Below are 144,179 nucleotides of genomic sequence, written 5' to 3'. Positions count from 1 at the left end.
TTCCAGAGGGGCCAGAGAAGCAGACCAGGGAGCTGGAGGCAGAGCAGCAGCAGTGCTAAGACAGAGTGGAGCTGTAGCTGGGGCTGGAGCAATCTGGAGCCAGGTGCAGTCAGCAGGCCCAGGGCAGGGAGATGCCCCCAGCCAGACACCTTGCAGGCCAGACTTGGAGGGGGATCATAACCCCAATGGGGCAGGGGCGACACTGGGAAGAAGAGTCCTGCCACCTAGGGCCTGAGGGTGTTTGGTCACTGCCAGAGCAAATTTCTGACTCGCAGCATCCCTGCAGCACTGCTAGGGCCTGAGAAGGAGGCCTGGGACGTGTGAGGAACAGACTGAACTTCCCTTACGTTCCAGAGACGCTGGCTGTGATGTCCCTGTGCCACAGAGCGAGGTGACGTGTTTTTCTTCAACCTTTCCCATTTTTTCCTTATTTTTTTAAATTGGTTGCTGTTTAATAAATTGTATTTGCTTTGAACTGTATGTTATGATCTGTGGGTCAGGGAAGCATTCACTGCAGAGAGAGCACCCCAGAGTGAGGACACCTTAGCCCCTGCCCTAAGTGACCACAACAAGGTTGGGGGTCGAGCCCCCCAGGAGTCCTGGGCCCAGCCTTGTTGGGGTTATGAGGACTCTGCCATACAGGAGAGTAGATGGGGAGCCCTTGAGGTCAGGCAGACCTCTGGGTAAAGGAAGTGGGAGTGAGGACTCAGATCCTTTTTCTAGTCCATTTCACTGGGGCAGTGTATAAGCCAGGAAAGTTCCCCACAATAGTGGGACCATTTCCCCGTTTACAATGGCATAGTCCCACCAACTGTGATGTGGGGCCAAGCCCATAGTCGGGTCTTCCCTAACTACTTGGCATCTTATCAGATTCTAAGAGGCTTTGGCTTAGTCTAGTTTCTGTGAACTTCCTTCCCCTAACCTCTTTGCACCTACCTATGTTTCAGACAATGGACAGACACACCACCCAGCTATCCTTAGCTGTGCACTTCGTTCATGGCCTTAACAAAATACCCTATGCAATATGTACTGTACGTGGAAAGCATGCTGTTTTCGAAAAATCATAGAATCTTACACTGGTTTACAACAATGTAACTCCATTAATATCCCTGGAATTAGCCCGGATTTATATGGGGAAAATGAAAGCAGGATCAAATCCATGATTGAGTCTAATAAAAAAGAATTCACCAGGATACTGAAAATCAATTCTCCTCAATGAGGGTCCTTTCCATATGAAACTTCAACATTCTACCCTCATCTGATTTGACTGTAGAGCTGTCCATAAGAGTGAGATGTATATGGAAATCTCTCCTCATAAGAAAATATGACTGAACATAAAATAAACAAACAACCACCTCAAAAATCACTCCAGGCAGAGACTTTCCGCCTGATTCTTCCCTGCTTTGCACCTATGCAGTCATTTAAACTTGCACAACATGAATACAGAATGGCAATGGTAGAGCTTAACACTTGCATTGCACTCAGTTTGTACAGGTTTTAATGATGGTACAGGGTGCAAGGTAGTAGAGAATCTGGGACTAAGCCTGGAATATTTCATTCTGAAAGGTGGAGGCCATAGTTCTGAGCGACTGGAAAAAAAATTTAGAATGAAAAACTGTAGGCAGAGGCTGCTGTTCTCACCTTAATACATTATGAGCTGAATTTTTCTGTCAATTACACAGGTGCAAAGCTAGGACTTCTTTGGATTTACAGTAGCGTAACTGACAGCAAAAATTGGCCCTTCAAATACAGTTAAACTCTGTATTATATTAATCTTTCAACAAGCACTGTCCCTTTAGAAACAACCACCTGAAACTGAATGTTCGTTCTCTTGCTTTCTTTTATCAGAGAATTGCAGTCTGTCAGGGATCTCTGTAGTTTTCCAGTAGCACCAGCAGACATTGCAGGGACACCAATAGGTCAAGCTACATTAAAACATGAGAAAACCCTGGACAAATCACACCCTGCAGCTACCTCTAATTGTCCTCTTCAGGCAAATGTTCTTGCATAAATTCTACTTAATGTATACCTGCAGCTTCAAGCAGGTTGGAGGAGTTAAAAGGAAGCTCTGTGAGAGATGAATTATAAGGCTAAAATAAGATAAGATGGTAGAGCTGTAAAAAGAATCCCTCGTTACTGCTGTTGATGGGAATGAACACACAAACAGGAGCTGAAATCTCTGAAAAGGTCAGACATGGGAACATGTAATGTACATCATAATGCTATGTTAGCAAGTGTTAACAGCACATATCTAGCTAACTCTTAAAGCACTCAAAAATTGGAAGTAGGCCCTGGATCTCTAAGATCTCTTCATTAGACATGGGCTAAGGAGTTGGGGATTTTTAATTCTCCTCCCAGTGATATGGAGAAGGGATCTGAACCTACATCTCCCACAGAAGTGCCCTAGCTACTGAGCTATGGGGATTCTGTTGCAGGTCTCTCTCTTTGTCTCTCCTGTTGGTCCTGTTCCACTGTGTATGACATAATTAAATATTCATTGGGCCACAAAGCAGGTGAGACTGCCTCTATAGTCCAGTAGCTGAGTACTCACCTGAGCAGTGGGAGAGCCATCCTCCAATCCCTTCTCCATGTTAGGCATATCTTGGGTGAGTGGCCTAACCACTGGGAGGCTTTCTCCTGAATCCCTTCCCTGTCAGCTGTTCTGTGTGCTGTTAAGGATGCCCAGAGCACACCTATCAGCCTGGGCCACAAAGGCAAGATAGGCAGGGTAATGCCTAGTTTGAGGATTCTGTGGGGCACTTCAGTGTGACAGAGGCACTGAGCTGCTGGGCAGGCTGAAGACTGAGGCAGCTGTGCCCATGCCCAGCTACCAAAACTTAGGAGCCTTAATTTAATGGGAGTTAGATGCCTAGGTACGTTTGAAAATTCTACTAGACGCCTATATGAATCTTTAGATGCCTAAATTCCTTCACACATTTGTCACCTAGGCAGTTAGGACCCTAAGTCTCATTGAAAATCAGTGGGAGTTGGGATTCTAAATTACTTTTGACAATTTTACCCTTTATCTATACCTATCTGAATCATGAGCAAAATGGGTGTAACATGCTACTGTATCAGAACAATACCCTTTTACACCTGCTTTGCACAGCCAAAATGACTCCACAAGATGTAAGGCAATGGAGACTCAAGGCCCGTGCTGTTTAGATCCAGGGGTAGATTAAGGGTGTACTCTAGGATTTGGGTCTAAGGGTGAATTAGTATGAAGCTGGGATCTGACAGTGTCATAATTCCAAAAACTGCTCTCTCTCTCTCTCTCTTTCTCTCTCTCTCTCTCTCTCTCTCTCTCTCAAAAAAAAGAGCACAAATGGCAGAAAACTCACAAAACAAACTCCAAACCCAGCCAAGTTCATTGACCTTTTGACATGCCAGAATCTTTTTTTTTTTTTCAAATTAGCCTGGGATGTTTCAACTGAGCCTGGCCTAAGTTTTAGATAAACATGAGCCTCGTGTCAGATGTAAAGGACAGATTACTGTTCTGGGTGGAAACAACAGAAATTCAGTGGTTTCAAATGGTTTGGACCTGAAATCAGGCAAAAGGCAGCAACCTAGGCCGCATTTCATGTTCCAGTTTTGCTTTGTTTCTTTCACCCTGAAACTCAAAGGAAGTAAATGCACAAGAACCAAAACAATAAAAGCGGTTCAGACCTTGAGCCCTGACACCATTGACTTTCACCCAACTCTGCTGTACTCTCAGCTGCATCTTCTTCTAGGTTTCCAGCCTTCAATCACTGCAATTGCAATGTTCAGTCGTCTCACAGACATTATTTCAATGTCTTATTGACTGAAATTATGTCTGCTATTCACTTTTTATAATGGTTCCGATTTTGAGTCACGCAATTCAGATAATTCACAGCAGTAACAGCAATAGAAATACACTGTAATTATTTTGCAATCCCTTTTGTACCTGGTGCGGCCATTGTCTGTCTCATCCCTATATGCTCCCTTTATACTTAGCTAAGCACCTAACCGTGGAAATGTAAGAGGTTTCTGGACTAAGAGACCTGTTAGAGTCATATGCTTTGATCTAATTGTTTTTGGCATCTACAAAACCCCTCAAGAGAATTATAGCTCCATAGTTCAGATGCTTAGGGCTGGAACTTCAGTTGCACTGAGTGTATGCTTGATGCATCTCAGAAGGAGAAAAATTACATCTCTAAACTTGTTAGGGATTGAGTGGAGTGTTTTGTCTCACCCCCGGCATGCTCCTTACCTTCCCCTACAGCAAAGGGACAGTAGGTACCATAAAGAGCTATTTTCGCTTTGTGCAAGCTGAGGATATCCTCAACAGCACCTTTACATCTGTTTTCCTCTCCGCCACTCTGACACACAGGCCAGAGAATGATGTACCCCAACAATTCCCATCTGTCATATCAGCCCCTAACGGCTGTTAGAAACCAGTGTAAGTTAGAACATCTCCAAACCTACTCCAATTTTATGCCAGAGACTGGCTCCAGGATCAGAGGAGCAGAGAAGGGACATATGGCCACGTTTGCTATGCCTCTGGGCACTGGTTTGGCACATCTGATAATTAGATCCATTATTTACGCATATAGTGTAAAAAACCTCAATTACATTTTTGATCCATCATAGTGTCTTACTGGTAGCTTTTGAATGGGTTATGTTCTTATATCACTCAGTGCATTCACTACCATCTCAATAATACAAAAGGTAAATGCTATAATTGGGGCTGCTATTGTTCAACATGGATAATATTGTCTGGACATATGGCTTGACAAAAACAAAGCTGATGAGCAATCTTTGTTGGGTTGCTCATTTGCTATGGTTTTGTTTATGCCATATCTCCAATTTCAGGTTGTGATGGCAACAGCTCCTGTCATGCTTGCCGTGTCTGATCCTTTGGTATTTGTACCATGCTTATATAATGGAAGTGGGGGAAGCAAAAAGCTCAGAGTTAAATTACAGTCATGCACTGGGTCATGTTCATATTCTCCAGGGCTGTGGGTGGCAAAGTGGTATGTTCATAGCTGATTGTTGCTGTTGCTGTTGTTTTTTGCATTTAGCAAAAAGTTATCTAAAAATAAAAGGCAAGAAACTAAGAAAGTCATATAAATAACTACCACAGGTATTTCTAATAAGAGCAGTCAATCCAGTGACATCCAAGACATGAAATCAGGCCATCAACTACAAATATGACCATCATATTGGCTTCAGTGACTTCCTGCAAATGTGAATTGAACCCTAATTACATGATGCATAAGGGGGAGAAAGCAACAGAGGTCCTGTGGCACCTTTAAGACTAACAGAAGTATTGGGAGCATAAGCTTTCGTGGGTAAGAACCTCACTTCTTCAGATGCAACACTTCTTTTTGCATCTGAAGAACTGAGGTTCTTACCCACGAAAGCTTATGCTCCCAATACTTCTGTTAGTCTTAAAGGTGCCACAGGACCCTCCGTTGCTTTTTACAGATTCAGACTAACACGGCTACCCCTCTGATACATAAGTGGGAGAGTTATCTTCTATATCAGCATAGTCCTTCCCAGCCAGCAGATAGAGACAGATTAAGCCGTTTGATACCATCAATTTCCTACTGCTTGCTGGCTCACAGAACCCTTTATTGATTTAGGGTCACTTGCAGATAGAGCACCAGCTTGCTGACTTTATGAGGGGCCCGAGCAGAGGAGGGAATGGAGTAGGGCTACAAGGCCTTCTAGCTACACACCATTGTGCATGAGTGGGACATGAGGAACCGGCAGTCTTTGGGTTCTTGATCTGGCATGCAAAGGAGAGTATGTAGCAGGCCCGGAATCTAACCACATGCTGGCGTGCTGCTTCCTCTGCAGAAACCTGTAAGACGCTAACTGCCTGTGGCTCCCACATGCACAGGGCCACACTTCATGGCAACACACAAGGCCATGCTCTCACACATCCAGATGTTGCAGGCCCCTTCTGACTGAACTTTGAGAGCAACACAGCTGCTGAGGTACTTGTGGGGAAAAGAGGAGTGATGGAGAAATATGGCACACCACTCTCACACAGTGACTGATCTTAACACAAGCATTCCTTGATCGTAGGCTTAGTTTTCAACTCTCCAAAACATATCAGAAAAACAGTTCTTGCTGCAACAGGGTGTGTCTTCTAGAGAATCAGCCCACAAAACATGGCACGTATGCTGTGCCATTGCATCAACCTGGCCTACTCAGGCTGCTCCAGTGGCAGATAGCACTAGCATGTCTCCAGCTTGTCTTCCTCTGCCCTCAGAAAGAACCAGCAGGGAGCCAATCGGGAAGCAGCATGCCTGACCACCACTCTTCTCCAGATTCCTCAGAAGACACCGCTCCTCAGAACCCCCTCTTAGCCTCAGGGTACCCCAGCAAACAGCCCCTCAATTTCCCCTTCTGGTTCCTCAGTAAATTCAAAAAGAGATTTTTACAAATCCAATAAAAACAGCCCTCCTTAGTGTTTGGTTTATTAATTTAAAGTAGGGCTGTCAATTAATTGCAGTTAACTCACGTAATTAACTCAAAAAGATTAAGCACAATTAATTGCAGTTTTAATCGCATTGTTAAACAATAGAATACTAATTGAAATTCATTAAATATTTTTGGATGTTTTTCTACATTTTCAAATATATTGATTTCTATTACAACATAGAATACAAAGTGTACACTGCTCACTTTATATTATTATTTTTATTACAAATATTTGCAATGTAAATACGATAAACAAAAGAACAATTTTTCAATTCACCTCATACAAATACTGTAGTACAATCTCTTTATCATGAAAGTATAACTTACAAATGTAGATTTTTTTGTTAGATAACTGCACTCTAAAACAAAACAATGCAAAATTTTAGAGCCTACAAGTTCACTCAGTCCTACTTCTCATTCAGCCAATCACTAGGGGTACATCTACACTACAGGGGGGAGTCGATTTAAGATACGCAAATTCAGCTACGTGAATAGCGTAGCTGAATTCAACGTATCGCAGCCGACTTACCCTGCTGTGAGGACGGCGGCAAAATCGACTTCTGCGGCTTCCTGTCGACCGCGCTTACTCCCACCTCCGCTGGTGGAGTAAGAGCGTCGATTGGGGGATCGATTGTCGCGTCCCGATGGGACGCGATAAATCGATCCCCGAGAGGTCGATTTCTACCCGCCGATTCAGGCGGGTAGTGTAGACCTAGCCTAAGACAAACAAGTTTGTTTAAATTTATGGGAGATAATGCTGCCCACTTCTTATTTACAATGTCACCAGAAAGTGAGAACAGGCGTTCCCAGGGAACTTTTGTAGCCGGCATTGCAAGGTATTCATGTGCCAGATATGCTAAACATTTATATGCCCCTTCATGCTTTGGCTACCATTCCAGAGAACATGCTTCCATGCTGATGATGCTAGTTAAAAAAATAATGTGTTAATTAAATTTGTGACTGGACGCCTTGGAGTAGAATTGTATGTCTCCGGCTCTATTTTACCAGCATTCTGCCATATATTTCATGTTACAGCAGTCTCGGATGATGACTCAGCAAAGAACACTTTCACTGCAGATTTGACAAAACGCAAACACCAATGTGAGATTTCTAAAGATAGCTATAGAACTGGACCCAAGGTTTAAGAATCTGAAGTGCCTTTCAAACTCTGAGAGGTATGAGGTGTAGAGCATGCTTTCAGAAGTCTTAAAAGAGTAACACTCCAAAGTGGAAACTACAGAACCCAAACCACCAAAAAAGAAAATCAACCTTCTGTTGGTGGCATCTGACTCAGCTGATGAAAATGAACATGAACCGGTCTGCACTGCTTTGGATCATTATTGAGGAGAACCCATCATCAGCATGGACGCGTGTCCTCTGGAATGGTGGTTGAAGCATGAAGGGTCATATGAATTTTTACCACATCTGGTATGTAAATATTTTGCAACGCTGGCTACAACAGTGCAACGAGAATACTTGTTCTCACCTTCAGGTGACATTGTGAACAAGAAGCTGGCAGCATTGTCTCCTGCAAAAGTAAACAAAGTTGTTTGTCTGAGCGATTGGCTGAACAAGAAATAGTACTGAGTGGACTTGTAGGCTCTAAAGTTTTACATTGTTTTATTTTTGAATGCAGGATTTTTTGTACATAATTCTACAGTTGTAAGCTAAACGTTCATGATAAAGAGATTGCACTACAGTACTAATATTAGGTGAATTGAAAAATACTATTTCTTTTGTTTTTTACAGTGAAAATATTTGTAATAAAAAATAAATATAAAGTGAGCACTGTACACTTTGTATTCTGTGTTATAATTGAAATCAAGATATTTGATAATTTAGACAATATCCAAAAATCTTTAAACAAATGGTATTCTATTATTGTTTAACAGTGCAATTAATCACAATTATTTTTTTAATCACACGATTAATCACGATTAATTTTTTAATTGCTCGACAGCCCTAATTTAAAGTTCAAAATTAAATACAAAAATCTTTCCTCCAGCCCTAAGCCAGGCACAGCCCCAAATTCTCAGGGTCCTTGCTTTAACAGGCTTCTCTCAGCCCTTCCTAGCTGGGGCAACTCCCCTGGTCTCAGGGCATTCCCTGCAGGAGCCTTTCTCACTTTCTGCAGTCTCTTATAGGGTGCATTACCTCATACCTGCTCAGGTAGACCTACTTAATAACTAGGATAGGCAGGCCCGAGGTCCTTAGCCTTAATGAGGCAAGTCATCCTCTTATAGTCATCAAATAAGTCTTTGGTACTCAGAGATGTCAGCCCAGCTTGGTCCCTATCATGGAAACCTGAAAATATATAGTGTTATGTAAGAATAGTGGCTTCTCCCATTTAAGTCAAATCACCGTCTTCGTGTTCAGACATGCAACCTGAAATACTCCTTTTTTTCAGCAATAGGGACAGTAGCTAGACCAAACATCCCTGTTTCAGAAGTACATGCATTACTCTGGAATTGTTCAGTTCCTGTCAGATCCTCTATGGTGTACATTAAAAAGAAGAGTCTATTGATCCTAACTGAAGATTTTTGTAAGGAACTTTGAAATAAATGGGCACTATAAATGTTGAACAAAATAAAGGGTGTCCACTTTTTACCTTATTTTCTCCCTGACATTTCAATATCCAGCCTTCCTCAAAAAGTGTAACCACAGCAACAGAGATAGGAAGATATGGAGTGACTGTGTCAACTCTGACATTTATTTTGAGTCTTGAAAACAATATTATGCATTTACAGCGTAGACTTTTTCCAAATTGAATTTATCCTGGTGGACTTGCCAGCTTTCTCTCCCCCCTCTCCCCCTGCACTCCAAATCTGATAAGTCTGCTTTGAGTTCTGCTTGCATTTACTTTCCAATCATGGTTCATAATCTTTTGAAGGTCTCCCATTCAGGAGGAAGAGTTTTGTGTGGTTGTGTGATCTAGTCTAACAGTGTCTGTGAATTGCAGTACATGCCGGCAGGCTGTTTAGCTCACTACTGCTCTGGTTCAGCTGTTGATCATGGAAGGAGGCATGTGATATTACAGCATGTTACATTTAATATCAGGGCTTGATTCTCAGCATAGAGTTTATGACAAAACTCAGTAAAATAAATAAATAAATAAATAAATAAAATGTTTACTTGGAAAACTGTAAATTCCTTTAGATTTTCAGTTGCTTTCCCAGGTGGCAGCTTCCTTCTGCTATCTGACAAGCACCACCAGAAATAAGAGGCTGACCCATCCCGCCACGTTGTTCTTGGGGCAGCTCTAAGTTCTGCATATCAATTTAAAAACAAATTCCAAATGTTTAAAGGAATGTATCTAAATGAAATGAATCCCTCTACAAAAGCACAAGCATTGCAGCACCCATTCCTAGGTGCCTCCTCCCATGTCAGCCATTATTTAACGACAGTACAAGAGGAATAATAGGATTTCTGATTTCACATATAGCATAGGGGTGAACTGTGTTAGGCTTAGATTGCACTGGAAGTGTGCAGTATCTGAATGTTACCCTGTCTCCATTCCATTCACAGAACTGCCATTGAACCCAGCAGGAGTTGGGCGTTGTAGGCTACTGCCCTGTCTCCCCAGCCAGGATGGAATGACACCACACCAGAGTCAGGATCAGGCTCTTTTCCTTCAAGCTTTATTTATTATTCACACACAAAACTCACTCACAAAGGAATGCAAAACTAAGCTACTCCCCAGATCTCCTAGGGTACGTTTACACAGAAATTAAACACCCATGGCTGGGCTGGGTTAGCTGACTCAGGCTCACAGGACTCAGGCTGCAGGGCTGTAAAATTACTGTGTAGCTGTCCAAGCTAGAGCTGCAGGCCTAGTTCTGTGACCCAGCGATGGGGAAGAGTCCCACAGCCCGGGCACCAGTCTGAACCCGAATGTCTACACAGCAATTTTTAGCCTCGCAGCCCAAATCCCGTGAGCCCAAGTGAGCTGACCCAGACCGGCCGTGATCTTGCCATGAGTCTTTTACTGCAGTGTAGACGTACCCTAAAGGCTATCGGTCTGGCAGTCACCTGCCACAGTAGCAAACCTGCTTCCTGTGGTTCTCTGCCCCAACTGAGCATTTTCAGCCTTTATAAGCAGTGGCTCTCAACCTTGCCATACTACGGTACCCCTTTCAGGAGTCTGATTTGTCTTGCGTGCCCCCAAGTTTCACCTCACTTAAAAACTACTTGCTTACAAAATCAGACATAAAAATACAAATGCCACAGCACACTGTTACTGAACAATTGCTTACTTTCTCATTTTAACCATAGAATTATAAAATAAATCAATTGGAATATCAATATTGTACTTACATTTTGGTGTATAGTATATAGAGCAGCATAAACAAGTCATTGTCGGTATGAAATTTTAATTTGTACTGACTTTGCCAGTGCTTTTTATGTAGCCTGTTGTAAAACTAGGCAAATATCTAGATGAGTTGATGTACCCCCTGGAAGGCCTCTGCGTACCCCCAATGGTACACATACTCCTGGTTGAGAACCACTGCTTTATAGGAATCACCCTACCCCTTCCCAACTGGGTCTGATAGTCCTCACTATCAGGCCCAAACACCTGCTCTGCCTTGGAACAGGGATGGCTGGACTCAAACCCCTTGTCTTTAGAGGGGCAGACCACCCTGTTACATGCCTGTACAAAGACTACAAGGGTGGCGATAGGGTTGCCACCTGTCCAGGTTTTCCAAGGATTGTCCCTTTTGTGAGGTAGCTGTCACAGAAGATCTGTAAGTGTGCTCAGTACACAGTGCCAGCTGTCCAGTTGTATGGGCTCAGGATCATACCAGGTGTCTTGGTATTTTTGTATCTCAGAGGTGGCGACCCTCATTGTGGACAAGGCAATTTTCCAACATTCGCCGCTTATTTCTGTCACTCACCATTTTCTATGGTAGTTTTATAATGATTGTGTACTAAATTTAATGATATTTCCTATTACAGCATTTTGCTGTGGCAAGAGGTTAAAAACCAGCCATCCATATAATATTATGCTTTTCATTATAGAATATGCAAACTATACAATGAGAACAACACAGAATTTATGCACTCCTTAGGGTAATGATTTATCAGCACTTTTGGTGCAGGAGGTATATGCCTTAACATTAACATTCAGAAGCAATATGTTTTAGGGTAAACTGTACTTTAACTAAAGGTAATTCATTAGAAAATGAAGAATTCACTTGAGGAGTTTTTAACTGATTACTTGAACCATTATTATTTCTGTATTAAAAAACAAGGTCTGTTTACATTCAAATGAGGCACAGTGTAGGCGTTCACTGTTTTAATACATCACCTGGATGTCTCATGCCACTACAGCAAACTGAGTCCATCCAGCCTCCTGTAAATAAAGAGCAAAATGTTCCCCAGGAGTATTGTAACCTACTAATCTCTTCTGCCCATAATCTGGTTTCTCTAGTAAACTTAAATTAGTTTTCCTATAAACTGTCAGCATAATCAGGCCTAGGGGGAAAGAAATCAATTGATTTACCACACTTTTTCTATTAAAAAAAGTTATTTATAGCCTCTGTTTTAAATGGGATATTGGCAGTCACTTTCATAAGATTATTTGTAATGAGCATCATCATATTAATATTTTTCTTGTATAGAGTGCCTTTCATCCCAATTCACTTTAGAGATATATACATACAACATTCCTGAAATGCAGTGACAGCTGGGGTGAAGAGTAGCAACCAACTGCCACACAACAGTATGAGGGCTGGGGGAGACAGAGTATTTTGGATAAGGACACTATTGTATAATGGATTTTTGATGGCTATAGAGAGCTGCGTGAAGCTTCATTTTTTTAACATTATTCAAAAGACCCTATGTTGAATGGAGCTGTTCACTCCAGTTCCTCCCCACCAAATCTAATTGCCACAAATGGGACATAGTGAAGGCTCCCCCCACCCCTCCCAAAGCAGGTCCAGCAAACTTTAGGAAATTTAATGGATGAAGAAGACTGAGCACCACCTCTGGATGGAGAAGCCACCGGAGGAGAGATTGTACCCACAAAAGGCACATCTATTTAAAGTACTTTTGTGGCTCTTGTCACCATGTAATCTAGGTGCTTCATAATTACCATTGTATTTGTCATTACAACACCCTTCTGAGGTAGGGATGACCTAAGGACCCCCCTTTTCCTAGGGAACTAGTCTCATGTCTACACTGCAAAACACCACCTGTGGCAGTGAGTCTCAGAGCCCGGGTCTACAGGTTTTGGTTTGTGCAATGTTGCTAAAAAAGGCAGCGTAGACATTCCCTCTCGTGCTGGAGCTCAGGCTCTGAGATTTGCTAATGTGGTTTTATTTCCCCCCAGCATATTCGTACCTTGGATGACTTGCCCACACTTGCACATGCCAGGTGTAGAGCAGGAATTGGACTAGCTCTAGAGCAGAGCAAATACTTGATTTTTTTGGTTCGGTGGCCAAACTGAAAATGTGGAAAATTATTTGCTTAATTTGAAACTGAAACTGAATTTGTTTTCCTTGACAAAACAAACAAAAAAATGTTTTGGGTCAAATGGAACATTTGAACATAGTTTTGAAATTAAATGTCAAAAAACAATTTGTTTAGAAAATGTCAAAATGAAACGTTTCAACATTTATGAAATTTAATTTGTCAGGGGTTTTTTCAGGCAAGTTATCTCAAATTTGGGTCAGCGAATAGTTTCAGTGCCCTGAAAAATGCATTTTTTGGCAAATTTACTGTTCACCAATTTTTTTTTTTTTTTACATTGGCCAACTCTATCCAGAAGTTCAGTGCCTCAGTCTATAAACTGAAAATCAAGGCCACCCTTCCTGCACGGAGTCCATTTTAAAGCAGTGTGTTTCTGCAGCACTCCCTAGATTAGGTTGTGGCATAAATGCCACAATCTAGCTCCTAATTATTGAGCTAATCTAAGCATAACGAGGTTCGTAATTTATGTTGTCAAACATTTTGCGAGAAAATTGCCTATTGTGTTCTGTTCGTGTTTTTCATTAATATCGTGTAACTCGGCTTCCTCAAAGATTAAAATCTAAGATGAATAACTTTGTGCTCAGCTAGAGCACACCATTTGTTAATTCATCTGAGATCAGTAATGATTAAATGAATAATTTAATGTACCTCTATGCACACTTTTAAGCAGCTTTAGTTTGTTCCACCAAATACACTTATTATTTGCAATAATACACAACAGTTGGAAAATTGGGGAAAGATAAAGACTTTTCACTCCTCTTTGGGTTTCCTTTGTATTCCATTCTGTTTCCCTTAGTAAGCACCTATTAATATGTTTTCTCTTGAATAAATGATTTGATGTTGTTTGGGTTTTTTTACAGGCTCAGTATTATTAAATTTCTCACTATCTGTGTGGAATTTCCCTTTAGTTTCCATTTTATATATGTTCCCATGTTGCTAGTCAAGATGTGATTCAGATTATTTGTTTTAATAATTCTTTTTAAGGGAACCAAATCAACTTGTGGCAATCAGAGACTTTAATTTTATGCTAAAATAAAAACAAGAAGGCTGCATAGATAAGGACATACTTTGCTTGGTAAATTTCAAGACTCCTTCTAAATTATTCAGATTAAGGTTGGATTATAACATTTAAAATTATACAATGTATTATAGATGGTGAACTATTCACAGCAACAATTTTTTTTTATTTTAGACCCTAATTCTGTTTGTGAATTATCTGAGAATAAACTTCATTGTTTATAAATGTATTCGTTATTTCAAAAATTTCAGTATATGCACTATTGTCAATTCTAATCATCCAAAGATCATGAATTAGTCCTAAAAATAATGAGATTGCCGTACAAATCATGTGATTTAAACTAACAAATAAATAGGGTTCTCTTTATTTCCCCTCCCTTTTTTTGAGCTTTTGGGATGTACTTAGGTCATGTTTTCAAGCTTTTCCCTATACCGATGAAATCTATAAACTTGCTATTTTTTAATGAAAGCTCAGATTCACGCTTAATTACATGACTCCAAGAGCTGGAACTTCAAGAATATCATGAGATTCACAATAAAATCATGAGAGTTGGCAATATTGCAATTAGTATATGTTACTATACTTCTCGCGTACTGTTCACCATGACTGTTGCTTTGCATCTTTACTGTTCTTAATATTCAGTTTGCACCGTGTGATTGGTAACCTGGTGTGATGCTTTTTGGGGCACCCAGGGCTGTGAGTCACCTTGTTGCCACCTGCATGAGTGAGTCTTGCCTATGCCAGCTGGGTGTTAACTCCCTAACACAACCAGCCTGTCAGCCACTCAAGCACTCTCCTCTGGGCTAGACCAGCCCTGACTTTGCCCAGCAGGTTGACAATAGATGCACCCCATCCCTTGAGTCCCTTCAGAGTGTCCCCCTGTGGCATCCAGCCCCCAAGCACTGGATACCCACAGAAATCCCAGATCCTCCATTCCCAAAAGAACAGTGACCCCAATTTACCAGTTTTTATAGTAAAACAAAAGGAAATTTATTTAAGAAAGAATAGAGATTCAAATAGAAACATGTGAGAGTGATGGAAACAAATGGTTACCTACAAAACAAAATCATAAAATGTGAACTAGGGCCTATGCTAATTAATAGTTACCTAGTTAGTTTTCTATCTAAAAAAGGAGATTCTAACCCTAAAGTTCAGACTTTTGTAGTGCCTGCTAGACCCAAGGAGCCAAGACTCAGTCTCTTAGGAAGTCCCCCCACTCACTAAGGTACCTCCTCAGTGAACGGATGCAGAGTGTCTTTCTCCATCCTGTGATATACTGAATCCATCTTTTGTTTATATTCCGACAGGACGATCCCCTTGCTGTCATATCATTCCTCTTCACTTCCAAGTGGTTTTAATGTTTAGAGTTTGTCTTTGATGGTTTTCCATTGATTTTTCTGTGTTGTTGCAATGGTGGGTAATTAAGCAATACATTACATAATTGGCTGATCAGGGAGGGGTGAGAACTCCCTCCCATTTGAATGAGCCATCAGGAAACATATGATTTTCTGATGACTCACTTTCATTCCAAGACCATCAGGACATAATTTTTACTACAGTTAAATTATCCCTTAAATATTATCATCTTGCAATGATTATGAGTGTCAACAAGTTACAAGCCTTTGGTGAAGAACTCACATGCTACCCTTTATGGATAAATACTGTGGAGGTAGTGTATTAGGTATAATGAGTTTGTTAGGTCTGAGACAGGAGTTGCTTGTAAAGAGAAGTGAATGTTTTGCCAGTTGGCACCAATGGATTTCTGTGTCACACCTGATGTTGCTGCCCCCGGATTGGATGACCCTGTAACTCAAAAAGAATTCCCCAGATGGTGGAGTAAACACTTGCAGCATGAGTAACTGTAAATGTTTAAAGCAACAGAGGATCCTGTGGCACCTTTAAGACTAACAGAAGTATTGGGAGCATAAGTTTTCGTGGGTAAGAACCTCACTTCTTCAGCTGCAAGTCTGAAGAAGTGAGGTTGCTTTTTACAGATTCAGACTAACACGGCTACCCCTCTGATACTGTAAATGTTTATTCACACAAGAATTTGTGACAGTTTCCCTGAACAAAAAAAATCATTTATTCATGTGTTTAAGGAAAGTGAATACAAGGGGTTATCGACACCACTGAAGGTTGTTCATTTAAAAAAATGTAGAGTGCACCAAAAGTGGAATATATTTATTAACTGAGTAACTAGTGTTATGTCTACACTGCAATTAGCTGACTTGGGCTTGCAAGGTTAAGGGGCTGTTTAATTGCAGTGTAGATGTTTGGGCTCAGCCTGCAGCCTTAGCTCTGGGACCCTTTCACCTCGCAGGGTCTTAGAGCTCAGGCTTCAGCCTGAGCCCAAACATCTATACTGCAATTAAACAGCCCCTTTACCCAAGTCCTGTGAGCCTGAATCAGCTGGTGTGGGCCAGCTACGGGTTTTTAATTGCAGTATAGACATACCCTAACTCAAAAAGGTTCCTTCTCCCTCCCTTTAACAGTTGCCTCTGTCCCTGATTTATCCCTAGCCTTGCAATACTTGTGGTTTTCTTAAAGACCCAGTACCTAGAGCCATGGGATTATCTGAGAATCTCAGTTTTTCTAAAAAATATAAGGTAGTTTCTAGCACTCATGGCTACAGAGAAAAACTTGAAAATGTGATTCTAATGTTCAAAAACCAGAAACCAAAGCCTCACCCGTTTTTTCTTCTAATATTAGGATTTTTAAGCCACTCTCATGATTTGTGGAGGAGGAGCTGACACAGGATTTTTGAGCATTTGGGACTGGCAATACTGATTTATTCTCCAGGACAGTGTGTCTGTCAAAAGGGATGGGAGAGTTTGCAGATGGTTAAGAGAATAGCATATCTTGTATTTTATTTTTAAAGTGATCATGCAAAAGCTACAGCAATGGTTAAGAGTCATCTCTAATGTCAAGGAAAGATTTAGATATTCATTTTAGTAAGAGGTTATCAGTGGATGGGGCAGCCTCAGTTGGGGTGATGAAGGGACTAGGTACGTTTGGTGAGCTTTTCAGTGCTGGAATCAGTGAGAGTAGGGAGCAGTTGGGAAAGGAAGTTATGACTGACTGTAGGAGGAATGTGTTCATTGAGGTTCGATGGGATGGTCTCAGTGGGAGTGGGAAGACTATAAGGAAGAGTGTGGGAGTGGGAGATGATCATGAGTTGTAAGGTCAGCAGGTAGAGAGGGCCAGATAAGAAGGATAGTCCTGTAGTTAGGATGCTAAGCTGGGACTCAAGAGACCAGACTCTATTTCTGTGCTGCATCACAGATTTCTTGTATGACCTTGGACAAGTCATTTAGTCTCCCTGGGCTTCCCCATCCGTAAAAAGGAGAGAATAGTATTTCCCTACCTCATGGGGCTGTTGTGAGGCTAAGTATATTAAAGTTTGTGCTCAGATACTGTAGTGACAGGGACCAAATAAGTTCTGAAAATAGAATTTGAGGGGGAAAAAATGATGAGTGTGAAAAGGGGTCATACTATTTTGCAGTGTGTGAGTGCTGCCTCTGCACAGACAGGGACTACCAGCTAGTGACCAGTGTCAGAGCTGTAGTTGGGGGGCACCAAATAGAAAATTAGGGTGCCTGTACATTGTCTTATTCCCCCCTGACATTGCCTTAAAGCATTGAAGTTTAGTTGAAAGAGGAGACTGGATTTTTAACGTGTGTAGGCTAACAATGATTATTAACACATAAAGAAAATGCATATTTTTAAAAACGTAGGGTCTAGTTGTCTTATGCACCTAACTCTGCTTGGTATGGGGAATTGGTGTAGGCATCTGGTTACAACTCCCTGATCCTGCACTGGACCAGCCACAGTATCAACTAGAACAGAATAGGGAATCCTAAGGGACTAGATACCAGAGGAGGATCTGCAGGGTGGAGCTCTTCAATCACCATTTAAGTAAATTCCAAGCCCCACCTCCTGCCAGTACTGCTTATGAGTCACCTGAGTAGAATACATGACTGCAACTACTCAAAGAGAACAAAACCTTATTTACTTGTACTGTAATTGATGTTCTTCGAGATGTGATGCAGACATATATTTCACGACCCACTCTCCCTTCTACATCAGAGTCTCCAATCTCGGATTCTGATGCAAAGAAATTGAGGAGAGTCAGGTTGATGCCACCCTTATATAGGCATGGGAGGGGCTACAAGGTCCAGGAGGCCCGAGTATCAGCCTGATGATTACTGCTAAAGCAAAGTTCTCCAGCTTCAGCGCGCTGGGTGCATGCACACTTGAGTGGAATACACATCTGCGCCCACATCTGGAGGAACAGTTACATTACAGGTAAGTAACCATTGTTTTATTTTAAAGTCAATAATTCATTTTACAGGATTTCAACATTTTTCTGTGGTGTATTATTTTACACAGTTCAGCACTTGGCAATTTGTAGTATATTTTGAAGGAAATGTCCATGTCCCTTAGCCAACATAGGTTTTTTGGTGTCAAATTATTTCTTGTATGAAGAATTCCTTTCCACACCCAGCATTTTTTTCCCCTAGAGGCAGCAATGTCAACAACCCTATTTGTCCATCTGTATTTACAAATTGTTCTGGATTTGCACATTAATGTGATGCAGAATAACCTTTTACATCCAGGATCCAAAGATATATACCTAACACAAGCAATGTCTAATAAATGCATCAAGGAACTTCGTATGTCGCCCCTGGCAGTACAGGTGCTGCCAAATAGTGCAGTTCCACTGGGGTAAACAATAATCTTTTCATCTCTGGTTTAAAAAAATGTATCTCCACTGCCTGCAAATGTCAGATTTTTAAGCAATCATGACAAATAGTTTGACGTAGTCAGGCATTTTGACTAAAGTGTCTGTGGTCACTTACGTGCAAATCACATGGGTCATCAGCTGAGAAAAGACTCTGGGCCTTCAGCAGTGAGAGTGCAAAATCTGACCACTTTAGCCAACCGAGTCATTGTGCAAGTCTTTTCCTCCATGCAGGCCAGCTACTAGTGGGAGGCAAGATCACAGCACTTAGCCAGTATATTGAAGATAATAAATATAAAAGAATACATTTCTAACACAGTTAATTGGAATAATAAGTTCTAGTCTTCATTCATGTGCACCACAAATACTAGACCTGGTATCTATAATAATAGCACTGCTGCAATTACAAATTACTCAAGACAAGCAAAACCATTTCAGATAAGAAACAGCACCCCCCCCCAACCACATCTTTACTCATATTCAGAATATAACCATATAAAAGTGGTTTTCAGCCTGAATAAAAAGTTCTAAATTAGGACCAGATCCAGTAGGTGCAAAACATTTGCTAGGAAGGGGCTGTATATTTTGCAGGATCAAGCCATTGCAGTTTTCTCATGTATTTCCAGTCAAAAGGAGTCCATTCATTCATTCACATGCATCTGACGAAATGGGTATTCACCCACGAAAACTTATGCTCCAATACATCTGTTAGTCTATAAGGTGCCACAGGATTCTTTGGTGCTTAATTCATTCAGGGACACCTCCAAATTTTGATTGTTCATTGGAACCAAACTCAAACTCCCAATGGTTTGAGTTTTGTTTCTTTGAGCTTAGTAAACTCTGCGTTTATAGATAAAGATTTACAGTTTCACAGTAACTTGAGCATTATCATATTTGCAAGTTATTATATAATTTATACTTCATCCCATTTGAAGTGTTATGGCTTCTATGTGATATTCATTATATATACTGTAGTACACCCATATAATATAACAGAAAGGAAGGACAGTCCAGTGGTTTAGGTGGTCATTGGGAACTTGGGAGCCCTCAGTTCAACTCCATGCTTTCCCATGCACTTCCTGTGTGACCTTGACAAGTCACTTAGGCCATGTCTATGCTACGGCATTGCAGCAATGCCATTGTAATCCCATAGGGTAGATGCAGACTACAGTGTCAGAAGGAGTTTTTCCATTGGTGTAGGAACTCATCCTTGCCAAACAGCTGAAGCATTCTTCTGTCAATCTCACTGTGTCTACACTGGGGGTTAGGTTGACGTAGCTGCAGCATTCTGGGTGTGATTTTTCACAGCTTCTGAGTGCTGTTGCTATGTTGACCTATGTTTTAAAGTATAGACCAGGCCTTGATCAGGGTGTCTTGATCTCAGTGCTCCATCTGTGGGGATAATAGCACTTCTCTACCTCACAGGAGTGGTTCAGGATAAATCCATTACAGATTGTGAGGCATGCAGATGCTGTGGTAGTACAAGTCATAGAAGTACCCAAAATAGATTAATAGAATTGTTAAATTATTACTGGATATAGTAAATCTTTTTATTGAAACTAGTAATAGTAAATCTCTTTAATGGAACTGTAGAAAACTGCAGTGTAACTACTATCTCAGTTACAGCGTTACAGCAGTGACATTTTTGTTTCTATATAAACATCACCTCAGATTTTTATATGTAGCTCCAAATTGGAGCAAAGATTTTTTTTTTAACTTTTCATATGCTGTAGCAGTTCAATAAGAGACACCCTGCTGATGACTGGCATTATTCATGACTCTGTCATGGATCCAGCATGACAGTTGAAAATGATGAGCAATGGCATGAAATAGTTGAAAATAATTCATTTTCTACCTATTGGCGTGACAAGTCCTTGATAGAATAACAATGGCCCATGCCACTCTTTCAGGGTGCAAATGTCCTCGTGACACCCTTTTGTACTTGTTCAGAAAAATTAGAACTGATCGTATATGAAGGAGTCTAGCAACATCTGGGAGGAAGTTTTACATGTACTTTACAAAAGATGTTGTTTGGAACCATTTTGATGCAAATTTGTATAGTCGAACAGACCTGTCTTTGTACATTAAATAGATCCTCTCTTTAACATAAAAGCACACGTCACCCTGCAAATATTGACACACAGTTATTCTCCCCCCTTTCCCCTGCCAGTGGAGTGCCATGGATGTGGGGCCTGATAGTTTCACTTAATTTCATTGTGAATCAGAAGTAACAACACTGAAGTCAATTGAGTTATATTAGTGTAAGAAATGGACGGAAGTGTAGAGGGGACTCTGCATTTGGAGTAACTGCATAAGACAATGGGTCCTATGTTTGTTCAGTGTCTAATTATGCAATTTCAGTTTGGGGTAGCATCCTAACCCTACTGATCCATATACGGTGTGTGGGTAAAATTTTCAGAAAGCATATAAGTGACTTAGGAGCCTAAGTTAGGGTTACCATATTTCAACAATCAAAAAAGAGGACGGGAGGAGCCCCACCCTAGCCCCGCCCCTGTCCTAGCCCCGCCCCCATCCTGTCCTAGCCCCGCCCCTGCCCCTTCCACTCCCTCCCACTTCCTGCCCCCTCAGAACCCCCAACCCTCCCCCCCACTCCTTGTCCCCTGACTGCCCCCCAGGACTCCACCCCCTCCCTAAGCCTCCCTGCCTCTTGTCCCCTGACAGCCCCCCCCCCCCAGAACTCCTGACCCATCTAAACCCCTCTGCTCCCTGTCCCCTGACTGCCCCCTCCTGGGACCCCTGCTCCTAACTGCCCTCCAGAACCCCACCCCCTATCTAAGACTCCCTGCTCCTTGTCCCCTAACTGCCCCCTCCTAAGACCCCCCCCAACTGTCCCCCAGGACCCTACCTCCTACCTGTACCCTGACTGCCCAAAACCTTATCCACCCTCCCCCAGAAAGCCCGCCCCGAACACCCTCCCCCAGACTGCCCCCTCCTGGGACCCGTGCTCCTAACTGCCCTCCAGAACCCCACCCCCTACCTAAGCCTCCCTGTTTCTTGTCCCCTAACTGCCCCCTCCTGAGACCCCCCCCACCTGTACCCTGACTGCCCAAAACCTTACACCCCCAAGCCCCAGACAGCCCCCCCCCAGAACTCCCTGACCCATCCAACCCTCCCCCCTGCTCCCTGTCTCTTGATTACCCCCTCCCCCAGAACCTCCCTGCCGCTTCTCTGACCCCCAGCCCCCTTACTGTGCTGCAGAGCCGCGTGCTCGACAGCGGGGGAGGGCAGCAGGGTCGGAACTCCAGGCGAAGGGATCTGTGAGTGCAAGGAGGGAGAGGAGGGGGGGTGTCAAGTTTCAGGAGGGGGAAGTGCAAGCAGGGCTCTGGCTTTGGCTGTTGGAGCACCGGCTGCTTTGTAAGCCGCGCGCACGCTCTGCATGGGGGCGGGGGAGGAGGGGAAGTCCGGACATTGACAAATTCCCCCCGGACGCTATTTTTAACCCGAAAAAGCCGGACATGTCCGGGGGAATCCGGACGAATGGTAACCCTAGCCTAAGTCACATTTACATAATTTAGGAGCCTAAGAGCTTATCTATACAGCCCTGCAGTTGGACTAAGGGGGTATGAATTTCAGCACACCAAAATGCTATGCTGTAACTGCCTTGTGTGGACAGTAGCTTCTAATAGTTTGTGCCAGCAGCATCCACATGGGGCAGTTATGATGCAGCAGTTTGGTGCGCATTGCAATTCATACCCCGGTAGTTCACACTGCAGCACATAGCAGCCTTTCAATGAGATTTAGGCTCCTAAATCATGTAGGCACTTTGTAAATTTTTACCCTGTAGCTCTACATATGTTTCACATTTCTGTTGTGTCCATACATAGCACTGAAGCATTGTCCCTGTAACCTTTTTTGCCTAGAAAAAATCTCAGTCAAAACTAAAGGCCTTCAGAATAGGGTTCAGAATTCAGAGATCTTGCAGCCTCGACAGGGAGTTAACTTTTGCTTGCTAATTGCTTTGGTCTCCTTGATCTCCTTCCTGCTGTGCTGCTTATAAGCCTGACTGATGATATCCTAGAAATGCCTTCTAAATGACTTCCTTATCAGTGACACATTCTCTTAGCTCCCTGGAGGGGCAAAGGAGAGAGACATTCTTTCATTTCCATGAGAATACAAAGACTACCCCTCCCCTTCCAGAAAATTACAAACCAGCAGACCAAAATGCTGTGATTATGTCAGACAGTTATTTCCATGCTATTTTGCATGATGAAAATTATACCCTATGGATTCAACACGAGGCCTTGCTCTGGTCCCTTTGTGCAAAGCCTCTGGCACAAAAGGTCATGAAAGCAGTCAGATCTCCCCAGCTGGGGATTCTCACAGCTAGTGTAGAGCTGGCCTAACTAGCCCCTCTGCTGCCCTCTTTCAGCCCCCAGAGTTGGAAGAGTTCTGGGGGTGTTCCCCAGGCAGAGGGGGTATGGCCAGAGTGCTGCTGTGCTCCGAAGATACCTAGCAAGCAGAGAGCCCATGGAGAGTGTCTTTTAAACAGCCTTGATGCTACTGTAAACTATGCAATCCAGCCCTTGGTTGACCCCAAATTGGGTAGCCACAGAGACATACACCATCAGTTGAAATTATGATGACATAATAATCAACGCATTAGCCATTATGGCATCACTTCTCATTTGGGCTAATACACTGCAGTGCTGCAGAGAAGAATTTTAAAATTTATGTATGAGAAAGTCCTACCGAGAGCAGCACAGAGGCAGAGCTTGGGAATGAAAACTGTCCACTTACTCTGTGCTTGAGATCCAGCCCAGGAATGGGGACTGGGACAGAGAAGAAGAGAGTTACTGGGCCTGAGGCCTGCCTAACTTGCAAGGGCAGCCAATGTCAGTCCCCCACAGCCTGTAAACAGCTAAGACTAGCTACCCAGGCAGGTGCAGTGAGCATGGACAGACAGTGTTCAGAGGAAGGAAGTCAGCTGCAAGGCAGTAGAATGCAGCAGCATATGGAGATACAGCAGGGCCGGATTTAGAGACTGCCTGGGGTGCTGGGCTTGGGGGGCACCGGGCTCGAGGCGCTGCTAGTGACAAAAGGGAAATCAACATCAACCATCAGGCGGAAGATCCTCATGGACAATGTTACAAATTTGACTGTGAAGCTGCTAAGTGACACTCACTGGGAGAGCTGCATTGACAGCAAAAGGCCAGTGAGGTACTAAGTGACTGTGGTTTATGATGCCCTGATGGAACTGGCACAGTCGAGTAAAGCCGAGGCCGGTATCTGACACAAGGTGCAAAGCCTACCAAACCAGATCACTGACTTCAAATTTCTGCATGATATCCTGTTCCAAGTAAACGTTGTATGCAAGGCATTACAAAACTCATTCAATGGACATCACAACCATTATTACTTTGAGGAGAAGCTGTCTTGATTTCTCTGCGGCCTACAGAGACAATGGATTTGAAGATGCCATCCCTGCTGCAAAAGAAATGGTGGAAAACTTAAGAGTTGAGCCTGTCTTCAAGTAAACTCGTATTCATCAGAAGAAGAGACAGTTTGGTTAACAGGGCAACAATGAGGTGATGGGAAGCTCATAAGAAAAAATCATGAGGGAGGTTTTTTTGCTCGCTTGTTGACACTGCTTGAGTGTTCACTGAAGAAAGATTCGGACAAATGAAGCACCACAAAAAGGTCTGGGATTTTTGGTATGATATTAGTAAGCTGCCAGCAGACAGAAAAACACTCTTGAACAATTGTACAGAGCTTCACTGGGTGCTGACACATGGGGAATGTTCGGACGTCAATGATAAGGACCTCTATGTCGAATTGGACAACATCCATCATATTTTGCACGAGAAGTACTCTTGACTCCAAGTTCTCCAATTCATTCATGATGCAGAGCTGAAGGACAATTTTCCTAATGTGTGGATAGCTTTGAGGAGTCTGCTCACGCTGCTGGTCACAGTTGCGAATGGTGAGCACAGCTTTTCAAAGCTCAGGCTCCTTAAAACATATCTCCAATCAACGATGGCTGATGAGAGACTGACATTGCTTGCTTGAAAATGCCATTGGCCTGTCTTTGGATCTCTCTGATGCTGTGCTTCAGTTTGCGAGGGCAAAGATGAGCAAAGCATCCTTTTGAACTAAAGGACTAGGGTTAACATTCGAAAGCTGTCACCTACCATAACACTATTTAATACCGGTCCACCCAATATTGGTGCACAATTCAGTTTCCTGATCTTAGTGCATTTCAGTTATTCTTAAAATTAAAAAGTTTCTATAAGCTTAAAGAAGAACAGGAGGACTTGTGGCACCTTAGAGACTAACAAATTTATTAGAGCATAAGCTTTCGTGGACTATAGCCCACTTCTTCGGATGCATATAGAATGGAACATATATTGAGGAGATATATATACACACATACAGAGAGCATAAACAGGTGGGAGTTGTCTTACCACCTCTGAGAGGCCAATTAATTAAGAGAATATCACCTGATAATATCACAGCTAACCTGGTGGCTGAACTTTGTGATTTTGTCCTCACCCACAACTATTTCACATTTGGGGACAATATATACCTTCAAGTCAGCGGCACTGCTATGGGTACCCACATGGCCCCACAATATGCCAACATTTTTATGGCTGACTTAGAACAACGCTTCCTTAGCTCTCGTCCCCTAACGCCCCTACTCTACTTGCGCTACATTGATGACATCTTCATCATCTGGACCCATGGAAAAGAAGCCCTTGAGGAATTTCACCATGATTTCAATAATTTCCATCCCACCATCAACCTCAGCCTAGATCAATCCACACAAGCGGTCCATTTCCTGGACACTACTGTGCTAATAAGCGATGGTCACATAAATACCACCCTATACCGGAAACCTACTGACCGCTACACTTACCTACATGCCTCCAGCTTCCATCCAGGACACACCACACGATCCATTGTCTACAGCCAAGCTCTAAGATATAACCGCATTTGCTCCAATCCCTCGGATAGAGACAAGCACCTACAAGATCTCTATCAAGCATTCTTAAAACTACAATACCCACCTGCTGAAGTGAAAAAACAGATTGACAGAGCCAGACGAGTACCCAGAAGTCACCTCCTACAAGACAGGCCCAACAAAGAAAATAACAGAACACCACTAGCTGTCACCTTCAGCCCCCAACTAAAACCTCTCCAGCGCATCATCAGAGATCTACAACCTATCCTGAAAGATGATCCTTTACTCTCTCAGATCTTGGGAGACAGACCTGTCCTCGCTTACAGACAACCCCCCAACCTAAAGCAAATACTCACCAGCAACCACACATCACTGAACAAAACCACTAACCCAGGAACCTATCCTTGTAACAAACCCCGATGTCAACTCTGTCCACATATCTATTCCAGTGACATCATCATAGGACCTAATCACATCAGCCATACCATCAGGGGCTCGTTCACCTGCACATCTACCAATGTGATATATGCCATCATGTGCCAGCAATGCCCCTCTGCCATGTACATTGGCCAAACCGGACAGTCTCTACGCAAAAGAATTAATGGACACAAATCTGACATCAGGAATCAAAATACTCAAAAACCAGTGGGAGAACACTTTAACCTGTCTGGTCATTCAGTGACAGACCTGCGGGTGGCTATATTACAACAGAAAAACTTCAAAAACAGACTCCAACGAGAAACTGCTGAGCTAGAATTGATATGCAAACTAGACACAATCAACTCCGGTTTAAATAAGGACTGGGAATGGTTGGGCCATTACAAACATTGAAATCTATCTCCCCTTGTAAGTATTCTCACACTTGTTATCTAACTGTCTGTCTGTGCTGGGCTAGCTTGATTATCACTTCAAAAGTTTTTTTTCTCTTAATTAATTGGCCTCTCAGAGGTGGTAAGACAACTCCCACCTGTTTATGCTCTCTGTATGTGTGTATATATATCTCCTCAATATATGTTCCATTCTATATGCATCCGAAGAAGTGGGCTATAGTCCACGAAAGCTTATGCTCTAATAAATTTGTTAGTCTCTAAGGTGCCACAAGTCCTCCTGTTCTTCTTTTTGCGGATACAGACTAACACGGCTGCTACTCTGAAACCTTTCATTATGCAAGGCACTGCATTTAGCCGTATGGAGTGGAAATCCATCAACCTCATGAAAAAACTCGTACAGATACAGACAGACATCATCTTCCTTTCCAAATGCAAGCAGATGGACATCATACCAAAAGGACTAAAGGTAAAAAATCCATTACAATCTACATATCACACAGACTATGCTGAGAGACTGTGTCACACACTCTCAAAGAAACTGCGAAATCACCTGATCAGCATCCTATACAGCAAACAGGGAAAGATTAAGAATGAGCTCTCAGAACTGGATACTCTCATAAGAAACCAACCTTCCACACAAACTTCCTCATGGATAGACTTTACAAAAACTAGACAAGCCATTTACAAGACAAACTTTGCCTCTCTACAAAGGAAAAAGGACACTAAACTATCTAAACTGCTACATGCCACAAGCAGCCACAACAGTAGTTCCCTTAACCCACCCAGCAATATTGTTAATCTTTCCAGCTATACTCTTAGCCCAGCAGAAGAGTCTGTCCTATCTCGGGGCCTCTCCTTTTGTCCCTCCAGACCCATGAATATGATACAGTTCTGCGGTGACCTAGAATCCTACTTTCGACGTCTCCGACTCAAAGAATATTTCCAACATACCTCTGAACAGCATACTAACCCACAGAATCCTCCCTACCAGCACTACAAAAAAAAGGATTCTGCGTGGACTCCTCCGGACGGTCGAAACAACAGACTGGATTTCTACATAGAGTGCTTCCGTCGACGTGCAAAGGCTGAAATTGTGGAAAAGCAACATCACTTGCCACATAACCTCAGCCATGCAGAACACAACGCCATCTACAGCCTCAGAAACAACCCTGACATCATAATCAAAAAGGCTGACAAAGGAGGTGCTGTCGTCATCATGAATAAATTGGAATATGACCAGGAGGCTGCTAGACAGCTCTCTAACACCACATTCTACAGGCCATTATCCTCTGATCCCACTGAGGATTACCTAAAGAAACTACACCATCTGCTAAAAAAACTCCCTGACAAAGCACAGGAACAAATCTGTACAGACACATGCCTAGAACCCCGACCAGGGGTATTCTATTTGCTACCCAAGATCCATAAACCTGGATATCCTGGACGCCCCATCATCTCAGGCATTGGCACCCTAACATCAGGCTTGTCTGGTTATGTAGACTCTCTCCTCAGACCCTACGCTACCAGCACTCCCAGCTATCTTCGAGACACCACTGACTTCCTGAGGAAACTACAATCCATCGGTGATCTTCCAGAAAACACCATCCTGGCCACTATGGACGTAGAAGCCCTCTACACCAATATTCCACACAAAGATGGACTACAAGCTATCAGGAACAGTATCCCTGATAATATCACAGCTAACCTGGTGGCTGAACTTTGTGATTTTGTCCTCACCCACAACTATTTCACATTTGGGGACAATATATACCTTCAAGTCAGCGGCACTGCTATGGGTACCCACATGGCCCCACAATATGCCAACATTTTTATGGCTGACTTAGAACAACGCTTCCTTAGCTCTCGTCCCCTAACGCCCCTACTCTACTTGCGCTACATTGATGACATCTTCATCATCTGGACCCATGGAAAAGAAGCCCTTGAGGAATTTCACCATGATTTCAATAATTTCCATCCCACCATCAACCTCAGCCTAGATCAATCCACACAAGCGGTCCATTTCCTGGACACTACTGTGCTAATAAGCGATGGTCACATAAATACCACCCTATACCGGAAACCTACTGACCGCTACACTTACCTACATGCCTCCAGCTTCCATCCAGGACACACCACACGATCCATTGTCTACAGCCAAGCTCTAAGATATAACCGCATTTGCTCCAATCCCTCGGATAGAGACAAGCACCTACAAGATCTCTATCAAGCATTCTTAAAACTACAATACCCACCTGCTGAAGTGAAAAAACAGATTGACAGAGCCAGACGAGTACCCAGAAGTCACCTCCTACAAGACAGGCCCAACAAAGAAAATAACAGAACACCACTAGCTGTCACCTTCAGCCCCCAACTAAAACCTCTCCAGCGCATCATCAGAGATCTACAACCTATCCTGAAAGATGATCCTTTACTCTCTCAGATCTTGGGAGACAGACCTGTCCTCGCTTACAGACAACCCCCCAACCTAAAGCAAATACTCACCAGCAACCACACATCACTGAACAAAACCACTAACCCAGGAACCTATCCTTGTAACAAACCCCGATGTCAACTCTGTCCACATATCTATTCCAGTGACATCATCATAGGACCTAATCACATCAGCCATACCATCAGGGGCTCGTTCACCTGCACATCTACCAATGTGATATATGCCATCATGTGCCAGCAATGCCCCTCTGCCATGTACATTGGCCAAACCGGACAGTCTCTACGCAAAAGAATTAATGGACACAAATCTGACATCAGGAATCAAAATACTCAAAAACCAGTGGGAGAACACTTTAACCTGTCTGGTCATTCAGTGACAGACCTGCGGGTGGCTATATTACAACAGAAAAACTTCAAAAACAGACTCCAACGAGAAACTGCTGAGCTAGAATTGATATGCAAACTAGACACAATCAACTCCGGTTTAAATAAGGACTGGGAATGGTTGGGCCATTACAAACATTGAAATCTATCTCCCCTTGTAAGTATTCTCACACTTGTTATCTAACTGTCTGTCTGTGCTGGGCTAGCTTGATTATCACTTCAAAAGTTTTTTTTCTCTTAATTAATTGGCCTCTCAGAGGTGGTAAGACAACTCCCACCTGTTTATGCTCTCTGTATGTGTGTATATATATCTCCTCAATATATGTTCCATTCTATATGCATCCGAAGAAGTGGGCTATAGTCCACGAAAGCTTATGCTCTAATAAATTTGTTAGTCTCTAAGGTGCCACAAGTCCTCCTGTTCTTCTTTTTGCGGATACAGACTAACACGGCTGCTACTCTGAAACCTTTCATTATGCAAGGCACTGCATTTAGCCGTATGGAGTGGAAATCCATCAACCTCATGAAAAAACTCGTACAGATACAGACAGACATCATCTTCCTTTCCAAATGCAAGCAGATGGACATCATACCAAAAGGACTAAAGGTAAAAAATCCATTACAATCTACATATCACACAGACTATGCTGAGAGACTGTGTCACACACTCTCAAAGAAACTGCGAAATCACCTGATCAGCATCCTATACAGCAAACAGGGAAAGATTAAGAATGAGCTCTCAGAACTGGATACTCTCATAAGAAACCAACCTTCCACACAAACTTCCTCATGGATAGACTTTACAAAAACTAGACAAGCCATTTACAAGACAAACTTTGCCTCTCTACAAAGGAAAAAGGACACTAAACTATCTAAACTGCTACATGCCACAAGCAGCCACAACAGTAGTTCCCTTAACCCACCCAGCAATATTGTTAATCTTTCCAGCTATACTCTTAGCCCAGCAGAAGAGTCTGTCCTATCTCGGGGCCTCTCCTTTTGTCCCTCCAGACCCTTGAATATGATACAGTTCTGCGGTGACCTAGAATCCTACTTTCGACGTCTCCGACTCAAAGAATATTTCCAACATACCTCTGAACAGCATACTAACCCACAGAATCCTCCCTACCAGCACTACAAAAAAAAGGATTCTGCGTGGACTCCTCCGGACGGTCGAAACAACAGACTGGATTTCTACATAGAGTGCTTCCGTCGACGTGCAAAGGCTGAAATTGTGGAAAAGCAACATCACTTGCCACATAACCTCAGCCATGCAGAACACAACGCCATCTACAGCCTCAGAAACAACCCTGACATCATAATCAAAAAGGCTGACAAAGGAGGTGCTGTCGTCATCATGAATAAATTGGAATATGACCAGGAGGCTGCTAGACAGCTCTCTAACACCACATTCTACAGGCCATTATCCTCTGATCCCACTGAGGATTACCTAAAGAAACTACACCATCTGCTAAAAAAACTCCCTGACAAAGCACAGGAACAAATCTGTACAGACACATGCCTAGAACCCCGACCAGGGGTATTCTATTTGCTACCCAAGATCCATAAACCTGGATATCCTGGACGCCCCATCATCTCAGGCATTGGCACCCTAACATCAGGCTTGTCTGGTTATGTAGACTCTCTCCTCAGACCCTACGCTACCAGCACTCCCAGCTATCTTCGAGACACCACTGACTTCCTGAGGAAACTACAATCCATCGGTGATCTTCCAGAAAACACCATCCTGGCCACTATGGACGTAGAAGCCCTCTACACCAATATTCCACACAAAGATGGACTACAAGCTATCAGGAACAGTATCCCTGATAATATCACAGCTAACCTGGTGGCTGAACTTTGTGATTTTGTCCTCACCCACAACTATTTCACATTTGGGGACAATATATACCTTCAAGTCAGCGGCACTGCTATGGGTACCCACATGGCCCCACAATATGCCAACATTTTTATGGCTGACTTAGAACAACGCTTCCTTAGCTCTCGTCCCCTAACGCCCCTACTCTACTTGCGCTACATTGATGACATCTTCATCATCTGGACCCATGGAAAAGAAGCCCTTGAGGAATTTCACCATGATTTCAATAATTTCCATCCCACCATCAACCTCAGCCTAGATCAATCCACACAAGCGGTCCATTTCCTGGACACTACTGTGCTAATAAGCGATGGTCACATAAATACCACCCTATACCGGAAACCTACTGACCGCTACACTTACCTACATGCCTCCAGCTTCCATCCAGGACACACCACACGATCCATTGTCTACAGCCAAGCTCTAAGATATAACCGCATTTGCTCCAATCCCTCGGATAGAGACAAGCACCTACAAGATCTCTATCAAGCATTCTTAAAACTACAATACCCACCTGCTGAAGTGAAAAAACAGATTGACAGAGCCAGACGAGTACCCAGAAGTCACCTCCTACAAGACAGGCCCAACAAAGAAAATAACAGAACACCACTAGCTGTCACCTTCAGCCCCCAACTAAAACCTCTCCAGCGCATCATCAGAGATCTACAACCTATCCTGAAAGATGATCCTTTACTCTCTCAGATCTTGGGAGACAGACCTGTCCTCGCTTACAGACAACCCCCCAACCTAAAGCAAATACTCACCAGCAACCACACATCACTGAACAAAACCACTAACCCAGGAACCTATCCTTGTAACAAACCCCGATGTCAACTCTGTCCACATATCTATTCCAGTGACATCATCATAGGACCTAATCACATCAGCCATACCATCAGGGGCTCGTTCACCTGCACATCTACCAATGTGATATATGCCATCATGTGCCAGCAATGCCCCTCTGCCATGTACATTGGCCAAACCGGACAGTCTCTACGCAAAAGAATTAATGGACACAAATCTGACATCAGGAATCAAAATACTCAAAAACCAGTGGGAGAACACTTTAACCTGTCTGGTCATTCAGTGACAGACCTGCGGGTGGCTATATTACAACAGAAAAACTTCAAAAACAGACTCCAACGAGAAACTGCTGAGCTAGAATTGATATGCAAACTAGACACAATCAACTCCGGTTTAAATAAGGACTGGGAATGGTTGGGCCATTACAAACATTGAAATCTATCTCCCCTTGTAAGTATTCTCACACTTGTTATCTAACTGTCTGTCTGTGCTGGGCTAGCTTGATTATCACTTCAAAAGTTTTTTTTCTCTTAATTAATTGGCCTCTCAGAGGTGGTAAGACAACTCCCACCTGTTTATGCTCTCTGTATGTGTGTATATATATCTCCTCAATATATGTTCCATTCTATATGCATCCGAAGAAGTGGGCTATAGTCCACGAAAGCTTATGCTCTAATAAATTTGTTAGTCTCTAAGGTGCCACAAGTCCTCCTGTTCTTCTTTTTGCGGATACAGACTAACACGGCTGCTACTCTGAAACCTTTCATTATATAAGCTTAAAGGAAACCAATTTTTTTCATTTGCTTATATCTACATGAATGAATACAGATTTACAGATCCTAGTGTGCAAATGTATTGTCTTCTATGACAGGGATAAACATGCATGTAAATCGTGCATCGAAGTCGTGAAATGGGCTACAATTGCAACACAAAATAAGCTATTCAAAAGTTCCTCGCCTGGGACTTCATTTGGTTTAGGGCCGGCCCTGAGATACCGCCCCTGAGTTGTTCTCTGCATAGTAAAGGAGAGTACTCCATTTTGCTTCTCAGCCAGAGAACCACTCTGGGGTCCCTGCCCTGGAGTCTTGAGCCCTGGGATCCAGACTGCCAAAAAGTCCTGAGCCTGGGATCCACGATTCCCAGGCTCTCAGCTCCCAAATCAGCCCTTCCGACAAGTTCCAAGGAACAGGGTGGGTGAGCTGGCAGCAAATCAGGCAGGATGCCCTGAGAAATTAATTGAAATCTAACTGTCTCCACAAAATGTTTCAACAAGTCAGCAAGTTCTAATGAAAAACTGTTTCATCCAAATATTTCCAACCAGCTCAGATCATAAGTAGAGCTGGCTGAAAGCTCTTGGATGAATAGTTTATTCACCAAGCAAATGGAATTTCTAGAAAAATCTAGCAAATAGTTTGGCCAGAAAAAAAAAAAAAGATTTATTTTTAAGTTGAAACATTTTGTTTCAACGTTTTGAAATCTAGCTAGATTCATATTTTTTTTTAAAAAAGGTAAAAAAATATCCAAAAATCCTTGGGGCAGCAAAAAACCTAGAGCCGGCCCTGAGTGGTGTGAGAGGAGGATAGAATATAACCTCCTTAATTCTCTCTAGGGGGCAGCAGTGACAGTGGGCTCTATGGTTATGCTGCTGCATTCTGCAGTCGCTTTAGTCTGTGTCTGGTTTTCCAAGGGAGGACCCAAATAAAACACGTTATAGTAACAAAACAAATTAGTGGCTGATACCGTGTGGTGACATTTATGAAGCCCTCACAAAACAAGCCTTTATTAGTAGTAGTAATAGTAGTCATAAGTTCAGGTTTAACTAAGTGAGCCATTAAAAGTGGAATGCTGAAATGAAATGAAATGAATGACAAAGTAAAACATGCCTAAGGCAATAAACAGGTTTTTTAATTTGTTTAACTTTCATCTCTCTGGTGTCTGCTGTAAAGAATGATGTGACAAAAGAATCCTCACTACATTCTGAAGTCTGAATGCTAAATAAATTAGTAATCACAGCAGCACTACACACAGCCTCTTCATCTTTCCCAGTGCTAGTATTGCTATTCCTCGTCAACTTTGCCTTTTGCTTTGAGATTACTTAGAGCAGTGTCAGTCCCTCCAGCTGCATGAAGTCAAAGAGAGTTTCATTTCAATAAGGTCTTCAGGGCCTAATCCCATATTTTTAACACAATCAGGGCTCTGTCCCGGCCTCCATTCTGGCAACACAAAGCAGGCAGAAAATAAGCATAACAAGCTGATTGGTCTAGGGGGAATCTTCAGGTGGGTGTATAGTTGGATCTATGCCATCCCTTTCCCAGCATATGGGGGAGACATGATGAGGCATAGGGGGCATGGCTGTAGCATGCTCTACTCCAGCAATCCCTGGCTGACAGAACAGCCAACTAGAGACTGCAGGCTGCAAATTGCAGTAGGGTGCAATTTCTTCTGGGAACCAAGATGGCCCCAAGATTAGAGTGTATGTGTGTGAAGATCCAGCCCATAATTCGGGATTATCAGATTTTTTTATCCCCTTGAAAAATAAAACAATATCTATTTGTCAATATAGTTGTAGCAGAGCTGTTATTTAGTCCATTTTTATTCAGTTGTATTTCTTATAATTTAAAACTTGACTTACTTTCCATAACCTCCTACAGTAAAACCTCAGAGTTACGAACACCTCGGAATATTCATAACTCTGAAATGTTCATAACCATCTTAATTTAAATGGAACAAGTGCAGAAACAGTTTCCTTACCTTGTCAAATCTTTTTTTTAAACTTTCACATTTTTTTAGTCGTTTACATTTAACATAGTACTGTACTGTATTTGCTTTTTTTCTTTTTGGTCTGTGCTGCTGCCTGATTGCATACTTCCGGTTCCAAATGAGGTATGTGGTTGACCGGTCAGTTAGTAATTCTGGTGTTCATAACACTGAGCTTCTACTGTATTGTCTTTGTGAAAAATGTGTGTGTGTGTGTGTGTGTGTACCTGAACACTGATGAAAAGCAATATTAGAGGTGTAAAGGTATCTATGGCTTTCACACAGCATTTATTAAAAAAGACTATTAAATATTGTAAATAGCTATTTCTGACAGGGGATGTTTAGGAAAGTTAAGCAAGAAAACTGTCATAATGGCTTTCAAGGATTTCCTGAAGGAGAAAAACAGCATTTTATTAGTCAAATTCCTTAAAAATGCTGACTTAGTTTCAAAATCATTTTCTATTCTTATCGACTGAGTCTGTCCTTGCTGTGCTAGAAATCATACAGTTGAGCTTTATAATAACTGTGAAAATGGATTTGGGATTTTTTAAGCTAGCAGATCTAAACCACAAGAGTAGTTGCCATTCTAAAAAAATAAATAAAACAAACTCCCTGCATCAACAGTTTCTGCTGTCAAAAATCAAATTCAAAACTTTAACAATCAAGCTCTAAATACTTTGAACATTATAATAAAATGGAGATGAAATTATTTTACTTCATTTACTAATGAGTGAGATCGCTGTAGCCTAGGAAGGGCTCTGTACTATTTTACATGTTACTAACAGTTTAAATCCACTTAGGCCTGGCATTCTGGGAGCTACACAATTTGAAAAAACAGCTATGATGTGGTCAGTTTATTAGGACAACATGAAAACTGAACTACCACATTCTAGGCCAAATGAAGATGGCACATGGCAAGAGCTAAAAGGACATCATAAAAAAAACATTTCAATAATCAGTCCTGTTCATAGTGAAACCGTAGAGTAAATACAGGAATTATGAGAGATTCTAAAGTGGATGCATTATCCTAATCAGCATACTATATTTTGGGGGGAAAAACCAAACCAAACAAAAAAACAAAAGAAAACAAAACAAAATCTAGGGTAAAAAGACACGGTAGTGTTCTTTGCCAACAAAACTCTGGAGTTATAAATGACACCAAGATTTCTGAGAGCACACCAGTGAGTGAACTCCAAGGTCCTCTATTTGTCTGAAGAATAAATACAGCTCTGTCAGCAGTAGTGCAAGCTTCCCCACTCTGGACCTGATCCAATGAGGTGCTGAGTACCTTCAACTCCCCTATACTTCAACGTAACTCTCACACCTCACTAACCCAAGGTCATTGCCCCATTACTGGAAATCACTCTTGAGCTGGAGGTGGGGGTGCGGAGAGTTCATTCCTATTCTGTCCCTGTTCTCTTCAATGAGGCTATTCCAACAAGATTGCCAATATATGCTGGTGTGGTTTGGTTTTGGACACTTGCCCACTGCAAACTGAACTAGTAGTCTCATTTCACATAGTTAACTTATTACCTATGATGTGGTACAAACTTTAGTTACTATTGTCTATGCTTGATTTGAACTAGTACTGTAGATGTGTGTGTGGGGGGGAAGCTCTATCCTATTATTATCCTATTCTGAGCCACCCAGCTCAACAAAGCTTTGAGCACTGTGTGGTTTTCCTTATGGTGGAATTTGTACACACTAGAATTTACAGGTGACAGCTTAATTAAGCAAATGTGACGAAACATATTTTGCTACTGATGACCAAATATGGCCCATTATAACGGATATATATGCACCTAGCGTGGAGGTGAATGTGTATAGAACAGCCATATTGGCTTCATCCAAGCAATGAATTGGCTAATGACATGGTTCACTCCTCTCCTTCACTTTTTGTGAAACTGAGTTCTGATTCTTCAGCTGCTCCTTGAGCACATTCCATTTACTTCAGTGGGAATTCTACATATAGAGCAGCTACAGAATTGGGCCCAGTTCTGCTCTCATTGTAATTAAATGGTAAAATGCCAATTAAATGCAATGGGTGCATAGTTGGGCCCTTAGAGAAGGTAAACAAATACACCAATATTCAAGTTAGTGCTACTTGAATACAAAAACAAGATGTGAATAATTTCGGAAGAGAAAGAGTGCCATAGTGGATCAACCCAATGGTTCTCTGACTTCAGTATCCTGGCTAACAGTACCCAATACAAGATCTTCAAAGGAAGGTGTAAATCGGACAATTATGGAATAATCTTCCCCTGGAGGAAGTTTTTCTCTAATCCCCTCAGTTAGTGGTTGGCTAATGCCCTGAGGCGTGAATGTTTATGTGTCGTGAGGTACCACAAAAATATACTTATGGAATTTTAGGGAAAGTTTAAAAGGATGTTGAGCTGAATCAAAACTTACATGTACCAACTGCAGGTGAACCATGGCACCTAACTAATGAACATGCTAATGAGTATAATGTAATTGACCTACTGAAGATAGGGACCCAAATATCACTGAGGTGTGGCAGTATATACAAGGAAAGAAGGTTGAAACTATCACTAAATATGTATAAGATATGGATGGTGTTACCAACCCCCGCTATAAAAGTTAAGGCCCAGAATGTGGTTACATTGGAACGTGTCAGCCTGATGACCACACATGGTGTCATGTACTGCAGATCTCAAACCCAGGGTTGCTGAGTCAGAGCCTTAACCAATTAAATGAGGGAGCTGAAGCTAATGCCCCCCACCAGAGGCTATAACCATTGACTCAGTGGGGTCAGGTGACTAGCAGCAGACTATTGATTGGACATCACCAGGAGTAAAGCTTCTCTTTCCTTCCCACTCGTGGTCTGAGCAACTAGTTGCTAGGTCTGCTGCTGACCAGATACACGAGATAAAGTTTCTGCCTCCTCACCTGGTTCTTTCTCCTTGTTCCTGTTATCACACGTTGTTCCTGTTTCCTGCTCCTTGCTCCTGTTAACACACCCGGTTCCTGCTTTCTCATCCTAACTTCAGTTTCTGACTCCAGCTTAACTCTGACTCTGATCTTTGGTGTGACGTCTGACATGAACCCAGACTTTGTCCTTGGCTCTGACCACTAGGTCAGACTGCCCTAGTGTGGACACTGTCTTCTGGCTTGCCTCACCTATTCTGGGTTTCCCCACAAGAGGTGATGCAAATGTGCAGTGCTGCATATTTTGTATTGATTCTGTCTCCTTTCCTATGTATCAGTGTTTGTGATCTTGTTTGTTTTGGTAATAAAGTTTGTAACATTAGTAGAGAATACGTAGTTAATTTTTTCTCATGCGGTCCTCAAGGTTTTCATTCTATTGATAACTTTATTAATGTCCCTGATTCAGAGGCAACTAATGTGTAGTAGGTAAAAGTAAATAGCCTCTTATCAATATGGCTACACTGTTGTGCTCTGATAGCTTTTTGAATCTTGCCCATTTAGCCCCCTTGCTTTCCAGCTTCCTATGCAATGAGAAGATGTGTTTGCGGTGCTAACCTGGGACTTGGGAGACCTGGGTTCCCTGTTCCACCACAAGCTTCCTGTGTGACCTTGGGCAAGCTACTTAGATTGCCAGTGCCTCAGTTCCCCATCTACAGAATGATAATAGCACTTCCGTGCCTCACGGAGGTGCTGTGATGATAAATGAATTAAAGACTGTGAGGTGCTCAGATACTATGGGAACAGGGGCCATATAACGAGCCAAGATAGATACACGTTATAGGTTTATGGTATGTTTAAGTAGGCTCCGTGTTGAATCTAAGCATTTTTAATTTACTTACTTTTGATTTTAGATTCCTTTTGGCTAGATTCATTTTTTAATTTTTAATACCCCTTTTTAATGTTTAGTATCACAGTCCTACTTGTTTATATGATTCCTCCCCTGAGGATATTGAACTAAATTGTATCATAGTCACTATTGCTTAGTGGCTCAACTGTAGTTATTTTTGGAACTAACTCATGTGAGTTACATGTAGGGCTAAGTAAAAAATATATCCTCTCCTCTTGCATGCTACATCACGAGCTGCTTCAAGAATCAATCAGTTAGAGTGTCAAGAAATTGCTTCATTAAATGTTATCTTGTTGGGACATTGGACGAGTATATAGGAGGGTAAGCCTTCCACTATTACTATTTTATTAAATTTAGCTGCCTCTTTGATTTCTTTGCTGAATGATATGAGGTAAAAGCTGTCATAATTTATTTGCCAAGTACTATTTGGCCATCTATTGAGCTATTAATTTAATACAAATAATTGTTCACAAATACACTATTTGTCAGTTAATAAAAATTAAACAAATAGATTATTCAGATATTACTCAACAATCTCTAATTCAGAGATTGATGAATTATTCAGTGAATACCAATTTGTAAACTCAAATCTTACCTAACTTCTTCACTTGAATTGCAAATCAAATATTCTAAGATATGAGTGATTCTACATGTGAATTGCATATTTTTTAATAGTAAGGTCCATAAGCAACAAGAGATACTTTATCCCCATGAGTAGAGTCAAGTAGGATGTATTTCTAATATGGCCTTTAGTCTAGTTATAGTGATTTACTGAAATCATTATTTTGAATAAAAATTCTTATTAGACAGGGCATTTATATTGCTATCCTATCTACACCTTTAACCACCGTCATTACAGTGTTACTTGTGCCTTGTCAGTGTTTCTGTGTTAAACTGTTCATATGACTAATTAAAATGTGATTCTAAATTCTATTTATTACTTCTGTTATCTTTCTTATAGCACACAGACATAACTTGTTTATGGGCACTGCAAGCTCATCTAATTTAATATTTCTCTAGTAAGTGAAATGTCCTCATCAGGCAGCAGCTGCCCTTGGAATAATACTTTTTTGTTTGTTTTTAATTTAGCCTGCTAGATTTTAACTAATTCTACCCATGTCTTCTTGCTCTCAGTCTGGAGAGATGAGTCTTTCCATGGGTGAAATGTACATATGGAGATGTTAATTTATGTTTAGTGAAAAAGAAGAGAATTGCGAATGTGAAAAAAACAAAACCACTATTTTGTCCCCATTCCAATAGAAAAAAAGCACAAAAGGGGAAATTTTACTGGGAGAATTCCACATGGATTAGGTTTTGACACACAGTTGCATTCTCCCCTCTTTTGGGTAGTGTCACGGACAGCAGATAAGAAGCAGGGGGCATGGCCACACAACCATACTTGGATCCTCATGAAACTATGATCCCTATGGGTTTTCTTGGTTCATTATTATACAGCTGGTGCTTTTCCTTGTACCTTCATATCCCACACACCTAGAACAGGCAGCACAGTGGATCACTTGCCACATTCCTCCAGCCCACCGCAGTGCACTGCTTGGCCTCTTGATGAGAGCACTGAAGTTGCAGATGTGAAGTTAATGCTGCAAAATTTAACATTAACTTAGGCTGTTATTTGTTGCATAAATTCAGGCAATTGCTTTGACAACATACCACGCATCATGTCTCCTCTTTAGCATCACTCCACTCCATACCCACTGCCCAGTAGCCACTTCCACCTTGATTGAATTGACCTCGTTAGCACTGACCCCCCACTTGGTAAGGCAACTCCCATCTTTTCATGTGCTGTAATATATATACTGCTTACTGTATATTTCACTCCATGCATCCAGTGAAGTAGGTTTTAGCCCACGAAAGCTTATGCCCAAATAAATTTGGTAGTCTCTAAGGTGCCACAAAGACTCCTCATTGTTTTTGCTGATACAGACTAACATGGCTACCACTCTGAAGCCTGCCCTAACATGGATATTCTAATGTGTGCTAACTGCCCATGGAGGCTGGTGGCACGTATGCAATATTGGGGTGGGGGGTAATAGGAGCCTATATAAGAAAAAGACCCAAAAATCGGGACTGTCCCTATAAAATCGGGACATCTGGTCACCCTACTCTCCTCCTTGCCACAGAACAGAGCAGTACTGATTATGATTGAAAGTAACTTGAAAGTAGGGGCAAAAGAATAATGATTAGGGATATATCCTCACAATTGCATAATCCCTCAGAAGCACATAGTGGAATTTTGTGTGCTATAAAAACAATAGAATTTTCTTTGTCTTAACTTGTACTGAAATATCAGCAACATTCTGGAAGTCAATGGAAGGCTTTGGATTAACCCCCTAGCAATCAAATGACAAACCATAGGTAACCATTTCAAGATTAATTGATCTGAGCTTTTAAAAAAATCCTAATTAAATTGCATTTTCATCAATATCAGGCAGCATTCAGGGATAGACTGTAAGAACCAATCTCTTTTGCAGCTGCCAATTTTCCTTTGATTGCAAAGATTTTATTCCTTTTTTATAGACTAAATAAAATCCAGTAATTTTAATGCCATTTTAAAAAATGAAATCAATGAAATGTCTGACATGTCATTTTCAAATTCTATTCTGCAAAAGATCTTGTGCCACCCTCATTACTGTATTATCTGACTGCCTTAAGTGCATTAAGCAGTGTGTCTAACATCATTTTATAGGTGAATGAATTAAAAATACAGTTTGCTCCAGCCAGAAGGTCTACGGGTGCGATTTAAAACAATGATATAAAGCAGCCTTCTGATTAACTCAGTTATGTCCATGGACTTTCTGGGAACTGAAGTGCTCCTCTTACTTTGTAAAATTGTCCTTCAATATACTGCATCATTTGTTTTGGCCTTGAGGGTCACAAGACACTTTTCTCTGCAGATGCAGTGGACCTGTTTTGAAGGACTGAGTCAATAATGAACTGCTTGATGTCTGCTTTCCTTCAACCTCTGAAGGCCCTTATACCTCAGCAGCTTGGTCGCACTCCAGCAAGAGCCTGGGATTTCAAACTGTCATAGAAAAGTCCAAGAGGAAGCAGTTTTGTGATGAACGTATGGTGAACATTCTGGACAAGGCCAACTAGCAGGTGCAATACCAAAGGGAAGAACTCACAGCAAGTGGAAAGGCACAGACAGGCTGCAGAGTATGATGATAAAATTGAAACATGAGGAGACACTGGCAGCACTGTTCCTAGAACAGAAACGTTGATTGAGGGGGGAAGATATAGTGGAGGAGAAACACCTGTTTGAGTGGCTGGCTGTGCTAATGGCTGCAAGAATACATGGTCTTCCTGCCCCTGCACCACGTCCTGAATCCTCTCCACAGTACCATATGCTGCAGATCAGGAAAACCTAGGACAATTCCATGGAGAAGTGTAGCTTTCTTCATGCAAAAGGTCTGGACTCACTGCTTGTCTTCCCAAGTCCACGTGACTATGTGATCCCAACAGTCTGCTTCTGGCCCTGCTCCAGAAGCACTGGTCTATGTAGGAAGTGTCAGAGAATGTATTGAGAGTTGTGAGAAGCATTAACCTGTTCAACTCTGCCCTGTCTGTATTGTCATCCTCCTCCTCCAAAAGTAGCCTTTGGTATGTCAGAAAATGCCACCAAAATGTCCATCAGCATCTCATGGATGCTCTGCTTGTTTCCTGCAATAGCTGTGAAAACCGAAGCTAGACAGATTTTTCAGATGGTGACTCCTCTGTGTTGCTAACTCTGCTAGCTGGGAGATTGCAGACCCAAAAGACAGGTTTTGTTCGCAGGCTGACAACTTCCTGTAACATGCAGGGTGGACATTCAAGTTTTCCCACACTGCACCATGAACAAAGGGCTAGAGTGGCTACAGCTGGGAAGGGCACTAGGAAGTCTGGGATAGGCTGGTTTGACTTGGATCTGCATAATGTAGGGTAAACATCTGAGTGCAGGTGTGAGACCTGGGTTCAGAAATTCTAAACCTAGGGTCCATATTCATATTGGATGCCCAAATCCAGGCTTGCAAACACCAAGCAAGCAGGCTCAAGTCCCCTGACCCTGGTCTTACATTGCAGTGTTGATATACCCTAAAGCAGTGGTTCTCAACCAGGGGTATGTGTACCCCTGAGTGTACGTAGAGGTCTTCCATGGGGTACATCAACTCATCTAGATATTTGCCTAGTTTTACAACAGGCTACATACAAAAGCACTAGTAAAGTCAGTACAAACTAACGTTTCATACAGACAATGACTTTTTTATACTGCTCTATATACACTGAAATGTAAGTACAATATTGATATTCCAATTGATTTATTTTATAATTATATGGTAAAAATGAGAAAGTAAGCAATTTTTCAGTAATAGTGTGTTGTGCAACTTTTGTATTGTTATGTCTGATTTTGTAAATGAGTAATTTTGAAGTGAGGTGAAACTTGGGGGTACTCAAGACAAATCAATACTGAAAGGGGTACAGTAGTCTGGAAAGGTTAAGAGATACTGCCCTGAAGAACCCAACCAAGATCAGAGCCCCATGATGCTAGGTACTATTAAAATATGCAGTAAAAGACAGTCCCTGACCCAAAGAGCTTACACTTTAAATAGACGAGGTCGCTAAAGACTTGGAAAAAAGGAACTATTATTATGCCATTTTATAAATCAGGGAACTAAAACAGAGAGAGATTAAAGTGACTTGACCAGGGTCACACAGGAAGTCTGTGGCAGAGCCATTCAGACTATAACAAAAAAGTTCCAGATGGTAAAGAACATTTGCCAGAAGACAAATAAAAAGAAACCAAAACATATATTTTTTTTAAAATCTCATTATTTTTAAGCCTATCTCCTGATTTTGTGTGGCCTGACTCATGATCTTTGAACACCTGAGGCTGGCAATCCTGTCATCATGTAGTCTGATGAGGACATGTCTATAGTGTCTTCTGTTAGGAACAGTTTAGAAATATGAATAGATGAAGTCTCATAATAGCCCTTATTGTAAAGTTCTTATTCAAATTCCATCCAGTAAGTAATCTTTTTCTCATATTTTAAAGATGCTTTTCTGGAGATTGACAAAACAACAACAACAACAACATGAAGGAACAGGCCAAAATGTGCAAGTTAAGCTTATCCTTGTTTCCAGAAGTTAAGTACTGTATTTTTGAAAAACAGGGGTGGGTATCTAACTCTATGCAGAAATGACAGTCCAATAGATTAAGGAAGCTTGACTAGCCTCAAAGCTGTTTTCTTGAAAGTAGAGTACTTTTTTGATGTCATCTTGTTCTTCCCATTCCATTATTAAACCAACAACCCTAAATGAAGAGCTTCAGAAAGTTGGGAAAGAGGGAATAACATGCTAATAAATGGTTACTCTCTGCTGTCCTGGATAGGAGGTTAATTACTTTAATGTAAAACATCTTGAGGAAAAATGTTGAACGCAGATATTACCAATTAACCCACAAATCTAAGAAGCAAAAATCCACAATTAATAGAACACTACACAGTCATTGTAATTAGAAGCTCGGCATGAGAGTCCGGTGTCACAAGGAAGTGAAATCCTTTAATTAGCCAGGATTTAAAAAGCAGAGAGAAAATTGAAATGTTCTGGGTTAGACAGGGAGAAGAAACATTATTGCATTATATTTGTGAGCGGAAGGACAGAGATTACAGCGCATTACAAGCAGAAATGCCATACTTCTGTATATATTATGGTCATCTTTGCACTTGGGAATGTTTACCAAAAAATCTCACCATTCCTAATACTGGTGCAGCTGTACTGGTACTAACAAACCCTTGTGACAATAGCTCTGTATGTGCAGCCCTCAGAATCCACTCCTGCGCATGTAATGCTTGATCGGTAAGTGCTGGCTATTCTCCCTGTAACTGCAGCCAGGAGTCTGGCTGAGACTGGTTATTGAATGTGATCTTCAGTATCTTGTAGTAGAGGTAATATAGTATATTGACGCATAGATGAGTTTATCTCTTCATAATCAGGACCAATTTCTCTTAGTTCAGATCCAGTTTAACCAAAAAAAAAAAAAAAAAAGGCATCTGTAACCCAGCCCTGAGATGTAGCTGCAGCCTTCTCTCTTTTCTCCTCAGGTTTATGGGTTCTGGGTTTACCTATAAGGGCATCTGGTGCCTCCACCCAATGAAACCCCTCTAGTGCAAAGAATACTGAGGACTTGACCCGTGGGAAAATATTTAACACACAGTCTCATACAGAGGGATGTCAGAGCACAAATAATAAAATAGCTATCATAATTCCCACAGGAACATAACAGTAACTGGGGCTTTATTAGGTATGGGGAACTCAGGATAGGTGACAATGGAAGCAGGGATTAGGATAATGAAAGACAAAATTAATAATATAGAAACTCTACCTCTCCCAACAATTACAGCCAATACACACCACCCTGATCGCTCTCAACACCTGCCTCAAAATCAGAGAGTTTAAGCTCAGTCTTTGATGGCTGGTGCAGCACTGAAGATGGTGGCTGTCTTAAAACAAAAGAGCAAAATAAATAAACAAGGGTGTTTTTGCAAAGTATCCACACCAAGGATGGGAAAACAACCCTTGTGGCTATCTGGTCTGGATTCTACCACACAGTTAGGCTGGGTCTTGATAGCTTGATGTGATTCTTTCTTCAGTCTCCTGGGTTTCTGGTCTTTGCTGAGATAACACTGTTCTGTGTCACAGAAATCGTGAAAGGGCTCAAAATCTTCCATGCAGTAGGAATGTGGAAGAGTCCTCTGTGGTTGTGATGCTTCTGTTTCTCCTACACACACTCCAAAACAGTCAAACCCAAAAGTAAAACCAACTCTTTGTCTCTGAGTTCTGGCTTTTAATTGGTTCTGGTAGTGTTGCTGGCCAGTTCTGTCTCTGCCCTGGAATTGAGGTAGTCTGGGAAATGGAGGCCTGAGCCTCTGTAGCCATCACTGCTGTAATCCAGGGTGAGTCCCCTAGAGGCACAGTGTGGTGTTTCATGAGCACCCCCTCTGAAGGGGTTACAGATAAAACATGACATGCTTCAGAATGCAGGATTTCTCACAGAAAATTCAGTTGCAATATTCTGAGAAGAATACATCCCAATGACTTCAATGATGCCAGGATTTCCCCCTCATTTTGTAAAAGCACAGGCCCCTTTTCCAATATACTTTGGAAACAAGTTGTTTATAGTTCTAGAATCCAATCTCTTTTAAGCAAGATAGCATTGTATTCTAAGATTTTAGGTTTAAACTTCCAATTACAATAAACAAATCTTCTTAAGGGTTCACTTGGTGAGTTCTTTCTTGTATTGACAAAGAAAATTTGGATTCATACTTATGACTACAGATTATTGAGCTGTATTGTGCAAACCCTTACTTACATAAATAATGCTTATTCAGGCAAATAATTCCCCTGGAATTAAGGAGACTAGTCATATAAAGGGTTTCGGCTTTTGAACTCTATGGATATATTTAACTGGAATTGGACTTTTTGACCATTTTCATCCAATAGACTAAGCATTGTATATTCGATGAGGCAACATCATTACAAATGTTCTAAGTGAAGATCTGTACATACCAGCTATTTATTTTTCCAATCAGAATTTCCTGGGTTGAATAAGATATTGTATTTGTATCCTAATAAAAAAATAAGCTGAGTTTGAGACGGAAAATGTTATTAATATTATTAAAATATCTAAGTGATTCAGGAAAAAGAACTCATTAATTTATAGCTTGGTTTCATTCTACAATGGAATATTTATACAACATCTGAAGGTGTTTTCAATAGACCATCTAGCTCAAACAAGGAAATCACCATTCACTAAAAAGAAGTGGATGCTCATTCTCATCTCCCAGATGATTCTTTGTAAACTCAATTTGGCTGGATTACATCCTTCTTATGCTTTGTTTCTGTAATGTAGATGCATTGACAATGATTATGAGGCTTTTCAAAATGGAGTAGTTCTTGTAGTGCCATAGGCCAATTTGTTTACCTGCCGCATGTTTGTAATGCGTGGGTTGAGCATTGCTTCTAATAAAACAATCCCTTTTATTTCTGAGCTATATTTGCATATATTTCAGTCTGGTATATTTTTTGAAATAAGCATCTTGAAGGAAAAGACATTTTAATTGGTCTTCTAGGGGAGAACCCACTGTGGTTTGCAAACTCCAGCCATGGAAACTTAACTTTCCATGTCAAGCAGAAGACATGGGAATAAAGGGTTTTATAACATCTGCTGAAAAGTTTTACGGAGAGCTCAGTAACATGTTGTGTACTACATAGAGCTGATCAGGAATTTTCCATCACATCTTTTTTGATAGAAAAATTAGTTTCTGCAAAAGCAAAAATGTTTTGGTGGAAAATTTGTGATTATTTTCCCCAAAATGTTTTAATTTTTGTCTGGAAAATCTGAACAAAATACTTTGTTTTGGGTCAGTTTGACCTGAATCAAAATATCTCATTTTGATAAACAGAACTGAAACATTTTTCCTGCTGAAAATGCAGACATTTAAAACAAAAATCAGGAAAAGTTTTAACTTTGGAAAATATCAAAACCTGAAATATCTTGGACAAAAACCAAAATATTTGACTCAAGCCCAAAATATTTCAACTCAGAATGATGTTGCCTCATCGGAGTTGTAGTTCAGGTGTCTTAGGCTCCCATTCTTCCCAATGGACAGGGCTCTCTGGCTGGACTACATCTTCCACAATGCACTACAGCCAGGAACTCGACACACACCCTCCCTCACTTGGAAAAGAGAAAGCGATAGAGCATTGGAGGGTTATTTAAAGTCATCCAAGTAGTACAAAGAAGCCAGAGTACACCTGTGAATCTGCCCCAAATGTTGTCTAGCACAGCACATAAGCCTTGGCCCAGATCCTCAAAGGTATTTAGGTGCTGAAATCCCATTGAATTCAAGATCCTAGTGCCTTGCAACTTATGTTAGTTATTTACACCTGTGCAAACTGAGTGTAAAATGTTACCATGTTCCAATGGTACATTCACTTTGCACCAGTATAAAGGGCTACACAAGGTGCAAGTCCATGGTGCATTATGCTCAGTGATTCCCTCAACCATTACTTGGGTGCTACACCTGCTAATTTTCCCCAGCCCCTACTGCAAAGCTATATTCCTTAAGACTCATCATTTAGTTTTGAGTTTTAAGTGAATTATGCAATGCATCATGTGCAGGAATTTTGATAACTTTTATGTCTGTGAAATTATGCTTTTTGTCACAATTCTGAGGGAAGTCAGGGACAGCAACAGCATAGTACCTCTGGCAAAACTCTTCATTAAAGATTGCTGTTAAACTGCTTGGCACGTATTTTAGAACTGATAATATTTACATCATTGCTGTTTCAGGCTAGTCATAACAACCATCTCTGTTCACCCTATTACTTCATTTCCTGCAGGATCAACTAAAACAATGAGATGTGTAAGGGGCATGACATGCCTAGGTTTCAGGAGAGGGGCATGACAAATGCTCTTAGTTGATCTTCAGTGACAGGAAAAAAACATTGTACTTTGATCAGACATCAACAAACGGTTTAGTATATATGCAGCTGTTTTAAACCAGCCTCTTAGGAATAAAAGTATTTCAAGCATTTCTGCTCTGCTTGGGCCTGATTCTCTACTTCCCTGTAAATGGTGTAGTCAGCTAGTCACAAAGAACTCAGGCCATCCTTACACAATGAGGGACGCCATCCTGGGAAGCAGTGAATCTGAAAAATATTTCACGGGTGGGGGTTGCTAATCAGATGAACAGGAGCTGCCAGAGCCATGCAGTGGCATAAACTGGGGAACCTTGAGTAGGAGAAGAAAAGTTATTTTATCTCTGTATTTTGTACTTGTGCTACTGCTGCTGGAATACTGCGTCCAGTTCTAGTGTCCACAATTCAAGAAGGATGTTGATAAATTGGAGAGGGTTCAGAGAATAGCCATAGAATGATGAAAGGATTAGAAAGCATGCCTTATAGCGATAGACTCAAGGGGCTCAATCTATTTAGTTTAACAAAGAGAATATTAAGAAGTGACTTGGTTATAGTCTATAAGTACTTACATGGGGGAGAAATATTTAATAATGTGCTCTTCAATCTAGCCGAGAAAGGTGTAAAACGATCTGATGGCTGGAAGTTGAAGTAAGATAAATTCAGACTGGAAATAAGGCATACATGTTTAACACAGAGTAATTAACCATGGAACAACTTACCAAAGATCATGGTGGATTTTCAATCATTGACCATTTTAAAATTAAGATTGGATATTTTTCTAAAAGTAATTATTTGGGGGAATTTCTATGGTCTGTATTATACAGGATGTCAGACTAGATTATCACTTTCTGGCCTTGGACCATAGGAATCTATTACTCTACACTAGTACAATGTGAATTGGCTACTCCAGTTGAGTTGTGCTTAGTGCAGACAGGAAGGGAACAGGGGGCTTTATATCACCCTTATGGTTCTCTGATCATGTTCAATTTAGAGCGGTATCAGGACTCAAATTAGGTCCTCACTTTTTATTGCCTCCAAAGGTCCGTTTAAGCAGCCGGAAATCACTCGGGCTAAGGGATGCATTGGCTATGCTCCTTTTTATCCTGGGAACACCCTTCCTGCTAGAGGTCAAGAGTTGTGGCATAGAATTGCTATGCTGGATCTATGCTACCCTGGGATTCCCCCTTCACTAAGAGAATCAGCAACGGTGCTTTTATTACATTTAGCACCTCTGGAGCAGCTCAAAGGCATGGTAGCAGGACATGCTCAGTACATGCAAAATAGAAATAAAATGTTACCAGATCAGAATGGTAGTATTTTATACTCATAACAAACAATGACATTTAAAAGTGGCACAGCAATCTGAGACTATGAAGAGCCAGGAAAGAAGAGCAGAGGATAATCCCAGAATAAATGATTTACCTGGGGCTATGTACAGATTCATCTTCCAGCAGTAAAGCATAATATAACTGTGTAATAAATGGTATGTTGGCAGTGTTGTAGCCATGTTGGTCCAAGAAAATTAGAAAGACAAGGTGGGTGAGGTAATATCTTTTATTGGACCAACTTTCAGCAGAAGTTAGTCCAACAAAAGATATTACCTCACCCCGCCTTGTCTCTCTAATAAATTGTATGAAATTTCAGCTGCAACTCAGAGGTGAGCTAGCCTGATTCAAGAAAATCCATCTACCAACGAAGTGGGAAGACGTGCCATTAAAGTCAGTCAGGTATGCACTATGGAAACACCTAGATACCATAGCGAGTGGTGACAGAGCTATTGGATCTGTGAATATGTGGACAGTTATTCCCTCTTTCAACTCTGGAAACAGGACCGCTGCAGTACTGAAGGAGGTCATGTAGCTTGGAGGGACGAGACCATCCATTCCAACTCTACAGTCCTGCCTAGCACAATCCACTCACCTGGTGTGTGCAGTGGGTCCAGAATTTAGCCTAAAGACATAAAAATGAATGTTTTTTTTTCCATCCAGCAGAAGGCCATGAAAGACAGACACTAATTAGTACTAACCTGCAATGCCATTCTGTAATTCTTTTCCGAAGTATCCAAGCACTCCAGACTAGTGCTGTGGTACATGTGCATCGATTAATCAGATTCACTTCCTTCACCTCTAGTTTGTAATCTGAACTATTTTACAGCTGATTTATAGTTACTTCATGCACATTGTTTATACTTTTTAAGTTAAAAATCTTGTCTTAGAATGCTACAATCTGTACTGTCTCTTCCTTACAAATGATACACTAGTTTTAAGTATTTAGGTCAAACCCCGTTTAATACTTGACAGGATGAGGAGATGAATATATGCTATAAATATACTCTGTATCTTGCTTTTCAGTTCCTCTTAACAAAAAAAAAAAAAGTGGGAAAACAGCTGCACTATATCTTTTATCTCCTCAAATGCCCCAGGCTAATCAAATCAACTCCTTACTTTAAAGTGTAAAGCAATATCTTAATTCATGTATTTCCATGTTTCCAGCATCATTAAGAATTGATAGGAACAAGCTTCTAAATCCACTCTAAATCACTGGGCCTCTCGCTTGCATGACACAAATTTTGAAAGAATAAAGTTACATCAGACTATGGTGATTAACGGTTAATGGTACCGGAAAACAATTTCCATTGTACTTGCTAATGCGGAGGCATATGTACTCAGTGCTGCTCCTGACATAAAGGGACACACCACTCCTGCTAATAGTAACAGGAGGGGTGTGTTTATTATTCCATGCATTAAAAAATGACTTCTCTGGCCAGGTTTACACTGAAACCTTTGCTGGCATGATAATGTCAGTAGCAGTGTGATTTTTTTTTTACCATATTTCTATCCCAGAAGCCCTAGTAAGTACAGTATACCAGCAGAAAGACATTTTTGCTCTGCGACCCTAGGCACCTTTATATTCACACCCTACACACCACTGCAATAATATTTGTACCAAATGTGCCTTGTGAGGAATCATTTGAAAGCTAACAACACACTGGTTATTAATATCATTGTTAACTGCATGTGTTAACCTTATATGTGAAGTTATGGATTCCCTTTGTATGATACTAGCACATGTTTAAGACCAGAGAGCCTACCCAAGCAATAGATCTGTCCTAGACAAAGGAATGTGGGTTCCTCAATTTACATATTAGCAGTAAACAAAGCCATCAAGCTAAACCAGCAGAGGTTATCTGGAGTCTGAACCCGAGAGACAGAGAATTAGCATGGCTCCTACACCCAAACACAGGAGACTGAATCTCCAGGAGGCCTTCCTAACTTGTAAAGCAAAGGCAATCCCTTTTGGAATATAAGGAAGAGAAAGAGACTTCCTCTTTATCCTTCCCCTTATGGAGATAAGTGATCTGATCTCTGTGATGGGTCCAGGCTGGCCTGTAAAAAGCTGGAAAGGAAACTGGGGGTGAGAGAAACCACCTTGATCAAAGACTGTGTCTTGCTAGATTAAATTTTAGACTTTTGGATGTGTGTTTTCACTTTTATAGGATTGTAACCATTTGTACCTTTATCTCTGGTACTTGGTATCACTTAATCCATGCTCTTTTGTTAATAAATGTGTTTTACTATAGACCAGTTCAGTGCTGTGTTTGAAGGGAAGGGTTGCTTTTACCCCAAGTAAATTAAGAACCTATGATGTCCTGACTCCTTAACAGAGCAGTGAATTTAATATCTGTACATGCACAGTGGTTGAGGCTGTGCATTGCAGAGACATCATTGAGGAACTCAGGGGCTGGAGTTCTCTGATTGTTACCTGCTAGGCGAGGTCTGGGCAGGGAGAGCCTTGTGGGGTCTGCTGGTGAGGAAGACAGGCTGGTGTGGCAGGGAGCTAACAGTCTAGTCACCAGCAAAGCTCACTCTTGCTGAGGTAGAGAGTTAACACAGTGGCTCGCAGCTCTGGGCTTCCCCAGCAGCGTGCTACAACCGGTATAGATTATTTTGTTCAACGTACCAGTATAAGATATACTGACAAAATTGCTCGTTGACCAGTATAAGATGTTTCTGTACTAGGAGGGTTTTCCAGTCTAGCTATACTGGTATAGTTCTACCACCAGACTTTTCTAGCATCCACTATGCTTTGGAGTCTTTCCCTTTGTTCTTCATAAAGTGAGAAATCCTAGATCCTTGAATAACAGGCTGTACTACAGCCCTCACTGGGGTGATCTGGCTAATCAGGTATCTACTGACTTATTTCCATATTTCCCCCTCCCCTTCACAGCACAAAAACACAGCACGCCCTTAAGAGGCTGTGCTCGCCAGCTCTCTGCCGCCTACTTTCTGCACAAAGGATCAGATCAGGTTCTTCACACTTGGTTAAGGAGAGGTGGGAGGGCTGGTTGAAAAATCCCTCCAGGTGACATTCATCCCTCTTCAGAGAGCCAGAGCAAGGTCTATGTCTTAGCAAATGGTGGTTAGGTGGGTGCAATGTGGTGCCCTGTGCTGGTTTTCTGCCTGGGGTGAATTTCACCCTCATTGCCTCATAATCATTAATGGATTTTATCGTCACACCACCCCTGTGAGGAAGGGAAGTGTGATCCCTGCTTTTCAGATTAGGAACTGAAATTATTTCAGAGTAGACAAGTGATTTGCCCAATGTCACACGGGAAGTCTGTGACTGAACCAGGAATTGAGCACAAAGTTTTTTGAGTCTCAGTCCAGTGCCCTATTCACTACACGTTCCTTCTTGCATGCTTCTTTCCAAAAGGCTTGTTAGTGCTGGTGACAAGGAACATCCTATATGGCTCCCATCTACCAACAGATCCCCCAGTGTCAGAGTCTTAGGGCTTGTCTACATGGTTCCTTAGGCTTTACTATAGGAATGTAAACTCTAGTGCGCATCAACATGTTACACACTAACTAGCCCACGTGGACCCTGCTGGTGTGCACTAAAATTTCCTTATTGTGCATTAATGTAGTCCTGTTTCAGAGAGTACTAGGGAACTTTTCGTGCACACCACCATAGTCCACATAGGCCAGTTAGCATGCACCACAGTAGTACGCACTAGAGATTACACCTCTCTAGTGCAGATTAATATACCATGTAGACAAGCCCATAGTTTCATAGAATTTAAGGCTAGACGAGACCATTAGATCATTTAGCAGAGGTGCCCTCTGTGCTGCATATGTGACTAATGAGATGTCCAAAAGAGTGCAGAATTAGAATTGCAGCTTACCAGGATAGAAATAGGAGAAGAGAATAAAAGTATACTTCTTAATCTAAACAAAAAAACAAACAAAAAAATAAAACCCACTCACAACCAGCAAGAGGAAAAGGCTCCTTCTATGTAGAAAGGCTCTTCTAATTCCAGGTGACAAACTTGCTGTCCTTGTGCACAGAGAAATAATAGCTGAGGTTGAAGTGCATTGTATCACAGACATTGTATTTATAGATTGTAAACAGTGGCAAGGACAGCCAGAAAAGAGAAGCATTTTTTCCGCCGGCGTCTGCTTCCCCCTCTGGTAATGTGAGAGAAACAGGCCCATATAGCAGTGTCCTAGTAGTTAGATGTGAGGGAGAGGGATGATCGCAAGCTGTGCTGCTGACACTGTGTCACAGTGTAATGGGGCATGATGCATCATCTTGCTGATGTGTCAAGCCTGGGAAATTTCAAATGGCCTGGTTAAACTGCCCTAAAAGATTGAACTGCATGGAAAGGTTTTTACAGTCTTCTTTTGTTGCTGTTGTTTGAGAATGGAGCGAGCATAGGTAAAATTCTGTGGGCTTGCCATGACATTATCATAGTGTGTTGCACACTACGGCCCATACACCCTCCCTAGGACAGGTCAATGGTTTTATGTTTGACAATCTAATAAAATATTTCTCTTCAGCTTTTTCCTCCACCTACAGAAGTGTTTGATTACTTTTGAAGTGGAAAGGTAGATTTCTGGGACTCTCCTAATTTTGAGAGTGCCAATTTTAGCTTCATCTTCAGATAATGCCAACCTCTTTTTACTATATAATTCTAGTAAGCTCAATAGTCATTGTAAATTAGTTGTTATATGATGAGATATGTGTTAAGTTACATAGCACATTTCATCTAAGGATTTTATAAGTGATATTAATTAAATGTTTTACAATATGCCTATGAGGTAGAGAAGTGTAAGTATCTCTATTATATAGCTGGGTAAACTAGGATGCACAAATGCTAAAGTGTGTTAAGGCCCAGGCCGTGGGAAAGTCTTACCTAATCATCAGGGCAGGAGACTGGCCTAGTGCTTGGAACAGAGGTGACCAGGCCTAGTGGCCAGAGCCCAAATCAGGAGCTGAGTTACTATGTCCAGGGTGTGAGCCAGGGCCAAGAGCCAGGAATCTGGAGCTGAGGGTCAGAGCCATGGTCAGAAGTCAAATGGGTCAGAGACAGAGCATCAGCCAGAGCAGAGGAAGAACAAGGGCCTGACACAAGGTTGGAGCAGAGCACAGAAGCAGGACCAGAAACATAACTCCAGGCACGGAAGGCTATTGAGCAGCCAGGGACCTATGCCTGCGGCAGGATTTAAAAATGTGCCTTCTGAAGTCTTCAGCCTGTGAGGAGGCCAGATTCATTAGTTGAATCACCTGAGGGCAATGAGCTGGGTCTGGGTTCAGCTGTGAGTTCCCGGCAAAGTGACTTGGCCAGTTGCCCCACATCACACAACAAGTCAGTGTCAGAACCAGAGCCCAGGATAGGCCACTGTGGTTTCATACTATAATATTGTTTAGGCAATGTTGATCATGCTTAGACCCCCAAGCTGGAAATCTGATAACTTGGGTTCTACCCCAGCTCTGCTAGTAGGCAGGACATTTAATCTTTCTGTGCCTCTAGTCAAAAAGGGATAAAATCAGATGTTGGGATGCTTAATTAATATCTCTAAATAGCTTTGTGACGTACAAATGAAAGGTTCTATATAAGGGGAGATATTATCGTTGTTAGACCTGTAAAATGGGGCTAATGATACTTTTTGGGTGTTTTGAGGCTTAACTTGCAGTGTCTCTGTGTGGATTTATCCATGAAAGTACATAAAGCACTTTGAGATCCTCAGATAGAAGGCACTGGAGAAGTGTAAAGGATTATTAATTATGCATTATTGTTACTGTATTTACTTCACAAAGGTCCTATGAGGATTAATTTCCATTGTTAACTTCAGTACGGTGGTTTGAAGATAAAATACAGTATATAAATGCTAAGTATTTTGTCCTTATACTTTAGGCCAGTCAGAAAGGCTGTGATAAAAATTAATTTGATCAGCAGTCTAACTGGTTAGGATATTACAGTGCAAAAATCCTTCACCTTCACATGCAGCTCTTTTGAACTGCCTAAGCCCTGCAAGAAGCAGCATCTGTTTGTGTTGGTGCCATTATATTTGGATAAATTGAATGGCTGTTGTCATAGATGCCTGTAGCAGGCCATCTAGAGTTGTAGGAACAAAAGCCATTTCACTCATCAAAATGCATGAATTTGGATCAGGACAAAATGCCATTTTTTTGCCATTTAAACCTCAATTTAGCACAAAGTACTTAAGAGCATGCCTAACTTTTTAAGTGTATGAGTAGACTTGTGCTTAAAGTAAAGCACACGCTTAAGTACCTTTTAAAATCAGGTTTCAAAAAAGCATAGCTTTTGTGATAATATTTGGTTAACTTTCACTTTGCAACCAATCATATATTTGTGCCAGGTGAAAAATCACCCTTTTTTCTGTAAAAATAGTTTTTCTTCTTTAGGAAACAGTAAAAAGTTCAAGGCAAAGTACATATATATATTTCCCCTCAAAAGTGATAAAAATGTTATATAGCTTTATTATTTTCCTCCCAGAGGTATCTATTTTTTGGTAGAGATCATTAAAATAGAAAAAGAGGGCAGAGTGGAGGGTCTTTGGCAAAGTCAATTGGTCAAATCAATATAGAAAGAAACAAATATTATACTTACACAAGCTGTAAAATGATTAACATTAGGCCCAAACACTTATGCACATGGATAACGTTAATAGACCTACTCACATAAGTAAAGATATGTGTGTAAGTATGAGCAGAATTGGGCCACAGTTATTTAGAATTGAACTATTTTTACAAGCCTGCTCAGAACTACTGGGAATGTTGCCTTTGACTTCAGTGAGAACAAGAGCAGGTCCATATATTTTAAATGTAATAATGAATTCTAAGAATAATTTAAAAACGCTAACTGACAGCAAGTAATAAAGTTGTATTAATGACATTTCACAGAAGGCAGTGACTGCTGTCAATCATCTTTTCTTCATGCCTGTGCAATAGAGTTGGAGCTTCTGAGCATCACAATATAAAGATATGGAGCATGATGGCAGCTGGGAAGCTATGTTCTTCTGAAGAATTTTCTGAAGTGCCACTCTAGTCATTGCTCCATTCTTAGAAGTGACTTTGGCTCAGATCCACAAAGATATTTTGGCTCCATTGATTTCAGTGGAAGTTAGGAGCCTAAATACCTTCGTGGATCTGGGCTTTGACCCTCATCCAAAACCCATTGAGGCATCTGAAGATGCAGTAGGCCCCTAGCACTTCTGTAAATCCCACTGGGTGCCTATCTGCATCTTGAAGCACCTAAAAACTTTTTAAAATCTGTCCCTTTGTCACCAATTCAAGGAAAGGGAACAAATCAAGAGACACGCAGCATTCTCCTCCCCTCCACTATGTGTTGTTCTTTTGATAGATAGAGGGGCTTTGATGGGCATAGCATCCTTCAATCCTAAAATGTTACTATAACTTGCCAGACTGTCTTTCTCCTACAGATTGTTCCCTTTCAGGTACCAAGTTCCCCAGTAAAGACATGCGAGGAAAAAAAAGAGGAAACAAATGCTTCTTCCATTCATTTGGCAGGAAGCCCATTTAAGATCCTGCTTCTTCCAACCATGACTCTGATTGCTGCTGGTCATGTGTGCATGATTTTCAGATAGCTAATGGCTAGCCCAGAGAGAGAGATTTAACCTCTGTTTTTGAATTTCCCCTGCACATTTAAATTTTGTTTATTCCAATTGTAAAGTAATTTCATAGGCACAAATTACTTTTCTCCTATGGTGAAACTAAACTAAGCAGCTTTGTCAGGAGGCAAATTTTTCCATAGACAAGACAAAATCAATTCAGTCTGCTTTGAGCATGAGACTTTTTACTCATCTCTAAGTTAGCTTTGAATTAGCTATGGAGAAAGAAAGGCCCATTGCATTGTTTCGGCTTCTATTGCTTCCTCAGCTCTGAATTTAATTAAAGAAGTGAACTTGTAATGGTAAAGTGGTGGCAAACAGATGTTTTAACATCATTTGTGCTCTTGCCCATTGACAATTCTGGTTGATATTGAGATTCTGACTGCAAACTAATTCTGCACTATAGCATGTTTTGGATATTATTGTAGAGCCCACCAGTAGCACATAAACATATTCAAGGACCTTATAGCTAACCTCCCCACCCTACTTTCTGTAGGTTTTAACTTGATCTATGTGGTCTCATTGCCCAAGTAAAATCACAGGACAATCTAATGTCATAATTGATAATTACTTACCAATTACCCTTCTCTCCTGCATGCATATCAAGTCCAATTTTGTAGCACTCCACTTACTTCAGTCAGAATCCAGCATGTGGAGAGGTTGCTATAGTTGGCCTTACATCTTATTAAATTGGGATTGATCCTGTAGTTGACATGTCCATCCTGCTAAACAGTGTCTTCTCTTCCATGATGCCCTGGACTTCATTCTCATTCCCACCACCTGCTTTCCACCTCATCCCTCTTCTTGAAGACACATTTAATAATTGAAATTAGACTTTGCAGCAGCATGGGCCACTTTTAAACTTTGCATTTTACTGAAGTTCCATGAATGTGACCTATCCTAATGATGATTGTTAGCCAATATAATCTGGCTAGTATATATTATATATTATATATTATATATTATATATTATATATTATATATTATATATTAAATATTATACTAGCCAGCATATATTGGTCAACAATCATCATTAGGATAGGTCACATAAATGGGATATTGGTAAAATTCAAAGTATGTATGAAGAACATAATATTAATTATAGTTATATAGCCCAAATTGGCCTGTCTTTTATAATTCAGTTCACTTGTGCTAAGTATCCCATAATACCCTGCATTAGCTGAAATAAGTTTTGGCTTAAGTAGATAAGAAAATTGTCAGGATCAGGACATATAAGTGTTTTGCCATAGCACGAGTAGGGAGTTAGTCTCACAGGCCATTACTGGAATGTCGCAAAGGAAAAGGACAAGATATATGATTGTTCTACCCTGGTACACACCTAGGAGGTACATTCACAGACCAGTACCTGGAATTCTACTATCCAAAAGAAAGATAAGGAAAGGAACAAAACAACAAGTTAAGGAACGGTGGGTTGGATTTTAGTGACGTGAAAATAATTTTATAACTTGTAAAAACATTCTATAAATATTCCTGGCTGAATGTATAACTTTGGGAGCTTGCCTGCGTAAGGTGAACGTAACAATGATGACGAGACACTTCCTGGAGACTGGTATCATATAGAACCTTTTCCCTGTACTTTATTATTATTGACTCATTGCACAAAACCTGATTGACATTGGTTATTTGGTCTCTTGAGTATATTCAATAATGAACCAAAGTGTGGTCAAGCAATTGACTGTACAAGTTATCAACAAATTGGTGAGCTGAGCCAGGAGCTGTCTAGCCAAAACGTCAGTCAAACCAAGCAGTGCGGGATTGCAACCTAACTGCTCGGAGGGGATAACATTCAGTAAACTGTGGAACTGTAGTGTTTGTTAATCTCACATACACTTGTGCAGCTAGACAGGTGACACCTTAAGGAAGGAGGTGTTATAATAAGTGCTACTGTAGTGAAATGCCTTTTAAAAGTATCCAGTTTTATAGATAGCACATGATAAAGCACTTTAGATGAAATGCCAATATTTTAGGAATTCCTGGGTGAAAAGTCATACTTTAAGAATATATAAAGATTAATTACAAGTGAAACTTTCTGGGCAAAAGGGCCAGATATAGCAAATGCTAAAACAGCGAAACACCAGGGCCTTAAAATTAGCAGTAATGACAGCCAAAAATAATAAAGGAGCTCTTGAATTTTTTGTAAGAAAATATTTAGCTAAATATGGGGCAGTTCACCGAGGCAGGACATGAGGCACAAAAACAACCCCCAGAATTCATTATATGAAGTAAAAGATAAACAAGTAAGGAAACAAATAAAAAAAAAATAAAAGAAGGGTCCAAAACTACAAAAAGATCAAAATAAAAAATTAAAACAGTAACTGGAAGGTACAAGGAAATGTAATAACCCTCTTACTTACAGATTACAATAAATGACGGGAAAACTAGGAGAATGTCAGATAAAATGCAGCCAGCAAGATGGAGAAAAATTAGGATTGCAAAGACAGGCTATAAATCTTAAAAATATGTATGGAGTGGCCCAGAAACAGTTATCTGCAGGAAAGCAGAGCACCCCTGTAATCAATTTGAAGTGCAAATGAAAGCAACAGGGACTCAGGGAACAAAATCAGGTTTTGCGGGAATTGGTAGCAACTCCCATTCTTCTCCCAGAGCCAGAATAAAAACCAGAAGTCCTGGTTTCTAGCTCCCCTTACTCTAATTACTTGAATCTCACTTCCCTCCCAGAGCCAATAACTTAACCTATGTTGCTATATTTTGTGTGTATCATGTGACTAATTTTTGTTATAATTTTGTTGCAACAAAAGCCAATTCTATACTCATAATTATAAAAATATGTTTTAATATACATTGTATCACAATATTTTAATTTCATAATTGGGACATAACCATCATAATACCAATTTACTTATTTTATTTTATATTATTTTGCAAATCTCAAAAAGGCCTCAGTTATAAATAAACGTACATTATTTCTGTCTCAATAAATAATGCAGTTGCAAACAAAAAGTTTGTTGTTGTTTTTTATTAATCAAAGTTATTTTGTTCAAGAAAAAAAATGGTAGGGGGGAAAACCTCAACATTAATGCACAGGTAATATTGATAAAATAATATATCTTTCAAAAATTTTCATGAACATGTTTGTATTCTTATTAAAACATAGTTATAATTATGTTTTATCCAAAATGTTTAAAAGTATAACAATATATATGATGTCTGGGGATGCTGCAAAATGTTAACGCTAACCAAACTAGTTTCAGTAGGTTTCTACGTTTGTCTCTGAACCACATGCAAATGTGATAACCCTCATAGTATTTGCATAAACCTGTATTTAAACTTCATTTTCTTTCATTTTTATAGTATTTTATTTTGTGCTTTGTTAAAAAGGTATTGGTTTGTAAAGTTTGTGCTTCCAAATATTTAACAAAAGTTTATCTCCTGTAATAAACAAACTCTAAAAAGCTTGGGTAAAAATATTGTTGCTAACTCTTGCTAAAACGAAGTGCTCAAGTGAGAGAAATCAGTACGCCTTCTCATATAATTGATTGTGATCATCCATTTTAGCAGTTGGGTGTTATAGTTATTATGTAAAATTAGTATGCACATGCTAAGGAAATAAAATGAACATCTTTATGCAATAACTGCAACACCATCTAAAACATATATATATTTGTGCTAAAGAACTGGAAAAATCAAACGAAAAGCACAAATTTATTTTAACAAAGGAGAACAAAAAACCTTAAGAGTGAAAAATTAGGTCATTCTTCTGTCATATACTATATCAAAACATAGCTTGTGTTATAAATGATTTGGTCCCTATTACACTGTAAATAAACAAAGTTAATCTGTGTATAAATTCAGGTTAGTGAAAACAAGAGAAACGTAAGACAAATCAGCAACAAAGAAGTTTATCATGTTAACCAATTTAAGTTGTTTAAGGGTGCGTCTCACAGACTGGAGACACCAGAAGATATCAATGCACAGTGAAGAAACCCCTAGCCATAAGAAGAAATGTTAGAAATAACAGACTGGTAAACTACACTTCAACCTACCACATATGGACAACTGAATATGGAATTGACTATAGAGATATTATAGATACCACTAGCCACAGCAGATCTAGCTATTATTTAAACTGTATTATTATTAAGCAAATGAGTTTATGCATAAACCTCTGGTTCTGAATCTCTCTCATTGAAATATGGCTACATTTGATTATTGTGTAAAAGCAAATGTATCATTACTGTATACTTCTTTGTTAATTAACATAATAACATCTTATCAGGAACATGCACAAGCCTCAATGGCTGGTTATAAGATTATTCTGCAATCTGGTATTATTTCAACTAGGAGACTTCAAAATCTAGATGGAATTATTGGCTACATTTCAGGATTATTCGAATTTGGAATATCTATTTGGAACCGGGGTATTATGAAAATATATAAAAATGTAAAAACCACTATTAGGCATTAGGCAACAGAAACTATGTCTACACCCATAATTCATGGCTTTAAGTGCTGAGAATTGAGACAAAAGGACAGGTGTGAACAAACTGTTTCTTAAGGCTCTGGCTGTGAAGAGACAAGGTCTCTCAGACACAAAAACAAAGACAGACAGGATCAGAGAGTTCAAAGATGGATCTCACAGAATCATAGCATGGCAAAGCCATTGCTTCTACCAATATGGATTCTGTTTTAAGATTACTTTTCCCATGCTGACCTAAGGACTTGCTTATGCTGTGGTTGGGGTGACTAATAAATGCTAACTTGTTTTGAAAAGGCTGCCCAGCCTCACTGCAAATATTTTACTGGTTGTGCTATTCCCAGAGAAAGGAAAGTCTCCACAGAAGTCTAAATTAAAGTGTAAGAGGTGATTGTGAGAAACAGGATGCTGGAGCTCCAAAGCCAGTCAAGGAGGCATTGAGACTGCTTGGCCTGCTCTTGTGGAAAAGAGTAGACACTTGGGGTCTGCCACACTAAAGGGGTTACTCACAGGAGACTTTTTAAAGGCCAGGGCATAGCACAGATTCTGTAAATCCGTGCTACTTACCTCTTAGAGAAGAAAAATGATACAAGTGCTATGAGGTGATTGACAGATACGTACATGCATATGTATACAAAAACCGCAAAATCAAAGAAGAAAAGAAAAAAATGGTTAAAAATGAAACAAAAAATCAACTTTCTTTTAACTTTGAACATAACTGGAGAAAGTTATGTTGGTTTTATTTATTTATTTTTTTATAATAAATCCAGGTGCAGAAACTACAGCAATTAATATTAACCTGAATTTGATTATTTGGCTCTTCAGCATTTCATTGGATTATGTTGACTTTGTAATTTGATTGCTACGCAGATGTGAGCTGTGCTGATTGCATTAAAATATGCAAAGGAAGTGAAAAAAATATTAGCAAGCAATGTGCAGAAAAACTCTTCCTCCCCTACTGCTAGTACTTCCTTTAGGGGAAAAGAAAACATAAGGTCAGAACTATTATAACATAATGTTAGCCATTCTGATTGCAGTTTTAATCTCTCTATATGGAAGGTTAGAATTGGGCTGTAATATTTTCAGGATCTGAGAAAGTGCTCTGTGTAGCTCAAAAGCTTGTCTCTTTCACCAACAGAAGTTGGTCCATTACAAGATATTACCTAACCCACGTCGTCTCTGTGGTGATATCTGAAATTTGAGGGCAGTGTCTTCTTGTGTCTCCCCTTGAAGTTAAGTTCCTAAAAGTAATACACATGGGGGTGATATCACTGAACATGTCCAGTGACCAATGCAATGTGATGCCAAGACTTATGGAAGATCTTGTTTTAGGCCCTAAAACTAATAACTGACATCACTGTCTCTTTAGTATCTTAAGTCCCAATCCTACAAGATGTTCAGTATTTCCTATGAGCTACTGAGTACCCCTATTCCCATTACTAAGTTTTGTCACCATATATGGCACCTTGCCCTCTTAGGCTGGAGGATATTGAGCCTGTGACCTTCAGAGGAAGGAAGGTTACTTTCCCTGTTGTTGCTTGCATTGCCCTAGTTTGGTGTAATTCTCTCTCTATGGCCTGGAAGTAGGGTGACCAGATGTCCCAGTTTTATAGGAACAGTCCCAATATTCGGGGCTTTTTCTTATATAGGCACCTATTACCCTCCACCCCCGTCCCAATTTATCAGACTTGCTATCTGGTCACCCTACCTGGAAGAGAGCCACCATGTTGGTTTCTCTTAGGGCTAGATAGGGGACAGGGCATAGTCACCGTCCTTGAATTCCCTTCAGGGAAGAACTCTGCGCTACTAATATACTTTATTATGATCACAGCTCCATCTAGGATGGGTTGAAAAATGGAAACAATTTTTAGTGAAAATTTTCTCAAAAAATCTCAAAATAATTTTTGTTTGGCAAGTTTTGGAAAGGAACACATTTTTATCTGAAATATTTTCACAAAAATGTTTAGTTTCCAACATTTTTGTTTTTTCAGTTTGAATTTTTCCCTTCCCCAGCCCCCTTTCTTTCTCTTCATTTTTACTTTCTCCATTTTGCCACTGAAAAAGGAGACAAGGGAGGGGGGAAATGAATATCCAAATACCCCCAAATGACTCGTCGTTTCCAGGTTTCATTTTAGAAATGGGATAGTTCAAAAATACAAAACCTTTTTTTGTAAAAATGGTTTGTTTGAAATCTTTTAACCAAAATTTATTCTGAATAAATACATAAAGAAAGACCTGGTCCCTTCCTTGAGAATGTTACAATCTGAGGGCAGGAGTCTGCCACATTCAGTCATGTTGAATAGTCCCTTACTTTATGAATACTCCCATTGATTAGAGTGGGACTACATGCCGCATAAGATTCTATTTCTCATAGGTAAAGGTGATAGAATCTGGCCCTACATGAGGAAACACAAGATGCACTGATACACCTGGGGATGGTGATACCTTAGATATGGGTTTTATTTTTCTACCACTTCTTTCCCCCATGAACATTTGTGAACCTTGAGGAACAGTTCTGCCCTAGTTTCACAAATGGGCTAATTAACCTCAGTTAACCCCTTTCCCCCTTCTCCAACCTCTATTTTCCCAATCCAAGGAAGAATGCAAAGGAAACTTTAAGTGGGAACTCATTGCATTTCTGCATTCCTGTGAGGGAAAATCCATGATTGGGGTAGCACCTAACCTGTCTGAAACTATCAGTGAAAGTGACGACTTTAAAGTTTTAAACTTAAATAAACCCTTAATAGCATTCTTAAAAAGCTCAATAATCAGATATAAACATAGTTCTTAATTGCTTCTACAAGTTCCTCTGGTGTCTAGTATTGTATTAAACCATGGTAGTAGGATTTCAGTTACTTATGCAAAAATCGCATCTGCAATTGATAGAAATATTTATCAGTGTGTTCACTAAAATGAAAAAGCACTGAAGCAGGTAATAACATTTAAAACAAATAGGAAAGCACAAATAAAAATGAAGCATTTGAATAATTACACAATATGCAGCACAGAATAAATGATATAAAATTCCACTTCTGTTTCAAATCAATAACATTGAAATGTGACAGAAACTTGATGATGGTGTGTAACTAAAAATTTAATCCAGTCAAAATATCTTTTCAAAACACTTACAGACAATCACATCTTTGCAATTGTTCCTTATTGAAAAACAATTGGTTCCTGGGAAATTATTAGCTTATTTTAGAGCCAACACTTAAAAAAATATAGAGCTTGTCAGGACTCCTGTCCCCAAGTTTAATACTTCACTTTGCCAAATAAAGAGAAATAATATATGATTGTATAGTATAATATTCACTATATATTTAGTTTCTTTGCTGAGGTTTTATATAGAGGACATTCTAGAAAAAAAAAAACAGACCTTTTTAGACCACTTCCATTCATCATTGGGAGCTTGTGCTGGAAGTTGATGTCATGGACAGAGGGCTATCCAAGTCAATAGAAGCTTGAGTTCCATACCCCTTGCTAGGGCATTACTCAGAATGAGTGCTGAGGGCCCATGCCCTGAGAAGGAGGTTTTGGAACAAGCTGATAAATTAAGCAGTAATAAGTCACCATGACCAGATGGTATTCACCCGAAAGTGCTGAAGGAACACAGATATGAAATTACATAACTACTAACTGCGGTATTTAACCTATCACTTAAATCAGCCTGTGTACCAGATGACTGGGGAATAGCTAATGTAATGCCTACTTTTAAAAAACACTCCAGAAGCAATCGTGGCAATTACAGGTCAGTAATCCTAATTTCAGTACTAAGCAAATTGATTGAAATTATAGTAGAGAAAAGAATTATCAGACACATAGATGAACACATTACATTGGGGATGAGTCAACACAGCTTCTGTAAAGGGAAATCATGCCTCACTAAAGTATTAGAATTCTTTGAGGGGGGTCAAAAGCACATGGACAAGGCTAAGCAGTAATGGGATAAGAGGGGAGGTCCTGATGTGAAACAAAGGGTAGGAATGAATAGACAGTTTCCTCAATGGAGACAGGTAAGTAACAGGGTCCCCCAAGGATATACACCAGTACCTGTGCTTTTTAACAAATTAATAAATGATCTGGAAAAAGCGATAAACAGTGAGGTGGCAAAATTTGCAGATGATACAAAATTATTCAATATAGTTAAGTCCAAAGATGACTGCAAAGAATTACAAAGGGATCCGACAAAACTGGGTGACTGGGTGACAAAATGGCAGATGAAATTGAGCATTGATAAGTGAAAAATAATACACATTGGAAAAAATAATCCCAACTATACATACAAAATTATGGGGCCTAAATTATCCATTACCATTCAAGAAAGAAATCTTGCAGTCATTGTGGATAGTTCTCTGAAAACATCCACTCACTGTGCAGTGGCAGTCAAAAATGCTAACAAATTGTTAGGAAATGTTAGGAAAGTGATAAATAATAAAACAGAAAATATCACAATGCTGCTACATAAATCCCTGGTACGCCCACAGCTTGAATACCGTGTGCAGTTCTGGTCACCCCCTCTCAAAAAAGATGCAGTGAAGGGCAATGATAATGATTAGGGGGAGGGAGCAGCTTCCATATGAGGAGAGATTAAAAAGACTGGGAGATTCATCTTAAAAATCAGATAACTAGGAGGGGGGATATGATAAAGGTCTATAAAATCATGAATGGTAAGAGAAAGTAAATAGGGAAGTGTTATTTAACCCTTCACATAACATAAGAACCAGGGGTCACCTGATGAAATTAATAGGAAGTAGATTTAAAACAAAGAAAAGGAAGTACTTCACATAATGCACAGTCAACTTGTGCAACTCATTGTTGTGAAGACCAAAAGTATAACTGAATTCAAAAAAGAATTAGATAATTTCATGGAGGATAGGCCCATCAATGGCCATAAGCAAAGACGGTCAGGGATGCAGTCCCATGCGCTGGGTGTCCCTAAAGCTGGCCGTGGAATTGCACCTTTGATTCATTCCTGCTGAAACAGCTGGCACTGCCCACTGTCGAAAGACAGGATACTGGGTTAGACGGTCCACTGGTCTGACCCAGTAGGGCCATTCTTATGAGAAAGTGTTCTAACCACTGAGTCCAGGATAGTCTGATGAGGGGCTTCCTATTGAAGCTGTTCCACTGTGGATCAGGATCAGTAATGAGAGAGTGAGTGGAGCCTGGGGACTGGACACAGGATCTCCCACCTACCAGGTGGGTACCCTAACAATTGGACTACAGAGTTATTCTCTCTCATATTCTCTCTGTCTCTGTCTCTCTCGCTAAGGATTTTAAGTATTTATTCACAGTGGACCAGTCATTGGGCTAGAGGGGGACAGGGACGGGGAAAGAGAGAGAGAAAGAGAATGACTCTGTAGTCCAGTGGTCAAGGCACCTACTTGGGAGGTGGGAGAAGCTGGAGTCCAGTCCCCCTGCTGCAACCACTCTCTCATTATTTATTCACAGTGGAGCAGCTTAAGCAACAGAGACAGAGGAGTATCTCATAGCTTACTGGTTAGAGCACTCTCCTGAGATGCGGGAAACCTTTGTGCAAATTCTTTCTTCCCCTCTGGCAGAGAGGATAGAACTGAACCTGGGTCTCCCACATGCCATGTAAGTGCTCTAATCATTGGGCTAAAAGACATAAGATGGGAACCTGCTCCTCTGGCTAGATTTTGAATGGGATGCCACCTGGTAGATGTCTCTGAGCATGCTTATAAGATAGGACCCTGCACATGACTTGGGAATCCAAATTGCCTATCTTCCCTGAGTCCTGAATCACTCTGGGGCTTAGGTAGGAGATAGGTGTCTGGACACAGAGTGAGGCAGCAGTTTGCAATGCCCACAGGCTGAAATATAAATGCCTAGGGAACTTTTACTTTGAATACTTAGGCTCGGAGTGAGTTTTGGTGCCTACAGGGTTTGGTGGGAGTTTTGTGGATCTCAGTGGAGCCAAAACTGGTATGTAGCGTGTGTCTACACAGCAAAAAACCCTGCAGGAGTGAGCCTCAGAGCCTTGGTGAACTGATTCGGGTTCACGGGGCTTGTGTTGAGGGGCTAAACATAGTGATGTAGATGTTCAGGCTCAGGCTGGCACCCAGGATCTGAGACTCTCCCCACCCCCCTCCAGTTTCAGAACCTGGGCTCCAGCCCAATCACAAATATCTACACTGCTATTAGTGCCGTAGCGCTAGTCCCATGTCTGCTGAGCTGGGCTCTGAGACTTGCTGCCGAAGATTTGTTTTGCTGTGTAGACGTAGCCTTAGGTGTCTGAGTCTGGGGTTTAGGTGCCTTAGTACCTTTGTGGATCTGGGCCAGACTTTTCCTGAGGTTTAAAGCTGAAGGAACTCAGCATCTTGTAGGATCAGGTCCTATATAGGGTAGCTTGTCAATTGGCGTGAATCGGCACAGCCCCATTGAAGTCAGTTTACACCACCTGAGGATCTGGCCTCTAACCTTCCAATTAGTTCATTTTAAATGTTGATTGCTTTCCTTTCCTCTTTATTAAATTGTTATTTATTAATTTATTATTAATTATTATTATTATTACTACTAGTTTTACCTTGATCAAGAAGATGCTAAAAAAGAAGAGAAGAGAGGCAGGCTTCTTAGACAGAGAGAATCTTTATCTCTGAGAAAGCAGTAGTCAAAACATTAAAGGGAGAAAAAAAATAGGTTAGATACTGAGATGCAGAGTTTAATTTAAGCAAGCACACTTGAAATGAGCTTCTCGAGGTAATTAGGAAAGCAGGGTCCACATAAGCCCAAGGATAAATAGGATTTAAAGATACTGTATGTCCAGTGATAGCTGCAAAACACATATTGCAGCTTGCTGCTGCAGTAACATTAGATAATGTGGTGTGCACATCTCCCCACAATCATTTGAATGGCATTTTTTTTCTAAACCATTAAAAAAATGTGATTGGAAGCAAGACAATAAATAAATAGACTTGAAACATGACGCAGAAGTATATATGCAGCAAGTATTCACTGGGAAACAATAATGGTGTGCTATTGTTGAGAGCTTATAATTAAATGTGTAGATGGCAGGAAATTCACATTTCTGGTTCTCCTATCAGCTGTAACATGGCCTTGTTGGCTTCGTTTTGCTTAGCCATCTCCTCTAGTTGGTCATTAATTACCTTTCAGCCATTATCACTAAAAATCAGCCCATCAGTCTGAAATCTACTCAGCTGCAAACAAGGAGTTTAAAATAGCTTAAGGTACTACATCTGCCCCTCAAGCCCCTGCCTATTTTCCTATTTAAAGAAAAGGGCGGGGGGGAGGGGGGAATCTCCCCTGTTGCTGTGTGAAAGAGAACAGGCAAAACCCAACTTACATACTGTATATGGAAAACTCGGAAACGCCACAGGACATAGGGAGCAGAGGCACTGTTATAGTGAACAACCCCTGTACAACCATGCGGGGGAAGGCTGGAGGACAGCATTTCATGTGGCGAGGGCAGATTGTGTGCCATGAATGAGGTGGGTCCTATGTCCACACTAAGGACTACATTTAAAAGGAGGTCTTACGTCTCTTTAAGGTGGCTCAAGTTGGGCTTCCAAAAATGGAGGCACCCCAAATCAGCAGCCACTTCTAAAAATGTTGGCCGCACCAATAAACTGAGGCTTACACTACATCAATAAAGTGCTCTTTCATACAGTGGCATAACCAAAGCATCATGAGTTACCTGTATTTTATTTTCTTCAACATATTTTTTTGGCTTAGCATCCCTCCTCTTCAGAAAGCAAAATACGGCAACAAAGTGGCAATATGGTAATTAATTATACTTTTCCGTTTTACAGTAATGAATTGTGAAGGGCATTTATTTAACAAGCCCCTTTTGAAGCTTTTGTACATGATTGCAAATGACATGTGTGACGTCCAGCAGTCCTTTCTTTTGCATAATGGTCACAGATTATACTTAGGAAAAGTAACATGGAGGTAAAGTGACAGCTCCAGTCACTTAATGAGAAGTTTATTAAGAAACTAGGACTGATTATCAGCTGCAAATTAGCCATAATGTGAGTAATCAGCAGAGATGTCACATTGGTGGAAGAAAGATGATAAACAGCAGAATGCTCATCCCTACGCTAATCAAAAAGTACCTACAGCTCATTACAAGATATCATTTGCAGGAATCCAGGGACATAGGATTCAGGAAATATGTTTTTGGAAAATGTATTCATCAGCATCTCTGCATGTTTTATTTGGTATACCATAGCAATGTAATAAAAGCATTTCTATCTGTTACACACACAAGACAGGCAATAGTTATGATTTATGAAAATTAAATTAGATTTTGAACCTCTAATATTTTGAAAGACCAAAGAAACAAATGACACTGATTTAAATGTATTATTTTACCAATCCCATGCAAATATTTAAAAAATGCCATGAGTAACTATTACAGTTAATTCCAAGTGTTCTTAATTATTTCAGATATATTATTAATTGTTCTTAGAGGCCCAAGTCCATTGTACTAAGTGCTGTACAAACCTATCGCACAAACACCAGTCCTGACTCTAAGGGCTGGTCTACACTGGGGGGGGAGATCGATCTAAGATACGCAACTTCAGCTACACGAATAGCGTAGCTGAAGTCGAAGTATCTAAGATCGAATTACCTGGGGGTCTACACAGTGCGGGATCGACGGCTGCGGCTCCCCCATCGACTGCGCTACCATCGCTTGCTCTGGAGTTCCGGAGTCGACGAGGAGCGCGTTCGAGGATCGATATATCGCGTCTTAACGAGATGCGATATATCGATCCCCAATAGATCGATTACTACCCGCCGATCTGGTGGGTAGTGAAGACTTACCCTAAGAGTTTATAGTCTTGTTTAATTATAAGACACAGCAGATGGCTGAAACAAATAAATGGGCTGGGTGGGAGAAAGGGAGGACAAGGTAAGAGTCAGAGTGGTAGTAATTTAAGCATGTTTAACTGTGAGAACAACCAGCCCTGCTCAACTGCTAACACACATTTTTAGTTACTACTGTGGTAAGTCAATAACTGGTGCTGTGAACTTGTGTTGTTTTTAATAAGTAAGGTGTTTTTTTTTTCACTGAAGATGCTATGCTGTTTGGAAATATTTCCCAACCTTTTACATTTGAAATCCTTATAGAGAACAATTAGCCCTGCATTCAGAGCTCTTCTTACACACACACACACCCTACTCACGCTCCGGAAGTCACAGAATAGAGTGCATTCCTCGAATGAGCTGAATGGTTCTGTAAACTTGGCAGCATTAGAGGAACTCAACAGCTTTTTAGAGAGCTGAGCTCTTTAGTCATGCCCACGTGTTAGCCTGTCCCTATAATTATAATTATTTCAAGCGCTTCTTGGCAAAAGGCTTTCTGAGCTCTCTTTGTAAAGTAAGGGTGGGAGACTCAGTCCACTGTGATAAGTGGCTCAAATCTGTTCTGTAGAAGTCAGTAAGAGTTTTCCCATTGACTTCTGTGAAAGCAGGACTGGGCCTGAAATTGGTGAAGCTTTCATTTTTCTTTTCTTCCAGAGGTGGTTTAGCTTATTTGGTTAAACAACCATCTACATTGACCCCTTTCCATTGAAGAAGTTTTCTCCATGCTAAAAAAAAGACAGGCTACATCTTCAGGCTGACTCAAGGACACAGGTTGTCTGAGGTTAAGAAAAATATATGCTGCTTCCTAGAGTTCTGAACACGTCTTTTTTATGTATGCAGAGGGAGAAATCATACCTGACCAGTGAACTTTTCTTCTGAAATGAAAACTGCCTGACAAAGGCCGTAGAATTTCTTTTTCCACTGAGGAGGCCAGATGTTTTTGTAGGACACTTGCAAAATGATTTTTTTAATCTACAAAACAATTTGTCCACGTAGATTTTGTCTCTTTCTGACCCCAAATCTGCTCGTTTTAATCAGTTTCCATCTTCTGAGTAGTTAACAACATGTAGTGTACCCAATGTATGATTTATATGTGGGACACAGTCCTCGCTGTTGCAAAATAAATGTGAGAGTTGGGATCTGATCAGCAGAAAAAACATGTATTTGGCCTTAGGCACCAACAACAGCCTGAAACTTCAGTTGTAATACCATGAAATATTTAGTTTCTAGGTTCATGTTGCCTTAATAGAGCAACTGGATTTAAATTACTACAAGGGTTTTCATTTCACGATTTCTTTATATATTGGGGATTGAAAGTTTTTTTGTCAATTTTCCTGTATCTTTGTATGTAAGTGTCAGCTCCACACGTAAACACCTTCTTTTAAACCAGCTTGGTGCATCAACAGGTCTCACAATGTACTTCTTCAGTCCAGGGAACTCAGATAAAATTAAACTGGGGCTTTTGTTCACCAGGGCTGAGAGCAGGACACAGATCAAAGCATCTAGATTATGGCGTTTTGTAGAAACAGCTTTGGACAAGGCTGTTTGCTTAATCTCTTGGATGTACTGTGAGTGCTGCATGAAAATAACTCTGTGGGCGACTTGGGAGGATCAAAGGGAACAATGCCAGGAGCAAAAAGGGACTGTGCTCCATGTCCTGTTGGGTACTTCATGAACAGCAATAGGGGGTAGATCCACAAAGGGAACTTAGGCTCTTGCAATGCCTAACTTTAGACACCCGGACTTCCACTGGAATTCACAGCCCTGCGTTAGGTGTCCGGGCTCACCACACAATGCCTGGGGGAGAGTTAGGCACCTAAGAATGGGATTCACAAAAGCCAGCAGGCTGAGCAGGGAGCTGCCTAAATAGGAAAAGCTGAAGAAAGGGGTGTGGCCTAGTCACCTAATTCTGGGCTGTTGGGAGGTGACTCCCCTGCACTTGAATGTGCCTCCCTCTGTGAACACTCTCCTGGAGATGTGTGCTTACTCCAAGTCAGCCTTTGCTCACAAAAAGAGTGAGGAGAAGACTAGCTAGTCATTGGGCAAGAGAATGACTCTGTAGCCCAGTGGTTAGGACACCCTCCTCCCCCTCCCCCCGGAAGAGAAAGGTTCAAGTCCCTGGTCCCATCTCCATTTCTTTTATACAAAGTGGAATAGCTTCAATGAGAGAAACCCGCCCCAGAATACCTTATGGCTAGTGCACTCACATGGGAGGGGAGAAATGGGGGCAGGGATTTCCATACACCCGCCCCCGCCCCCGCAAATTTCTTCCCCTCCAGTTTTGTGAACTAATTACATGCAGTGTTGCCAATTTAGTGATTGTTTGGAAATTTGAATTGAAATTGAAACATTAATACACACTTTAAAAGCATATAAAGTGTATGATAAAATATGTGTATCTGAAAAAATATAATAGCTTTGAAACATATGAACATAGACTAGCTTTCTTATACAGCTGTTGTTTTTTATGACAATGTCAGTGCATTCATTTTGGTGACGTTGGCCAACCTAATCATTTCAAATTATGATTTGTAAGCAAAGTCTAAATGAGCTCTCCTTGACAGCTAGTGATGAGCTGGGGGCTGAGGGGAAAGGCTTCAGGACCAGATTGTATTTACATTCACACATAGGTATTCAGCAAACAGAGCCGTGTTGCCCAAGTGATAGATTCTGGCTTGGGTTGGGTTACAAATCACTTGAATGCAGGTGGTGGGGGGTAATGAAATGTTGTTATTCTTATTGTATGAGTAAAGGGCAGTAGAACTGTACTTAGACTGGTGCTGATTGAGGGCATCAAGAGAGAGGGTGGGGACAAGTGTTTTGCTTGATGGTCTGCCTGAGTCACAAGTACTATTTCACTTGCTCCTCTCCACAGTTTAAAGACAGAGCTGATTAAGCTCCATAGATAGTCTTTTGTTTCGTTAAGTGACCACTACAGTTGAAAACACTGATAATCAGGTCTAAGTGCTTAGACCTGCGGTGGGACAGTGTTTCTGTGGAAGAGACAGCCCAGTCTGCACTAGCAGCGAGGTTCCCCCACTGAGAGCTCAGCTGAAATCACTGAGAGCTGGGTGGAACCTCAAGAGACCAACTCGCAGAGGTCACAGTGGCAGGTGGCAGCAGAAGGTGACGGCAGGGTCATTGGCAACAGAGCAATGGAGTGAATGGTGGCACAACGAACAACAGTGGCCAAAGTGAACAGTGAGCAGCTGGAGGAATGAGCAAGGTGCCTTCTTGTCCCCCCACCTGGGAGATGAACTCATGTGAAAGCACCTCTGAACTCTGAATCTCCACTGACCAAGGACAACACCGGTGAGTGTTAATGAGGCTGTTAAGAATGCTGGAGACACCACACAGTTCATGCGAACAAACATGGTTGTGGCATCTAGGGTGACCAGATGTCTCAATTTTATAGGGACAGTCCTGATTTTTGGGTCTTTTTCTTATATAGGCTTCTATTACCCCCCCCTCTCCGTCTCGATTTTTCACATTTGCTGTCTGGTCACCCTAGTGGCATCATACTTTCTATTTAAGCAAGAGATACCACACACTACAAACTGGAGGCCAATGTTAAGTGCATGTCACTTGTTCATCCTGAAGTTGAACGCTGGTTCCAAACAAGACCAGCAAATGCTTACTATCTTTCTGCAAGAAACTCAGCTGACTGGCTAGAAACATGTGGTGCAAGAATGAAAGACTTAACAGTTGAAAAAGTGAAAAACTCTCTCACCACATTCAAAAATTTTGCATACATGGCTAATGAATGCACTGATGCAAATGGACATCAAGTATTAAGTCATTGTGTACATTATCTTGATGTCACTGGTAGGCCAGTAGATGCATTTCTAGATATTCAAGTTATAGAAGACACATCAGCTGCATCTGTGACAACCAGGGGAGTAGCGAGAGCACAGTCCCTGTACTTCTCCAGACACAAGGACTAGAACTCTCCTTGATTGCGATGCAGGCTGCAGCGAGGGGGCAGAGTTAAAAGTGGACTTTTTGTGCCCTTCCACACCACTGTGAACAATGCCTAAGAGCCAGAGAGATTTTGGTCCATTGTGAATAAAGTATAACAAAAAAAAAAGATAAATAAGAGCTGACCTTTCTTCCCTGTTAATGGAGTGAAGATCTTAAGTACTTTCACAAGTTAGCATAATTTGGATGGAGCATCACATGCACACAAAAAAATAGTGAGCATTGTCCTACACGGTGACCTTAATGAGGTGTCAAGGGGTTAATAAGAAAATTAATTTATCTTTTTAAGCACAAGAAGTAATTAAAGTCTAAGGGATATCTGTATCATAACTGAAAATGAGTAATGAGCAAGTGGGATGTGAAGGAAAAATGAGTTTGGTAATTAAGACAGGAAGTTCAGTATAATGAGAAGGAATAATGTATTTGTCACCTATGGCACAATTCTATTGTGCTGATATTAAGTGGGGAAGCTTAAGCGGAAGCAGAACAATGGGCCCTGTGAGTGAGGAGGTGGTAGATAGTAGCACTGCATCTTCAGCTGGCAGAAGAAACTACTTTGGGGACCAATAATAGACAGGCTCTTGATAACATCAGAGCAGTCAAATTAACAAAACTGAAATTTATTAAAAGGATTAAATAGCAAGTGTGTCAGCATTTATATGAAAACTCCAGCAGTGATTACTTCTTTGGACTTAAATAAAAAAAGGGCCCGAGTTACCTACTGGAAACGGCTGGTTTCTCATTTAAACAAGCTGGGCCAATATTATTCTTGGTGTGTCTCATAGTTACCTCAGTGATGAATTTGGTTCATTATGTTGAATATTTCTAACTTATGTTCTTAATTTTAATGAATGCAACACAAGGAGGGGCATATCCTCAGATCCACTGAAGTCACTGGAGCTATAACAATATACACCATCTGAGGATATGTCCCAGTAATACAAGGTACTTCCCCTAATCTATATCATTTGAACAGCATGCCCTGTATTTTACATGGGAGGAGGATGCTATGGTGATGCTGAGATAGCATGATGGGGTGGGCAGTATAAGAACTATAATTGAGTATAAGAACTGAATTGAATAGATGCTTCTTGCATTTTCTTATTTCCCTCGCCTGCCATTTTATTGTGTTGTTTAAGAGGACACTTTCAAGGTTGGTACAGTAGGCCTAAAATTAGCTCTGCCAGCATTCTTTTGTTTCTTGAGTGTGCAAATGCATGTCATGCTTTCCCTCTGCTCTCCCTTCTTGACAGGCTTTCTTGAACAGACATGGTATTGAAAAAAAATTGTATACAAATTTCTGTCAACCGAGAACAAGCTGTTCACTTTCCATTAAAGGGAACAGGCTTCTTGTAATATCAGTTCCTTGAATGTTCTCACAAATGGAGGAGGGAAGCTGAGCAGAGGGCTAGCATGATGCTTGTGATTACAAACAATTCCAGAGCTGTGAGTGGGTTGTTTGCCAATCGCTCAGATGAGTAGTTGTCATTTCCAGCCCTCAGTTTGGATGGTCAGTAGATTTTTCTAGGATCTGGATCAATTTTATTTTCAAATAACATTGTTAGTGGATGTTAAATTGTGGGTCTGTTGATACAGACTGTGTCCCTTTACGGGGTACTAGTAAAATGCTGGATGGAGTACTCGTACACCACTGTTGTCTGCTGGACATGGCTCTGTTGTTTGTGACGGTCCCATTTTGTCTTGGCTGGCCTGAAAAGAGAATACAAGCCAGTCAGTTAACTGGGAATCTACACTAGCTCACATACTGGAAGACTGGCTTCTTTGAATATACATTCACAATGAATTTTATTCCCAATGTTACAGGTATGGACATAGGGTTTAGCATGTGATCTGTATAGATTTACAACCATTAATAATTATAAACTCTTGTAAACAGCAGTTTTATGGGTAAAAAAATTTTATGCAAAAGAATTCAATTAGAAAAGCCAAAAATACAAAAGAAGTTTGAAACTGTTTAAACCAAAAAAGAAAAAAAAGGGAAATGCAAGTTACATAAACGTGCATGTCTTCTGCTATTTATTATTTAATTAAAGAACTACATTAAGGGAATATTAAAATTAGATGATTAAATACTCAAAAGTCAGGAAATGACAGTTATGAGTGTGAATGCAGCTGAGAAAATTAGATGAAAGATGCCCTAGCAAGCAGAAATTACAGACCCTGCTGCTATTCTCTACAGGAGAAAATGGTCCATGGATCTAAGTAGTCACAGATCCATTGAGAGCACTCCCACCTTTTAATCATCCCTGCCACTTCCCTCACTCTGCAGTTTTGGGCAGAGAGTCACATGGGGCTCTATGCCTTAAATCTTGACTTTTCTCTCGCCTACTGCACAATGGAGCTGCATAAATTCTCATATGGTCAGGATCCTCCAAATCCATTGAGCAGAATTTGTGACTTACATTATAATTAAGCTTAACAGGGGTGCTGGGAGCATACTTTCCCAAACCTGAGCCTTCTTTTTAGGTGACAAATCTGAGGACAAATCTGATGCATCCGAAGAAGTGAGGTTTTTACTCATGAAAGCTTATGCCCAAATAAATCTCTTAGTCTTTAAGGTGCCACCAGACTCCTTGCTGTTTTTGTAAATCTGAGGAACTGTCCCAGACTGAGATGTCATTGGAGCAGGTTTTGAAACAAACTGGTAAATTAAACAGTAATAAGTCACCAGGACCAGATGGTATTCACTCAAGAGTTCTGAAGGAACTCAAATGTGAAATTGCAGAACTACTAACTGTGGTATGTAACCTGTCATTTAAATCAGCTTCTGTACCAGATGACTGGAGGATAGCTAATATTACGTTAATTGTTTAAAAGGCTCCAGAGCCAATCCTGGTAATAACGGGCTGGTAAGCCTAACTTAATAACAGGAAAACTGGTTGAAACTATACAAAAGAACAGAATTATCAGATACATACATGAACACGATTTACTGGGGAAGAGTCAACATGGTTTTAGTAAAGGGAAATCATGCCTCTCCAATCTACTAGAATTCTTTAAGCGGGTCAACAAGCATGTGGACCAGGGGGATCCAGTGGATATAGTGTATTTAGATTTTCAGAAAGCATTTGACAAGGTCCCTCACCAAAGGTTCCAAAGTATAGTAAACTGTCATGGGATAAGAGGAAAGGTCCTCTCATGGATCAGTAACTGGTTTAAGGATAGGAAACAAAGGGTAGGAATAAATGGTCAGTTTTCAGAATGGAGAAAGGGAAACAGTGGTATCCCGCAGGCGTCTGTTCTGGGACCAGTACTGTTCAACATATTCATAAATGATCTGGAAAAAGGGGTAAACTGTGAGTTAGCAAAATTTGCAGATGATACAAAACTACTCGAGATAAATAAGTCCAAAACAGACTGCGAAGAGTTACAAAAGGATTTCACAAAACTGGGTGACTGGATGACAAAATGGCAGATGAATTTCAATGTTGATAAATGCAAAGTAATGCACATTGGAAAACATGAATCCAGCTATACATATAAAATGATGAGGTCTAAATTAGCTGTTACCACTCAAGAAAGAAATTTTGGAATCATTGTGGATAGTTCTCTGAAAACATTCCCTCAATGTGCAGCGGCAGTCAAAATAGCTAACAGAATGTTGGGAATCATTAGAAAAGGGATAAATAATAAGACAGAAAATATCATATTGCGTCTTTATAAATCCTTGGAAAGCTCACATATTGATTACAGATGTGGTCGCCCCATCTGAAAAAAGATCTATTGGAATTGGAAAAGGTACAGAAAAGGAGAACAAAAATGATTAGGTGTATGGAACAGCTTCCATATGAGGAGAGATTAATAAGACTGGGACTTTTCAGCTTGGAAAAGAGACAACTGATGGGGAAATATGACAGAGGTCCATAAAATCATGACTGCTGTGGAGAAAGTAAATAAGGAAATGTTATTTACTCCATGCATCTGAAGAAGTGGTTTTTTTACCCACGAAAGCTTATCCCCAAATAAATCTGTTAGTCCTTAAGGTGCCACCGGACTCATTGTTGTTTTTGTGGATACAGACTAACACGGCTACCCCCGATACGGGTCACCAAATGAAATTAATAGGCAGCCGGTTTAAAACAAACAAAAGGAAGTATCTCTTCACACGGTGCACAGTCAAGCTGTGGAACTCTTTGCCAGAGGATGTTGTGATGGTCAAGACTATAACGGGGTTCAAAAAAGAATTTGATAAATTCATGGACAATAGTCCATCAATGGCTATTAGCCAGGATGGACAGTGATGGTGTCCGAAGCCTTTGATTGCCAGAAGCTGGGAATGGGCAACAGGGGATGGATCACTTGATGATTACCTGTTCTGTTCATTCCCTCTGAAGCACCTGGCATTGGCCACTGTGGAAGACAGGATAATGAATCTTTGGTCTGACCCATTATAGTTGTTCTCATGCTCTTATGTTGAATAAAGATAAAGAGCTATATTTTATGCTATTGTAAATAGTCACAGTTCCACCTATTTAAACCAGCAGAGAATTTGGCCCATACCATCTGTGATCAAATATCTACAATTCTTCTGTCTATAAAATTGTAACTTTGCAAGACATTTTGCTGTCTGGAGGTCCATTTCTGTCAATTACATGGAGACTAAGTATTTTAGCAGATAGACACACTGTACTAACATGGGGCTAGATTGGGATTTTTGCAAATCCTAAATAAGGGGCAGTATGGTGCTGCACTGCCTAGAAGCAGATCAGGGATCATATTGTGACATGGAGAGTCCCTGATTTCCTCCCTTTGCACCATCTAACACCCGACACAGCCTTTGTAGCAGGTCAGTTGGAGCTTTGGGGAGGAGGACACATGGCTCCCCCCATTTCCTCCACCCCTGCCTGCTCACTCGCATCCACCTATGTGGGAGCGCAGTCCCACTACTCTCTGCCCCGCACCTGGAACATAATACAGGTAGTCCATGGAGGAGAGGAGAGTAATAGGATGCCCTCACTGAGCTCAGTGGGACTTTGGGTGGCTCCCTTTGTAAACAATAGCAATATTCCCATTTACTTCACTGGGAGGAGAATCTGATTGTAGTCTACTTTCATAAAGAAATGGGAACAAAAGCAATATTATACTGTTAAAATGAAGGGAGCATGCTCCTTTGGAGAGAGAAGGACTTCTGAATTGTCATCTTATAGTTGTTGTTATATTTAAAGATTTATATGCAGTATGGGTGGGATGGGGGTGGAGAGAATGTGTTTCTTTCACAGACTGATCCCACTATGGCTACTAGTGTTGTACAAAAAGAAATTCTCACTCAGTTAGCAGTCAACCAGCTTGCCCCCCAAAGCATATCAGCTATATCAGTTGGCACACAAAGGTTTTGGCACATCGTTCCCCCCACAGCACTGAATTCCACTGTGCTTAGCAGGCTATCCTGAAAATAAGCTGGAACTGGCAAGGACATGACTATTGCAGTAATATGTTGAATATTTTTGCATATGTTTTTGCCCCCCATTTTGTTGCAGAGTAACCCAGGCATCGGTCCTTAAGCTTCCTTATCCCCTTTTCTGGCCTGAGATCAACAGGCTTTCCCGCCAAAGGAGCTCCAGTTAGACAGATCTCTGCTGTGTTTACATCACACTACGTTGTGCTGACTTAGATTATATCAGCTGAAAATAACACAACGTAAGAGCTGGGATGATCTGAAACAAAACCAATGACAAAGCCTAACCTAGTGTGTTGGAGCACAGAAATTAAAACAAACAAACCCCATCTTTTGGATTTGGTGCCATAAACACATTCAGATAATAGTTTATTACACTGGATGGAAGCAAAGGAAAAAGACTGGGCCAAGTGCCCAGTGTGAAATTCATGGTTTGCTGACTACCTAAATTACCTGGCACACTACTAGCTCTGACTTTAGTGCTGTCTAGGCAAGAATCTGACATTGAAGGGACAATTAGCATGCCATTTTAATGTAAACTGAGGTGGAAATGGAAAAGAAAATAAGATGTGACATCAAAGTTCTGATGTTCTCAAAACCAAACAAATATGACTCCCATTAATATCAACAGAGAAAATCTTAGCAAAACTACAGTATAATGAACACACATTGGCAAGTAAGAAGCCTTGTTTTGAAATGGCATGTGATGATTGCATCTCAGGACTACTTCCACTAATCTGGTTAACACACTCTATTTACTGCTGCAAAAGTTACAATACATGGTTATCAGAGAGAAATTCTTGTTTCCATAGCTAAGGCTATGCCTACACTGGGTGCATATTTGACCATGTACAGTTTCATGTGTGTTCCTCATACCCATGCTAAGTATCCACCTATGCTTGCTGGATGTGGATATAAGGCTATCTTTTGTTTCACGATTTTAGCTCTACCACTTCAGAGATGGTATCCCAAGGTTATGTGCATCACAAGGAGACACTCTAGAAACTGCTTTGCTGTGTGTTGTTGGTATTGTCCCCTGCCTTCACACATTTGCCAATGGCAGTTCCTGCTCACCTCTCCCTCTTGCCAAACTAGATGAAGGACATGGAGAAAATGGATGAAGATCTGGTTCTGGTTATGCTCCTGCTCCTTATTGTGAGACTAATGTTTATGCAGTGCGATAGGCAATGGGTGAGATGCAGGATGGAATCTGGACAGAACTTTCTGACATGCCGAAGACGGCTGACCATGAGGGTGATGACACTTCTTTCTGGTCCCATGGAACAGATATGGTGAATGTCAGTATTGCCAGGGCATGCCCATGGGTGGATCTGGTGCAGGAGAACCAGCATGGTGTGGTGGAATCACATAGTTTTGGAAATCTGGGATGATCAGCCATGGCACAGAACTCCTGAATGAAGAAACAGACCTTCATGGAACTATGTGACAAATTGTGGCACACCTCCAGTGCCAGACCACTCAATTCAGGGAAGCCATATCAGTGCATAAGCAGGTAGCTATTGACCTGTGATGGGGTTTTACAGACCCCGCACACAAGGGCTAAGGGAGTGAAAGAGTCACACTGGGCCAAGAGGGCCCCGCCCCATAGAAGCTGTTGAATATGCTCTAAATGGATGATCTGCTTGAAAGGGGACTCTGACAGTCAAGCAGGGGAGAGTGAAGGAGAGGCTGTCGGAAGGAAAGAAGCCAGTTTTCAGCTTCTGGGACAGAGCGATCCACAGGAGAAGCACTTGGGCTGTGGGTAAGACCCAACCAAGAGGCCAGAAGCTTACCCCATTTCCCTTCTCTGCTTCCTGCCAAGGGAGAATAACTGGACACTGAGAAGTGAGCTGGGAGTACCCATTGGACAAATTGAACTGCTGACACTGTCTGGGGACTGATAGAGATGAAAGCTCTTGCCACTCCAGGTGAAGGCACAGAGGACAGTGTACTCTGACCACACATTGATCAGCACCCAGGTGTGGTCAGCAGACCATACAGGTGCTCTCAGTGCAAGTACATGTTCATCTGTACTGATGAAGAGTGCAGCAGAAAGTTGTTCCGATGTGGTCAACACAGCTTGCTACTATCTGTCAAAACGGGGTTGGGGCAGGTGGGGGGTGGAGGGGACGAGGTATTACAGGGACCTTTACAGACTGGGCAAGAGTCAGGCAGAAAAGGGTTCAATGCATTATGGGAATGGGGAGGGAGGTCTATTGAGACTCGAGACCTGGTACATATCCTTTGCCCCGTCCACACTGTACACTGGCATGGGTAGAGGATCGTGCCGCAGCCGGAGGCATGCACTTACCCAAACCCCGCTAGCTTACTTACCCTATACTCACCTTCAGATACATACTTCTGGGATTTACATGTGGACAATAGTGGGGTTATGGCACAACCATGTGAACAGACACATTTGCAGTCACTAGTGAACATGTATCATAAGGCAACAATATATAAAAGTCATAATTTTAACCAATTCAATATTTGAAAGTAAAATACTGAAAGGTCCAACAGCTAATTCATCTGTTATAGGGTGATGAATTAAAGTCAATGAAAAGTTTTGCCATTGACTTCAGTGAGACCAGGATTTCACCCATAGCTTATAGTAGTATAGTATAGTAGGCAGTCAAAAAGAATGTTAGGTCACTGCACTGAGACTTGGGTCGACTGGGTTCTAATGCTATCACTAGACCTTTTCCTTCTCTGTGTCTTATTTTTTCCATCTATAAAATGGGATTCCAATCCCTCTCCTGCAAAACACTTTGAGATCCATGGATGGAAAGCTGTGTATAAGAGCTAGGTCTGTGTATTATTATTCATTGTATTCCTGCATAGCAGCCCAGCCCACAAAAGTTCTATAAACATCGATAGATATTCCCTAGCTGTCATATAGGAGTGTTCCATAATGGACTAAAACTATAAATGCAGACCTATGTGGGATAAGCCTTTTTTATTCCTTATAGTTTTCTGTGTTCTTGTGTAAGGTATGTCAGGACTTGGGAGTTAATAGTGTTCAAATGTACAGCAGTAGTTTAGTCAAGCTGAGAAACACACTCTGGATTTTTATTCCCTTGTGTGGTCTTAAAGGATGCTTTATTACACCCAAGAACAAGGGATTTATTTACTCCACATCAGCACTCCCTTGTTGGCTGAAACAATAGCAATACTAATTGGTTGGCAATGATGCAGTAGAACTTTCCCCAAACTAGTGCTTTGTGGAGTCAGCGTTTTCAGGTATAATACTATAATAAGATCTGGCTAATGTGAGTATGTGCACCATCGCCCTATACTTGATGGAAACACTATTGTCCAACTGTGGGTCATAGTCCTACCGTGCTAATAACCAGAGGAAGTGGTAGAGGGATGTGATTTTGGAATAGAAGTATTTGAGGAATAGGAGGATTCTAGCCCAGCTGCAACTGTAAATTTCCAATTAGCCATGGTAATCATTATAGATGACAACAATGATGTAGGCTAGGTGGCCATGAATGTGTTACTTTACCGTGGTGTAGTGACTCAGCATATTTGGGATTATTCACAATGAAATGATTGCACTGAAATCTGCAGAACATGTGGAAAGGAAGGGAAACTTGCTAACTCCTCTAGCACTAACCCTTTTTCAACTTGCTCCCCAATCCAGATATGTAGTCTTTTGGTTTGTCTGATTGGTCTCTTTCCCAAAGCTAGTACAGTGAGACGCGATCACTTCTACAATGCACTGCCGCTTTGAAATTTAACAAGCACTCTGAACCACCTTGCCTACATTGCCACAAGATTTTATTCTTGTGAGAATGGAGAAAGAGGGCCCAAAATCTCAGGATAACCACACGAATCTTTAATCCAGTAGCAAAGTAGGAAAGGAAGGAGAGTTTCACTGATGTTGATGGTAGTTCTGCATGTGGAACAAGTTCAGAATGGTCACTAGAAATCAACAAGGCAAGACAAGAGAAGAGAATTTTGCCCTCAAATATCCTGAACTCCATTTAGTTTGCTTGGAACTTATCACATCTCATTCTAACCTTTTTATTTCAGCAAACAATGATCTCAAGTTGCAGTGGGGGAGGTCTAGGTTGGATATTAGGAAACACTATTTTACTAGGAGGGTGGTGAAACACTGGAATGGGTTGCCTAGGGAGGTAGTGGAACCTCCATCCTTAGAGGTTTTTAAGGCCCAGCTTGACAAAGCCCTGGCTGGGATGATTTAGTTGGGGATTGGTCCTGCTTTGAGCAGGGGATTGAACTAGATGACCTCCTGAGGTCTCTTCCAACACTAATATTTTATGATTCTATGATCAAAGCAAAATCCTTTTTCTGAACACATTCTAGGGAAGTTTGGAATCAAAGCTGAACTGCAGAGCTGGCCTTTTTCTTCATAAGAAGTCAGCCCCAAACCCCAGATGCAAGCACTCTTAAACTCTAGAGAAGTTTGGATCCAGATTTGAATATTTCAGTTCAGGCCCATACATGTCCTGTTTTTTTTTTTTTTAATCAAATCATAAATCATTGTTATGTCATTTCATGAAACCATTCATTTCATGATGAAGTGAAACCTGAAATTTCAGACTTGTTTATAAAAAGGAGCTTTATTTCAGACTATAAGCCTTTTATCTCCAGTATAGGGTGCCTTACATGCTGGTCTTGTCTACACTGGCAAACTGTATAGCCATAATCACTGTAAGTGCAGGTGCAAAAGCTATGATGATAGGGGTCACATGAGTACCTAGTAACACACATTAGGTAGATGTTTATAGTGTAGACAGGACTCAGATATTTTATCACCTGACTTAGATTACGTGGTGGTAAAACACCTAAATCCTATTTACACAATAACCTCCATTATTGCTACTCCAAATGGGTCGGCACCAGTGGTGAATTATGGCTACAGAGTTTGTCAGTGTACATACACCCAGAGTGTGTAAGCCTTTGTATGTGCAAGAGAGACAGATAGTGAGTATATGATTGTTCAGTGCATTATCCCCAAAAAGTAGGCAGTAAAGAATGATACATGAACTCAGAAACAAATATCAGAGACAAGATTTTGAAAGGCACCTAATGGAGTTAGGTTCCCAAATCCCCTTGAATTACAACGGACATCTAATGGGATTTGGGCACCTAACTCCACAGGTTCCTTGGAATATCCCAGCCTAGAAAATTGGATTGTCTCTGCTGAAGATATAAAAGAGAAGCACTATAAACACAGTAATAGATTTAGTTTCAGTTAAGCAAAGACGTCCCATAGAATCATAGAAGATTAGGGTTAGAAGAGACCTCAGGAGGTCATCTAGTCCAACCCCCTGCTCAAAGCAGGACCAACAACAACTAAATCATCCCAGCTAGGGTTTGGGATGATTTACCTCAGACACTTCATCTTTTTCCAAGTAGATTAACACTCTGATTCCATACTCTGCCTAAGAGTAGTAATCAAATAATCCCCACCTCTGACAGTATCAGACAAATCCCTAAATAGACCTTTATTTTATTACCTAACTAAAATAATTTCTACATATGTTAACAGCATTGACTGTAGTTATTTATTCAAGAATATGGATACTATCATATGGCTCCTATAATACTATTGTTGTTATAAATAAACATTTATAGTATGGTAGCACCAAACAGCCCCAGCAGCATTGTGCTATGTGCTGTACAAACACAGATAAAGAGACAATCCTTGCCCTAGAAGGCTCACAACCCAGTGCCCCTGTTATGCAACTGCATCTAAACAACTGGATGCCTTTATGAGACAGTATAAAATCCTATTGACTTCTGTGGAGGTCTGCAAGAACATGGGGATCCACTCACCAGCACGTGGTTTCAGGATTGGGGCCTGGAATCAATATATATTCAATAGGTTTGATCCTATGATATAATGGGAAATGCAATAGAACTTTTAGAGAATAGAAATTGGCACATAATAGTTTTAGTGGAACTCTACTGATAAGGCAGAAAATGTTCCAAACATTTTTTTAATCCTTCCAAAAAATAAATTCAGTAACTGTAACTCAGCGGAGAAAGAACAGATATAGGAAACTGCAAATATCTAAATGTAAAAAACCTATTTTCTTCCAGAAAATAGCAAAAGCTGCTGTAAATAAAAGAACAATATATAAACTTAGATGTATAACAGTACTTACTCTCCAAATGTGGCCTTCCTAAATTTATTGATTTCTGGAAAAAACATATGACAGCATGAAGCTAGCAAGAAGCAGATAATGGACTATCTTCAAAGAGGATCCTTTTATTCCACACACAGCAGTAGGTGATAAATGGTTCTAATGTCAGTGCTTACTATTTTCTTCTAGTTTTTTTTTTCCTTGCAGCATATCTCAGATCAGAGACTAATAGCCCCCCAGGATAAGATATCTTGACACAACCTCTTCCCATCTGTGATGGCTGCAGTTATCAAACATCTGTCAGTAACTTGAAATTGGGAAGATGCATATATTTTCTGCTTGACTACTGTTGTAGTTTTTCTCGTAAACAGAAGAGACTTTCATAAAAGGAGTTTACTTGCAGGTTGGGTTTATATTTTAGACTCTTGCTTGCAGGAATCTTTGTGTGTGTGCTATGCAGCATTTACCAACAAAGTACTGGTCTATTTAACCTCAGGGGAAAGGACCCTGAATAAGCTTTGCTTGAAGATTAAAAACCAAAGTACTGGAGGGACACCTATTTCTGAGATGTTTAGTGAACAGCTGTCATCCTACATTTTCAGTTGGAACTGGTAATTGCTGTGTATTTGTAGAATCCCACCCACAGCAGGATTTTTCAACACTAGCAAAACCTTCTGCTTGCAGTGGTCAGAGTGGCATAAATTTAAAAGAAGCCCTAACTATTGTTTACCTTTTAAAATGTAAACCACCTGTGCTGGCTCCAAGAAGAGTAGAAAGGATGGTCTAGTGGCTTGGAAATCTGGGTTCTCTTCTGGCAAGTTACTTAATCTGACTTTGTGCTTCAGTTGTGCCTAATCTGTGGAAAGGGACATAGTGTTTTCTTCCCTCCTAGGAGTGTTGTGAGGATGAAATCCACCCATGATTGTGAGTTACTAAGATATTATGGTGATGAGGGACAGATGAGTGCATAGATAAAATTTGTGTTGCATATAGAACATTTTGTTTAGAGATAATATAATTCAGATAATTCAGATTTTAATAACAAACAATGATTTTAGTTTGGAACAATTTAGCCCTCCCCCTTAAGCTGAGAAGTAGATCTACCATCCCAAGTGATGGGCACGGACAGGATTACAACCAGTGGCAAAATAGCAACAGGTGTTTGCCCTTACTGCAAGGGTTGCTGATTAACACAGATCATGATGAGTTCAGATGAAGCTAATTACACAGGCAAAGAAGGGAACCAGCAAGTATAAAAAGGGAGAACTGGGCTCAGAAACTTTTATTTGAGTTCAGAGAGTTCTGGGGGATAAAAAGAGTCAGCAAGGAACCTATTTGTCTCTGTTAGTTGAGTTGTAGCTGTAAGAAGCATTGGTTTAATTGGAAGTTTTGGTTATATGTGGGTTATAGGAACCTCTATTAGCCTTTGTTATTTAGCTGAGGTTTGGAAATATTTTCTCCCTGGGGTAACTTCATGGAATGTACATGTCATTTCTGTAGGGGTCCTGCTATAGTCCAAGAAGGATGTTCTCTGATGTATGGTAAATAATAATAAAATGCAGAACATTCAGCATTAAATCTGAGACATTTAAGTTCCTTCCTAAATGACAGCATCTTATGGAATTCTTATCTTAAACTTAGACTATGTTTTAATGGGGAAGGTGGCTTTTTCCAGTTCTTCAGAGCTGCACATCCAAAACTAGTCATGGCTGTCATAAGTGCTGAAAAATTAACAGATTGGATGTAGTATAGGGCGTAACTTCAGTTTTCACTGGATAAAATTTCATTGGTATATTGATGGCAAGGTAAGAACACACTTATAAAATACAGTGAACAGAGGCCATACCAAAAGTCTAAGCTAATTAAGTTGACAGTAGAGATCGCAATAGTGGATCCCAACTTCACACAAAGGAACACAGCTGCCGAATTTATTATACTCTACAGCCATCTTGCCATTTCTATTCCAGATCTATATAAGTACACAATATAAGGTCTACATGGTCCTATTAATTGCTCTAACACTGATATTAGGCAAGAGAATTAAGCTCAGATCCTCAGAGATACATAGGCTGCTAACTTCTATTGATTTCACTGATCTGGACCTTAACCTCTCTGTGCCTCAGTTTCTGTAGTTGTCAAACAGGGATAATAATACTTAGTCTTTCTGTGTAATGGGCTTTGATTCTTACTTATGAAAGGAGCCATACACCTTTAACTGCCAAGTACTATAATATCCTTATCGTGCAGGCTGGACAATAGTTTTGGCTGAAAAGCTCCCTCCTTGTAAACTCATTCAGATTCCCTCATACTCTGAACAATGCTCCAAATGCCAGGTGTCTCTTGGAAACCACATTTATCTGATGAATAAGCAGCAGCAACATATATACTCCTAAAACATTGTGATACTATTCTCATGCAAATAGTCCTAACGATTTCAGAACTTACAAATGAAATATAGAAAATAGCTTGCATACAGAGAATTTTCTCATAGGTATTTTTTCTAGATCATTCATGGTAGAATCAGCTAGGAGTTTTTTGTATCTGTGGTTTAGGAAAAATCAGAGTGAAATTGTGATAGACACACCAGCACATTGAGAACATTTTAATATGGAAACTTCTCATGATTTGTTGATGATGAATATGATCAAAGACTTGCAATCACTCAGCTCATGAAGAAGTATGCAGAGTATTGTGGAAAAAATTGTGATTTTGGGGGGTGGGGGAATGAGTTTATTATTTATTTATTTTATTTGTATTGGAGTAGCTGCTAGGAACTCCAGTCATGGACCAGAAACCTATTATGCTAGCTATCTGTTTTCCTCAGGTTTGTGAAAAATGGAACAAAAATTGTCTTCTCCCTGCAATGGCAAGAGGTAGATTTTCACAGGCAAAACCTGTCTTAATTTTGATATACCTGTTTGCTAAAATTTATATTCCTAAAATAGTCCTAAAATATGCATACACAAGGCTCCGACTCACTGAAAGTTTATGGGTGATACACAGAAGAGGCAAGAAGCGATGACATTGTAGGTTTAAAACTTTTGTATTGTCTTCAAGAAAAGCTTGTCAAATAGAGTTTAAAAAAAATAATAACGGCAGCTTTTCCTGCATACCGGTGCTAAGTATGTAATGATGAGATCATTCATATGTGAGTATTTGAATAATTACTAGGATCTTTGAACAGATCCAGAATTTTAGGAATTTCAGAGACATCATAGATTTATATGATTCATAGTTGGATTTGTGATGACTGCAAGGACCATGTGGTAAATTACTTGCCAGGTCTGAAGGTTGCAGATCTCATGAGGCATCTTGACAAACTTACTTGCAGTGGTCAGGAACAGTTGGTTATCATGCTACATGTAGGTACCAGTGACATAGGGAAAGGTAGGAGAGAGGTCATGGAGGCTGTTATACCAATAGAATAAAAACCAGCAGGATCTTATTAAGAGGGATAAGGCAAAGATGCCACATTTATTGTAAATATAATGATAAAGCAAAAGATAAAAGTAAACAACGTTGTTTGACTACTTATTCCTATCACTACTTATTCCTTATACACACACACATACATATATATGTATAGAGAGAGAGAGAGAGATTCATTCACACAATCATTCATTCAAGTTCTGTATAGGTGTTATAGTTACCAGCCTAGAAGTTGCTCATGCCAAGTTACTGGCCAGGTATCTTGGTCATGAGGATGGAGCCGAGTCTGTGTCAGGTGCACCTGATGCTCCTGGAGGCTGGCAGCAGAACCAGAGACTCAAAGTCATCAGTCTTTAGAGTCCATTCTTATAGGAATTAGTTACTATGTTAGTCTATGGGAGCTGTTTCATCCTGCTGTTGCTGACTCAATCAGCAGATGGCACATTCCTGTCCAAAGTGGCACATTCCTGGTGGCTCCACACTGTCCAAAGTTTGTGTTTCTCATCCTTCCAGGTGATGGGGTGGGTCCCAGTTTACCCTCCGGGGGTTTCTGGTCATCCACTTGACACATTCTTCGGCCGATGGATACTCCTTTTCTAGGCTGGCACCTCCCTAACCATCCATGTATATCAAGCATTCATCAGCATACATTCCATCCCTTAACCATATTTTAATTTACTGTCTCCACCACTTTCAGAGTGTGTGCTAATTAATTTGAGACTCCCAGCCCTTTAATCACAGAGGGTGGGGGTCTGTCCTAGGAGCAGTTGAATGAAGTGAAAGTCATTTAACAGCTTATAGTGTTTGTTTACATTGTATCAATTACTTCAAGAACAAAGTCAGTTAACTTGTTTGTAAGTTTTACATAGTAGTAAAATATCTTTCACAGGATAGATATAATCAATGGTTTCTACAGACAGTAGCTTACAAGTTTTAACAGAAGACCCAAGAGATTTTTGTACTTGGTGAAACTGTTGGATTTTAAAGTGTGGGGGCCAAATTATGAGGGGGTCACTGTCTCTTGGGGGAATCACTGTTAGTACCTTCTTTAATATCCCTACAAGGCCAAAGGTAAGAGATTAAAGTCCAGGATCTCCATGATAACATTCTCTGAAATGCTTCCAGTTCCACATGCAGGGCCAGAAAGACAGGTGGAACTGGAGGGTCTCACGATGTGGATGAGAGGATGGTGTAGGGAGCAGAGTTTTAGATTTTAGGAATTGGGGAACCTTTTGGGAAAGGAGGAGCCTATACAGGAAGGATTAGAGAGGCTACAATGGCAGAAAACACAATAATAATGGGTTATTTCAACTAGCCTCATACTGACTCAGGAAGGGATGCAGAGATAAAATTTCTAGAAACCATTAATGATTGCTTCTTGTAGCACCATGGCCTGGAACCCACAGGGGACAGGCAATTCTTGATTTAATCCTAAATGGAGCAGAGGATCTGGTCCAAGAGGTAAACATGGCTGAACTACTCAGTGACCATCATGTAATTAAATTTAACATCTTTGTAGGAAGGAAAATGCCAAAAAACCCAACATAGGAGTATTTAACTTCAAAAACAGGAATTATACAAAAATGAGGAAGCTAGATAAACATAAATTAAAAGCAATAATCACAAGGATGAAATGCCTGCAAACTGCATGGAGAATATTTAAAATATTTAAAAACCACCATAATAGAGGCTCAGACTAAATGTATAACCACAAATAAAAGCAGGAATAAGACCAAAAAATGCCACTATGGCTAAACAGCAGAGTAAAAGAAGCAGTTAGAGGCAAAAAAGGCATCCTTTAAAAACCGGAAGTCAGATCCTAGTGAGGAAAACAGAAAGGAGCATAAACTCTGGCAAGTCAAGTGTAAAAGTATAATTAGGCAGGCCAAGAAAGAACTTGAAGAGGAAGTAGCTAAAGATATCAGCAAAAAAATGTAAGTACATCAGAAGTAGGAAGCCTGCCAAATAGCCATGGGGCCATTGGATGATCAAGGTGCTAAAGTCGAGGAAGACAATGCCATTGCAGAGAAACTAAATTAATTATTTGCATCAGTTTTTACTGCAGAGGATGTTGTCTTACCAACAACTCCCACCTGTTTATGCTCTCTGTATGTGTGTATATATATCTCCTCAATATATGTTCCATTCTATATGCATCCGAAGAAGTGGGCTGTAGTCCACGAAAGCTTATGCTCTAATAAATTTGTTAGTCTCTAAGGTGCCACAAGTACTCCTGTTCTTCTTTTTGCGGATACAGACTAACACGGCTGCTACTCTGAAACAGGCTATCGAATTTCACCAAAGGGTTTCTGCTGTTTCAGTTGCGGCATATCTTTTAGAAAGACATCCAAAAGACATCGTTCTCTTCATAATTTAAAATGATTCTACAAATAACTTCTGTGAAACATTCCAGCCTAAGGTTTGCTGGATCATTCACAATGATTATTGCATAACTTGGTATTTGTACTCTGATCAGACCCCTTCGTGACATAATAGGGTTTCTGCTACCTGACTGTATGACCCCCCAAGTCCCAAAGAGCATTCATGGTTGCAAGAACACATGCAACTGCATTTTCATTCCCACAAACATTTACAATGCTTTTTCTGCAGTTGTGCTTGTGAACCAATATTTGCTTGTATGGAATGCTCACAGGAAGTGAATAGAAGCATTTATGAAAACCAACGTTAATTCCCAGTTTTTAATAACATTTATGCTCACTATGTTTTAAAGCTATTCACCAGGTTTAGCTTTAGTCACAAGACACCTCCCCCTCCCCCCAATAAAACTGTGTGAAGGTCATACCCTACACACCTTTTGAAACCAAGCTGTATTGGCTATTTCAATGGGAGTCCCACTCAATAGGAGTGAGGTGTGGTGAATCTGGCACATCGTCTGTGGCCTACATTACAATCCCCTCTTTTCAAGCTGTAGAATTGCATCTTTCTGCAAGCTTCCAGATATACAGCAAGCTAAAGCAACGTTTAGCAGTTAGTGATCATACAGGTTTCTTTAATTGCTGATTTTCACCATCTTCTCTATTATTTTTGTTCCAGGTACACATTAGACATACTTATCATGCCATCTGAAAACTGAGCTGCTCATTTTGAATGAGATAGTAATGAATTCTTACTCTTGCCATGGTGGACCATTTCTTTATTCGGTGTATAACATCTAAGCCGTCAGTGAATTCATTTTCCATTGCATGCATGAGCGTGTGCATTTACATTTGTGCCCATGAGCTGTAGCTTAACAGTGCCTGCTGCTCTGAAACAGACACATTGTGTAGTTTCTATTGATAATGCTTTAATACTTTTTCACCTCTACAAGGATCAACCACATCACGGATTGCCAAATCATGCTGTGTGCAGGAGGTTGTAGACCTAACTCTGATATTTTTTTCTTGCCTAAGGTAACTCAAGCACATTCTCCACATGAATCATGCTGTCCTCGTTGCTTCAGTGGTTTGAAGTGTGACACAGTACATATATCAAATGCATTTAGATGGCATGTTTTAATATTTCCTTGGTACAAGTGCTAAGAAAATAAGAATTGCTGGAACAGAACCATTGCTCCATCTATTCTAACATCCTGTCTCAAACAGTAGCTATCTGCTTAGCAGGCACACAAAATTCAACCACGGAAGAAAATTTCTTTCTGGCCCCATCTGGTGCTCCAGTAGTGCTATGAAGCATGAGTGCTTGTTGTCCCTGCAATTGTTATCTTAGTCACTGAAACTGCAGATGTTATTGTTATTTACAAATGTGTGATCCTTGTTTGAAATGTACTAAACTACTTTGTGAGAGTAGGTGTGCCCACCATATCTGTAGTGCTGCTAAAAACGAGACTAATCTTTCATTTTCTTCTTTTAACTTTCTGTTGATTATTATTTTGGAAATTAATAGCACCATGACATTATTGGAAGTCACCAGATGGCGCTATTACAGATGACTGTGCTAGTTCTCTGAATGTAGAGGCAGTGAGCTGTTGAAAGAAGGGTTTATTGTCCGCTGCGATGGAATTCTTTTTAGATGCTAAGCAGTCTGTTCCCCATTGTGCTAGCCATATGCTTTCCTTGCTAACTTAGACTCTTTTTTCTTAAGGGAGCTGCTGCCTACAGGTTGAGCCCACACAGGCAAACAAAACATTACGTGGTGCCAAAACATTACAAAAATGGCTGCTAAAGAAACACAAATATTACATTATAGACCAGTCATCTGACAATGTTTGTACTACACAGGAATGAATGGAAGTCCAGCATCTGCTTTGCTGGCTTGTGAGATGAAATAATAGACTTCTAAGTAATAAATTTCATGTAACACAATGTTGTCTATCTGACTCCTTCATGGAGAAATCCATAGTTTCATATGCATGACTGTTTTGTTGTTCTGGTCCTCAAGACCCTAGTGCCTTTGACTGATTTACCAAAAATAACTAAAACTAACAAGAAAAATTCAAATAGGCAGTATGGGCACACACTTCTCACTTCATCCCAAAGAGCTAGGTAGCTCCTATGTTGTTGGCTCTGTTTTGCAAATGGAACAACTCAGTGGTTTGCTCAAACCCACACAAATCAGAAGCAAAATTAAAACTTGTCTCTGACTCCCAGCCTCAAGCTGTGTTTACTTTACTATGCCACCCATCAAAACCGAAGGTATTAAAAGTTATTGTAATCAGGAGTATTTCCCCTACAAAAAGTGTGAAGTTATTTGAATAAAAAGCAACAAAACTGACTATTTGCCATTCCATGGGAAATTTTATACTTCACATTCTAAAGTTCTCCTTTTCACAAACTCAACCCTGGGCAAAAAAATATTGCTACCCTCTTAGTGTATTCTGTCCAGTAGCAAAAATTGGCACAGAATGTGATACATATAAGATATAGACAACATAGTTTGCATCCATGTACAACATTAGAGTAAATGTTATGTTCACAGCATAGACAGAGAAATTTAGATAAAATAACATAAGTACATTGCTGGAAGATTGCAACATAACACTAATTAATTTCTTAGAATTCAGAATGATAACACACAGAAACCGCAGCACAGAGAGAGAGGAAACAGGATGCTCCCTAAGGCAAAGAAATACAATTCACCCCCCCCCACACACACACACCTTACTTTAAGCTGGCTTTTTCTAGGCTAGCTGTCTGCTGGCTGACCCAGACAACCCAAGTCACATGACTTCCCTCAGAGCCAGACTGCAAGCAACCAGGAAATTCCTCACACTTAAAGTGATAACTTGTCATTTTTAACCAGGTTCCAATACACCACAGTAAACATGACTGCTGATCTTCTTTTTATGAATATAGTACTAATGACATACTTGTAAAAGTATGCACGCTATGAAAATTCTTTATATTAATTTAAAATTCACAGACCTTACAGACAATCTAGAGATGTATGCTGTCCAGTAATACCTTAACTAAAAATTAATAGGAAAATACTTGAAATAATAAGTTGTGTAAAATACGCTTACAGTCACAAAATATGTGAATTTGATAAGCTGTGCCAGGGAATGTCAGACAGACTTTATTTGCTGTCTGTGTCAGCGTCTGAGTCAAACTCTGAAACATCTTGCCCAAGGACCATGCAGTGAAGTCAAGCAAATTGTCAGTACACTTAGGTTTTCCCCAAACACTGAAGACTTGTCATATTTAACAAGCAATTTAGCAGGATAAAACTAGTGATGGGGACACTTAAAACATCTGTAGTTTTAGTCTGGATAAGTCCCCGAAAGTCTTGATGGCTATACAAAGCTTGGTAGAATCTTTTTGACCTCCAAATCTCATGAGAATAAGATATTGTGTAAGATACCCAGTGCTTCATAGTTTTTGGCTGAATTAGAAATACTGTGGTTCACATTGTGTAGTCCTGACTCAGGTAGGAATTTCCCCCAGAAAAATTGAAATGGGGTTTGTGAATAGCTTTTCACTGAGTATTTTGTTTCTGTTTCCCATCCTGCCAAAGCCCAGAAAAGTTGGATTTCAGGTTGCATTTAATTTCAAGGATCAGCAAAGGCTTGGGAGCAATTCTTTTCTTATCTGAACTGGTTCATCCATGCTTTATTATAACCAGGCTGCCTCATATCTTCTTGATGAATACTTGTTTAAGCAGGGTCTGAATGAGCTCTCCCCTGACATCTAGTGATAAACCAGGGGGAAAAGATCTCAGCAGTAGTCTGTATTTACATAGACACACCTACTCTATGTAGGGGTTAGCAGTCAGACCAGCACTGCCAAAGTGATCAATTTTGCCTGTTTTGGGTTAAAATTCACTTTAACATTGCATGCAGGGGTAATGAAATGTTGTTATCCTTGTCGTATGAGTAAAGGGCAGCAGGATTGTACTTAGCTTACCCTGATTGAGGGGGGGTCACCCTAACTTCAGCATCATTTGCTAAGCAGGGGGTAATGATACCAAAGTCAGAGTGGGAGGGAAATAATGTAGGGGAAATCAGAGTTCTTACCTGGTGTTGTGTGGACCTGTTTAAAGAATTGCAGAAGCTCTTTGACTTTTTTCATTCTCTAGTGTTTCAAGACAACTAACTAAACTAATTTGAAAGTCCTGGTTCTCTTTCAATGATTTCTGGAGCAGGGCTTACTGATAAACTAATCTAAGGTGGTTGAACCTTAGAGCTGGTACAGAGAGAGTCTGTGGTGAGATCACAACACAGAAAAGACAGAAGCAGAGAGATTCCCCACTTCCCAGTGAAATCACTAAAGGGCTGAAATCACTGGGAGTTGGGCTAAGTGGTGAAATCTCAGAACCCAGCATTGGAGGGAGAGGTGTCAGTGATGATGGCTGTGGCAGATACTGCAGCGACACTGAGGAGCAGAGGCAGAGCCATCACTCACACACCCTCTCTGCTCAGGAGTGGGAGGCAAGCCCACCCAAACACATCCCCAGATTCTGGGGCATTGCTGACCTCAGACAAAAAACTGTGAATTGGGTACAGTGGAGGGAAAAAAGGAAGTGTTACATTAGAGACATTTGTCCCTTGATTTTTCACACCACAAGGTGGGAACCTGAGAAAACCAACATTGCCTAAGATAATGTGGGGTGGGTGTTTTACTTATCAGATGCGTACTTTCAAGTCATTGCTGGGTTTTCTTTTTTTAATAAAAGTTTTCTTCAGGTATACACAGACTCAGTGCTTGTGAGTGGGGAAGTATTGCCTCTTAGAGGCTCCCAGAGGGGATGTTTAGTTTTCCCAGATTACTGGGTAAGGGTTTGAGTTAGTTCTGTTTTGTATTAAGAGGAACCACTAGTAGTCTTTAGCTCACAGCCTCCTGGCTGGGGCAGACAGCGTTTAGTAGTCTATAAGAGCTATGGCCCTCTGAGCAGGACAGAGCAGGAAGCAGTCTTTAGACTAAGCCTCTGGGCTAAAGCAGACAGCAAAAAGTTGATAGGGTAGGCTCTAGCCCTATGGGTGGGGCAGAGCAGGGAGCAAGCTTTTGCTTAAGCCTCCTGGCTAAGGTGGCCAACAAACAAACAGTCTCCTGGCGGGGACAGACCACAAGCAATGCCCATGGGTGAATAGGCCCCATCCCAGGGGTGGGGTCAGCGGCATTGGGTACACTGCAGACAGTAGTCCTGGCAACTCCTGTCCTGGCTCAACTCCGGTATTCAGCAGTGGGCTGGGGAGGTCTGCCTCCTTCCCTGGCTCCCGCTCAACTGAGCTGAAGGGCCCTCCCTTTACACTTCCTGTTCTGCCCTGGTATTTCCAGTGAGGGGAGCATGGTGGGTTTGGCTCTGCCCACCACGGGGAGTGTAGTGCTCCCTCATTCTCAAGTCTGGAGGAAGGCCACTCCAACTCACTACACACAACCAAGCTCTTCTTTCTATTTGGGTGTACCCCTGTTCAGCCTCTGACAGGGTTCTTCTGGCATAAATGACCAACTGCTCTTGCAAAAGAGTTACACCCAGTCCTTTCTCCAATGCATCACATTGGAGCATCTGTGGCTTTCCTGGCTGGTAGTACTTCTGGAAAGGGGCATCCATCATCAGTTGTTTTAGAGTATCAAATGTATGCTGTTGGGACATGCCCAGACCCACTCAGGATCCTGTCTTGTGAGCTGAAGTATGGGTTCCACTACTGCAGCCAGGTGTGCACAGAATTTGGACAAAAAAATGTATCATTTCTTTGAAGCACTGTACCCCTTTCACAACCACTGGAGCTGGTATGTCTCTGACTTCCTTGATCTCATTGGGATCTACATTCAGTCCCTCTGTTGGGAGCAGATGTCCAATGTGTGTCACCTCACACTGTTTAAATTTCAACTTTGTAGTTTTCTGTGATGGTCTCGTTCAGCTTCTGTATCATTGGTCCCTTCACCTAAAATGAAGACATGATCTAAAATTATTTTCACCCCCAGCAGTCCTTCCAGTGCTTGGGTGAGTCTTCTCTGGAACATCTCTCATTCTGGGTTTATCCCCATCAGCATTTGCAGCCATCTGTGGTGACCAAATGATATTGCAAAGGTTGTGAGAATGCTAGACTCTTGATCCAGTCTGATGTACCAAAACCTGTTCCTCACATCAGACTGTAAAGATTATGGCTTTAGAAAGTTCTGGTAAGATGTCATTAATCATGGGCAATAGATGATGGCATCTTTTCAATGCCTGGTTCATTAGGTTTAGGTCTATGCAGATGCATAATTTTTCTGATGGCTTCTTTACCTCCACCATGCTGCGTACCCAGGATCTCAGGCACTATTATAACCTGCTTCTTTTGAGCTCCTTGTGTACTGCAATTTTCCTTTGTGGTAAGCACACAAGTTCCACTGAGGGGCCTACTTCCAGCTGCACCTTTCCTTTGAGGCACCCCATCACCTTTGAAAACATCCCCAAGTGCTTGTAAAATTGTCTCCACTGTCCATGGGACTCCCCCTTTTGATTTTCGCACTGCCGCTATAAAACTATGATGCTGAACCCTGATCAGATCCATGGCTTGTATGGCTGTATTCCCACAGAGGGCTGCTTAGCATTCTTCACCACAGACTTCAGCTGGTACTGTCTGTTATTTTTCAGGTCAATTACTACTAGGTCAAATTTTCATACAGGCTGCATTATGCTCTATTTGTACATTATTAGGTTGCACCTGCTCTTCGTAATTGGTTTGTTTGAGTCCAATTCACCCTGAGGATAACATTGCAGGGAGCCCCACTCTCCACCTAAAATCATACAGGAAGTTTCTCCATTAACATTGTTACATAACATAAGAATGGCCATTCTGGGTCAGACCAGTGGTCCATCTAGCTCAGTATCCTGGCAGTCAGAGATTTAGGGACACCTGGAGGATGGGGGTGCATCTCTGACTATCTTGACTAATAGCTATCAATAGACCTATTCTCCAAGAACATATCTAATTCTTTTTTTGAAGTCAATTATACTTTTGGCTTCACAACATCCCCTGGCACCGAGTTCCACATATTGATTGTGTTGTGTGAAGAAGTACTTCTTTATGTTTGTTTTAAACCTGCTGCCTATTAATTTCATTGGGTTTTAAACCTGCTGCCTATTAATTTCCTTGGTTCTTGTGTTTTGTGAAGGGGTAAATAACACTTTCTTATTCACTTTTTCTACACCAATCATGATATTAAAGTTGCGTGAACTGAGGTAGGAATTGTCCCTTGTTGCTTTGCTGTCATGAGAGCCTGAACTTGATATGCACTCAGACTCAAGGAGAGAGTCAGGATGTCATCACCACTGTCTGAAGTGCCATACACCTCTACAAGTCTGACCGAATCTTTCTGCTTTTTCACACACTGCTAAATTGGTTCAACTTGCTACATTCCTTGCAGTGCTGTCCTAGTGCAGGGTACTTCTCCTGTATTCACTCATGCTGTCTCCAACATAAATGCATCCCACTGTGGATCTGAATGCTGGTTATCTGCTCTTCTTTGCTGTTGTCTCACTACATGTACTTCTGAGGCTGTTGTGGCTGCTAGAGCGTTCATCCTTTCTCTTGAGGCAGCCGCTGCATGTAAGTCTAAGTATTTGTCTAATGTGAGATTGCCTTCCTGGAGTAGCTGCTGCCATGGATGGTGATACCAAGTGCTGCAGACTATACTGCCCTAAATCAGGGATTCTGTCAAATCCCCAAAATTGCACGTAGCAACCAGTGTGCATAAGGCAGTAATATAGAGGATCTATATCCTCCCCTTTGGATTGGCCTCTAGCGAAAAATCAGTGTCATTCTACAGTTTTGTTCTGCTTTGGGGAGTAATAGGTCCCCAAGGGTCCTAGGACTGCTGTGAGGTTTGAGACCGAGGGGATCTTCAGAATGGTGAGGAGTCCGGTGGCACCTTAAAGACTTCCAGATTTATTTGGGCATAAGCTTTCGTAGGTAAAAAACCACTTCTTCAGATGCATGGAGTGAAAATTACAGACACAGGCAGAAATACATATTGGCACATGAAGAGAGGGGAGTTACCTTACAAGTGGAGAATCAACGTTAAAGGCCAATTTAGTCAGGGCGGATGTAGTCCACTCCCAATAATTGATAAGGAGGTGTCAATACCAAGAGAGGGAAAATTGCTTTTGTAGTGAGCCAGCCACTCCCAGTCCCTATTTAAGCCCAAATTGATGGTGTTACATTTGCAAATGAATTGTAGCTCTGCGGTTTCTCTTTGAAGAATGTTTTGGAAGGGTTTTTTTGTTGAAGTATGGCTACTTTAAAAACTGTTATTGAGTGTCCAGGGAGATTGAAGTTTTCTTCTACTGGCTTTTGTATGTTACCACTCCTGATGTCTGATTTGTGTCCATTTATCCTTTTACATAGAGATTGTCCGGTTTGGCCAATGTACATGGCAGAGGGTAAGGTACTTGTAAGGTAACTCCCTTCTCTTCATGTGCCAATATATTTTTATGCCTGTATCTGTAATTTTTACTCCATGCATCTGAAGAAGTGGCTTTTTTACGCACGAAAGCTTATGCCCAAATAAATCTGTTAGTCTTTAAGGAGCCACCAGACTCCTCACTGTTTTTGTGGATACAGACTAACACGGCTACCCCTCTGATATATTCAGAATGGTGCAGATCCTTCTGCCTTGTTTTGAAATATGGTAACATAATAGTTTTACTTTCCTTCTGTTGTTGTCCCCCTGTATGGCCAGCCACAGAAGCTTCTCCTTCCACAAGGTCTATCACTGAGCTAGGTTTGTGTTTGCAACATCCAGGGTGGAGTTCAGACCAAGTTCCATGGCTCATGCTGCCAGCTGCTGCACTGCAGAGAACTCATGGCTCAGTCACTGCCCCCATGGTTCATTCACAAAGTGTGAAGCTGAATGCAGGTTAAGTTTAAAAAGGGAAACTCTATTAAACCCTGTGAACCACTCTATCCATGTAACCAAGTTGCTTCCGGCATAACCTATTACATTTCCTGTTCCACTGGTGTCCTCTCAATAACAATCCTTCCAAGGAACATTGGACCTCTGACTCCAGTTCCACTGATCATGATATACTTTTTGAGAGGGGTTCAGTGTGCCATCTCGTGGAGGTTGGGAAATGGAACCTCATGCTTCCTTTGCTGCTGAAGGGGCTCAGATTTGCAGAAACACACCTGAGGTCTAGTTAAGAAAGTTATGGTTTCTTCACGCAGCAGGTCCCAGACCTTGATTATGCCTTGGAACTGCATTGGTGTATTGGGGCTTAGAATGTTTGAAGTTCTGAAACAGGGGTTGGTCAGTATCAGATTGGGTTGGCTATCACTACTGCTAAGTCAGGTTGCCTCTTGGTGTTATCCTATTTGACTTTTCCACTTCAGTAACCCTGAAGTGCAAAGGTATATGCAAATGGAAATGACTGAGAAAAAGAATTATTTTTTTCAAGCTTCACAAAAGATTCAGTTCCAGTTTGAGGTGAACTGTGGAGGATTCCTATTATATCCAAATAAACAAGTTTGCCCATTTCTAGATGTGGAATACGCTTAGTTTGAAAAACAGCTGGTATTATTCATATTTTGTGCCTCAGCTGGAATTAACCTACTTCAGAATGGACAGTTGATTTAAACTTGAAGCTTAAAATGAAATTCCTTTTGGCATAAATATTATGGGCTGGATTTTCTGGTCCACTTAGGCATCTCTGTGTTCTGGGTGAGCAGCACAAAGCCACTCATGAAAGCCAGTGGAGAATTTCTCCTGTACAGGAGAATTCTGTGCAGGTGTAAATCTGGTGGAAGTGATTCTTCCACCTTCTGTGCCAGCCCCCACTACTCTCTGATGTAACTGGAAGCAGGGTGGGGCGTATGTTTGGGGCATTTCAGCAGGATGGTGTGTGCAGGAGGCACCGAAGAGCTCTGTTACCCCTGATCCTCCACTGACATTAGGTCCCTGAGGGTAACTTGGATGCAGTGGAGAAGCAAAGCCTATAAGTATAGTGTTCCACATGATGCACTTAGCTACCTGTGCAGTTCTGTTTATAGTTCAAAGTGTTTGCAACAGCCTTTAAAGCCCTCCATGGTCTGTGACAGGCATTGCAGAGACCACCTGTGTCCCATCCTGACAGCAGAAATCTGGTGGGATATTTCTGCTGTCAGTAGCTGAAATTCAGCTTTCCAAGCCTGATGACAGAGCTACCTCCGCCGTGGGACAATGAGTGTGTTACAACAGCCAGACGTAGTGAGCTTCAGAACCCACTGCAAAGCTTCTGGATTGACTCAGGCTTTAACCAAACATTTGTTTTTGTTTCTATCCTTCCCCAGTTTTGCTGCTTGTATGTCTCAAGACATTTTATGGAAAGCACATTTGCTTTTGAGCATTGAGCTTTGTTTGGTTTTGCTTTGGGTGTTAATAAGTATTGTATAATGCTTAGGATGATTTTCAGTGGAGCTCCAGATGGATCTGATGATAGGACTTAAGGAAGTAAATTAACAAAATTAATTATTTTAATCATGGATAAATATATTTAGAATTGACACCTATCTCATTCTTGAAAAATAGTCATCCCAGCTGAGTGATAGATTCTATATCTTCTACTGCCTTATGTGTACTCAGGATTATACTTGGGCATACCAGTAAGACATTTAAATGTATATTAAAAGGAACATGTTGTTTAAAGGTATAAATACAAATTTTAAAGCAGCAAAATGAAATGATAGTGGGGAAATTTCACAAATATAATATAGATGCTTAAAAAAAACATAATAGAGAGTTCAGTAGTATATTATTTGCTCTTCCTTACTGAGGTAACTGATCTCTGGTGCCTTTTTTCAGTTGTTACAGAACTATTTCATTTAACCAGTCAACTTTAAGGTCAACTGGAGGTCAAACCTCAGCTCTAATGATATAATTAAGAACCAAAAAGTTGTGTAATATGTTCTCTTTTCTATTCAGTCTTCTGGATTTATCCATTGAAGCATGACATAGTGTATCAAAATCTAGACTAAACAGGTCATCAATCAGATGTACAGTAAGTGAAGCACCAATAAATGCTTCTAATGCATTTAGTATTCACATACTCCAAAGTTTTAAAGGTACAGTCATCTAAAAAAAAGGCTGTGTATGTGTGTTCAGGCTACCTTACACCTCTTGATTTTCCAATCAGGAGGTGGGGTTAACGTTATATACCACTTTCAACTGGAATAATGGGAAGATCATGTGGGAAGTGAGAGACTGCCATTCTGTGGCTAGGGTCTTGTGTAAGCCGCATTCAATATTCACCCTTTCAGGAGAGTCTGTGTGCATTTGGGGAGTTTAAGTGCTACAGTATCTTATTCAAGAACATCTAAAGAGGAGTGATGATAAAAAGGCAAGTAGGATTTTGGCAGGGAGCTGGCAGAAAAATACTGTAGGTTTGACAAACTGTGGCACTTCTGACAGAATAAAGATTTCTTGTGCCTGATGTCAACCCTTCACTTTCTGCTATTCACAAGCACTCCTGGGTGCATAATGCAGTTACGTTTATGTGTATGCAGGGAAGAGATTGTTTAATGAATGTATGGCAAGCCAGTCTTGCATGGGAGAAAGATTTCATGCTTTTTCCAATTTAAGTCCTCAAAAAAAATGATATGGAAGTAGCCAAATTTAACATTTTAAGGATTAAGTTCCAAGCTCTCTATGCAATTCGTTTGCATGCTGGGATTTAAGCGGAAATTCTAGGAGCGCCTAAGGGTTTCCTGAATCTTGTAGCACTCTAGGAGCAGAATATCTTGCAATAAATCCCTTCCCCCTATAAACCCTTAGTTTAAATTTCAGCTCATGTGGGTGTTGGGTTTGTAATGCTGAATAAGAGAATGTCCAAGGGGAACCCAGTGTAGTCCATCTATTCAAAGAAAGAGAATATAGTTCAGTTTAGAGCTTCTGAAAAAATGTGGTTTAAAATTCAAGGCATCATTTATGGATTCAGTAGGATTTGATGAAGTCATGTTGGCACATAGGTGTCGAAATTTATATTTCCTTACTAGTCACAGCACCTAAGGTTTAAAGAAGAGTAGTTCATCCACAGATGAAAGCTGGGATTTAAATGGATCTCATTTTCTAATAAAGCATATTTGACTGTCCATGTTGTATTGGCTTGTCTCTTTCCTCTGTGTAATCAGAGTGTGTTCCAGAATTAGTGCATTAGCTGTCTTGAGCACTGCTGAGAAGTCATTCGTATATAGAACTCACATAGCACTTTTCATTCAGTGAGTTAAAACACTTTACAAAGGCAGGTAAGGATTATTAACTCACTATTACGAGTCACGAGATCACACAGTAGGTCAGTAGCAGAGAATAGAACTCAGGTCATCTGACCTCCATCCACTCTAGACTCTACAACTATTTGTATGTATTATTAAATATTCCTGTTATTGTAGGAACTCCAGTTAGGATCTGGGCCCCATATTTTAGCTTCTGTACAGAAACACAGAACAAGATACACTCCCACCTCCAGTGAGCACTGGCAGACCCTCAGTAGCTCATCCTTTTGTCTTGCACCAATAGAATGCATCTCCCTCCGGTGGAGTATAGCATAATTCTCCAGGCCATAAAAGATAATAAATTCAATGGAGAATGAAAGCATTGATACTGAATGTAATCACATTTGGGCCTAAAACATTGGAAAAATGCCCAAGATAAGTTTTTCTTAGTGAAAGCATTAGCTGTGTTTCCTACCATGGTTTGCATATACTTGAGGCACATCCTACAGAAGATCTAGTTTCTTCAACTCTGACTGCACTGGAGGATGATGTGACGGGGGGTGAAGGCCCCACACAGATCAGAAAGGGGCCAGAAAGGCCCTGACAGTAAGGCTAGCCCCACCCATCCTGTGCTGTCAATCATGCATGATAAGGAGAACGGTTTTAAAAGGGAGGAAACTGCAGTCAGCCAGGGGAAAGGAAGGAAGGTGCAGGATTGTGGTAGAAAGCAGATTGCAGGAGCAACTCCTGACATCACAAAGGGCACACCTAGGCAAGAGAACTTCACCCCAACCCTGGGAGAGTACAATGGACTCTCAGGGTAAGATAGATAAACTGAGCCTGCCTCAGAGAGCCAGCCAGAGCGATTTCCCAAATTCTATTACATTGAGACTGGATTGTTGGCAGTACTGTAGATTCACCAGCCCATCCTTCCTTTTTCTGGGACCTCCGGGAGAGAGTATTCCTGACAGTGTGAGGTTTGATTTCCACAGCTGTAGGAACTGGGGTTGGTGTTGTGACCACCCCGTGTAAATAACTGGACGTGGTCCGGTTCTCCCACCCCCCCAAAGAAGAGACCCCCAATGACTCTGTTCTAGATGGTCGAACTCTGTAAACCACGTCAGGTCTATTTGCATGTCTAAATTGGGCACTCACACCTACACATTCATTGGTTGATGACATTTTATGGCAGGGGGGGACCCTTAGGGTCAGACTAGATGTTCTTAATGATCCCCTCTTTTCTTAAAATGTATGAACCTATGAATTTTTAGAAATGCGTGTGTCCAATTTAGATTTGCAAATAGCCCTAAAATAGTTAGCACACCTAAAATGGATACGTGTACTTCTAAATATTCATTGGCGATGCACAAATCAGGCTATGCGAGTTACTAAATCAGAGCTGTACATAAATTATAGAAAAAAAGGGAGAGATGTTCAAAGGTAGAAATAACCCATTGATGAGAGTTGGGTGCCTAATTCCCATTTATGGCCTTGAAAAATCATCCTTTAAATCTGTGCTTGCCGTACATTTTAACATTTTTAAAAAATACCTCATAATAATTTGTAAAATCTATACTTTGTCATTTGTTCTGGTAATAGATCTTGTTGCATTATCCACTATATTTATAACTCTTTACTGTTTCTGATGTTAAACACAGGAGACGCCCTGTTAGTCAGAATGGAAATTATCATGAAAGAATGAAAGAACCACAAATGCACATGTCAAGTCATCCGGAACTTCCACTTAATTATACACCAAGACAAAAGTGAAGCCTGATATGTCTTTATTGGAGTTATGCCTGCTTATTCTGAATTTACTTCAGAGATATTGGATTTCCTATCCCACAGGGAGATAAGGTCTGGAACATATGAAGGATTTTATAATGGGACACCATTAAAATAAATAGCAAACTTCAAGTTCCTTTATTACATATTTGATATCTAAGAGCTATATTTAATAAGTCAACTATTAGCCAGAAAGTACATGAATAAACACAGAGAATGAGAATAAATAATGCATTGTCCAAGCAATAAAAAGATCTAAGCTTAGTTTGAAATGGAGTATAAATAAGCAGTAAGGAAAGCATGAAGTACATCTCCTGGAAAAAGATAGCACCCTTTTGACAGGTAAGCAAATGGGAGCAATTAAATGTTTCACTTCCATGCCCAGGCTGAAAAATCTGTTGGGTGCCAACCTCCCTTTCCGTCTGTCCCACCATTCTGTCTCCATTCCTGATTTTTCAATTTCTCATGTCTCTCCTTCTTCCTCTACTCCTTTTCTGTTTGCCTCCCCTCCAATTTTTTCAAATCAGAGCAATATTTTTAATCTCTCATTTTCTCTTGCTATTGCTGACTCTGATGCTAAAATCTGCTCTTAGCTTATCCTTAAATCTTTCAAACTCCAAAAAAGGAGAAGGTAAATAAAATATATTTATAGACTGCTTTTCTGAGCGCTGTTCACATTTACCTGCCTTGTAATATCTCCTCCCTGTGGCACTAGAAGAAGCAGAAAATATGAGAAAGGTTGGCCCTAAGATGTCTCCAAAATAACCTTGTGTTCTGAAATATTGTAAAGAATGTGGCAGGTTTCACTTATTGTGAATCTCTCTCATGCTGCAAAAGACTATCTGCAGTTAACGTTTGTATGAACTGGCACAAATGTTAAGCCCTGTTAGTGGCATGCCTGAGGCTGCACAATGCAAAGCTCTTCCAATGGGTAGGACCACTGAAGTGCAATTGAGCAGAACAATAATCAGCTCTAACAGGTATGGCAATGTAAGGACCTGAGTGTTGAGGGAGAGCCAGACTTTCATCAATGATTTTTCAGGGGAACTTAATGGTGAAGAAGTCTGAAAACCTGCCTTTTCAAACGTAATGGTGGAGCAGAGGTGAGTTGAACCAGGGATGTGAACGTAGTAGTATAGGCTTGGAACACACTACGGACTTTGTGCCACTTTTGACATTCATGCCACAGTTTTATTAATTGAACATTTTATTTGTTGAGCATGGCATCTTTTAAATGGATAGTTTTATATTGGACACAGAATTCCTGATTTCTGATTGCAGTTCTGCCACTAACTCACTCCTGATATCAGGCAAGTCACTTAACCACTATGTGCCTCATTTTACTTTTGTGTGAAATAAGTATAATATTAACATGTACCTCACAGGGCAATTATTATTTGGAAAGTGCATTAAGATCCTTGAATGAATGCAGCCTACTCTTAGGAGAGGCAGGGGTGCTGGAACAATGTTTATAGTGGGGATGCTGATGATGGAAACCATTCATTTGGTGTTTGTTATTACTACTTCAAGGCAGGGGGTGCAGCAACACTCCTAGCACATCTAGTTCCAACACCCATGAGGAGAAGGTTGCATGGTCTTGTGGTTTCTGGATTGGGAATCATTAAATCTAGGTTAAATTCCTGGCTCTGCCACAAACTTCCTGTGTGACCTTAGGTTATTCTGTCTATGTCTCACTTCCCTTGTACACTCCTGATGATAATGCTTGCTTTGTACCACTGTCTTGTCTATTTGGGTGGTAAAGTCTTCAGGGAAGGTCTTTTGTTATTTATTTGTGCAGTGCCTAGTTCAATGGGGCCATAGTCTTGGTTGGGGCTTCTGGACATTACCATGATAAAAATAATTAATATTATAATAATATTTTTGTGGTGTAACAATGCCCCAGTTGGAGTTGGATAAATGGTGCAATAATTTGAATTAGGGAGGGTTCAAATTTGTGCAGATATTTTTCTTTCTGAGCCCCCCTCCCTCCCAACATGCTATAAAAACTCCATGGCCCAACTGTGCCACAATTACTGGGTTTTTTTTCATATAAAAGCCAGGGCTGGCATTAGGGGGTAGCAAGCAGGGCAATTGCCTGGGGCCCTATGCCACAGGAGGCCTTGAGAAGCTAAGTTGCTCAGGGATCCCAGGCTTCAGCCCCAGGTGGTGGGGCTTCAGCTTTCTGCCCTGGGCCCCAGTGAGTCTGATGCTGGCCCTGCTTGGTGGCCCCCCTGAAACCTGCTTGCAGCCCCCCCAAGGGGCCCTGGGCCCCTGATTGAGAACCACTGCAGTAAGGGATTTGCCCCTTTTCCTTATTTGTATTTTCTCACTTTACTGAAGGCGGAGTGTCTTTCTTCTATAGGTTAGTATATCAATGATCTCAACTTACGTCAATTTGTTACCATGGCCCTCTTGTGGTTAGGTAGCTCATGTACCTGTAACATATGTCAACTCATTGCCATGACACTCTTGTGGTCCGATCATGTACCCGTGGTCAGAACTTCCCCTTAAACACTTCTTTTGGCTCCCCAATACTTGGGGTTTCATAAAAGTAGAATATAATGCAAAACAGTGAATATAATAAAGGCAAACTACCCCATTGGGCTACAGCTGCAGTCCTCTGATCTTGTTGGTCTTTGATTAATTGCCTGAGATTCAGGGCTCTGGCCAGGGGAAGTGTTGCTACTGCTGTGTGCTGACCCACCTTCTGCATCCCACATTCTTTCATATCTCTGCCAAATGCATGGATTTAATTCAGTGGTCTCTCTGGATAGCACCAATCATTCACCACAATTCATTAATCTTGTGTGAAGTGTGTGTTAATAGACTTGTTTTACACAGGCAAGTGTTCCAATTTGTGTTAGTTTTTATTCATGTGAGTATGGGAAATCAATCTGTCCTGCCTCAAACATCTATGTGAAGAAAAAGCAGTACCACACTGAATGATCATAGCAACGCCAACAAAAAGGTGTCCAAACATGTTTGAATCAAAGTGCCTCAGAATTCAGGGTACATTCAGAAAAACATTTCCCACTAGTTGCCTTGCTTTGTTAAGGATGATAAAGCCTTCCTGATAAATACTATTCCTAACTGTTGCCATGGTCCTTCAGATCAGTTAGAAAACTTACATCAAGAAATGCTATCACAAATAAACGAGCCCTTTAGGAAGGGCAGAACATTGATCCAGTCAGGTTTTAATTATTTGGCTATTGATTGAAATAACAGGTGTTGTATTAAGTCTGGTGATTCCATCAAATAACATAGTTTAGAGACAAAATGCTACATGAGAACTTCTGCAGAGATTTTATTGGTCCAGACAGCATAGGGTTGCACAGATGTAAATATACAGACAGTGCTAGGTGTAGTCTAAAGTTTTGGCTTTCATGAACTAAAATCCAAGATTATATTATTAATTTGCTCCAATAACAGATTTTACATTAAATTCACTAATTCTTACATGTGTAACAGACTCTCAGACTATACATATGTTGACCGATTTTGAATAATTCAAGAAAAAATTGATGTTTTCTGAGTATCTGTGATGGGGTGGGAGAAAACCCCACCCAGTGCAGGGTGAGTGCACCCTGCACAGCCTCCTAAACCCAAGTCAATATACTCACCCTTCTTAACAGGGTAATGAGGCCTAATGGCTAAAGTTTTAATGTACTTGCCCCAACAGCTGGGCAGTGCGGCACAATGGCCAAAGTCAACAGGTTTGTCCCTCTTAGCAGGGCCGTCAGCCCTAGTGGCTACAGTCAGTAAAACCACCCTAGGGAGACAGGACAGTAATGCCTAGTGGCCAGAGTCCATAGATTCACCCCTCATAGCAGGGCAGTAAGGCCTAGTGGCCACAGTCAGAAAATTCATCTCCAGGGAGACAGGGCAGTAAGGCCTAGCAGCCAGGATCAGTCAGGCAGGGCCGGTGCAAGGAAGTTTCCTGCCCTAGGCGAAATTTCCACCTTGCGCCTCCCCAGCCCTGCAGCAGCTCCCCGCCCCCCCCCCTTGCCCTGAGGCGCCCCCCCGCGGAAGTTCCCCCCCCGGGGAGCCGTGCGGCAGCTCCCCACCCCAGCTCACTTCTGCTCCACCACGCTGCCCCTGCTCTAATTCTCCTCCCCTCCCAGGCTTGTGGTGCCAAACAGCTGATTGGCGCCGCAAGCCTGGGAGGCGGGAGAAGTGCAGCGGCCGCTGCACTGGGAGAGGGAGTCTGAGCCGCACGTGTCAGCGCGCCGCCGGCAGCCCAGCCCAGGAACGCTGTAAAAAAAAATGGGGGGCACCACTTTTTGGCGCCCCCAAATCTTGGCGCCCTAGGCAACCACCTAGTTTGCCTTAATGGTAGCACCGGCCCTGCAGTCAGGATGGGGTCGCCACGCACAAATGGGGGTGGGGGTGGAAGCCCACTGGAACCCAGCCCAGGGCCCTGGTAGTGGCTGGAGTACATGCCACTGAGTCAGTGGGGGGAGGTGTTCTGGCCAAAACACTAACCAGGCCACTATCTAATTCCCAAGCTGCTTTCTACCATAATTCCTCCTGCTGCGATCTGGGCATCTCTGCTGTCTCCGGCTTCCCCAGTCTGCACTGTCCCCAGCTACTCCAGACTCTGCGGGACCTCCATGGGTACCTTGGCATCTCCCTGGGTTGCAGTGTCTCCAGCACCTACAGCCTCATGCTCCAGCTGATCCTTGGCTGGAGGCAGCAGCATACGTCCTTCCTCCCCAGCAGTCAGCCCCAATTGAGCTGAGCTGCTCCCTTTTATACTGGTGCATGTCCAGTAGAATGTCGGGGCCTTGGTTTCCACAATGTAGGGTTAACCCTTCCCCATCCAGTGTGGGGCCAGTGCACCCTGTCACAGCATCACAAAGAAAACTACATACCATCTTCAGGAGTTCTTCCTCGTAGATACTTTGGTTTAAATGGAAAAAACAAATGCCCAAATCTTTTGAGAAATGAAAGGAAGAGTTTCCTGCTAAATTAAAAAGGGCATTAAGAGGAACAATGATGTGGAGATATTTGATGCAACACAGTCTCCCTTTATAGTGAAGTGTGACAAATAGCTATAGAATCTAATGATCTTTATAAGACTAAGGGCTCGGTTGTCATTTGGATTATGAGCCCATGCTGGGTTCAAGGGAGAGTAAAATCCTCCCTTTTTGCGCACCTATGTGGGCTATGTGAACCTCAGGTAGATAGTAGTCACTGTACACCTGCTCCTGACTCCTCTTGAGCAGGTTGGGAGTAAGGGGCCTAGTCCCTGCACCCACTCCAAACACACACAATGTGCTGCCCAGTATAGCTGAGCCCATGTGGAGAGGGTGCTGCAGCCATGGCGTGCTACTACTGTTACTGCTGGAATCAAGAGGGAAAATTGCTTCTCCTGGGGCTAGTGCATCAGTGGACTGGCGTTTACACAGGGCTAAATCAGAATTTAACTCTCAGATAAGCACAGAGGCTCAGATTCTGGCTCTCACTGATGCTCCTTTAGGCATAAAAGAATTGTAAAACTGGTGGAACCAACCCATGAGGCATGTTCCCTGGTGAGGTACAGTTGGCAGAATGGTCCTTCTGTAGTCACTAGCTTTAGAAGAGCTACCGGGAGAGGGGGTAATGCCCCGAGTACTGCTCTTCTCTGGTAATTCTCACCTGCAATAATTCTCCCTAGCAGCCAGGTATAAGTTAGAACCATTCTTTGGCTGTTCTAGCTCACACTAGAGACCAGACCCAGAATCTTGGAGCCTCAGAGATACTGATGTCTGTATCACTATAGATAGATTTATACTGCCCCCACCATTTGGGCTGTGTTGAGTTTAGCTCAGCCGTAGCTCAGAACTGGGGCTGTTGACTTTGCAATATACGCTCAAGTCATGTACTATTTATATAATGCATGTAGACAATATATACTTTCCCTGACACATTTATACTTGAAAATGTATTAATACAAAAAAGGACACTAGCAAGAACATTTTAATAGGCTCTAATTTTGTTTCCTTTTATATCCTTTTAATAAAAATCAATTTCCCCACTAATTTTGTTTTCCAGTTGGTAACAAATAGACCTTTTTAATGCAGGCTCCCAAAGTAATTGATGGTAAGAGGACTACTGTACAAAAGGTCTGGGAACAGAGTTTATTAGCTAAGTACTGCTTCAAAACCAGCATGGGATCTCACTTAATGTTTTTGAGTGCCATGGATAATATTTTATTTTTAATTTGTTGGTTGTGGAGTAATGACATTTGTTCTCCTAAACTGTACTGAAGAATTCATTTACAAGGCAGTTAAAGTCTTAGGGGGAGGGGAGGGCAGAGACAGCTAAAATAAAATAAAATAAAAATCAGCACTGGAATTATTGCAAAACAAACTGAAATATTTGTAGAGATGGGTCCAAGCTACAACATTCAGACCTAGATGAACCTCCATATAATTTGAATGTGTTGGTTCAGGCCAATCTGTAATTATGCATAAGCATCAAAGTTGTAACAACATTGCCCTCCAAACCCTGCAGAGACCTTTTCTGATTTTGAAGACTGTGGGGGAGACTGTGATTTCCACAAAATTGAAATTTTCTGTGAGAAAATGTTGATTTTGCAGATTTTTTTTATTTTCAGTTGGAAAAAAACAAATCAAAACATTTTGCTATTAATCTGTATTGAATAAGTGTGCTAGCCACTGACCATGGTGCATCATGGGAGATGTAGTCTGGCTGGGAAGCCTGGCCCATAGGGGGAATGGTAGAATAGGCTAGTCTTGGAAAGATTAGATTTTTATTGGTAAATATTAGTAAATGTCAATTTCATTGTACACACCTAAACTGATTTAAAATAGTTCTTTCAATATCAACATCACAAAGTAAGATAAATGTTGCTTGAGAACTTATTAGAGTTTGATTTAAGGCTATTTACTTTTTATATTTGACATGTGATGTTGACAATTTGTGTCTTAATAGTTGATAAGATTTAACTTTTTGAATCTCACTGTCTATTGATACTAAATAATTATTGTTCCTGCCTAATTTACAATTTCCTGTGACTATGAACATTTAAATGGACACAAATGTTTAAAAATGCTTAAAAAGAAACATTGATATTATCCATCAAAATTATAAAAAAAAAAAAAAATTGCCTAGCCTAACTATAACTACTCTAAGGCAATGCAATGGCACAGGATGTCTCAGAATAATGCTGAACTGACCCAGAACATTTTGCCTTTATAATTTTTTCATTTTCATGCTATAGTTTGAGATGAAAGATAACCAACATGAGACTCAGTCAACAGGCACACCAGACTTGCCTTTTCATACATCCCCACATCTCATTCTTGTGGACAGCCAGGGGCCGATTTCTCCTATACGGCAAAAGGGGTTTAGTATGGGCCAAGATCTATCCCATTGTGTCTAACCTGTTCTTGAATATTTACGGTAATGGAGATAGTAGCCTAATCTGTTTTGGGACCTTTTATCTTGTGTCTATTATTAGAGATCTTTTAAAAGTTAAGACTGATCACTTTACAGTTTTCATCATGTGTCTTTATCCCACATCTTTCATTAACAAATTCCTACTAGACTTGTGAAAGAAATTTTAAAATCCACTGCAGACAAACCATCTGGAAAAAAAATCTGGTATAATGCCAGATCCATTATTATATGTAATTTCCCCTGTAATTATGCAATGCAAATTCCTTTTGCATCCAATTTACTATCATCTCTCATACTTCTATGGGCACTCAAATGTCTACACATTTCATCAGAGCTTTGCCTGAAATTGTACAAAAAAAAATCTGTTTTTCTATCCGCTATAATTAATCCCAATGTTTTCCACTACTAGCCTCTATATATGTATATATACTTACAGTGGGGTTGCCTTGTATATTTGGCAATATTTGCAGTACATCAGCATAAGTTTCTGTGTTACAGCATTCTAATGGGTCTTAAAAGGGCAAAACACACGGCATGGTTTTCACCTTGGCCTGAAAGAGCCCTGCTGCAATCCTCTGAAAGCGGCATTTTGGCTTTATTAGATTTACACATTCTTGATATAAAGTATTAGCAATAACATGATCATCTGAATGTCAACACCCAGAATGCATTTATACCTTATAGTAATTTCATGGCAGTGCTGATGACTGAGCTGAACAAGTTGAAAAAAAAAAGTCCTGTGCATGCTTGCATATGTGGATCAGTTCTTATTTTCAGTTGTGAGATTTGTCAATATGTCCAATATTGGGAGGCTGCCTCCACGTTTATACTCCAGTCTATGCCAAGTCCAGGTTCCCTATCAGTAAGAGATACATCAGACCTTCTGCCTGATTAAAAAACATCTTCTTCCTGGGGAGCAGTGTTTATGTGAGGCTGTTAAGAGAACAAACCAAACAGGAACCAACTGCTTTTTGTTATATTCTTTCTTTTTCTTTGAGCCAAATTCTACTGTCCTGATTCAAGCAAACACTCAGTGAGGAATGATAGTTTGGAGGAATGAGTGAGGAATGATAGTTTGGCCTTTGTATGCAGTGTTGTTGTAGTCATGTTGGTCCCCAGATATTAGAGTGAAAAGATGGGTGAGGTAATATGAAGTTCACTCACTTTGTGTACCAGGGAACACCCACTATGTGCCCTCAGTTGTGATCCTCCAAACAACAAAAAATGCTGAACCTATTCCTAGCAATCTATTAAAGAATGACCTTCCCCACATCAGGAATTATACAACACACAGCTGTGGGACCAAAATGTTGACATTTAAAACATGTTAATGGAGAGGGGAAAGCATTGTTTAATTCTAAACCACTGATGTCCAATTTTAATCTGATTTGGAGTATTGAATGTGATTAAAACTGATTATAAATGAGAAGCTTTCACATCATTCAATCTACTTAATGTTTTTAACCTCTACCACACCTACAGAGTTTGTACATTTGACAAATTCGTCATTTTAAGTACCTCAAGGAGCTTCTATAAATCACTTCACACCTGTTTGCTTGGGGCATAAATTGAGGACAAATCTTCATTTGCATAAAGTCTTGAAGACTTCCATTTGTCCATGTTCCATGTAACCAATAAATTAATCTCCTTCCTTTATTTTCCCTAGCTACATCTTTTGGTTCAGAACAGAGGCATTAGCCCACACACAGTTTAGGATCAGTTTAGGATCAAATTCTCTCATCATTCTCTGTTCAGTGTTGGGGGCTGCTGGAGTGCTAATAACAGTTCTCTGATTCTGAAGGCTATTCTGTGCTGACCCCGTCCCTAAGTAGCTCAAACACTAGTGGAAGATGGAAGTAGTGGAGTGTACCTCTGCCCTGCCCTCTCAGCTATTCATACACACACTTCTTCCCCGAGAGGTGTACGAGGGGCTGCTAGCAAAGGATCTGAATCCACCGGTTTAATACCAGTTGAGTTCTCCCTAGCAAGTGGGGGGCTTTGTTCTGCCTCATCAGTCAAGAAGGGACTGAGTCATATTTCAGAACCAGGCCTCTGGTGTTTATCAACAGATCACATTCCCACCTTGAATGTTTATGGGAATCTTGATATTTCTTTTAGTTTTGATTTCATTTCTACTATCAAAGTGTAGCTCTCTTATTTCATGAACACTGCAAATGCACATTCTCTTACACCCCGGCAAACCTCTCTCAACATTCTCAAAGCAAACCTCAGGCTTGGATTGAGTGAGCGTTTTATTACAGTGTGCATGTCATCATGTGAGTGTGCCACTTTTTTCACATAACCATGTTACTTTATCAACATAGATTCTACTCTGAAGACTCGGGATGCATCCATTTGATCTCTGAAGTTTGTAAAGTCTATCACTAGCTTCCTAATGTGATCTTTGAGGTCCAAAGGGCAAAAGATCATCAAGCTGAAATATCTGTTTTGGTGGATATTTTGTCTGCTTATGCTCAGTAGCACATTTTAATATGCATTAAAATGAAACAAAATCACCCTGACAAATAAGCTCAGATATTCAACAGGCAAATCAGTGTGAGCGGGCAGCTCTACCTGGAGGATACAGCATCAGAAAATACCTCAGATAATTGTTTAAGACTTCCATGGAGGGAAGATTATTTGTATATATTCTCTCACCTGTTCATATCTGCTGGAAGCTAAGTCATCATCCATGGCAGTGTTCTTCCCAGGTACACTGAATAGCTGTTCAATTTCCTGCGCTTGAAAAGCAAGTGCTTCTCAAGCAGATATCTGGTGGTACATCTGTTTAGAGGCAGATGAATCAATAAGAATGCCTCTTGGTCAGGCAACTATTCTGACCCACTGCAAATGAAGGTCATTTTCAAGGGTGCCTCTAAGGCATGTTACTGTTCAGTCAGCATACTCATCTGCTTCGGAAGCTGATAGCAGGGCAGACCTGTGTTAAAGCAAACAGTACTAGGCAGGTGTCTGGACTCAGGTCTGTAGTACAGAAAATTATTATACAGGTAATTTATTCAATCAGCCATTCAAGCCAGTCTGCCTGAAAAGTCAATTAGATCCTGTAATATAAAAAAGGGGGACTCCAAACTGTATTTCATGTTACTCTATTTATATTTTGTCTATTTTAGCTCCCCAGTCTGCATCTCAATCAAGGGTGACTAAAGATAATGGACTAGATCCTCCTTACAGGTCAGGGGCCAAAAGTTGGCTATAAACCTTCTTTTTTTGTCACATAGCCACCCCAGTTCTGGCCCTGTTCAACTTAAAGCAACCTCAGGGCTGCTCTGTTGGTATTGGTTGATTTCAAGTGGGCCATTTTAGTGGGAGAGTCAATAAATATACAACATAGGAAGCAGACCTTCAGTGCTGAATTTGAATTAGTGATATACTCCAAAGGAGAGCAAGAGAAAGTAACTAACTCTTCCAATAAAATATGTACTGTTGTTCAATGATACAGACCTCTAGTCCCAGAGTATGAAATGCAACAGAATCTGACATTAAGAACAGTATTTCAACATGCAAAAGCATGGATTTATTTTTCCAGACTGTTCCATCTTTGGACCTTATCTGTCATTTGGATGCATTTAGGAAATGTGCAGACTACAGTCCTATTAGCATGCTGAGAATAGTGTGCCCTCTATGCCTGATTTTTTTTATTATTTTCAGACCTTTCAGAAAGGAGAAGCAAATATTTTCTTCATATGAATGGAGGTCTCCTGGACCTATCAGTGAAGACCGAGTATCCCTACACATGACCATTTCTTTTATAATCGTCTATAGCAGGAAATATTTTTGCTTTTCTATGGAAGAATACAGTCTCCCTCCACATGTCGTCATAGAACCTTTCCATCTGTGAAAGTTGCCGGAGAAGGCAGTGAATCTTTAGAAACACAACTCCCCTATTCCCCAGTTGGCCCATAGGTAATAGATCATGTTATGAGCGGTGCTTCCTACATGGCTGTGCCTTATACAGTCATTAGTACTGTGGTTGGTTTCTTCATTATTGTAATAAACTGTGAATAGGTCTCCATGTCATACATCGAGACATGATTTAAAACGACAAAATATGATGCTTCACAAGAATATATTGAATCACATGAAAAGTTGGTGAGGTTTTTCGGTAGAGACGTATACACAGTGAAATAAGTAGCAAAGCAAGTCTGCATGTAATATTGGTAGTTATTCTTTGTTCACTGCTTACTATGAAGCTTTTGATCATTTTCTTTTTCAATATCTAACTGAATATGAATAAATTTTCACTGCTGATAGACCATAAATTTAGGCCTACAAAAAACAGCAAATCAACTCTCACAGCCCCCTGACAAGGTGCTGTTCAGATACCTTTGCCTGAGTAGAAATGATTGGAATTTATTCTTTACCTCATGCAGTTGTACCATGTTCATTTCTTTTGCCACCTAACATTTGATTAAAAAAAAAAATCACTCTTGCCCTCTGAGGAAAAGCAATATATGTATTTATTTTCTGCTTTCTCTAGTCCCAGAAACTAGTAAACAGAAAGATATTATATGGTTGACATGGAGTACAGTACTGCATTAAAGTGTATCTATTGTGCCACTCACCAGAGAATTTTCCAGCCAAACAAATCATTTAAATAAAATTCTCATGTAGGTTGTACTCAGTGATCTTCCTGTTTTATTCAGACATTTTGTGACAGAACAAATGCCTGTGTGTCATTGGAGGTTCATAGTTTTAAGAGCAGAGTGCTACATGTGCCACTTTTTGACCTCAACTTCAATACCTTTGTATACAGTTCTCCTACATGCTTGTATTTTGCTTGACTGGATTAATGAATACAAGAATAATAGGCCTCCAAGGTGATTTACATGCATTGATTAAATGTCAGCATTGAAATGCAGTGAGTTCAATTACTACAGATGCTGAGAAGAAAGACAGCAAGATTGTGACCATTGTTTAAACTAGTTACTTATCAATTCTTTTCAGCATGTGATTACATTTTCTCATTTAACCAAAAGGATACTCAAACTAATGAAAACATACTGGAAGCTGCACATAAAGTTATTACATTTTGTAGCTTGCAAAAAACATTATTAATCTTTTTAGTGTCCTTGAATGTTTAACATAATGTATAATTAGGAAAAACACTCTCATGTAGCTTTTGATCTATAACATATAGTATACATGAGAGAATTCCAAACGGCCAGGGGTCTATGTCTAAACTGTACTGCAGACTGGATTATGAGTGGAATGGATACCAGTGCATGCACAAGTTCTCTGTTATAACCCTCTGCCCCCTCATGTGAATGCTGCGCTCATGAACTAAAAGGTTCCTAGTTGTAAAATTAGTCCTCTTCAAACAGGACTACACCTTTTAATCTACACCTCTATTGTTCACATAGGGGAAATACAGCAAACCATTTTGGTGCGCACTGCTATTCATACCCCCTTTGTTCTAACTGTAGGGCAGTGTAGACAAGCCCTGAGTGAGATTGATTTCTGAGAAAAAATTAAGTCTATATAATTTTGAAGACTATAAACATGGAAGGGGAAGAGGAATTGTTAATCACATGTTCCAGGTGCCAGCAAGACTCTAAAGGGCTATAAGCATTTATTATTATTATTATTTTATTTTATTTTATTTTATTTTATTACTATGAGGGGTATAACTAAGAAATTAAGCAAACCCAAGCCCTAACTAAGGGAAATGTTTCCTAATGGTCTTCTAGTCCAACCCCCTGCTCAAAGCAGGACCAATCCCCAACTAAATCATCCCAGCCAGGGCTTTGTCAAGCTGGGCCTTAAAAACCTCTAATTATGGAGATTCCACCACCTCCCTAGGTAACCCATTCCAGTGCTTCACCACCCTCCTAGTGAAAAAGTTTTCCCCAATATCCAACCTAAACCTCTCCCACTGAAACTTGAGACCATTACTTCTTGTTCTGTCATCTGGTACCACTGAGAACAGTCTAGATCCATCCTCTTTCAAACCTCCTTTCAGGTAGTTGAAAGCAGCTATCAAATCCCCCCTCATTCTTCTCTTCTGCAGACTAAATAATCCCAGTTCCCTCAGCCTCTCCTCATAAGTCATGTGCTCCAGCCCCCTAATCATTTTTGTTGCCCTCCGCTGGACTCTTGTCAATTTTTCAACATCCTTCTTGTAGTGTGGGGCCCAAAACTGGACACAGTACTCCAGATGAGGTCTCACCAATGCCGAATAGAGGGGAATGATCACGTCCCTTGATCTGCTGGCAATGGTCCTACTTATACAGCCCAAAATGCCATTAGCCTTCAACACACTGTTGACTCATAGCCAGCTTCTTTTCTACTGTAACACCTAGGTCCTTTTCTGCAGAACTGCTGCCTAGCCATTCGGTCTCTAGTCTGTAGCAGTGCATGGCAGCTGTAGCAGCTTATCTGCAGATGAACAGTCCTGTCCTCCAGATGCATTGATCTCCTTTGTGTCTCACTCCTGCGACTGGCCCAGGTCATTTGCCATACCTCCTCTGCTCAAAGGGACCACCGTTGGACCCTGGATTCCTGTTTTTTTCCAGTATAACTCTCAAAGTACTTTCATGCAGCATTTCACCAGAATCTTGAACTTGCAGAAAAAGAATCAGGTGACTATTATGAAGCTGTCCTGATCATGTCCATGGTAGAATTGTCTTCTGGCATCTTCTTAGGAACTAAACATGTCTTTTTGACTGATTCCTCATCATGGTTAGATGACTACTATCAAAAACAGTGACAAACAATAATAATGTTGAATTAATACAACAGAAGAACGATCTTGCTGAAATGTACCTAGACTCTGATCCAGATCCTGCTATACCACTTGTATGCATATAAATTCGAATTGATGTCTGAGTCAATGCCTGACTCAAGTGGCCTTGAAAGGAGGATGTTTTAAAATGTCTTAAGATCTAATTTTGCCAACCTAGGATGTCCTAATGCCACAAAAACTTCCCCCCTCCAGACCTCACTTGATGGAATCAAAAGCTCAGTGATTCCATAGATAGGTTCCAGAGATTCCAAGGCCAGAAGGACCCATCGTGATCATCTAGTCTGACCTCCTGTATAACACTGGCCATAAAAGTTCCCCAACATAATTCCTGAAGCATATGTTTTAGAAAAACATCAAAACTTGATTTAAAAATTGTCAGTTATGCTCTCCCCCTCTTTACAATTACAGTAGTCCAGTCAGGGAACAGAAATATTGCATAGTGAAGGTGACCAATCACAGACTGGTAATCAAGAATAATGCATAGCAAACACATGCAGCAAACAGTCTGTGAGCAACCAATATGGTGAAATACATACATGTGAAATATTTATGGAACAACTGTAAATCAGAAACAAAGCAGAGAAAATCAAAGATGGCTTGCAGACAGGAAAAATGAGCAAAATTAATTGAATAAAACATTTGCTATGAATAAAAACATAAGAACGGCCATACTGGGTCAGACCAAAGGTCCAGCTAGCCTAGTATGTTGTCTTCCGATAGTGGCCAATGCCAGGTGCTCCAGAGGGAATGAACAGAACAGGTAATCATCAAGTGATCCATCCCCTGTTGCCCATTCCCAGCTTCTGGCAAACTGAGGCTAGGGACACCATCCCTGCCCATCCTGGCCATTGATGGAACTATCATCCACGAACGTATCTAGTTCCTTTTAATTTAGTTTTCTCAGGTCTAACCAGGATTTAAGATTTGGATAGCAGGTTTATAACACAGCACCATTTAAAAATGGAAATTAAGCATGTGTTGTAAAGGATTTTGGCATTTGCTAGTGACTATATACAAACTTGGTCCTTGATTAAATGAGGTCTTCAATAACTTACTATACAGCTGTGTAAATATATGGGGTTGGCAACACCCTCCAGTACTAGCAACCATCTGAATCTCTAGGCCATATCATTGCTCTCATTCTCCTTTCCATAATTCAGTTTCTCTGTTATTCAGTTAGGAAATGTTTCTACTTCCTGCTCTTGGATTCTTCATGTTTCTGAGGGATTTGCTGTTCTCCTCCCAGGCACCCGCATCCCCAGCTTGGTATGGCTATGAATGCTGACAAGAACAATAGCCCAGATAGTCATGTTTCAGGTAGCATCTGGTCAACACCTTTTCATAAGCCAGGAAGGGGGTCACATTCCTCAGTTATGAGAGTGCACGTGGGTGGAGAAGTAAGAGTGTATGTGGATGGGTGTTGTATAGGTAGCTCATACCTTCAGTTTTAGTGCCTCCGAGACTTAATTGGTGGGAGAAGTAGTGCGGAAATGTCAGACAGGTTTTAAATAAAGACATCAAATAGTTAATTTCCTCTTGTTCAGGAAAGAGAGAGCCTCCCTGAGGGCTTATGCTGCATCTTGGTATTTATTGAACTTTAAGCTACAACCAACAGGCTGGTTAATAACAATTCATGCAGCTGTCAATCTTTTTGACCAATGTCATCAATATTTCACGCTGCCAAATAACAACAATTAAGAACCAGGACTGGAAGAAGCACTTGGGGCAAAAGTGTTTCTAACACCATAATGAAATTGACTGTATAGGACAGACATTTCCATTCTAAGAAAGGCTTTTCCGTGATTTTTTTCCCAAAACAGTGTGTATCACTGCTCTTTATTACACACTCAAAGCACTGAGGTGGTGGTGGTGGGGGGGGTATATGCCATAATCTTAGCAAACTCCAATAAAGGTGATTTTTTTGAACATATAATGAAGATAAAATAGCACATTGGACTTGAAAGAGCAAATGTATGTTTGTACATGACATTGTTTGTCATGTGTAAGTAAAGCTGGAACTCAGACTGCCACCATCCCACCCGACTCTTCTAAATATATTAGAAAGAAATAATAATTCTGTTTAGCTCTTTTCAAATGATGTTTATTTGGATGTTTATAATTAAATTGAAAAGGGTCCGATGGTTTTTTAAACGTAGTGGACAAAATTCTTCATTCAGCATACATCGGGCCCTACCAAATTCACAGCTGTGAAAAACATGTCACGGACCGTGAAATCTGGTCTTTTGTGTACTTATATCCTATACTATACCGATTTCACAGGGGAGACCAGCATTTTTCAAACTGGGCATCCCAATCCAAAAGGGGGTCACAAGGTTATTTGGGGTGTGGGTTGTGGTATTTGTCACCCTTACTTCTGCACTGCCTTCAGAGCTGGATGGCCAGAGCGTGGCACCTGCTGGCCAGGTGCCAGCTCTGAAGGCAGCGCCTCTCCAGCAGCAGCACAGAGGTAAGGGTGGCAATACCATTCGATGCCACTCTTACTTCTGCGCTGATGCCTTCAGAACTGGGCAGCCGGAGATTGGCGGCTGCTGGCTGAGGGCCCAGCTCTGAAGGCAGCAGCACAGATGTAGGGGTGGCAAATCCATACCATGCCATCCTTAATTTTGTGCTGCTGCTGGAGAGCACTGCCTTCAGAGCTGGGCTCCCAGCCAGCAGCCGCCGCTCTGCAGTTGCCCAGCTTTGAAGGCAGCACCACCGCTAGCAGCAGCGCAGAAGTAAGGGTAGCAGTACTGAAAGCCCCCCTACAATAACCTTGCAGCCCCGCCCCCACAATCTGCTTTTGGGTCAGGACCCCTACAGTTACAACAACACTGTGAAATTTCAGATTTAAATGTCTGAAATCATGAAATTTATGATTTTAAAAATCCTATGACTGTGAAATTGACCAAAATGGATGGTGAATTTGGTAGTGCCCCAAGCATACACAATACTGCCTGAAATGTGAAGCTTTTTTAGCAATCATTGAACCAGTTTGAATGAAATAAGACTTTCTCCCTTCCCATCACCTTGAGCTATTGTTCACAACTTAGAGTAGATCAATGTTTTGTAAGGTTCAGAAAAGTTTGGTTCCTTTTCATCATTTTTTAAAATTTCACACAGCTCTGAACTACCAAGTTCTGGTCTGGAAGAGAAATCAAAAAGATGTTCTTACAGGGTAAAATTCACCTCAGGACATCTTAAAGACACAAGTGAGATTTAAGTGGCCATATGCTTAGCCTCTGCCCAGGAGAGAATTACACACACAGTCAGAATCAATAAGGAACAGTAATCTTGCAATAATGCTGGTCTCACAAGACCCCCTGGTTTTACATTTACTACATAACGATGCAGAACTTCCAGTTTTGCCTCAGAATTTAGCATCAAGGAATTAAAGGCACTTGCTGCTCAGTTTAAGCCCAGTTTATCACTGAGTGCATAAGCCTTTGGGAAAACAAAATGTCTGTCTATATCTTTATATGGGAGAGAGACTGGCTGCAAGAGGTTTGTTTGAAGCCACAGGTTGAGAGTAATGGAAAGTATGTGCAATCAAGGGAATTACTTTTTTCCAAGGGACAATCCTTTATTGCTCTTTCCCTTGCAGACAGTCAATATTTGTTCCTGTAAGCCCCATGATATTTTTCCTCTCTATGGTTACTAATCCATCAATATCTTCTACCCCTCCGACATGCCTATTTCCACTAAGTTCAAGACCTAGTTACTTGGTCCTAGCTATGTGCCTTTTTATCAAAATTCTAGGCAAGTTTGCAATGATGGCTGAGTTTAATTACCAGTAGGGATGGAAAAATGAACCACCGTGTTTGTCCTAAGCAGTGTAAGTCCAACACTGGAAAATGAATACCGTATTTTCCGGCGTATAAGACGACATTTTAACCCAGGAAAATCTTCTCCGAAATCGGGGGTCGTCTTATACGCCGGGTGCTGAAACCTCCGAGCTGAATCTGCGGCACCACATATGTCTCCCGGGCTGCTGCGGCTGCCTCCGCTCCCTCCCGCCCTGACAGGAGCGTGGGAACCAGCTGCGGCTGCCGCGGAGTGCCCGGGCGGGGGGATCCCTACGGGGAAAGGGAGCCACGATCCGCACGGGAGCAGGCCAGGGGCGGATCGGGGTGAACAGCGGGGGGCGGGAGGGCATCTTGCCCCAAGGGGTGACAGCTCCCGGACAGAGAGAGTGAGCGAGCCGAGGCTCAGCTGATTAAGACCACGCTGAGCGAACACAGTCCCGGCTCCAGAGACAGCGCTGAGCCCTATCAGCTGCCGAGCCAGTGCGCCGGACGCCGTGTTGTGCGGGAAGCCAGGCAAGCCGGGTTCCCTGCAGCCCCAGCCCGCGGGGCCCAGAGGGCTGCGAACCAGCCCCACATGTGGGGGGAGGGAGGGCACTGCCACGTGCCCAGTCGCACCGGACACCGCACCATGGGGGGGGGCTGCTCTAGTCTGTGTGTAATGTGCAGGCTGGCACGGCACCGACCCTGCGGCGAAGCGCGGGGCGGGGGGGAATTAGCCTGGCACGTTACTGAAGTCCAACCCCATGGCCAGAGCTTGTGCAGCGCAGCCCGCTCGCTTCCAGGGCTCCTAAGTAGCCAGCGCGCCTCTTCTGGTGCACGTCCTGGGCAGGGCAGCCCGAGCGGCTGGCTCTGCTTGTAGGTAACCAAGGGGCGGACTGGCTTGATTTGGAGCCGACTGTTACAGCTCTGCGGAAGCACAGGGCTGGGAGTCTTATGGGAAGTGCCGCAGGGTGGCCCCAGGGAAGCGCTGCGCTAAATGAGAGCAGAGAGGCGGGAATCCCGCCTTTTAATGGATGAGAGCGCGCAGCCAGGGCCGGGAATAAATGATTCTGGGAATAAACCCAGAGCTAAAGAAGCGCCCTGCGTATGCGCCAAAACTTGTCTCTTACACCCTGTTGGTCCAATGAAAGATACTACCTTGCTAATAGCCTGGGGTCCACACAGCTACAACACTTGCAAAAAAAGTGTGCATCAGACATGCTTCCCTGTTAAAACAGATTTTCTTCCTCATAGCAAAGCCCTAATGTGCTATGCCAAGCCTATGTTTATTTCCTATTAGCCGAGATAAGCTTGCCTGGAAACTACTGTTTTTACTTTCTCAGATCTCGCTCCTGGCGAGCATGTGCGAGATCTGAGAGGCAGAGAAGGAGGTAATAGGATACAAGGGCGGGCCAGACGGGTGAAAGAGGCGTGTTTGTCTACTGCTCTGATTGTCTTGGAGACAGGGAGGGCTGGGCAGGCAGGGAGAGCTGTGTGGAAGCAGAGAAAGAACTGACAGGAAGGGGATGCAATGCTGACCAATCCAAGCAGGCTTTGTATACAACAACCAGCCAATCGCCGTTAAGGTACATCGCTTGCCGTGATTGGCTGGTTGTTGTATACTGGGTCCCACATACAGTACAGCACCAGTATCTGTACCTGTTCATACAGTACAACACCAGTACATACAATACAGTATACAAATGTCCAACAGTCAAAACCCCATCATGGCTCCACCAGCAAGAAGAAAGAAATATGAAGCCAGTTTCAAACTTAAAGTTGTAAACTTTGCCATGGAACATAATAACTGCGCTGCTGCAAGACAATATGGAGTAACAGAAAAGATGGTTCGGGACTGGAAAGCAAATGAAAAAGCATTAAAGAGTATGCCAAGGGGTAAGTGTGCATTAAGAAGAGGCACCCCACATTGGCCAGAACTCGAAAAACATGTAGCAGACATGGTGAATGAGCATCGCCAAAATGGTTATGTTGTGACACGAAATAAAATACGTTTGTTTGCACTTCAGTGGGCCAAATCTAACCCAGATCACAGCAACAGATTTAAGGCCACTGTATCCTGGTGTACTAGATTCATGGAAAGGCATAATATGGTACTGAGGCAAAAGACGAAAATTGCCCAAAAATTACCTGCAGATCTTGATAGCAAAGTAAATAGTTTCCATCGATACATAATAAAACAGCGCACTAAACATGGCTATGCGTTAAGTAGTATTGGAAATATGGATGAAACTCCAATAAATTTTGATATGTTTGGAAATAAAACTGTCCATCAAAAAGGTGAAAAAACAATTTTAATTAAAACAACAGGACATGAGAAGTCCAGTTTTACAGTGGTACTAGGATGCACAGCTGATGGCACCAAACTGAGACCAATGATTATTTTTAAAAGAAAAACAATGCCGAAACTCAAGTTCCCTGTTGGTTGTTTTGTACATGTGAATGAAAAAGGCTGGCTGGATGAAGAAGGGGTAAAGCTATGGCTTGATAATGTATGGAGCAGGCGACCAGGTGGACTTATTCAAAAACGTAGTCTACTGGTGTGGGATATGTTCAGGGCTCATTTAACTCCCAGCACCAAGCAAAGGCTTGCAAGACTAAACACAGATGTGGCAGTTATTCCTGCAGGATTGACATAGTTGGTACAGCCACTGGATGTGTGCCTAAACAAGCCATTTAAAGATCGCATTCGAGAACAGTGGAGTGAATGGATGGTTAGTGGCGAAAAGTCATTCACAAAAGGAGGAAACATGCGTGCTCCACAGTTGGATGTTTTGTGCAAGTTTGTCATAAAAGCCTGGAATGATATTGATGCAGAAACAGTAATCAAGTCTTTCAAGAAGTGTGGCATATCAAATTCATTAGATGGTATGGAGGACGACTACTTGTGGCAAGATGAAGAGGAAGCCGAAGCTGAGACCACACCATCTGATACGGAATTCGATCCATACGATGACTGCCTTACAAATGTATCACAAGATGTCATTGATGTACTTATGATATCAGATGACGAACAGGAGGATTTTGAAGGCTTTTAAAGGGAAACTGTCACGCCAGCAAACCCTGTAAAAATACCGTAGCTTGCAGTTATGATGGGCGTTGCTAACTCGCCAGGGACTTGCCCGGCACTTGCTCTCTCTCTATTGTTTGTTATCTTCCTCCTATCATCATCAGTTCCAGTTTGGTTGACAGCTTAGAAAACAAACAGCATGGCAGCTCCCATGTGTTTATTGTCTTATCCTTCCTTTCAGCTTTAGAGTGAATTAGGAAAAGTTTAATCCACTTGCACTGTTTTATGTTTACATGTTTGATGACAAACAGCCTTATGTTTATAAGTGACAGTTTTCCTGCTAAGTACCTGCATGTCATAAGCATTTGAATTAAAATTACCATATTGAAATCAAATCTGATGTTTTTTTAATTTTTATTTGGTGTGCATTGGAAGAGGGGTAGTCTTATACGGCGAGTATATCCCAAACTCTATATTTTAACTGGAAAAGTTGGGGGGTCGTCTTATACGCCCAGTCGTCTTATACGCCCAGTCGTCTTATACGCCCAGTCGTCTTATACGCCGGAAAATACGGTAATTTTGAAATGTACAACTAATTTTGCAATGAACCTGTAGAAATCCTATTGATTAGAGCTCACTGAAAAATGAATTTCCATCCTATGAGTATTTTTTTTTAACATTTGTTTTTGTCAGGACAAGAGACCCTGATGCATTATGAGAGATGTGGTCTGGCTCAGGAGCAAGGCCCATAGGGAAGAATGGAGGTATGAGAGAGCCAAGCCTACAACTCCTATGAGCCACTGTGGCATCCCAGACGGACTTAGAGATTAATGTTAACACAGAACAACATGTTTCATTTTGTGTTGACCTGAAATACAATATTTTGTTTCAATTTTCCTGATGGAAAATGTCTCCAAAATCAATAGTTTCCTACAGAAAATTTCAATTTAAATAAAACCTCATTTTTCTATGGGAAAATGTATCATTAGAAATTTTTCAACCAGCCCTGCTGTCTGCTATGGATGTTTGGTTTCTAACTTGAAGACCAGGAGGCAAAATAACAGACGTTCCTGTTCTCAAAGAATAATCCCACTAATAAATCTGTTTTGCCTATAATTAAATTTTACTGTTAAAACTTCCTTCAGTATGAGTCAGGCCATGGTCTCACAAAACTGTGTATGACCCTGTATTGAGCTAATTCATAGAGGCCCTATTTAATGGGCATAGTGGCTGGACCAGGATGCTGTGCTAGGAAAGTCTGTAGCAAACATGTCTCCTCCCAAGTGCAAGTAGATACCCATCCTCTTCCTCTCACCTGGTGCATTCCATCAGTGCATTCAGACATTTTTTATGCTGGTCCTATTGGGTGCAACGAGGTGGTGGTGCTAAAGCTTATTGGGGAGGGTGGAAGTCAAGGACAGAATTATTGCTTTCTGATTATTTTTCCAAGACTGTGGCTTAGAAAAGTTTATTGATCCTAAAAGCATGTGGAGAATCATAGAAATGGAGGGCTGGAAGTCCATCCCCCCATGATGAGGCAGGATTAAGTATACCTAAATAATGATTTGCCAAAGTGTTTCCCAGCCCTGAAATGTTTGAAACCATGCAATGTCGAACCTTAAAATAAGGAGGTTACCTAATTATTTTTCAAGTCTATTTTTCACAGGAATTATGTAACTTTTCAATAATTTGGCAAGACACCACATTATCCCTCAGCTGATTCCATCTAACAGCAAAGACTGAGAAGCCATTTGAGTCACACAGTGCTGCTGATATTTCCAGGAGTACCTCTAGTCATACTGCATTGAGCTCTTATAACCCAATGAGTCACACACTGCTGCTGCTATTTCCAGGGGTACCTCTATTCATACTGCATTGAGCTCTTACAATCCGATGAGGTCAATATGTAATATTTTCTCACTGAACTTCAGTGAGCTGTTGTAGATCTGTTGAACATGAAAACAGATTGCCATTGCACTAGGATATGATATGCAGCAGTATATCATGTAATGTTCCATGATGACCCAATCTAAGATGAAAAGTAAGGATTTTTCACAAAGAATTATATGAAGGAACATTGAGTTTTCTAAAGTGTACCACCCATATTGACTCAGCTCCTGTAAATGCAACAAGGAGTGCCAACATTTCAACGATCATTGCCTGGGTGCTCTTACACCAAGAAAAGGCCCAATTTCATGGTACATTAAACCAAACTGTTGATTCAGTAGGTCAGCAAAATATATGCTTTTTTCTTTGGGTCTAGACTCAGAGTCTAAAATCTGAAACCCACCAAGGAGCACATTACAGAATGAGTTCCCTACTGTCTGTTCTATTAGCAGAGGAAGGCGAAAGAACCCATTGGAAGTGTAAGGGCAATTTGTCAGCTCACATGAAGTTGGGATTCAATAGAAATTATATCTTATCTTCTTGCTGTGGAAGGCAGAGCCAGGCTAAAAGAACCCCAGCAAATTGATTTTCTGGTACAGCAAAATGACTGAGTGCAGTCTCTGTAGTGAATATATTTTAAATATATTCCATTTGGTACTATATACCATAGTTCCATCATGTTTAAAAAGCCTTTGTTTAGAAATGTGTAATGTGTGTGCAAAGGTATCTTTTTGTAAATAAATAATCTGGAAAAAAATAACATTAATGTAGAATAATAATTAGCAATAGTTTGTACCTTAATACACTTGCATCCAATGATCGCAAAAAGCTTGATAATATGGAACAGTATATATTATCCCGCTATCGCAGATTGGTGTACTGGGGCATACGAGTTAAGTGATTGGCTCAAGGTTACACAGCAAATCTGTAGCAAAGCCAAGCTATAGAGATCAACTGGACTCAACCAGAAGTCACCACTAGATCAACACTTGAAATTTGCAAGCATTGATTTATAGATGGTGATTTCATGTTATATTTTTTCCAAAAATAGAGAAGGGAGAATTAAATCCCATTAGACCCACTTTTGTGTGTGGGTGGCAGCAGAATTTTAACTAGCTTCATTTCCATAAATTAGGGACTCTGTGTGTGATCTCTGATCATGCCTCTAATTCAGTGTGTGACCATGTAAGCAGTTTCTTTAAAAATTACTACAGATCCTTATTTCTTTGGGCTAATAAGATTTTCTATGCTGGGATGTAAAAGTAAAATGAAGTAGCAGCTGTTATCAGTTTATTTACTTTCAGCCCTAGATAAGCTGTTCCAATGTCCTCCAGTTTTGAGATTTTCTCAACTGAAGTTTTTTTGCATTAGATTTTGACTCCTGCCTCCAAAGTTTTGCATAGTTCAGTCTCTAAACTCATATGGTGAAGATCCTTACCCCACTGAAGTCAATGGCAAAATGCCCATTGATGCCTAGGATTTCACCCAGAGAGTGAGTTTGGGATTGTGGGTCTGTACAATAAGAACATATAAACTGCCATGCTGGGTCAGACCAATAGTCCATCTAGCCCAGCATTCTGTCTCTGACCAGTAGCAGAGCTTCAGGGGAAGTGCATAGAACAATGCACAAATCCACTCCTCTTCTCCCCCACCCTCTGGCTTCTGACAATCTGAGATTTAGGTTGGCCCCAAGCATGGGGTTACATCCCTGACCATCTTGACTAATAGCCATTGATGGACCTGTCCCCATGAACTTATCTAGTTCTTTTTTTGAACCCAGTTATACTTCTGGCCATCACAAGATCCCATGGCAATGAGTTCCACAGGTTAATTGTGCATTGTGTGAAAAAGTATTTCCTCTTATTTATATTAAATCTGCACTCTATTAATTTCATTGGGTGACCCCTGGTGGTTGTATTGTGGAAAAGGATAAATAACATTTTGTTTATTTTTCCACACCATTCATGATTTTATAGACCACTATCATATCCCCCTTAATCATCTCTTTTGTAAGATGAACAGCCCTACTTTTTTTAGTCTCTTCTCATATGGAAGCCATTTCATACCCCTGATCATCTTTGTTGCCCTTCTCTGAACTTTTTCCAGTTCTACTATATCCTCTTTGAGATGGGGGACCAGACCTGGACACAGAATTCAAGGATTTATAATAATTACTAACACTCTGTTAGCTTTTTTGACCATGTAGTGGGGCAGTTACCCCGCTCCTGGGATAAAAGGAGTGAGAGCAGCTGAGGGAGGCTGGCTAGGTAGCTGGTGTGGCCAGCTCAATCAGGGCACTGCTGGCCCTGTTAAGAGGGCTGTGAGTAAGGAGCCGAGTCTCACTCCAGCCTTGGAATGAGAAGGACCTAGTTGCCTGGGAGAGACAGGGTACCTTCAACAGAGCACTGCTGGGGAAGGGGCAGGCTAAGTGGGGGAGCTCAGGCCTGGCTACCTCCCAGGATGAGGCCTGGCAGGAAGGCCTAAGGAGGTACTGGGGCTGCAGGGAGACAGTTGGGGCTAGAAGGCTGCATGTCCAACCCCCTTACCAATGTTGAGTGGCCATTACAGACTGTAGTTTGCCCCAGAGCAAGGGGGCTAGATGACGACTGGCAGTAGCCACTGAGGCAAGGTGGACATAGGGGGCTGGATTTCCCCTGAGCAGGGGAGACCCAGAGTGTGGGGGCACTGCTGTGGGGCAGCACCCCAAGGTAAGGGGCATCAGGGTCCTGGAGGAACAGGGGGCCAGAGATGGTGGAGACAACAGGGCCGGTAACCAAGGGAGAGAAACTGTCCAGCAGGAGGGACTCGAGGCTGGAAAGAGCTAATTCCCAGACTGACCAGCAGGAGGCACCGCGCCAGTGAGTGCGTGCCGTGCCACAGATCACTACTGCTCATTGAGCTGCAGTTTTCAGAGAATTTATCCCTGGTGATTCCAAGATCTCGTTCTTGAATGGTGACAGCTAACTTAGACCCCATCATTATATATGTGTAGTTGGGGTTATTTTTTCCAATGTGCATTCCTTTGCACTTACTAATGTTGAATCTCATATGCCATTTTGTTGCCCACTCACCCATTTTAGTGAGATCCTCCTGTAACTCTTTGCAGTCACCTTGGGACTTAACTATCTTGAATAATTTTTGTATCATCAGCAAACTTTGCTACTTCACAGTTCTCTCCCTTTTCCAGATCATTTATGAGTATGTTAAACAGCATAGTTTCCACTACAGAGCCTTGGGCCTCTGCTGTTTACCTCTCTCCATTGTGAAAACTGACCATTTATTCCTACTCTTTGTTTCCTATCTTTTAACTAATTACTCATCCATGAGAGGACCTTCCCTGTTATCCCATGACTGCTTAGTTTGCTTAGGAGCCTTTGATGAGGGAACTTTTCAAAGGCTTTCTGTTAATCCAAGTACACTATACCCATTAGATCACCCTTATCCATATGCCTGTTGACTCCCTCAAAGAATTCTAATAGGCATGATTTCCCTTTACAACAATAGATTGAGGGGGTGTAGGCTGCCTGGATTAAGGAGGAGTAGGGAGGTGCTTTAACCCCCAGAGCAGAGGGATAGGGTGAGCAGGGCTGGATTTACACCTTGGGTGCCCCTAGGTGCAGGGGCTCATAGCCCTCCCCATGCCTGCCACCCGCAGTGGTCAGGAGCTGCGGGGTGCCCCCACTGCCTGCGGCATCTCGGAGCTCCTAACCATTGGGTGGTACCCCACCACTTGTAACTTTTAGGCACCCCACTGCCCAGCGCCCCAACACACACACAGACCTCCCCCACTCCCCACAAGCCCCCCACCGCTGAGCACCACCTTCCCCTCACTGCCTAGAGCCCTCCCAGAGACCCACTCTATCAAGCCATGCCCCCATGCCGTACTCACTGGCCCTGCTGGGAGGTGACTCTGCCTGCCAGGCAAAGCAAGGAGCTGTCCAGCAGGGCTGCATGGGGCCATCTGCCCCATAGTTGGCCCTGCCCCCTGTGGGGACCTGGGAGTGGCAAAATTTGAATTTTTAGGCGACCCTAGAATGCCGGCGCTCCTAAGCATGTGCCTAATGGGAAATTTGGCCCTGAAGGTGAGGCAGGGAAGAGGGGATGCTTTGGGTCCACATTCTCTCCCATTCATTGGCCAGCACAGGTAAACCAATGTGGAAGGTGACATAATTAGCTGATGTTATAGATCAGCAGTAAAGTATTACCCCTTATGTTCCCTACAAAGCTGTGTGCACACAAGCAAACAATTCTGTTCTTCTAGAGCACGGGAGAGAAACAGGGAAGGAAACGTGCCTCAGCGGTGTGTCTCTGGCCAGGTCTACACTACCCCCCTAATTCGAACTAAGGCACGCAACTTCAGCTACGTGAATAACGTAGCTGAAGTTCGAAGTACCTTAGTTCGAACTTACCTTGGTCCACACTCGGCAGGCAGGCTCCCCCGTCGACTCCGCGGTACTCCTCTCGCCGAGCTGGAGTACCGCAGTCGACGGCGAGCACTTCCGGGTTCGACTTATCGCGTCCAGACTAGACGCGATAAGTCGAACCCAGAAGTTCGATTGCCAGCCGCCGAACTAGCGGGTAAGTGTAGCCAAGGCCTCTGAGTCCTGATCCCTATCAGGACTACTCTAGGAAGCAGTTTATGCCTCCTTCAGGGCTGAGCCCAACATCACAACTGAGGCGCATAGTCACCTGGTTCATCCTCAGTCATGTGTTATATTTATCCATGTTCAGTGTTGTAGGGGCCCAAGCTCTGTAGTTTGTTTGTAAATGACTTGGAGCAAGGCATGTTTGTACAGTGGAAAAATTGTCGGATTAGCCTAAAATTGGGACAATTGAGGGTGGTGTTTTAAGGAGATTTCTTTGTACTTCTAAGGTGAACTGCAATGCAAAAATTCAAACCAGTTTGTTCATACTTTTTAATGCTCCTTTCTGAGGTATAATGAGGCCAAGTATTCCCTCCACCCCCCCCCCCAAAAGATGGCAATACTTTTGGAGGATGTGGGTGGGTGGGTGGCATGGGATCACAGTGCTGTTCAAGTTTGGCCCGGTTGTCTGGCCCTCATGACAAAGGGGTAGCTGGGCCAGATTTGCAGGACAGGCGCCACCACTAGCAGGGTGAGTGAGGGGTGGATTCGTTCTCCAGTCCCATGAGAAAGTGTGTGTCATACATCTCCTTTTGTCAATTGCATAATGTGCTTGAAGAGGCACCACGCATGCACCCAAAGGCCGCTGGGGACAGGGATCGTCCCCTCTGCACTCTTATTAGCTCTGCCACTGTTGGCGATGTCACAACTAAGCCCCATTCTCCTTGGAGCAAAGAGGAGATTTTGATCATCACACCCTTTAGGCCAGATCATCACTTGGTGCAAATGGATGTAGCTCCATTTCTTCAATGAAGCTGTGTCAATTTACACCTACCAGCCCTCTGTATTATCAGACTGTCTGCCTCTTCACCTATTGTACACTGGGGTTACCATATCTTTCATGCTTTTTCATTCTGTGCCTGAACCCCCATATCTTACCTCATTCTCCTCCATCCCTCTTCACTTGCCACACTGAGAACGGCAGGTTTTGGCTCAGTGTTACTCCAGCAAGCCTCTTGAGCCAAAGAATGGGTTGAACTCATAATAGTGCCTCTGAAATACTTTTAACACAGTTGCTCCCTATGTAACAAGCAATATCTGTCTCTGCCAATGCATCTAAGTAATGTAAAGCAGAGTGGCTCTTTTCTTAGAAAGGACATTATCATAATAAACCAATTCTGGTTAATTTATATTTTTACAAAGGCATTTCCTCTGGATGACCCTTTGGCTGCTGAATATTGCAGTTAAGTTGGTACATGCTGTTAAAAATATTGGTCTATTTTGCCTTTAGCAATCATGCAGCAAAATATTGCTCAGCATGAAAACTAAATGATAAAGATAAGGCAGTTAATAATTGGAAGATATGCCTCTGGATCTCATATTATTAAAATGAGTAACATGAGATGGTTCTGAATACATATCCCTGATTATTTTTGTCTGACTAACTAGGAAATACAGAACCAATGTCAAAAATAAACCAGAATCAGCTTTTATTTTATGGGCTTGAAAACACTGTTTTCCAGAGAGAGTTTTTGTCTTCACATTAAGGATCTATAATTCCAATTCATTTTACTAAGTAGTTTTATCAGTAATTTAGACCCGGTTAATGTATCCCATTGCAAATACTGAGGTCCTGATTCATTCCCTCTTCCATCCAGAGAGCTAAAGTTACTACTATTGTATTATTGCATACATCCGATTGAAAATATCATTTCCCAATACAGAGACCCAGTGGGTGAGACAATATCTTTTATTGGACCAGTTTCTGTTGGTGAAAGAGACAAGCTTTCGAGCTTACACAGAGCTCTTCTTCGGCTCTTCCCAGTACGTTCATAGAAAGTAAACCTCGTGGGCCAGATCCTCAGCTGATGTCAATTGGCAACAATGATTGTCCTCATGAATCACAGCTTTTGTTTCTGTGATCTGCTGGGAGAGGGATGAAGAAGGCATATGCACTAATGCAAGAATAAAGTCTCTCTAGAAAAAAGAAGCAGCACTGTAAATATCTGCTGCATTTATTTATTGGAACACTTAGGTATCAAAAACCTTCCAGCCCATAGATCCACCTGCATTATGCAAAGTGACGGAGAACAGAAATAAATTACATTTGTACAAATGGTTCTGGGAGACCCAAGGAGGGGGAAGTGATAAACATTGCACTCTTCTCTGTGGCACCCAAAACCACCCATATATTATGCTTTCCAGATTATTGCACATTCTTTGACCAAAATAACACACATTTTAATGTACATGTGATTTTGAGTCTATGGCCAGCTAAAAGATGAAAGGCATTGTAGACAGAATAGCCTGTTACCACTGTGGTTCCTGTGCTTGAGGGGTCACAGGGCCCCCCAGGGCTCTGGTCGCTCCAAAAGGGATGTGATGGAGGGGGGACTGTGAAGCAGCTTTAAGAAGTATAGCTGGTAGAAAATTTCCTGATGGGATATTTTTCCATCAGAAAAAGCTGTTTCGTCAAAATCAAAAGTTTTCATTGGAACAAATCAATTTCAATGGCATTTTGTTTAGAAAAAAATAAATGAAACATTTTGATATGGTTGAAACAAAACATTTTGATGTTTTTGTTTTGAAATTTATGTTATAAATTATAATATAAAATTAACAAGTAATAACTGGAACCAAAGGTTTTGATTTTAATCAAAAGAGAATGTTTCAATTGACACAAAATGAATGTATTTTAAATATATATATTTTCCAGGAAATTTCAATTTTTTTCATTCTGATGCAGAACCAAAACAAATTTTGGAATGTTGGAATTTCCGATGGAATGGAAATTCCGAGTTTTGACCTTCTCTATTAAAAAGAGAGGCTGAAGATGGTGCTGCTTTCACAGTCCCTACGCACCTGGCTGCTCAAGGAAGGATTGTTTCTCTCTGAGGCATGATCCCTCCTGTGATACCCATGGGCTGCTTGGTGCAGCACTCCACTGCCCCCTACTAGGGCCAGTGGCTTAAATGTCACAATTTGACCCTGAAGGAGAGACTGTTCTACCATTCAAAAGGCAACTACATCCCATGGGGGGGGCAGTGCTGACTGAGCTACCATCATCTTCTGGAGGTTCAACATGTTTGATTGTCAAAAGCTGTTGTGTAATCTCAGAGGCCCCTGCTCCACGGGCTGTCATAATAACCTTGACAGGCTGTTCTGTAGCCCCACACCCTGTTCTGAAGTTGGGAGGTGGATTTTTCCCTGTGAGCCCAGGCTTTATGGAGTAGTGTGGTTTCTTAGCCTCACACCCCAGACATCAGAGCCAATTTTCAACATTGAACAGATCAAGTATTTATAAAAATGAAACTTTAATTCCTTGCTCTTATAGAAAATAGATCCCCTTCAGTGAAGGCTCTCCAAAGATAACAGACTGTAGCTACTTTATGTGCCATAAATTTAGGCATAACTCACATTACCATCCATTATCTCCTACTAGAGACCTCAACAGCAGGGACTATAGCTTAATTATGTTATCAAATTTTAATGGCTAGTTTCTTTATCTTATAGCATATGTTACATACTAAATATTTCTTTTATTAGTGCTGAAAGGAAGCCCCTGCAGTAGTTGCCAGAACTTTTCAGCAAACATGAACTAATTTACTTTAAATTGTTTTAATAACTAGGATTAAAGTGTAATTCAAGGTGTAAGGACTGGAATCCTACCAAGGTTTTTTCCCCATGTGAAGTGGCAAGTCTATCGCCCAAGGTCAGTGAGCAAATTCAGAATATGTCCTATATAGGTCACCAGAAGGAGAGGGAAACAAGCACATACATATTTTGTAAAGTAAAAGTTGTCTCAGTGTTGCAAAGTGCTCACTGCTGTCTATGAATCCTACACTTCACAACTCTGGGTCTTTATCACTGTACATCATCAATAAACTATATATTATTTTAACAAACACAGTCTGACTTCCATTTCAATTTAAACCAACGTCAATGTGTTTCTTGTTAAGCACCAAACTAGTAAATATCTAGAGATAATCTAGGGATACCCATACTCGTACTGCTTAGTACTTTACTTCATGAGTTAGTCCCATTGACTTCATTTGGACTATCCAGAGAATAAGATACTCTCCAGCAGAATCTATGGCCCTCTGTTCTTTCCAATAGTTGTAGTTAAGGAGGTGATGCATAGTTTGATAACTGCATTTCTAGATATTATCCAGAGACATGGAATCAGGCCATGTGAGGATAGAAGCAACCAGTAGTTCTCCTTAGCATAAAGTGTCTAGAACTTCCTTCACAAAGACTGTAAAATTAGCAGTCAAAATGTGCAATGCATCTACCATCTAAAGTTGGTTCAGACATCAACGGCTAAGATGGATGCTCCAGTAGCTAATCACCCAGTTTCATGCTGGTAAAAACATTTGCCAGTGCTCTGTTAAGACCTTTATTCAAAATCTTCTTCAAAAACACCCCAACATTACATTCTCTCCCTAGGATATGATGTGAAATTTCTGCTAGCACCTAATTTCATGTGCAGCCGTCTATTGGTATCCCTTGTATATATAACGATTTGAATTAGCTTAACTGTGCATTAGTTTTTTTCCCCAACTTTACATACGCTGCCATACTTGCATGAGTAGGCCCACTGAAATCAAGTTCTATGGTTATAAGTAGAATATGAGCACATGGAAGAACCACAAACAAATAAATCTAGTTTCTCCTGGGCATAATATCTCACAGGTAAAATGAACAGTCAGAGTTATAATATAGATAATTTGCTCTTATATATAGTGCCTTTCATCTGAAGATTTTAAAGCATAAGTAGAGCCAGGGAATCACAGTTGATAGTGAGTGCAGAACTTGAATTTACCAGGGTATCTAAAACTAAAATTAAATCCTCATTAGAACAGCATTTATGGTGTAAATGTGGTCTGCACCTTAATGCTTATCTGCATCTGTTAGAGTTCAGGCCCCAAGAATGGGGCAAGCCATTAAAATATTTTTATTAATCATTTAATGTTTATTAGTGACCAAGAATGTGCAACGGGTCTCCCAAAACAAATGTGTGTGGCCCTTGCCATGAAAATCTTGCAGCTAGATGTCAAGTGGTGCAGTTTTACTGACATATTTTTAGTTTGTCCAACACTAAACCATTACAGGAACTCAGTGGGTAAACTGGGTCCAGTTGGCTCACTTGTGAAATTGTAGAATAGCTTCAGTGTGTGAAGATGTTGATTTCATGCCTTTTACAATGTGTGGGAATGACAATGAGACTCATAGCCAATTCATCCAGAATGGCAACTAAAACATTTGTTGGCAAAGCCTTGTCTGAATCTCTCGATATGAAGGAAAGGGTATTTAAAAATAGGCGGGCATAGATTTGACTAAGTTACAGGGGAGGATATGAAGCAAATGGTGAGTCTGTGGAGAGTCTTTTGCTACAGTTAAATGTAGTATCATTTTAACACCTGATATATCCTCTACGGTGGCTCATATGCGGAGATAGAACTTGCTGTCTTAGGTGCTGATTCAATGATCTGGTAGCACTTTTTCATATCTAGCGGATATGATGCTAATGGTGGGTCCAATCCTTCAAGGTGCTGAAAGCCTCCTGTGTAAACCTTCTTAGGTCTGTATTTCTTTATTAAGATTTTGTTCCTGATTCAGGGGCTGATCCAGCATGGCACTAAAGCAGATACTTACGTGCTGTGCTGGATAGGGGCTTCAAGATGGCAAACTATTAGAACAAGCAGGTATTTCAGTCCTGACAGATTTTTTTCTTTCTAAATTCATAATTGGCTACAATCCAGCTAGAGTTTTGTAGGCTGTGAACTGATAACTTTAACCTTCAGAATTATTTTTTAACCGAAGAAATGATTTGCAGTAACTTTAGTGCTTTTGGGTGAAACACACTCCTCTTGAAAGGGTTTATACATTACTTAAGATGTCAACATTTCAAATTTTGCGATGGTGGGTTTGAAATATATGCCACTAATATAAAATAAATGTGTACTTTATATTGGAAAATGCTGCCTGCTGGAGGTATGAGAGGGTTAAAGAGACTACAGCCCCATTTGGCTGCCTGAAGAGAAATCAAGGGTTTTTACTGCTCAATAACAAAAAATTACAATTCTTTTAATGAAGACAGATAATTTATAGTGCACTTTTACTCTGCTTCATTTAATGCTAGGCAAAAAATGTGTTTTTTGGTAGATGAGTAGTTTAATTAGTTTTGTGATCAACATTCTATAAATGCCAGCTAAGGGCCTTGCAAGGAACAAAAACGTATTCATTATAATAAACAGATGCTTTTTTATAAGTAATTCTCAGTAATTATAGTAGTGGTGTTTGTGCCACTATAGATCAGGCTGTGTCAGCATTCCCTTTGTGTAAACTCCCGTCTTCTGGGGCAATCAGTCAGTGCGTCTTTCTGGTATGAAATAATCTGCCACCCTTTGGGGCTGTGATGTATTAGTTGGAGGGAGAATGGGGATTTTAACAAATTGAAGGATTACTCTGAATAAGGGCTAGACTGTGCCCTTATTTTACCCAGCTAAGCAAGGGGTCAAGGCTCTCCCACTCTCCATGTTCAGGTGATTGACCCAGATCTTGGGTCTCAAGCTGGTGCAGAACACAGACTCTGCTCCTTATATACTCCCCACTGTGAGCAAAGGGGAGGAAAAGACACAGAGAGTGGGTGGAGCCTTGGTTCTACCACTTTCCTTGCTGGCTAGAGCAGCCAGGCAAACACAATGGAAGGAAGCAAGAAAGCTGCAGTCTTTCAATGGGTGCAGTAACTTACATATTCCCGCAGAACATGAATGGGACAGGAGAGGAAGTGAGCCTAACACAGGCGTTTCTCAGGCATGCTCCGGGAATGGTGCAGGTTGCACACTACCCCTTGCTCAGGATGTGCCCAAAGGCACAACCTAACCGTAAATAAGAGGGCAGTTTCAGGTGATTCTTTTGCACTTCTCCACCACAGAGATGTATTTTCATTCAGATGGAATTCTAAAATAAAATGAGTTGCCAGAAGGAACAGAATCTCCATGTTGAAGCTGTTGCCCCTTCATGAGTGATCGTTATTTACTCATACCTTATGTGACACCTTTTACATATAGATTATAACAACAGTTTGCTAGGTGCAGTGAGTATGTCAGGACCATCAAGAGTTGCTGACACTGAGTAGTGAACCACCAATAGGCATCTGTGTCACATCTGGCCACAGCTGACACTTAAAGAGGGAGCTTTATGTCAGAATTGGGCCAATGGGAAAATAACACATTACATTTCCATTATTGTACTTTCAGAGGAGTCACCACTGAGAAAGGGGGCAAAGAGGAGAGGTTGGGGTGCATGATCCTTGCTTCCACCCCGCTCTGCCCATTCCTCTATCAGTCCATCCACTACCCTCCTCTTTGCACAGAGCCACAGAGCCATGAAGAACTCTATGCAGGGTCCAAGGTCATGGGAGACAGCTGTCCCCTGCTCATTGGCATATGGAAAAGAAGCCCTCCAGGAATGGATCAGAAGGGCATGATCTGGTTCTCGGTTTTTTTCATTTTGTCCTCACTTAAGCGCATTCCTATTGAAGTCAGTGTCAGTTACGAGTAACGAATTAATACCAACTGAATAAGGACCTCAGGGTTTGACCAATAATGTTAGGACTGACTCCGACCCTCAGTGCCAGCACAGCAATGATTAAGCAGGCACCACTAGTAGCTATGATTTCAGGGACAAGGCAGAATTCCTCATACTATTCTGGGGGCCTACATTGGGGGATGTACTTGACTGCTTCTCTGAGAAGGAGAAAAAATCTACTGTGCTGCTGCTATAAGATTAAATGACAGCTGGTCTGGGATGAGACTCTCCCCACTCGTTTGACAGGCAATCACACATCTTCTGAGACATGGTGTTTGCCCCCATGTGTTAGCTGGACGTACCTCCCAGCATATGATTGTACTTGGCAGAATTTTTTTTTTTTTAATAATCTTGATGGATGGTAATGACGGTAATGATGTTTATTTTTAAGTATTTTTCAATTTGTATCCATTTAAATTTTCATAGTTGTGCAAAATTACAGATTTTCAGCTCTTTTTTTATTTTTAAGGATTAAAATTTTCACAGTTGCAGAAAATTATGGGGTGGGACATATAACAATTATTTAATGAGATTCAAAAAGTTGAAGTTTTATAAACACTGAAACACAAATCATCAATACCACACGTCAAAATGTACACTCTAATAAGTTCTCAAGCAGCATTTTTCTTACTTTATCTATCTGTAAATTTCAATTATTATTAATAAAAATATTTGTAGTTGGTTTGTGTGTGTGTGGTGAAATTAGAGTTTACTGACATTTACCAGTAAAAATCTAGTCCTTCCAAGACTAGCTATGGAGCAGTAGTGCTGACTGCTTGAGTGAAGGGCAGAGGTTCCCATCTCTCCCTATGTTTAAACTGCAGAGCTACAATTCTGCAGTGGCGTGAATTCCACAGCAGCAAAACACATGGAGCAATGGCCATAAAACACTGGAAAATGAGCAATGCTGTGTAGCAGAGCAGGTGGTTATACTCTAAAATTTACCTTGCAAAACCTCTTTACCCCTGAGGCTGAGCTCTTCTTGGTGCAAAGTAAAGGGTGGGGCAGTCAAGAATCAGATTGCAGCTCCCTTATTCTGCAGTGTCCAGACCAGTAACCAACAGGCTGCTCTAAATTATACCACTGGCATAATACCATTGAAAGACAGGACTAGTAGAGCAGAGTTTCAAGACAACTATGCCTGACAGAGGTTGGTGACTGCGTGATTCGGGAGCTGGGTCTTCTGGCTTTACATCAGCAATGAATTCTCCTCTGACGAGGAAATTGTCCATTGGCAAGTTACAGACAGAATCTGGCATTTTGTACCACCTGAGCACATTGGCCAGAGTGACCAGAGACTCTGGAAAAACAACGAGGAATCTTTGTGGCACCGTAGAGACTAACAACTTTATTTGGGCATAAGCTTTTGTGGGCTAAAACCCACTTCATCAGATGCATGGAGTGAAAAATACAGTAAGCAGTATATATATTACAGCACATTAAAAGATGGGAGTTGCCTTACCAAGTGGGGTGTCAGTGCTAACGAGGCCAATGCAATCAAGTTGAACGTCACCCATTCCCAACAGTTGACAAAAAGGTGTGAGTATCAGCAGAGGGAAAATTACTTTTTGTAGTGACCCATCCATTCCCAGTTTTTATTAAGTCTGTTATTGAGTGTCCAGGGAGATTGAAGTGTTCTCCTACTGGTTTTTGAATGTTATAATGCTTGATGTCTGATTTGTGTCCATTTATTCTTTTGCATAGAGAATGCCCGGTTTGGGCAATGTACATGGCAGAGGGGCATTGCTGGCACATGATGGTATATATCACATTGGTAGATGTGCAGGTGAACGAGCCCCTGATGGTGTGATTTATGTGGTTAGGTCCTATGATGGAGTCCCTTGAATAGATATACGTACAGAGTTGGCAACGGGGCTTGTTGCAGCGATTGGTTCCTGGGTTAGTGTTTTTGTTGTTTGGTGTGTAGTTGCTAGTGAGTGTTTGTTTCAGGTTGGGGGGCTGTTTGTAAGTGAGGACTGGCCTGTACCAAGGTCTGTGAGAGTGAGAGATCATCCTTCAGGGTAGGTTGTAGATCTTTGATGATGCGCTGGAGAGGTTTTAGTTGGGGCTGTAGGCTCTGGCCTCTCAGCCCTTTTTAAAAGTAGTGTTTAAATGATGCTATTGCATATTGTTATCACTCAAGACCACGAATAACTGTAATTCATCCCCATCAGTTACATAAAACTGTCTTGGAAAATTTTTAAAAGATCAGAAAACCCCAATTTTGAAGATGAATAATTAATTAAACTAAAGCAACCATGTATTAGCTAGTAGTTGTAAACCAAGAACAAATAGCATCTGTGTTTATGATACACTATACATTATATTGTATTTTTATAGTGTTATTTAATGTTTGTTTGTTTTGAAATCAAAAGACATCAAATTAGAAATTGTTTTACATAGAGTTTCTCTAACTGTTATAAACTGCAGATGACTTCTGTTTTGGATGGGGAAAGTTAGATAATGTTAACATATTTTTCTGTCTAATTCTGTCGCTGTGGCTGGATCCCAGGCAATTTATTTTGGTTTCTCAAATCAGTATTTACCTTCTGCTATATTTGCATATATACCATTTGTGGTAAATGCTAATTGGAAATGTCAGAGTTCTCTTTCAATTTAATTAGCATAATTGCATAGACAAAAGAGTGGAAATCTCTTTTAATTTAAATAACATTTAATAAGATTGCCTGAAATATCATTGTTGATGGAGTTTCCTAGGTTACCTTAGGTATTTCAACTGTCAACTTACAGCATTTCTTGACATCTGAAAATGCTGGTGAAGTTGAAACACAGGGGGAAAATGCCATTCAACTTTTCTATGAGGAAATCTATCTATCTATATTCCACAAAATAGATTTGTAAACTTGAGCGTCAGAATTTTCTGCTCTATTTTTTTTTTCTGGTCCTTGCTTCTGTTTCTGTCATGTGTTTTTTGTGGGGACAGTTCTATTGCTTGGGAGATATATTTCCTGGACCAGTATGTATGTGGGAAGACAGTGAAAGCAATCCAGTGCATCTTCTGCCTGCAGCATAGATCGAGCTGGGTGGATCTGCCTGCTGGATAGATTTTCAGACTTGCATCTTTTATAAATATGGTCAGCATGCAGCTAGTAGCTATCTACGTGTCTGACACTAGAGTAGAGCATGAACTATGAATTTCACGCACAGTACTTATTCCAATCTATGGGGTTCTCTCTCACTCACTCACGCACACGCACACACACAAAAAGGCTGTGCAATTCCTGTGCTGGGATACTCTGTCAAGACAAGTTTATTGCCATCAAGAAATTAGGTTCCAAAACAAAGCATTTGAGGCTGCTGTATTCTGGGACATGCATGTCAGTAAAGTGAAAGGCATTTCATATGTGCCTGCTTTTCAGCTGTGATATGCAAGGTAGGCCATGAAACCCATTACAAACAGATGTACGTGACTGACACCCTCCTTCATTTCACTGACATGCACTCTACAGACTCCATAAAATGCTTCAATCACCTGCTTCATTCTGGGTAAGCCATTTCTGTTCTGCCATGTTCTCTCATACCTGGTGTTCAAAAATAATTACCTCATGCTTCTGAAATATT

This window comes from Chrysemys picta, chromosome 2, assembly GCF_011386835.1.
Source record: "Chrysemys picta bellii isolate R12L10 chromosome 2, ASM1138683v2, whole genome shotgun sequence".
Taxonomy (NCBI): Eukaryota; Metazoa; Chordata; order Testudines; family Emydidae; genus Chrysemys; species Chrysemys picta.
This window is presented reverse-complemented; position numbering follows the sequence as displayed.